This window comes from Rhipicephalus sanguineus, chromosome 10 (assembly GCF_013339695.2).
Source record: "Rhipicephalus sanguineus isolate Rsan-2018 chromosome 10, BIME_Rsan_1.4, whole genome shotgun sequence".
Lineage (NCBI taxonomy): Eukaryota > Metazoa > Arthropoda > Arachnida > Ixodida > Ixodidae > Rhipicephalus > Rhipicephalus sanguineus.
Genome location: NC_051185.1, coordinates 19,007,428 through 19,129,323, shown reverse-complemented (window position 1 = coordinate 19,129,323; position 121,896 = coordinate 19,007,428). Strand labels below are relative to the sequence as shown.

The 121,896-nt window shown below is 46.4% G+C and overlaps 3 protein-coding genes and 1 long non-coding RNA gene across 4 annotated transcripts; 2 read left to right on the top strand and 2 right to left on the bottom strand.

Annotated features, from left to right (window-relative positions):
- The first annotated feature begins 23,688 nt into the window (after window positions 1–23,688).
- On the top strand, window positions 23,689–28,456 carry LOC125760324 (uncharacterized). Its single transcript, XM_049420229.1, has 3 exons — window positions 23,689–23,891; window positions 25,623–25,803; window positions 28,294–28,456. The coding sequence occupies exons 1-3, from the start codon at window positions 23,751–23,753 to the stop codon at window positions 28,350–28,352; spliced, it is 381 nt and encodes a 126-aa protein (XP_049276186.1). The 5' UTR covers window positions 23,689–23,750; the 3' UTR covers window positions 28,353–28,456.
- A 3,494-nt stretch (window positions 28,457–31,950) lies between these two features.
- Window positions 31,951–37,620, top strand: LOC119372548 (U-scoloptoxin(18)-Er1a). The gene is made up of 3 exons (XM_037643030.2): window positions 31,951–32,194; window positions 34,974–35,148; window positions 37,401–37,620. Exons 1-3 carry the CDS (start codon window positions 32,048–32,050, stop codon window positions 37,463–37,465), a joined length of 387 nt encoding a protein of 128 aa, XP_037498958.2. The 5' UTR covers window positions 31,951–32,047; the 3' UTR covers window positions 37,466–37,620.
- A 2,411-nt stretch (window positions 37,621–40,031) lies between these two features.
- Window positions 40,032–49,549, bottom strand: LOC119407183 (uncharacterized). Its single transcript, XR_005186646.2, has 3 exons — window positions 47,911–49,549; window positions 42,901–43,150; window positions 40,032–40,130 (listed from the first exon to the last, which is right to left on the bottom strand). It is a non-coding gene; the product is annotated as an uncharacterized LOC119407183 (long non-coding RNA).
- Window positions 49,550–62,277: 12,728 nt separating this feature from the next.
- Window positions 62,278–65,363, bottom strand: LOC125760156 (proteoglycan 4-like). Its single transcript, XM_049419893.1, has 2 exons — window positions 65,328–65,363; window positions 62,278–64,344 (listed from the first exon to the last, which is right to left on the bottom strand). The coding sequence occupies exons 1-2, from the start codon at window positions 65,361–65,363 to the stop codon at window positions 62,278–62,280; spliced, it is 2,103 nt and encodes a 700-aa protein (XP_049275850.1).
- Between the last annotated feature and the right edge of the window lie 56,533 nt (window positions 65,364–121,896).

Here is a 121,896-nt window from a genome sequence, read left to right as displayed (position 1 = left end):
ATTTCTTTCAGCACACGATTGATTGCGTAACACTATTAAAAAATAAAACGCGAACGAACGTGTTCTCCATCTCCGATGTCGTCGGGTGAAATGCTGTTCTGCAGTAGATCCTTGTGGTTACGAAACCGCATACGCCTTTTATAAATGCTATAATTAGCGTCTACCGCGGCCTCGGTCTCATCGGTACTGACGTCAGCGCGTAGTAAAGGAACATCCGCAGCATCGCTTATGCAAGGGTGAACTATTACGTGTCCGGACTTCACCTTTAGCATAATCTTTTTTTCGTCTTGGCAAGCGAACCGTAGCTAATTCCGCGAGTCGGTGCAGATGCAATATTTCTCGAGAAAGATTTAAGCAGCGCGAAAAGACGGAACCCGCAGAAAGACGCACAGGACCCAGCGCTGTATCCGTGTGCCTTTCGGTGTGTTCAGTCTTTTTTACACTGTTTTATCTTTTCTAAGTATATGAACCGGCTCGTCCAAGCATACATTTTAGCGTATATTCTGTACTCTAACGGAGACCAAGGAGGTTGACGGAGACAATACACAGAGCACTAAGAAAGGAAGGCACAACGGGAGCGCTGAGTCAGGACTAAAGAGTTATTAACAATAAGCCTTTAGTATTCAGTTTAGTCTGTTTAGAACAATTTTTATGGGTTTTTTATCTTAGAGTTTATTTTAATCTTTGCTGTGATGGTCGATATGCGCGTTTCCTTCGGTGTAGTCGCTTTCCGCTGCCTATAATTTTCTTATTTTGTTGTTTCCGGTTGAAGGGGCCACAGTCAAGCTGCGAAATGGAACTTTTTTCTCTTCACACTTAACTACGTCTATGTGTACTCTTATGTCATGTCTGCCATTTGGTTGAAAAACTCACAGGGTCCTTTCCTTTGTGCATTCACCTGAGCCTACATGAACGGCTGGTCATGTAGGCTCCCTAGATGTATTGATCCTGCCCCGCGACCCTCCGAAAGCTTTGTGCACCTAGCGTCGTTTCGCACTGCATGCCTCCAGGATCGGAGGCACCTCACCTGCTTTTGCACTGCCTCCGTGATCAGCCCACCTTTGAGCAAGCTACGATGTCATGTGATGAAGGTGTAGGCTTATGCCACAGGAGCGATGGAACGAGACGGCTGAACCATAATCGAGGACAGCAGGGAACACGAGCCGTGGCTTCACTTGCCACTGCGAAGCGCCGTCTTTATTTTCTTCTCTAGGTCGCACGCTCTGCGGGTTTGTTCGCCGCTACAACGCTACAACGGCATCATGTGGCATTACGTCACATTACGTCACGCCAGAATTTGGGGGCGTCATGATGACGTCACAAAATTTTTTGCGATCTGTGACGTCGTGGTGACGTCACACGGTGACTTCATCATGTGATGATGACTTTTTGCACCATTCGTCCCCGACGCCGCAGGACGCGAGACGCCGCCGACGCGGGACGCCGACGGTCAAATTTCGCGTTTGACGAGGCCTCTAAAGCTTTCGCCTTAAAAAATCAACTCAACTCTTAAAGGGTTACTGACGCTACAGTACTAATTCTGGTGACTTCACGCAGCAGTCTGGCTAGTTGTGATGACGTTAGCTACCAAAACATCCAAAATGGCTCCTTGTGCGTCACGAAAAACAATCAAAATTGACGCTTGTGCGTCACCAACGGAGCCACGGTGCGGAACGGCCGTGAAAACGTCACGATACCTTGCGCGAGCACGTGAGAAGATGCTACCGCGTTGTGACGTCAAGGTAGTGTAGGAACCGAAAATAGCTTTTAAAAACATACTGTAATTACTTTTTCAGGGTGCATTGACGCCTAGTACATTTTCTAAGCGCTTCGGGGCTTGGCCTTTCATTTGTTACAAGAAAGGCCGAACGAAAAATTTCGTGTCAGTATCCCTTTAAATCCAAAAGCTTTTAGCCGTCAGCACGGCGCTTACCTTATAAGCCAGGTAATACACGTTATCAAGCACGCCGTAGTGGTGGACGCCTGATTAATCTCGACCATTTGGTTTTTCTTTAACATGCACCTAAATCTATGGGCACACGGGTGTTCCTTACATTTCACCCGAATTCGTTAAAAAAAAGGGCAGACAATACAATGCAAGAAAGCGAATGTCTTGGTCGGGTATTTTTACTATTGCGTAATCTGAATGTTTTGTGGCTTTTAAGAGCAAATAAACATCGAAGCCATGTGTTAAACAACAATTAATGACGCTCCTCCATTACACAGCGGGAAGGATGACTTGCTCAATTGTGCACATTGGGGCATTCTCGTTGATGCGATAGGCTTGCGAGATTTCTCGCATGGTTTGGTCAGGGCGTCGAGACGGAAAACCGTTGCGTTTCGAACAGAGTTTTGCAACGGCACGATTGACAGTGATAACCATATCTGGGGTTTTACGTCCCAAAGCACGATATACTTATGTGGCACGCCGGTAGTGGAGGGCTCCGGAAATTTTCACCATCTGGTGTTCTTTATCGTGCACTGACATCGCACATCACATGGGCCTCTAGCATTACGCCTCCCTCGCAATGCGAACTTCCCGGCCGGGATCGAACCCTTAACTTTCGGGTCAGCAGCCGAGCACCGTAATCACTACACCATCGAGGCGGACCGACTGACGATACCTGCCGCAAGGTTGAAGGACGACGCGATATTTAATTAATTTAGTGAATCCGGTGAGTGTAATTTATTTGTTTGTTTATTAGTATCAGGTAGCCTTTGCCGGGCCACTGCTGTGTGTGCGTGTGTGTATACAAGGCAGTAATTAATCAGATAAAGCACGTTATTAAGCAAAACGCCGCAGCAAGACATACAAAATAACACTTAACAACTGGAGTCGAAGTCATTTTTTATGCGTTTATTTCAGAAAACATTAACTTTTCCTAGGTGTTCAATCTTTACACGCAGGCACAGATTCTGTCAACGCCGTAGACGTATATCAAACAATAATAATAAATATGTGGTTGTACGGGCCAAAACAGCGATATGATTCCGATGCACGAGGCAGTGGGGGACACCGGATTGCTGTGAACCACCTGGGATTCTTTATCGAGCGCCTAAATAAAAGTACATGGGTGTTCTTGCATTTCGCACCCATCGAAATGCAGCCACCGTAGCCGGGAAACGAACCCACGTCCTCGAGCTCTGCAGCACGACCTTCCGAGTTGTACCACGGCGTTGTCCCGAGAGCGCGCAGCATTGAGGTAGCGAAGGGGAAGAGGGACGGAGGGGGTTCATCACCCACCACCCAAAATTTTCAATTTTGCGTGTGCATATAAACATGCACGCACAAACATACATACGTAAGGGTTAGTTCAACCCCTCCCCCCCCCCCCCCCACACACACACGCACGCATGAACGCACACGCACACAGACACGCACGCGCACGCACACATACCACGAAAGAACATTTCTGGCTACGCCATTGGTGCGCAGTATGGGCAGTACTGAATGAATGATAGATACAAGACGTTGCGCGCGTTGGCTGAACCTAACGCGCTTTCCGCAGCAACTACTGCAAAAAAAAGGGGAAAATATACAAGAAAAGGAAAGCTTTCGTTGTTTCCGCGTGTCCGTGCTTGCAGTGCGTGCTTGGTGCCGTTCGTGCCATCTTTCGTCTATATCTCGCACGGCTTGGAAACGCATCGTCACGAAGAACCTCTAGATGTCGCTGCTTGTCCACCAAAATTTAGACGAGTTTCCTAATTTCTCACCGAGCGAATTCTATGCCAAGTTCGTTTATTCCTCAACATTACTCTCGAACACCACATGTTGTAGTGCAATTTACCAGCAACCTTGATTAAGATAAGAAGGTGTTTGACCAATAATTATAAATAATCAACGCTTATCTGTCTCTCACCATTGGTGTACCAGGGGGGTGGGAGGTAGAGTTGGAGGGTGGTTATGTGGAGCCTGTCAAAAAGAGGAACCTGTAAAGGCTCCTTGTTTCTTGTACAGATTCCTTTACAGGTTCCGAAACGTCAGAAACTGTTCCTTTTTTAACTTGGTCAGAGACCGCATTTTTTTTTTTTTTTTTGAGTGCGACATGCTACCTGACCAGTGGTGCGATCTTGTACGCGTTACAAAATAAACACGGAGGCGTGGCAGTACATCCAGCCGCACGCGAATGGCCCATTTGAACCGCGACAGACGTCACGGCTCTGCATTGACCAATCGCGTGCGGTCACGTGCGGTCACGTGCGGCTGGATGTACTGCCACGCCTCTGTGTTTATCTTGTAACGCGTACAAGATCGCACCACTGAAGAGCCTTCGTCGAACTCTTGACTACACTACTGACTGTTTCAACAAAACTATCAATACTACGGCGTATTACAAATTACAGACAGTATTGCATCGCTAGCCATTAGAGACAAACTGAGTTTATTTCGCAACCCCTTTCCCCTTCCCAATCACAGGGTAGCGAACCAAAGATTCCCCCTGGTTAACCTACATGTTTTCCACCTTTCTTTCTTTCTTCCTCTCGTTCCTTCCTTCCTTCTCTATCTCTTTCTTTCCTATCTCTTCCTTTATCTCTTTCTCTCTCTATATCTTTCTCTCTCTCTCTTTCTTTCTTTCTTTCTTTTTTTTTGCATGCGTGTTATCAACAATTTGAAAGATGCAAAACCCGATATTGGAGTTATTGCCTCGACAATTAAACCTGTCTTCGTCACGGAGACACCTGCTTTGAAAGTTGAACTTTCAGAAGACAACTGCTGTGTTCGGTAGCGACCGTAACATATGGCTCGCTGTCCCCACAGCTGTTAGCCAAGAGTGCGGTCGTAAAATACTAGAATAAACTGACGGAACTCGAAATGTTCAAGTTAGGAGATTAGTTAGCGCAGATGGCTGGCGCGTCTCATGCAAGTTCCTCTATGAAGTCGGCGCAGCAAATTAAGATGATAGCAAAATAAGATAAAAAACAAAACAGTAGAAGAAAGCGAGTTCTGGGCCACCTGCTTGAGGAAGTGTTGACCAAGCCAACGTATTTAGCTTTTCTCAGAATGAAAAAGTTAGCAGCCAATAGCTTTACTGTGTAAGGCGCAAAAATTAATACTACGCAAAAGAAAACAAAATGGTCAAACGAAAATCTCACTTGAACAAAAAGAATCCAGTTGAGATAAAATAAGCCAATACAAAAAAAAACAATTATTACAACCGCATGCGTTGTCAAAAGATGAGAAAATTAAAAAGAAGAAAGACAACACACAAGTAAAATAATTAACTGGATCAGGTACCCGTGAGTTACGTGACATGCCGGAAGCGTCGCAAGGGTAGTCAGCCCACGACCGGTAAGCCACGTGACGGCAATGAAAGGTGACGTCAGGCGGCGTTATTCTGGTCACTGTCTAATTCCGCCATGTTGTCGGTGTCAAACAGGGGCGTAGCCAAGGGGGGGGGGGTGGGGGGGTTCAAACCCCCCCGAAATTTTTCAGTTTTGCTTGCGTATATAGGCACGCATACATACAAACGCACGCACGAACATACATAAAGTATGGTTGAACCCCCCCCGAAAAAAATTTCTGGCTACGCCCCTGGTGTCAAATCCCGCCATTGGCCAACTCTAGTTGGCCCAGAGTGTTGCTACGGCCTCTCTGATTGGCTTAAATTGCCGCCATTGCGAAATTCAACAACATGGTGGTCATAGGCGTGCGCACAGGTGGGGCAGCCCCCCCCCCCCTAATAACCTAAGAGGGGGGCGCAAAATCTGTCTCGTCCATTAATTTACAAGGGGGGGGGGGGGCGCTGTGATGAGCCTTCGCCCCCCCCCCCCTGATGGAGAACCCTGCGCACGCCTATGATGGCGGTATATGACTGTTTCCAGAATAGCACTCAGAGAGGAGAGGGAAGTTTGAAGCGACGCAACTGCTGTCCGGAGGAGTAGGACGAAAACGATGCTAAATAAGTGCGACGAAATTATAAAGAAGTTATCTGTCATTTACAGGAACATCACCATGGTTTCTCTTAGACACCATTAAAATTTGAGGACACTGAAGAAAGAGTTTGCGAAGCTTTAATGCGGTCAGTCACCAAGCGACCAGTTCTTCGGAACGCACAGCTTGAGAGCATGGTTCCCACGACACCTCACTGCAAATATTGAGAAGGGTAAAACAAAACGTTTCAACCACACGGCCATGATTTCGTCAATTTTCCGAGACACATTAAATCTAGAGCATTAGTTGGCTGATCAGAAGACCCCGCTGTCATCAGAAAGCCGTGGCAGGGAAGCGGCGCACAAAATACGTCATCTTTACGGAATAGAAAATGGCCACGTTGGGGAATCCAAACCTTTGCACCGCTACCACTGCTACCACTCCATTGCCGAGCACGCTAACCGTTACTCTCTATTTTTGTTTTGATGCAAGGATATTTTTCCAGAAGAGCCTGTGAACTATTTGAAGTAGCACTCAACACATTAGAATTATAAAAACACGCCACGCTGCTGCAGCTATTCTACTACTACTACTACTACTACTACTACTAGCAATGCTGCTACTACTACTACTACTACTACTACTACTACTACTACTACTACTACTAGTAATGCTACTACTACCACTAATATTACTAGTACTACTACTACTACTACTACTACTACTACTACTACTACTACTACTACTACTGCTACTACTACTACTAATACTACTAGTAATGCTGTTACTACCACTAATATAACTAGTACTACTACTACTACTACTACTACTACTACTACCACTACTACTACTACGAATACTACTACGAATACTACCACCACCACCACCACACCCACCACCTCCACTAATACTACTGGTCCCCCTTCGGATGCATTATTGTGAATGTAATCGCGGCCAGCCCACTGTACAACTACTTGCCTGTTTAATTCATTGATTAATTAAGTACAAGGGAAGTCTGAGCGTCACTTACGATGCTCGACGCAGGGGCAGCGATGGTAATACCTTCCAGCCATAATCTCCGTCTCCCCCGTGCACCTGTGACCGAGTCCGTGCATCTTCTGACAGGTGTAGCCACCGTTGCGTTTGCGATGTCTCACACAACACCACCCGCGTCGACACTGTCGCGTGCTTTGGCAATGACCCCCGGGACCCACAGAATGCTGCGTTGCGAAGAGAGAATCGAAATAATTAAACTGATTTATGAACACAGTTCGCAGTAATAATAATAATTGTTGGAGTTTTACGTCCCAAAACCACGATATGATTATGAGGGACACCGTAGTGGAGGGCTCCGGAAATTTGGACCACCTGGGGTTCTTAACGTGCACCTAAATCTAAGTGCATGTGTATTCTTTGCATTTCGTCCCCATCGAAAGGACACCGTTAAGGCCGGGAATCGAACCCGCGCCCTCGAGGTTAGCAGCGCGACACCTTACGTGCTAAGTTACCAAGGCGGGTCTACAGCACTTGTGTGGCTGCACAATAACGACGGAACCGTGGTCAAGCAGGGGGTGCAACTTCCTGCGTGATTAGTTGAATATTAATGGGGAACGGGTAGAGCCGCATCAACTGTATTTCAACACATACTTCACGCGGATGTCGTGGGCGCGGTATGGTACCAGCAACCCTGAAAAGGTTGTCTATGCTCTAAGAACAGTAAGAAAAAATATTATTGCAAATGGCTCCTTTTTCACAGTCGACAGGCTTTTTTTTTACTCAGAGTCTGGTGAAATAAATAGAATCTTAAGTGGGAAAAAAATACACTTTGTTCATCTCTAATTTTAAAAAGAAAAAGGAATGGCAACCCTCCGGGGTGGTGCTCCACTGCTGACCGGAGTTCGCGAGATCGAATCCCGGCCGCGGCGGCCGCATTTTGGTGGAGGCGAAATGCTGAAGGTCGAAATTTCCGGAGCCCTCTACTACGGCGCACAACATAACCACATCGTGGTTTTGGGACGTAAAACGCCGAAATGAATTTGATTCAATAATTAATTTGAGAAAAGTGTGTGAAACAATGCGATGATCTCACAGGTGGGTAAGGCTTTCCTTCGATGGGATCTATGGGTTGCTGCCCCTCAAATCCCTCGTCGTCTTCGTCGCAAGCTCTTGACACGGAGACCGACAACACGACAACGTGAACAGCAACGAGCAATGTTCTAACGTTCATGGCCGAACCTATCCGCAACTGATCTTCCTATCTAGTCCCTAATGGCGGACCCTCTTAAATCAAGTTGGCGTTTCTTTGCACCGTGATTTGCTTAGGCCGCTGCCACTTTTCAGGAGGCATCTTTGAAAACCAACGAGCAGTATGAGAGAGAGAGAGAGAGGGAGCGCGAGTGAGAAAGAGAGAGGAGATAGAGGGAGACGGAGAGAGAGAGAAGAGAAATAAACTAACAATTAAATTGCGAACCGTTTGGAAGTCCACCGTCTGAAGAAGAGACGCATCTCGTTATCAAGACGATGGCATCCGTCCGTTCAGCTCAATTGAAGCGTTATGCTTATTTTTAAACGCGCACACTTTGGATTTGAGTCGCGGCGTATCACCTGAGCGTCTGCGAATAAAATACGGCGCGCTACGGTTTTACAGCTGCAATGGCGAGAGTGCCATTGACAGGACATAAGAATTGATGTCCCCGGCTCACGGGACTGAAAGGAGTCACGTGGTTTTATGTAGACGGGAGAGGGGGGAGGGCACGCACACACGCCTGGCGGCGAGGTGCGACTTGATTTAGACGACTCCGCCGCTTCTTCTTCGAAAGCTCTTTCATGGCATATAAAATAAAATAATATAACATAAACAACGCTTCTTTCTGAGCAGTCAGTTTTTTCTCATTTAACGGTTCCATCAAAGTGTGGCTGTCGCATCGTGTACTGAAACCCAGTGACTAAATGGCTGGACAGGCAACGATACAAGGAACCCCGGTCGCCTTGGTAACCTTACAAAGCCAGTATGCTTGCTCGTGCGGCCCGCGCGCCTCTTGAGTAAACGATGGTATCTCGTCATGACACAAGTGAGTACTTATATATTATTATACTTTTAAATTTGGTTAAGCCGACTCGGAGTTCAAAGCATTCTTGTCAATGTGGTTCACAACAGTCGAAGTCTGCGTCAGCTTTGCGAGATACGTTGTGGATGATTCTCAAACCATGATAATAAAGTTGCTTCTCTCTCTCTCTCAAATCATGAAAACAAGCGTTACGTCATTTAAGCGACATTCTTCTTCTTATTAGTTGTTAATTTTTTTTTTTGGCATAGGTCCGGACGACAGCAGCCGAAATAGCGGAGCAAGCTGCAATTGCGTTGGCCTTGCTGGACAACAAGAGGTCCACGATTTACAGCGACTCGAGATCAGCGATTAGAGCATTTGCCAAGGGCACCATCTCGGAACCGGCCTTGCGGATCCTCCGGGACAAGAACATCCAGCCACACACACTCGTCTGGTTCCCAGCTCACATGGGACAGATCAAGGGAGCCCCGCCCAATCTCAATGAGTCGGCCCACATAGCTGCGCGAGGACTAGTAGACCGCGTAGCTACCGGAGGGCGCGCTGAGGTTTTGGAGAATCGGGACCCCCCACCTCGCATAACGAAATTACGGAACATTTTTACCTGGGGCGGAGACAGTACCCTCCACCACACAGAAAATTAAGCAGACCACAGGCTCTGGCACTCGGGTTACTTCAGGTCGGTGCGTTCCCTAAATCCGCGCTATTGCACAATATTTATCCAGAAGCACAGCCAACTAATGCATGTTCATTATGCGCGGATATAGCGAATCTAGAACATATGCTCTGGCGGTGCCCCGCGTTACACGGCGGCGAAGTCATCACGCCGTCAAAATGGGAAGAAGCTATTACAAGCTCCGGACTCGAAGCACAACTATGGGCAGTCCAACGGGCCCGCGACGCAGCAGAGAGACTTGGTCTTTCTGTTCCGACGTGGGAGCGGCCCGCAACCTGCTAGGGCGCGTTCCGAGGGACCGAAATAAAGTTTATTCATCCATCCATCCATAGGCAATGCTGGTGCTGTAAGAATGTCGACGATACATTGTGCTTTAAGACCTTTATGGTAGAAAGTTTGAGAGCACAGGCACTATCTATCGATAGAAAAACCCAGCACACAGTTCACGCTTGCTTTGGCAGAGTGATGGCCATATCATGGGCAAACAAAACCTTCAGTGTTAACTTCAATATTCACTGATTTGCCCGTTCCTCGTTCTGCAACCATATTAACCAGGAGTGAGACGCCTTCATTGTATTGACACAGCATTTACTGCAATTTCTTCACCAATAAACTTGTTTATACTCGTGACTGTTTAATTATTCTAGCTTTTGAGCATCGGTACTTTAAAAAAGACTTAATTTACATTTTAAATGAAGTCGGGCTACGCGGAAGTTCTGGCTTGCTGACGTAGGCAAGCAAGCTAGCGAGAGCTTCTGTGCTTCTCCAATTTATTGCCATTACACAACACTGCAGGCATAACGTGGTGTCAGCTGGCGCAAGGCAAGAGTAATCGGATATCAGTGAAACAGCCTTTGCTCCGCAGTTACATGGAACAAACTACTACTACTACTACTACTACTACTACTACTACTACTACTACTACTACTACTACTACTACTACTACTACTACTACTACCACCACTACTACCACTACTACTACTACTACTACTACTACTACTACTACTACTACTACTACTACAGGAACCATGGTTGCTTTGGCATGAGACGAATGTTTTAGCGGATGACTTAGGACCATACATGTCAAATGAAGCACGATTTGCTCCAGAAGAGCTTCAGAACGCAGACCTCTGCTTAATTTGCGGGTGTATTCGAGTCGAAAAATGGCTGCCTTAAGATATTAGTGAGAGTTTAACAAAAATAAGAAGTCTCTCCACAAAAGGAATACCACTTGTATAATTATGGATGGAAATGTGCTGACTTCGCTATGTTGTCGCGTTGTGTTGGCACCCAATATACTTAGGCAATTCTGGAACCGTTGAATTGCTGGCTTAGTTAAAATGCCTGAGAGATAGCCACGCGAAGCTTCCTACTTGAGAACATGTCCGGCGGATCAAGGGTAGTTTTAATGCCAGATATGGTTACCGTGGAAGTGCCCTGGTTATATTTTAGGTGTGAGGTTAACTCCTAAAACACAAAAGAACTTCCTGTTCAGTACCCATGCGACGTTTTTTTTTCCTTCTAATCATTTCCATAGAGTACGAAAACTGCATCGTTAAGCCCACATGAGAGGTAGCAGCCACAGAACTCACGGCTTACAGAACAAGTGTTGTTGTTCATACCCTTGCGACAGAGCGTGACACCGATGCAATCGCTGCGTATGTAACGAATGACTTTGTCGTGAGGATAAAGACAAAAGAACACCTGTTCGAAATGAAGCCCGTTTAAATTAGACACGACGAGCGACAAATGAAGGTGTCTTACATTACCGCGACATCTGCTGCTGGCGTTCAGCAGCCTACGATAGATATTTCGCCTTTATTATTATCATTTTTTTTGAGCTGCGGACGTAAACATAACGTGAATCAATGATGTCATCTAAAGCTGAGCAGGTGTGGCCATAGGCTTGTATTTCTGCTGTTGAATCTTGTATATTTAGTAAGGCGAGAACCTTAGATGCCTTATGAAACGAAATATTGATAGCGTCGACGCCGTTGGCGTCAACGCAAGTGATGCAAAAAGCCATCATCACATGATGGCGTCACCATGCGATGGCATCTCGACGTCACAGATTGCCATTATTTGTGACATCACCATGACGTCACATAACGTGATGCCGCATAATGACGTCATCACATGACGTCGTCGCTTCAATGGTGGGCCGATCACGGAGGCAATGCAAAACCAGGTGGCGTACAGAAAGCTTGCAACGCCTCCGATCCTGGAGGCAGTGCAAAAATTGGGGGACCCTTAAAGGGACCCTCTAACACTTTTCCTGACCTCATTGTTTTACAGTTTTTACTTTCGGGTTGCGTAAACTGGAGGCTGAAGAGATTAGTGCAGCAAGAACGGAAGCGGTAGGGGAACGCAGTCCGAAGTTATTCAGCCTAGAACACTCAAAATACAATAAAATGGAGGCCTACCCTCAACTCGATTCTCGCGGGGTCACCTGACCACGTTTCACTCGCCCTGTGACGTCTGATGGCGCCCCAGTGAAATGAACTGAAAGATCCTACGTACGGGAAGCTTGCATACAATGTTGGCCGTTCTTTCCAACGTATTGATGACGCCGTTGCGATAGTAACAAACAATGTGGTGCATTAAGAGTGAACTGCGCGTCCGAAACGAGGCAGATCGTGAACGCCTCTATCATGTTTTCTAGTTTTAGTCGTGTTTCTTGTCGTCTATATCATATAGACGGCGTCTATATCAACGCTCTTACATTTTTTTCCCTTCAGTTTCTACAAACAACGGCGCCTGGAGCGTCCCGAGCGCGTTTTCCTCCAGCGCCGTGGTGTTCGGCGCATTCTTTGCCGGGCGCTGCAGTTTTAAAGCTGAAATGTCTAAGATCGTCTGTGTAGTTGGCGTTCAATGAAAAAAGCATGCTTAAGAAAAAAAAACGCCAGGCCTGCGCTGAAACCGCAGCACAGTCACAGCGAAAGCTGGAAGAGCGGCGTTGTAAGCTCTCTTGGGGCTACAATACAAGTAAACTAGAAAAGTACCCACTACGCCATAAATCACAATTTTTGTGAAGTTGGGAAGCACCTACTAAGCCATCATTCGTCATTCTGCGGAGAAGCGAAGCACCAGCTACACGTCTGTAAGGCATTATGTGCACTTTGTTGACGCGACGACTGATGACGATGAAGAATTATGGCTCAGCCCTTTGTAATGGGTTGGAAGCTTTGAACGGCCCACCAGTTATGTAATTTGCATTGGGTGACGACCGCTCGCTATTTCCCTCTCCCGTCATGCTGTATAACATACGTTGACGTGGGAGAGAGACGGGGGGGGGGGGGGGGGGCGAAGAACTTTACTGAGACCCCGAGGAAATGGATCATGCGCTTATGGGCTTTCTTGGCAACCAATACAAGTACACTTGCGAGGAACCCACTACGCTATAAATCATTGTAATTTTACTGAGACCCCGAGGACATGGATCATGCGCTTATGGGCTTCCTTGGCAACCAATACCAGTGCACTTGCGAGGAACCCACTACGCTCTGAATAATTGTAATTTTTGAGAAGTAGGGCAGCAGGCACTGTGCCATTTTTCGTCATTTTACGGAGAGCCGTGGTACCTGCTAAACGCATGTAAGGCATTATGCGCACTTTGTTGATGCTGTGCCTGATGACGACGAAGAATTATGGCAGAGCCCTTTGTAATGGGTTGGAAGCATTTCACAACCTACTCGTTGCGCAATTCGCATTGTGTGACGCCTGGTTACAGAATTCGCGTTGTGCGACGCTTGGTGCTTATTTTAGTCTTCTACCACGCTATATTGCACATGCTAGTGTGGTTCCTTCGCGACAAGAAGCCTGTATAGGACCTTTTTGCAAAGCATTTTCAAGCACCGGCATGGCTCAGAGGTTGAATGCTGGGCTCCCACGCAGAGGGCCCAGTTTCGAACCTCGTTCCATCCTGGAATTTTTTTTCTTATTTAGTTTTTTTTTCTTATTTCGAGCGATACTGGTTACGGACACCGGCGGCGGCGGCGGCGGCGGCGGACAAATGCGGCGCCAAAAACGGCCGGTGAAATGATCTCATAACAGCTTTCGCTGTAAAACTAAACCCAACAATTACCCCATTTGTGATGCAACGCCGCTATTACTTCTAACGTTACATTTATCCAATCATAGGCCAGCGCTCATCTTCGTCATTTCCGCCCGCAATAGTTCTGGCGAGCGCCACTACGCGTTGATGCGGTCAGCAGCGATGAAAAAAAGTATTGGAGGGCCCCTTTAAGCTTCGCCTTTAAGAGTTGAACGCGATAGCGAAATCCGGCCCCTAGTGCGCACTTCAACCACTAAGTGCATACTTGTTAATGTGTATTGTTACACACACACGCACACAGACACACACACACGCGCGCGCGCGCGCGCGAATGGTACAGGTTTTGGATCTAAAGCAAGAATCGCATGGCCTCCAAGATATACGCCGCGCGCTTGCCATCTCGGAGGCCATGAAGAGTCTCACAATGCGTCACAGATGGCAGTACATTATCTAGAGTTTGCTGTTTGCTTGATCAACGCCTCCGCAAGCCAGCGTTGGCTTGATATGTTTTCCGGTAGATGAACATAGTTGTCCATTTTTGTTTAAAAGTTCGTGTGTGTTTTTAGCGGCGATGGCTGCACTATCCCGGCCTTTTTCGACGTAGTTTGATGGCCTCCCAAATGCGCCTACAAATCGCCGAATGGGCTGGTTTTCGTCGTGACACCTGCCGAACAAAATGCGTTAGGAGACTTCTTCCACTACATGGCATTTATGCAGTGTTTTTTTTCCGAAGCAACTGCAAGTAACATCGTGGCTTTGTGGTAGGACACCTGCTTGCCACGCGAATGGCCCGGGTTCGGTACTCAATGGGACCGAAGATTTTATTCTTTAATTTATTCGCTTCTTTCTCGATTTTTCGGTCACGGACGATTTTTCGCTCACAACCAACGGTGCCGACGCCGACGGCGGAATTTCTGCGACACGAGCTCTCTAACGCTATCGCGTTAAAACCACGTTAGGTGCACAAAGCTCCCGTAGGCCGACGGGGAATGATCAATACATTGACTGAGACGAAAAAGAAGATTGCTTTCCCGTTCGTATCGTCTTAGTCGAATGCATAAGGGACCCTGTTAGGTTTTGTTAGATCATTGCCACTCCAATTTCGGATTAATTATCTTACTATCATGCGGTCATGTTTTTCATATCATTGAGGCCAATTGCCGTATTCTTCTGCTGCATGATTGTTACATATCCTTTCTCTTATGAATAAACGTACGTACTACATCCAATTATGTCAACGGACCATTAGGATATCTTTGTAAATACTCGCATGTTCCCTTACGCCATGTTGTATATCCAAGCAAAAATAAGACATCTTCTGTTATATTAGATGAACCGTATCCCAGATTTCAGCGTGTGGGATCTCGCATAAAAACCCTAATATTCTTTTTATTTAAAATCATATGCTGTTTGGGAAATGCTAGCGCCCTTATATAGTGCCGGCTTCTTCTTTTCACAGAGAACAGAAATACATGAGAAATCAGAGCATAGAAAAACTTCATAAAAGGAGAGTTCATGTCAGTTAGTCAAGAAAAAAAAAAATAACAGCATATCCACGGAGTGAATGATGATGAGTGGGCGAAGCTGCGGAGGTTCATCGGTAAACCGTGAATCTTCCGTGAATTCTGCCCAGTACATCATCACCGACGTGAGATCGGGCGCGTTTATACTAAAGGTTCGATGAGGGTTATGACGACTTGCAGCTCACTTTAATTTTACATGTACGCTGTGAATTTTCATTGTATAGAAAACCATTGCTTTAGAAAACATCTGGCGTCTTTCGTTAAGCAGCTGGCGTCTTTTCGTTTTGCTTTAGAAACATCTGGCGTTCTTTCGTTTTGCTTTTACAAAACATCTGGCGTCTTTCGTTGGTTTATTTCATCAATCAACGGCGTTTTGAACAAAATTTTTATTGTTTAATCACGCACAGGAGAAATCTCACCAGGCACTACCTTGGAGGTAAACAATGGCTGCTAATGGGGAATGAGAGACAGAAGAAGTCGGCTTTTACCTAACACTTACACTTCTACTTCTACTAACGTTTCCTACTGGAACATGCCAATGGTTGTTAATGGGGAATGAGAGACAGAGGAATTAGGCTTTTAGTTAACGCGCACGCTGCGAATTTTTTATTGTTCAACAACGCACAGGAAAAATCTCCCACCGGCACCACCTTGGAGGTCAAAGCGTAAGACTGGTTACGCACTACTACTACTACGACTACGACTACGAGGGACGAACGGGTGCCGCCTTAAGGAGCTTCGCCCCTAAAAATTATTCTCATAGGTTTTACGGGGTACGTGCCATATTTTATATAATATCACGTATGTTACCTGATATCATACATATATGCATGTTCCATGTTGGTCGTATGATGCCTAAAAACATAAGAATTTTTATACAGGATCCTTACATGTCGATACGCGTTTGTTGGATATATAGGGTTCATAATCGATAATTCACACGCCTGCTCCACTAACTCATAATGTTCGACAGCTGGTCTTAATAAATAGGTAGCTCAAAGTATCGTGCGAAATTTAGGCAGCCACGAGATGCCAGAAAAATTGCTGGCATCATATAAGATTTCTCACATGCGAGTGCATTGTGCAACGCTTTCACAAACAGCTTACACGGTGTAACAGTGAGATGACTTTTATAAGCTCTTATTTGCTGTTTCGGCTTGCTTGCTTGCTTGCTTCGTTTGTAACTTCATAGACAACTCGCACTTTCGAGGTGGGCTCCTGTCCTGCCTAATACATATCCGGATAAAGTAGGGTAGCCAACCGGACTGCTGTCTGGTTGACCTCCCTGCCTTCTCCCTTGTGTATTCCTTCCTTCTTTCTTTCCTTCCTTCCTTCCTTCCTTCCTTCCTTCCTTCCTTCCTTCCTTCCTTCCTTCCTTCCTTCCCTCCTTCCTTCCGGATAAAGTATTTTCGCTCACTTAACGTAAAAAAAGACGCAGCGAATTAAATGTCCTTGCGGAATTTTCCTACCCTGCGGCATCACGGCTGCATTAAGCAACCATCTATTTGTAGCTATATTTCTCGTAGTAGTGATCGTTAAAGTACTGAGCACTTTCTGTTCTGTTTTTCACCAACACTTCTCTTTCCCACCCCTTGGTATACTACACCATACAAGGCTATGCTATGCTCTGCTAGCGTGCCTGGATAGCCGAGTGGTACGATGCTTGCCTTCGGATCGCGGGAACGTGGGTTCGAATCTCGCCTGACCAAGAAATTTTTGGGCCAAGAATTTTTAGAGCGAAAGCCTTAAATGCCTCATCAAACGCGAAAATTTACCCTCGGCGGCGGCGTCCCACGTCAACGGCGTCGGGCACAGCACGAGCGATGCAAAAAATTATCACGTGATGAGGTCATCATATAACGTCATTATGACGTCATCACGTGATGATGACTTTTTGAATCACTCGTGTTGACACCGACGCCGACGGTCAATGTTCGCGTTTGATAAGGACTCAAAGGCTTTCGCCTTAGTAAAGAAAAAAAAAACATGGCAATAACATTTCGTTTTCAGGAGTTCGCTTCCTAATAGAACATTCACACGCCCACATTTCCGTTCAAGTTCTACCCACTGTACGCGGACTAACATTGTTATTTGCTCACGCATCAACTTTCGGCTAGTGCTCACTTTGTTTCACCAAAGTAACCTGTAACGCAATCGAGATCTCTGATGTTCTTTGTGGTGCTGCGTAAAACCCTCTGTGCTGCGTAATCTGTATATGCTGCCAATCAAAATAGGTGTAAATTCATTCATTCATTCATTCATTCAATCAATCAATCAATCAATCAATCAATCAATCAATCAATCAATCAATCAATCAATCAATCAATCAATCAATCAATCATCTTTATTCAGCATACAATAGCACGATGGGTGGGTACAGACGAAAGGCCACATGTAAGGCCTAGTAGTATCCGCGTTCTTGAACATTGACAGGCGGGGCACGTGGTCATACAGGACATGTTGTTTTTCGTGTACTCGAAATGTCATTCTCGCGCCAAGCTAAATAACGAAAGCGCGCGCGCGTCGGCGATCAGTTGACAAGTAGAACGACTGTTCTACTTGTCGACAAGTGAGCGTCTGTTCTTCTGTGTGGTCCTGTCCTTCCTTCCAAGCCTTCGCTCTTCCCAACCCAGATAAGCAGAACAACACCTCGATACTGTCACAGACTGTCATACGAATTCTAGCACGGAGACCGGCATATAAATCAAGAGTGTACCCTGCGTCGCAGTGCTTAAAGTAGCACATCGGCGCGAAAATGAAAAAAAGGAAAGTCACAGTTTCGCCGCGAGGGCGAAGCAATGAATGCGATAGCAACAAAATTGGAATGTCATATGAAGAAAGGCTAGCAGCTCAATCCTTAAGCGAACACGGCCGCTGCAGCTAGTGAAGTGACCTTCGTGCGGTTTATGGCTTCAACGCAACCATTGCGATGAAAGAGAGAAGCGCGCGAGCACAGGCGACCACAGCCTGTAGGTCAAAGTACGGAGTTCAAGGCGGGCAACCCCGCGCCGGCAAAAGGCAGGGGGCCGACACCCTAAGCGCGTCCTTTAACCCTTTGCGCCATCTCGCGGGTGATAGTCAACACGCCTCTGCCAAGCTAAGGCACCTCAGAGATGTGCGTAACGGCAAATTATGCATAAAAATCGCTCGTTGTTAGTATGCCAGATGATGTATGGATGGGGGCCGCATGGTTAACGATGTGTCGCAGGTTCGAATCCCCGGAAGAGCTTTAGAAATTTTCTTCTGAACTCCTTTATATATATATATATATATATATATATATATATATATATATATATATATATATATATATATATATGTATGTATATATATACGGAAAGGCGACATCGACTACTACGGCAAAAAGCAAAAACCCGCCGAGAGTGTCCATATAATTGCTATCGCAATGGAAGAAAACTTGTTTCAGGAGAGCAATGCAGTCTTGTTTTTTGTGTTACGAGAGTACGCGAGTGAAAGAAGAAAGCCTCCTCCATGACATTGTTGCCTCTTTGATCATCTTCTATAAGAAGAAAACAAAGCCTGCATGTATGCGGAAGAAGGACAGTTGTCTCGACGACATTTATTCTGCTACGCGAAAAAGTAACGAAGTAATGAGAGATGTAACGAAGATGTCACAGCTTAGGACGAAAATATCGTCGACGTAGTTTTCTTGCTGGCGTCTATTTCACGTTGAATGACATGTTTTCGTTCACGCTACAGCAGCGCACGAGAAACACGACGTACGAGAAAAGTGTCAAACGCTTGTTTTCGTCGTACATTGTTGCCGGCAGCTTCCTGTTCACTGCTTTAGTATTAACGAGTGATAATAGAATCGCATTTTCGCTATGTTAAGGATACGATTTCTTTGGTATTATGTAGGGGTTCGTAAATGTTAAATACAATTAATACTAATTCAATAGCATTGAAATGCCATCCGATTCGTATTCATTTCGAAAATTTGCTGCTTTAAGCAATCGACTCTTTCTCTATGTATAATATCTGAGTCAATGTATGATGATTAACAACTTTCATTGAAGTCCGTCAATGAGAGAACGCGATAGTGAGGACTGTTTCAAATGGTCTTGGTCCAGGAAAACTGAAGCTGCCGCTGAAAGATGCCGGCTTCTGAACGAGCACGTAGGACACTCAACATACCTTGAAAATTTTCTGTCATTCAGTAAGAAAACTGCTCTGCGGCAACTGGAAAATTCTCCTAGAGTACATTGCTCTTCGAAGACAGTCCATGTGGATATGTTGAAATTAGAAATATATTTGGTTTGATATTTGTAGTTACATTCCCGTGAAAAGCATATTGGTTTGAAATTACAATATCATTATTCGAACATATCACTATCCATAGTCATATCCCCAGGGTTCGTACAGGCTTCAAGGAAGAAAATTCAAGGATATTCAAGGAATTTCAAGGGCCAGCCATACGTTTTTCAAGGACCCAAAAATGGCATCCAAAGGCAGATTTTTTTTTTACTATAAGAATGTTTCAAGTTTTGACTAAATTTAACCGACTTATACATATACAGTTGAAACTGGATTTAACGAAGTCAACATCACACTCAAATGACTTTGTTAAATCCATAACAATGAGAACTAACAGACAATAACGCAATGGAAAATATAGGGGATGTTATTTGTAGTAATTAGGATATAAATGAAAGTAAAGTAGATGAAAAGATAACTTATAGATAACTTAAAATAAGTTATCTTTTCGTCCACTTTACTTTCTTCACATTTATATCCTAATTACTATAAATAACATCCCCTATACTTTCCATTGCCTTACTGTCTGTTAGTTCTCATTAATATTGTGTCTAACAAAGGAAAACGAGCCCTTAAACGACACCTTCTTTCCTTTGTTAAATCAGGAAGTTTGTAAAACCCAGAAAGGGGTTTTTCAGTCCTTCGAAACCTAAAACTTGTAACATAGAAACACCCAAAGTCTACCACGGCATTGTTTTTGCTGCTAACCCACGCGTGCTTGAGTGAAAAGTCTGTTCAGGTGCACCGAACATTGAGGCTCCCATATGTGGTCCGGGCGATGCAGGCCAGGTAGACAGTCACGTGAAAATATATGACATGCAGCCGAAATGCAAAGAAAGGTAGAACAAACGCAGTGGTTATGAGAGTAGGGCGAGCAAGAAAGTTGCGAGGAGACGATCAGTGTGATCTGTCGCATAAATCATGAAATTACGAAAGCACACAGTAGGGTTCTTGTGGGAGCATTGTCAGAAAGAATAGACCACCAGCAGCCGCAATAAACCGTAATAGCAATAAACCGCCACGCACGCCACGCAACTGTTGAATCCACTATGGTTGGCGTTTAACCTTGTAAAAATAAAACCAGCCTCGTGACTATGGGTGACCGATGTTTTAACGCAATAGCGTTACTCCCCGCGCTTGAAGGAAAAAGCCATCTGTGTAAGAAATAGAAAGAAATTAGCGCTTCGTTTTACTAATTTATTTCAGAAAAGCTTCATTAAATTGGTTTTCATTGCAAGTCAGTTTCGTTAATTCGGGTTGACAACAACGTTGAATCTTATGAGTGCATGCCGGGCAGAGTTGCTACTTCCGCTTATAATAAGCGGACTTGAGCTTATTTTTTTGCCAAGTCGCTTAAAGGACTTCCAAGGGCCTTAAAAATGTACTTTTTCAAATTCAAGGGTTTTCAAAGTTTTCAAGGACCTGTACGAAACCTGTATCCCATTGCAGCTCCGGCTCACAGTACAACGTAAGAGCCTTAGAATAGTGAAACCTGCGTCTGCAAGCGTAAAAGTGGCTTGTAATGCGCGTAAAGAAGTTCAGTTGGCTTCGTTGTTACAGTAGTGTACTGGAGCTATATTAGACTATAGCAAACTCTAGCAGCGATAAGTAGGCGTTGTCCGTGAGCAAAAAATCGCGGTGGCTGCCAGTAATAAAAATTCAACGACGATTACGATACTTCCTATATAATGCGAATTCTGAGCGCAGCTTCGTGTTGGGGCAACGCCAACTGTGTTTGAAGTTTTGGCTTTCCGCAGTCGTAGCAATGTAACATTCGTTACATATTGCCACAGAAACTGCCAGCGCTCGAGTGCTACGCACACCATTCTGTGCATTGCAGGCGTCGCGAACCAAGCGAAACGCCGACAGCCCCGTTACGACAAGCGAAGCCAGCCGCAGCGCACATGCCAGCCCTGCATGCGCACTAGCTCCGACCGAGGGGCCAGCGCGCTTGACCGAGAAAGAAAGCGATAGAGACCAGTGGCTCGTGATATCGAGACTCCGCGTTCACTCTCTTTCGTCCTCGTTCGCTCTATCGGTTACGCCGACGCCAACGGCGACGCCGCACAACGCAGGAACGGGCACCTAAGAGCTGCGCTCTAAAAATGAGGGGTTCGAGTCGGAATCGAACCGAGGCATTCTGAGTGGAAGGTAGGTGCTCTACCGCAAAGACGTGCAAGTACTTGAAACTGCTTCGTAAAAATAACAAAGAAACCTAAACAGGCGTCATGTAGAGCATGCATCTTCGCCTTCCACTCTTGAAGGCGAAGCGCAAGCTTCCTCCATGTTTTAGGAGTGGAGCTGTTCTATGGGCATGACGACAGATGAGCGTCCGCATGTCACGCTCCGGTTCCCAGATACACCCATAGATGGCGTGATTGCCTCGGTCACGGACAAAGCGGTATCCGCACTGTTGAAAAATGAGCCGGAGCGGAGCAACAAGAACGTGCGGTACCCGAGGGGAGAGGAGAAAGCCGAAGTTATGCAGAGCTCGTGAAAGGGCTGAGTAGTAAACCGTTCGCCATGAATGTGGATTAAAGAAGCGTTCGGGAGTCATTCATTTCGCAATGTGCACAGTGAAACGGAGAAGGCCGGCTGAGGCGTGAATAGAGCCTAAAGTCACTGTACCAGGGGCGGGTGTGGCAGGGGCTGCCATACGTCCTTTCCGGTGCATCTCTATTCTACCAGTAACGTAATCACGGATACCTATACAAAATCACTAAACGTCACAAAAAATCACTGAAAATCACAAGGGAAACACAGGAGCTAGACAACGCCATTATCCTATCAGCCAAAACTTACGCCTTTCACAAGGATTACGAAGAAATTATGGAAAACATCACCAAACAACTTATATGTTAAACAAAATAGAACAGAAGCTTAATTTTGGCTGTAATGAAAAAAACTTTCAATATACACGTAAAAAATACTAATTAGAAAAATATACGATTTGATGGAACACAAGGAATACTACTGTAAGTAACGATAGTAGTCGGACGATAGAAATTTGTATTGTATGCATTATCTTAATCATACCAATGTTATGTCTCACATGTTTCATATTGCCCTACTGTAGTATTTTTTCGCCAGAGTGATGGTTATTTCAGTAAGTTAGGTAGAATCTGTTTTGTATAGTCAAAGCTCTAATTAATGTAATGTCAAATCTTTATTCGAGCTATTTTCTCTATCGCTTCTTTTTGTCCATGTTGGTCTGGATGCCGCAAAAACTGTTTTTTTTTCTTTAATCAATATTGATCGATATATTATTGTAGAAATATGAGTGCTGCCCGAACTGTGTACAAGGGTGTTGGGTCCTCTGTCAGGCACTATGCCTTTTGCCTAAACATCCATTTGTTTCTTTCCTTACTCCTCCTCCATTTGTTTCTTCTACAAAGAAATATAAATATGAAATGAATATGAAATAGGATAACCACAGCTCTACTGTTTTTGCAGATTTCACACTTGGTAGAACTGGGGTAAGTTTTTTTACGTCTATTAGCAGGAGAAAGAAATACCACGCTTCGATTAGTAAATTGCATGTGAGTGCAAGATGAATTATCTAAAATTTTATTTAACAAAGTTTTGTTAGTTTTTAGTTATGCCTTTTGCTGTAACCTCCTCCAGTAATCTAATTTGTTGAACATGTTCGTCGTACATGTCATGCGCGATTAAAGAAAGTTCTGCTTAACTTTAAGAAAAGGACCTGCTAGAATGCTCACAGCGCATAAGTTTTTTGTTATTAAAGCGAGCGTCTCGAGTGATTTAGAGGTGTCGTACGACCGCTGCCGCTCAGCATGTGCGATTGAATGACAGGTGTCACATCCAATAAGTTTTTTCTTGTTATGGCGGCCTCCGTGCTAAGCAGTACGCCTTCTCACATTGAAGTCAGCTCGTGATTTTAAAGTTTTGTGGCCAAAATTTTCTGAAAAAGCTCATTCAATTTTTTTCTTTTCTTAAAGGAGTCAGAGAAGAGCTCTTTCAAAGCAAAAATTGACAATTTCTTCAAATTTGAGGACAACCTAGAGAGATATATCAAAATCATCTAAAACTAAAGGTTAACAGTTACGCTTGTTATTCTCTGCAGACACTCTGGGTATTGCTGTTTTTTTTTACCCGACAATGTCACAGCGTCACTTAAAAGAACAATGACAAGCTAACGCGTTTTTGTCGTTGTAAACACGATGGCATACAGGAGGACGAAGTACTATAAGAGACACTTAGCAATAAGCGGTCCAGTTATAGGGCTCTGGTCCGATTTTCCAAAGTAGCAAGTTTGCTAGTAAAGATGGCGCAGCTTCTGGTAAGCTGTGTCGTTCTGTATTTGGCTATCCTTACTCTCCAGGTAGCGGCCGACAACGACTGGCGCCAAAAGCGTGTAAAGACTCCCTTTTTCGACCAGATCTACCAATCACGGAGGAGATATCGGGTTAGTATCGTTGCGCTACTACGAAGTACCAAACGAACTCATCAACTCACTAAGGTCTGGGCTAGTTAGTTGTTCATACTGATGACATAACATCAGTATGAACGCGTCAGCATCATTTATCATCAGTACGAATTCATCAACATTCTCCGAACATAACAAGCACCAGCCGGTCATCGACCACTTCATTTATATAGAAGCATTGCTCTCGTCAACATCGACGAAGGCAAATATGCTATCGAAAGCCTTCGTTTTAAACGAGACGCCGATGATCAGGGCAACTACAACGAAAGGCATGAACACTTCCTTTTTCCTAACGTCCACGGTAGTTTCGCATCATTTTATGATGAATCTGTTTCAAATTTCCCAACTTGCGGTCATTCTTACCTAGTGTTCACCCTCAGATTAGGGCAATAACCTTTGTTTACCGTTATTAATCACTTCAATATGTGTAGCTTCTTGTAAACAGGCTGACCTGTTTGTTCAATGAAGACGGAGCTTGAATACGTTTTAGAGTTCACAAAGCTTTTGTAAAGTACAAATGAAGGCCAATATGAGGTAGCTATCGGGACATTATAATCAACCAAGCCTCCATCTTCCTGCGAATTTATGACTTGTTTGGACTTTACAATTCGCAAGATGAGTCGAAAGACGCCAGGAGTTTTTTTAATGAAGTTACCAAGCGGAAGAAGCCTTTTCCAGCCATGACAAAATTAAGCAGTACGAGCGCCCAAGCACTTCTTTCGCAGAGGAATTGCACGCTATATGCATCCGTTAGCAATATATGCACATGCACGAACGAAGGAAAGGATAAGCAAAACAAAACCAACAAAGTATAGATCACGACCTACTGTACTCCTGACCTGCCCAGATATCGGGGGTCCTATGGGAGCGCGCGTCCCCGCTCTCGTTCAACCGCTTGCCGTAGGTGGCGCTTCCTATAACCTGTTCGTCTGCTACTCTGCGACCGTTTGGACGGTGCTGGAATAAGAACGCCTGTATTATGTGACGAACTGCCGGCATTATGTGACTGTTTCTGCAAACTTAGACCGAGGGTAAAGTAAGCTATTCTGTGCGGTTAAGTATTTACTGCGCACTGGTTGACTAACGTGAGAAGCCGTAGACTTGCATAGTGTAGGACGGCTGTGTCCTTTTAAATGCAAAAAAAGTTCTAATTCACTTTCCGTATTTTTATTTCCAAAGTATTTTGCATTTATGAATAATAATTACATGATATGAGCGCTCTGCGCTGGCGAAACATCATCACGAGCGTTAAAGCTGACGTCAGCGAACAGGTGCTGACTAGCGCCACAACGCTCGTAGGTTACATCCCTAGCGGCAGGAGGTATGAACTAGAACGTGGGCGCTGGAGAGGGGACATCTGGGCAGGTCAGGAGTATAGTAGGTCGTGGTATAGATTACCTGCTGAAAAAGTTCAAAGTGCAGGGATAAGCTTTTACCGGGAGCTTTCAGAATAGTACACTCCCGTGGCGCGTTTCTGTTTGGCCAAGCCACTTACACAGTCGATACAAAGTCGAGATAAGAGTCACTTAAACGATCAATGAAAGTTACGGTACGGACGTGAACGCGGGCAGAAGGAGGAACAATATCACACAGAAAGCGCGATGCGCTGCGTTGTACACATTAATGGCATGTCAACATGCCCAAGTCGAAGCCTTAACGGAGCAGTACTATCACGCTACAGCTGGTTATCTTCTTACTCGTACGTTTCAGAAAGGAGGCGTTGGAGACTATTGCAGAAGCACCAGCTATTGCCGTGGCCACCTCTGTTGCATGAGATCAAGAAGTGGAATGACTACCTGTCAGCCGCGGTCTAGATTCGGCCAGACCTGCTCGGATGAACAGACTAAATCTGGGTATTACTTGGGTGCCTGCCCTTGCAGGAGCCTTGCTGGTAAGAAGATTGCTACAGTCGCCACACCACTTTACGACCATACACTGTAACCACAAGCTAGACCAACATCCGTCGATGTTGATTTTGCGAATTAGTCTCAAGATCACTGAGATAACGGCCGAAATTAGTTGCAGCAGTAAGGTTAAAGATATCGGATTCTACGACCCAATTCATTTACATACAAAAACCGCAATTTCCACCTTTTTTCACTCCACAGCTTAAAACTAGGCGGCAGCCACTGCGGCGCTACTTTTCAAAGATAAGCGAACGAGTTCTTTGTACTTCTTTCGAGTTTAACAATGAAACGGATAAGCAATACACACAAATGCAAATAGTAAGCGGTCCAATTGGGTATTTGAGACGACTTGCCGTTTTTCCAGACGATATTCTGAGGCGACGCACCTCTTTTCAATGTTTGTCACGTGAGCTTCAGCTCTGACGTAACACGGATTCCCTGCGCGCTCAGTTTCAGTATCGCCTAATCGGGGCCTCGAATTTCGATGATCATTATCTCAAATTACGTGCGTTTTTTTTCGATTTTTTAAAAAATGGGCATGCCATAAATTGTCACCTCCTACAACTTCTCCATGTATTAACGGCCCTCAAGTTAATAATTAAAAGGTTCATTAACCAGTCTTAGTTCATTACTTATTTCAATGTAGCTTTAGATGCGACCAAGTTTTTCCGCCTCGGCGTAGAGTTCGTTCGCGAAGACGACAGGGGCCCGACTGTCATAACATTTTTATAAAAAAAGCTGTATTGTCTAAAAAAAGAACACCCTGTATGACACTCCAGGCGCATTCCTACCGTTACCGTGAGGTTCCGTATAAAGTCCAAAGGCGGTAATGTCTCCCCGCGCGTCGTTCTACGTGCGAGTGAAAGCGCGAGAGGGCAGCCGACGATCGCGGCTCAAGCGGAGAGCGAAGGCCCCAGCCGTCTTTCGTCGTGCTACAGGCCTACTAATGGGAGATGGGAGGGACAGCGGAGGTGGGACGGGGTGGCTGCGTCGATCCGACAGAAACGTCGATCGGCCGGGTGCGGTCGCCTTATCTTCGCAGGGATCCGCGGGCGGCTCATGCCTTTGTGCATGCTGCGTAGTTAACGTTGAAGCGATAGACAGCATGAAGGTCGTTTCACTCGCTGCAGCGGCCGCGTTTTGTTTAGTTAAGCCAGATCGGATGTTAAAGGAGTTCGCTGCTAGCCTTACTTTGTAAAACATTGTAATATGTTGCAATCGCATTCATTGCGCCGCCTTTATGGTAAAACAGAGATTTTTTAACAGCCAAGCTGTTGCTGCTAGCCGTAGTTTGTGCCGGTGTCACCAGAAAACATCCTCAAGTGGGTATGCGTCACAGGAATTGGGCAAGACCCACTACCGTGTACAACAGGTGCGCGGGTCAAACGAAAACGAGCGCGTGAAAGAGAGACAGAGAGAGAAATAGTCAAAGAGAAAGAGATAAAAATAGAGAGAAAGAGAGAGAGAGAGAAAGAAAGTGATAGAATGAAAGAGGAAGAGAAAAATAGGGAGAAATAAAGGGAATAGAGACATAAAAAGATAGAGAGACAGAGACAAACATAGCAGAGAGAAAGAGATGGAAAGAAACAGTCACGAAAAATAGATTGAAAAAAGAGAGAGCACGACAGAAAGAGAAACAAAATAAGAGACAAAGAAGCAGAGAGAGAGAGAGAGAGAAAGAAAGGGAAGAAAGATAGAAATAAACAAAGAGAAGCAAGGAAGGACAACCAGTTGCGCTCTTCCTTCAGGCTTGGCACCACTAGTGAGAAGCTACCATAACATTTTTTGCACGCCTGCTTTTTCTCTCCGTTTTTCTTTCCATCTTGCTTTCTCCTTCCTTGTTTACCTATTGTAGGGTAGCAAACCAGACTTTCCTCTTCCAGCTAACCTCCCTGCCTTTCACACGTTTGTATCTCTTTGTTTCTCTGGCCCCTGGCCAGGCTGCGTGCTTAAGCTTCGTTTAAAGCTCATTCACATATGCTAGGTAGGTTTGCACAATTTGTTGCTCTTAGCTGGGGGCATGAACGAGCGAACTGAGTGAAGAAGCAACGCACTTGAAGAGGAGGTGCATTCAGTCACGCAACAGAGAGACATAGATAAAATTTAAGTTTTTTTAAAATAAATGAATGAGCGAACATTAGGTGCGCGTTAGTCTCAAGTTATATCCATGCAGAGGTCATTCAAAAGAAGAACATTTACAAGGTACAGCCAAATAAGTTGTAATGGGAAGATATGTACAATGTGACAAGGAATTGCAAAATAAGGCCGCAACCACTTGTTAAGCAGTGGAATCCTCATGAAATTAAAAAAAAAAAAACTAGCAATGGAATTTTTTTTGCACAGATACATAAAAAAATGAATTGCAAATGTAATAACTTCATTATCGGAATGATAAAAGTGTTATGGTGCTTTTTGTTCATGAAAAAAATTATTAATGTCAACTGAGACATGTTTACTTGCTTTTTGTTTTTCAGCTGAATGTTACGTTCGTAGGAGGCGCCAGAATATTGGAACATGTACGCCTATCAGATGAAGTAGACGTGACTAGGCGATATTTTTAAGATGTATATACTTTTTAATTGACGCGCGAAGTATAATTTTTTTCACGTGAGCAATAAAGAGGCCTTGAACGTTGTCTGGACTGTCTTTTTCTGCAACATTTCCCGCTCTGTTCACTTGCTAATTAGAGCATGCTACCCGCTGTGGTACCCCAGAATGTAAGGTGTCACACTCATAAGCTCGAGGGCGCAGGTTCGACTCCCGGTTACACTAGCCGCATCTCAATGGAGCCAAAGTGCAAGCACACCCGTGTACTTAGATTTAGGTTAACGTTATGCAACCTTCCTAAGGTGATCGTAATCTAGAGTCTCTCGTTACGGCACGCCTCGAGGCATTATGACCATACATTATGAATACATTATGACCATGATGTATTCTTGTTCTGGCATGTAAAATCTCAGAACCTAATGGAACTAGTGTGTGCTAGACAGATGGGTCTGTCACAGGTGGATCATCTGCTGTAGGTGTGTGGATGCCGTCGGCGAATGTCACCATCGCAGCCACTCTGCAGTGACTGTACTTCCGCCGCTGCCACTGGGCTGGCTGCACTGCGGAGGGCGCTTGCATACACCGTAGCAGACAACGCGCCGTTTTGCTATCCACCTATTAACCCAGAATCCCTCCTACTACGTCTCTCAGAATCATAGCATAGTTTTGGCACGTAGCCCTACTTAAACGTTCCGTATGCCGCTCGAATAATTCCATATCTTCCCGTAAGATTCTTTGGAACTATGTGGCAAATATATGGACCCTATATGTATTCCGTAAGGAAACAAATGGAGTTATGTAAGTGACACACGGAACGTTTCATTAGGTACGATACGGTAAATAATAATTAGTTGGTTAAATTTCCCCCTATGTTATGTTACTTACGCAGAGATGGGTTACTTTTGTAGCCTAACCACCCCTGCTTTTCTTCGTAGCTTATGTAGTTACTCTGTCAATTTTGGAAGGAAGAAAGAGCCTTACCTTTCCTTTTATCCCCCCTTACCCCTTCCCCAGTGCAGGGTGTCAAACCGAAAAACTTTCTTCTGGTTAACCTCCCTCCCTTTCACTTAACCTTTCTCTCTCTCTGTCAACGTTCCATCCTGATGTAGACTTTTGACAGTGCTTCGGGTCTTCATTATCTCTTTAAATGCGAAGCCTTTCTTAGCAAACCAGACACTTCGACCGTTTCTATCTATCTATCTATCTATCTATCTATCTATCTATCTATCTATCTATCTATCTATCTATCTATCTATCTATCTATCTATCTATCTATCTATCTATCTATCTATCTATCCAGCCAGCCAGCCAGCCAGCCGCCTACGTCTGGGCGTTCTCGTGATCGCCTCCTTAACTTAGACCAAAATTGGCATGGGTGGGTAAGAGGGTTTGAAAAATATGATTCTCTGGTCACGACATGAATAACCTGGAAATCCTCTCGCGTACGTCGTCAAATGCTTTCCTCCAGACGCGTGTGGCACATACCCGTGTACCACGGGCCGCGGTATGCGGGTATGTGCCACAGGTGAATGACAATTTATGGTAAATTATTTAAATGTGCGAGCGCTAAGAAGAAAATTCTACATCGGCGGCGTTGACTCGACGAATGCAAAGAATAAAAATCAGGATCCTAGCAGGAATCGAACCCAAGCATTCTGCGTGGCAGTCAGGTATTCTACCACAAAGCCAGCCTGGTCTAGAAACTGCTTTGGAAAAAGACCTTATGCAGGAGTAATGTCGATGAAACGTCATATGTGGTTACAGTTGTTGGCTCCGCTTTTATAGCAGTCCAATAAACATTACGTTTGTATTCATATCACTCAGCAAGCTATATTCAAGCTTTGCTCGACGCCAGAGGTCTACGCTAACGAAAGTTACGTGGGATATTCACATCATCGAACCATAAAGAGCACTTTGTTTTGATAATACTGGCGTATATATGTGCTCTAACGTGAGTGCTGAGTTACGTCACACCATAAGTTACCCTTTAAACGCCAGTGTAGTCGGCGTGCTTGGTAAGCCCGCGATGTGCACACAACAACTACACTTACAACAAGACGTCTATCCACTTCGTAACGCTTTGATCAAAGCGAGAAATGCAGCATAGACAACAACTCGCTGACTGCTCTGCATGAAACGATTCCCACAAGGTCTGGGATCCGCCGAATTTCTTGTTTTTAATTTTGCATAATATTTTCCCCCCTCCTTTGTTGTTCATTGTAACGGGGTGCTTACCTCGCCATTGAAGACCCTTTAGCATGTTTCAGTTAATTTCGCGGTGCTTTATTTCTTGCCATTTTTATCGCTTTTATTAAAGTGTTGCCTGTTGAAACTAAATGTAATTTCCGAATGCCAGCTGACTCTTGTCCAATCAAGTGAATATGAACGATTTTTGCTGTAACAAAACTAAACAACCTTTAATGAATTCACTAAACATTCCTACCTAGAGAGAGGAATTTTTCCTCCCCCCCATAAAGAATACACGAGACCTCAGGTTACAGCCCATAGGATGCTTAAGACGGAGCTCGGCAAGAGCTCGGAAGACCATCATCAGCCTCGGGTTGTCAAGAGAGCCTCCGATGCGGCGGTTAGGTTGAGCCTAACCGACCCCACGTGGGAGCGGCCCGAGGTGTCGCTCTAAGAGGTGGAGTTTCTGCAGGATGCTTTTAATATAAAGTTCGTGTCCGTATCCGTATCATTTGCAATTACTCCTTCGTTTAAGCATTCCCTAGAGCCATTTAAAAAGATTTTGCCGAAAAATAAAAAAAGTTTCAGTGGCGTTGCCCACAATCTATACCAGACGTCTAATAGCTATTCCTTCACTGCCCATCGCTATCAAACATCTAGGCCAGTTTTTGTTTTCTTAGAGCATGAAAGCGTAAAAGTCAGAATGAACCCGTTAAAAGTACAAGGCAGGGAAGCAACCACGGCTGGCACTGCTTCCCGATGAAGCAGAGAGAGAGAGAGAAACAACTTTATTGACGGCACAGCGAGGTCGTTCAATTTAGCTTGCCGGTGGTTCGAATGGTGGTGGCAAGTAGCTTGCCACGACCTTTTCGGCCCAGTTGATAACTTCTGTCTGAATACGTTGGTCATTTGATGACAGGAGTGACTCCCACGCCTCGAGGGATGAAGCAAACACGTGCAGTGAAAGTTGGCGAGTGCTTTTCTCCAATAAGTCAGGGAAGAAACGTGCAAAACAATCCTTCCATCAAGGCGTGCAGCGATGGGGTCCAAATGTCACACGAACAATTGTCAACCTTTTCATGTTTGCGACTTGTAGTTGAAGTGGCCCCGCAAAAGCTGCCGGGAAATATTGTTTGGCTCGAATTCCACGAAGTACCAAAACGCGCAGTCGTAACGGCTCCTAGTCGAAAAATGTTTGTGTATCTGGTTGCAAATATGGATGGCATCGTAGGATCCCGTTGCAAGCACGAAAACAACTGACAGACATGTAACTGTGTAAGTGTCAGCTGACACGCGTTGTTCAGAATCTTTTCTGCTTGACATGAATGTCATTCTTGCTACAAATATAAAATATTTGAAAGCGTGGGCACTTGGATGTCGAGGGAAGGCATGACATACCGCCTTCCAACTAGAAAGCAGAGAGCGGCGTTCACAAGAAAAAAAAGATCGTCGCAGGGTTGAAGTTTCATAAGCAAATTTATAGTGACAGGGGATATGTGGTGCTTGGTGACGTGTTTTGTGATCGTGCTGCTGCTACACATTCAGGTTCAACGTGCAGCGACATACGAAAACTCGCACCAGTACCCCGTGGATTATCCTGTCTTCGGAGACGACTACGAAGACCCAACGTCGATGCACACGGTAAGAACTTCTCCGTAAACTCAGAAGCGCCTTGGACCCGATATACAGAAAACGCGTCAATACTAAGACGTTTCGGTTCTCTTGCGCCGTTGCCATGTTTCCGATGTATGAGTGGTGGCTACCAGCAAGCCAAACAACCGGTTGCTTGTGCGTCAAAATAAGCGCCAAAAGGGATCACGGTGTTAACCGCTTAACCTGAGTACAACAGCGTTTTTTCAAGAATCTAGGAATCATATCATAATAGCGTAAACGAGAAGGCTGACCACATAACAGGAAAAAAAAAAAACAAGAAACGTGGCTTATCAGTTACTGTAGATATATAAAACTCCCCTCTGCTTCGTCTACAGTTGACACTCACATGTGCTTATCTCTTAGCTAGTGAAAAATGGTTACCGGGAAAATATAGACGACTATTTCTAAGGTTTCTGGTGCCAAGGCAGCATATAATTATGAGGTAGATGGGGACTTCGGAATAATTTTGACCACCTAGGGTTTCGTAACACGCACCGAAATATAAATACACGTCGGGTGTTTTTGCATTTCGCCCTCATCGAAGTGAGGCCGCGTTGTCCGGGAATCGAACCCGTGCCCTCGAGTTTAGCAGCGAAACACCTTAGACGCTAAACTACCACGGCTGGTCGGGAGAAGGTAGGTGACGATAATTATACGATGACGCCACTAACTCTTCGTACCCCGGCGAAGAAATAGAGCGCCACATTTTAAACAGGCATGCATGTATATTCATCGCGTTTCCTTTGCCCAACGGGAATTCGATCCCCGCCGCGGCGGTTGCATTACAACAGAGGCGAAATGCTAGATGCCCGTCTATATTTTATATTTAGGTGTACGTTAAAGAACCCCAGACGGTCAAAATTTCTGAAGCCCTCCACTTCGGCTTATATCTCATAATCTTACCGTGGTTTTGGCACGTGAAACCTTACAATTTATTATTATATGCCAACCTTCCAGCGTTCGGCTTGCCTACTGGCTTCAGCTTGGTCGATCGGCATATCGGTAGATATAGTTGTGCATAAACCATACCGGAAGGCTGTGCATGTGTTGAATGCGAGTACCAGCAGACAAAATTATATAATCCCCAACTTCCGAACGAAAACTTCGGCTAGTAAGCGCTTCGAAACAAACATAAATTCTGACATAAAACCTTAACATATATCTGGCATAAAACCTTAACATTTCTAAAGCACACTGACGTTTTATTGAAATACCGATTCATAATCAACAGTATGATGATGATGATGATGGTGGCGATGATTTCTTTCAGGTATTCAGGTATGAGTCGTACCCATACCTGAATTCTTCATAGGAAATGTTAAAAATATCCTAAACGTTAAATAATTACTAAAAACGAAACATAAGAAAGTGTCTGCGATATAGGCCCACTCTCTTTTGTCTTATTCAGCCATACCCTATGTGCCACTGAGTGCATTCTGGGGCAACCCTCAAGAATGGCATCACGCTACTTTGTAGCAAAAGGTGCAGAATCCCTAAACGTAGCTCGGAATTTCTCTTTGCGTACACCTAACGTTCTTCACCTGGCGAGCACAATACATCGCCTTCGCTTTCATGCTGCGCTTTACATTGCGGATCCGACTCACAATAGCTTGTAAGCAATGTAGGGTAGCGTACAAAGGGAGAATTGCACAATATGAAACTTGTAACCTCTGGCGGGTAAACGCAAACGTGGCACCAAGATGCTCACTTGAATTGACGTTAACGATGGACTTGAAACTGGCGCCTGTTCGGTGGCATTAATAGTCATTTTCTATGTATACAGCAGAACAATACCAGACAATCAATACAAACACGACAGCGCCTGCTGGCGAAGTCGGTTGAAGCGCAAACGACACACACGCCGCGCTAGTGATGGTACACAGTATCCGTCCCGTGACGTCATAAACCCGAGTCAATTCCGATATAGGCAAACGCAGGTTAGGAATGATGATTGCAAATGCTAGTCAGAAGTGAAAGTACAAATCTTGGTAGTGAAGCTTCTGGCGAAATTGGAACACTTCGTGTCCATTTCCCGTAGCTCATTTATTAAGTGGTACATAAAACGCTCCATATACGGTGCCTTATCAATCACGGTGGATATCTGTCGCCGGCAAGTTTGATAAAGGACATAAATATAGGTATTGGAGAGCTTCATCATGGCAAACAGCACGACATTGACAGGGACACAGGAAAACCAATGCACGAAACACAAGCTTTTTTTGTGTGTTTCGGTGTTCCTCTATCTGTGTTCGATTTGTGCGGCTCGCCGCCATGAATTAGTACCAATGAATTTGCTTACTAAGGCTTATAATCCCAGGTGTATGACCAAAATTTCTTGTGGGACTTTGGAAGGGGCTCATTGAGTGTTTTCGTTTTCGTTTTAGTCGCGATTTGACATTATCCTTTATATTGTGTTTGTCCTGATATTAAATGTCCGAGTACACAAGTAAGGGGACTCCTGCGATGCGCCATATTCTTACGAGTATCATACTATAAATAAGTAAATAAATAAATAAATAAATAAATAAATAAATAAATGAATAAATAAATAAATAAATAAATAAATAAATAAATAAATATATATATATATATATATATATATATATATATATATATATATAGAGAGAGAGAGAGAGTGAGAGAGAGAGAGAGAGAGAGAGAGAAAATGTTTCTGCGGATCCAGTGCTTTGTAAACGTTGAAAAATTACGCATGAACGTGCGAAAATGTTTATTTCTTCCAACGTTTTTATTTTTGCATTGGTTCCAGAAAAGGGTCGGCGAAGCTTGCTTGAACAGTGACGAATGCCAGAGAGAACTTTGCTGCCTGCGTCGCAATAGCGAGCGATCGTGTCAGCCACGGGCAAAATACTGCAGCCGATGCAGTGAATATCAAATGATGGGGGGCTACTACCACGACTATTGCCCTTGTTCTACAGGCGCAGGTAAGAAGCTCGCGTTCGGGCAACATTGCAACGCGACATTTCAATTTCCCGTACGTTTAGAATAACAGAGAGCTGAGCTAGTTGGTAAGTATTCATTCTAAAAAGACGTACGTGGCTCATTTATTAGTGAACCTCTTTGGGACATTCCTGTGCCATACAAAACGTTCCATAAATGTCGCCTTATAAATCGCGGTGGCTATCTCAGGCGTATACCCTTGCCTCTCCATAAAGGACGTCTCTGAACACGATCCACACTTTATTTATTTATTTACAAATACCTCACAGGCTCCAAGTAGGAGCATTATGTGAGGGGGACTATACAACAGTTATTTGTCAAATAAGAACACAAAACAAACGAAAAGAATTCAAAAGCCAGGTATTATACAATTTCTAAAATGAGAGATAACATACACTGTAATAATATGACACTAATATGTGTTATACATATTTGAACGGATCGAGATGTCAGTGTACAATGAATAAACACGAATATAAAAGATATGCCATTCGTGTTCCCTGCTGCCGCTTGGAACCCACGAAAATGCAAGGGTTGGCTGTATGCCTCTTCATAGGTGAAATAATGCATCATTCGCGCGGTTTTACAGAATGCACTAACGATGCACATTCTGAATCCGCGGCTGGCCTGATGCTGAGTGAAGGGTTATAGAACTAAGGTACACCGATGAAAGATACTGACACTGCTCAAGAACACAAGTCCTGCAAGTGCCACTGCGTCAGCAATAATGCTCTAGCCCTTCATTTGTGTTTTATACTACGCGCATTTATATTGCAGTGAACGAACAATACAATTGTTCCGTGTTATTGGAGGTCATGTGGGGTTGTAGCTTCTTAAGTTATGCTGCTATGAGGTATACTCGACAGGCGTATTGTGAGTGTAAAAATTGACGTACTAGTCCTCTCTTTTTTTTCTGGTGATAATGTGGTCGATGATGCAGTTGATGTTGAGAAGCGATGCCATCCGAGCAGTGCGTTCCATCAGCTGATTACTAGCGGCGGCGTTCTTAAAAATTTTTTTTTTATTGTCGGCTATTGAAAGACCATTTCGTTACGTATCCATTCGCATTTAAGACGCAACGTTTACGATTTGCTCGAAGGTCGCGCTATGTCGGCGTTGTGTGAAGCTGGGGTTCTGACGCGATTTTGAAATCCCAGTATTTCACCTTTGTTAGCTGTAGGGGCCAGTGATGGTTTCGCTTCATTGTGTTCAGGGGTCGTTAGGTGTCTGCACCGCACTTGAGAGAGAGAGAGAGAGAGAGAAAGACAGGGAGGTTAAGCCGAGCAAGTCTCCGGTTTGCTACCCTCTGCTTGGGAAGGGGGGTACAGGAATGAAAGAGAAGAAGAGTCTCTGACGACACTACAAAGTCATGACTATAGGACCGTCCATGTAGGGCACATCAACATTGTCTGTGAACAGGCACAATTTATCATTCGTCGCACTTGAATTTCTCACGCGTAGAAGGCATGAAAGAGGCTGAGAAAGAGAATGAAAATGTCGAGTCTAGCGGAGTCTTGCTCAACAACTAGAACATATCACGCCGTGTTGCCATGTACCGTTCTTTACATGTCATTGAATACTTAAGATGGTTCATACTTTAACAGCGTAATATATAGCAGAGTATCTACTGGTTCTGCCTATGAGATTTTGCAGGAGTAGCGTGAAGAGAGGGGCTAGCGTCTTTAACTTTTTCAGAATGATACGCACGAATGATTCCTCATGATTGTACTTTTAGAGGCATTAATGATGTGGTCCTGTTAGTAAATTTTTTATATACGGGAAATATAATGAAGCGGCATGAAATGCCCTAAACAGGCATCTCTCTTCTGCACACCAGATACTTTTCGCCCAATCTGCTGAAACGTAGTTTTAGTGCGCGTTAAACTTCAGGAACACTTCCTGGTAGCAAGTAATTCCCCGTCTAACATACCAGTGTGAATTGCCCTACGGTCATGCCCTATGACTACACTGCAGCGAGTAATAATTTAAAGCTAACTGCCCAAACGCGCAGATGACACCTTTCTGAGGAGTGATGAACGTTTTCCTCTCTGAAAAAAAGAATTTTAAAAATCGGAGACTTCACTACAACGAATCTTACCTGTACTCACATGATTTCGTTATTATTAATGTTTAAAGAACTCAAAAACTGGGCATAAAAACATTTCTGCGTAATTCTGTATCGTTTTCTTTATATTACTGTGTTACCTTACTTATAGTATCGGCTTCTGCTTTTCAGGTGAATGCCACACGTTCCGCAACAAGAACTACGGGATTTGTTATTTCAGAAAGCGCCGCTCTTGAAGTAATTCTCTCTAAACATACGGGTTTAAGATTCACTAGCGTCGACTCATCTAGACAACTTCCAAGAATACTACGTGATATTAAAAAAAACGAAACGGCGTGAACGCGGTCTGTCCGAGTTTTAGTGGTCACGTCCATAACAATAGCAATCCTGCAATGCTTAGAACTGGATGAACTACTATGAGTGTAAAAATAAACAGTGTTTTCCGTCTAGGAGGATGTTTTTTTTCTTCATTCTTCCTCGACACGAATCCACGTAAATCGCAGAAATGCTTTGTTTCAGCAATAGTGAAGCATTTCTCATATAAAGTATAACATTTTTAATAAACATAAAAAAGAAAAGCTTGAATACGTAAATAAAGGCGTTACTAAAGAAGTAAAGCTGGAAGATGTGCAATTGTACAATAAAAGAGATATAAGAAATTTCCGAGTGGTGATTGTTATGCTGCATCCTTAGAAAGCGTGTTGAACGCGTACCTTATCTATTTCTATGAAACTACTCTTGTTTTTTCTTCTCTATCATATCTATCATTCCCCCTCCCCCCACGTGTAGGATAGCCAACCGAGCCAGTGCTTGGTTAACCTCCCTGTCTTTCCTCTTTGTTTCTCTCTCTGTCTCTCTTAAGAAACGGACGTGTGCAAGCTAAATGTTTTTCGTCTTAAGAAACAGAACTAAAGTCACAGGGTAAAGGGGGAACACGGGTTGTGTCGTTCTTTTTTTAGCTGGTGATCACTCGTGACATCTATGACTCAGCGAAATTCCCCCCACTTTTTACCCGTTTAATGACAAAAAGGAAAACAAAAAGAACAAAAAAGCCGCCACAAGGGCTGCCCACCCCTTCGCTCACATCCCTTGTTTTCCTTCTTTTATTGATGTGTTTCCGCGCTAATTCGGCACGTCAGCGTATCTCAATATCCGGGCCTTCAAAGGAATGAAGCTAATGGTGCGGCAGCCCGAGCACTCACCTGCTTTTCGTCCCATTTGACCCCTGAGAATCTGGAACCACAGGGCGCAATTCTCTTAACTTTCAAAGACATTACAACCTATTATAAAAATAGCCATCGCCGGTACCCAGCTCCAGCTAAGGGAAACGAGAAAGCGAACGAACGCGTGCTGCTTTGCTTGTACACTAACACAACGTTGTGCAGCAGTAATAAAACACTTTAATCCTACAATCACTGGCAACCGCCAGCACTTTGGAGAGGTGGCTGACACCTACCCCATGGTGTGGGCCTGCCAGAAAAATTCAGCTCTCACCCCCACCCGAAGCCTACCAGAGAGGGCTGCGAGGCAGCCCTGCTGGATTGCAGACCTTCAGGCCCAGAAGGCCTTGGTCAAAAGGCCAAAATCGAGGCTTCGACGGCCTGCGTGAGTCCACACCTCTCTCGTATAATAAATGTTCCCCCGTTTTCAATCTCACCCTCTCCTCCTCAAATTCGGTGGTTGGGGGAGAGGGTACGAGGCATACACATGCGCGCGCTAAGATAGGCAGCTGCTGCATTGACGAAGACGAGGCCACTTGTCGAAACGTCGGTTCCATGCTTCAAGCGACAACCACTGTTCGGGGATTTTTCATCGCAACATATATAGGCATACAAAAAATAAAAATTCTAAAGGACCATAGAAAATACCTAAAGGTAACTTAGCGGTTCCCACCACTACCCGATCACAATCTTCGGGCTATCCCACCTGGTTCATGAGCCCGGAAGGACCAATACGAAAAAAATACGCAGGCATTCTCAGACATAACAAAATGGGTAGAAGCACTTGCCCACCGGCGTACCACAAGCTCGCAAGAAAAAAGACTGTGTTGTTCCGAAAACTTCAGACCGACGCATTCTCTCACGGTACTCTTTTGCACGCTATGCATCCCGCAAGCTGCTGAAACGACTGTACCTCCTGCACTGCAACAAATACACTCAACCATATATGGTATGGGAGTGTGGAAGAACCAAGCAGTACCACCTACCACTATACCAAACGTCGAGCGGTGGGATGCCCAACTGACAAGGACAAGTCTTGAAGACCATCGACGTCAAGTTAACAGGGCCAAGCTGTCAGCTCAGGCCCACGGCACCCTGGACTAGGGACGCCGCCCGCCTTGGAAGACTCTGCCACCGGCTCTCTCTTTCGAGTAGTTTGTTCCTACTCCCCTTATAGGCACACAATATAGACAACTAAAGAAATATGTTGATAGAGTTGTCTGCTTTTCTTCCTTCTGTCTGCTTTAGATTTTCGCGATGTTCAATTTTCCATCACGTGTTATTAGTGACTGAAACGAAACTTCAGTCCGATAGTGACGGGCCTACAGCTCGGGCTAGTAATCGGTTAGGAGGTAACTTTGTGTATGTATATTTCCCTTTCTTTGCTATCTCTCTCTCCCTCTTGTAATGAGGTGATGGCATCTGGTGCGCTCTCAGCCAAAAAAAAAAAAAAAGATACTGAGTAGAAAAGGATTTATTGTATTTTTTTTTCTGTAGATGACTCGCAATTCCATTTAGGTAATTTTCGTCATCCGTTAACTATCCGCGCTTTCTTCTTTGTTCTCCTGAAGAGTTGTTGAAGATTTACATTTTCCGAGTTGTACTTTATCTTCATTTCCACTCGAACCTCCATCCTCACTAAGGCTCCTTTGTTTCACTTCACTGTAGTCACAAGTAAGACCTGTAATTTTGTTTAGAAATGGATACATAAAAATTGACATCATAAATTTGTTTAATCTAGTCCTTGAGAATCACGCACGCCGAAAAAAAGAAACATGATACTTTTAATTACTTCTTCCACTCAAACGTACAATGTGAACATTTTCTTGCATGCTTAATGGTGAAATAATTATGAGCAGTGCCCGAATGCACGAAGCATTCATCCGTAGGAGCAATTTTCCATTATAACTCTATTTTCCAATGTTAGGTAATATCTAACGCGTAACATGCCCAGCCATAGGCGTGCGCACAGGGGGGGCAGGGGGGGGCGGCCGCCCCCCCTAATAACCTAAGAGGGGGGGTGCAAAATCTGCCCCATACATTGACCCCCTATAGTCCCCTAAGAGGGGGAGGGGGCGCAAAATCTGTCTCGTCCATTAACTTCCAAGGGGGGGGGGGCGGCTGCGGTGAACCTTCGCCCCCCCTGATGGAGAACCCTGCGCACGCCTACATGCCCAGCGTGAAGATTGCATAAATTGCTGGACATACACCGTAAGTTAGTCAGGGAAACCGGCCAGTAGAAAAAATAAACAACGAAAAGCTAAGCGAAGCGGCTTCAGTTTGATGCGCTGCCTTAATTACTACTTTTTAACTAACCGATGTTCATGACGCACATTTTTGCTTTGGCATGTTTGCTGTACGCAAAACGCCTGCACTTTTAATACTCCAAGTCCTGAATAACGTACAACTGTTCCGTTCTGCCTGACGTCAAATTTGCGTAAACGCCAGCGAAAGCATAGGTGGCAACTAGCAGCATTTTCTGATGAGCCAAAAGCCGTGTATTTAAGGCGTTTAACGGCATGCACACCGATATATTGTGAGAGGCTGCATATGTGCGTGGGTTGAAACGCGAAGAATACCAAAACTATACTCCGATGCGTAGTTTCGTCTCCATTTTTACTAGCACTCGTAACAGTGGCTTAATTTTCACTTCGAAACGCGCACATTAGACTTTTGTATGCCTAGAAACTGGCTATCAAGTGATTTCAATCCGTACTTCCTGGTAATTGTTTGTAAAACAGTGCGTTGCAGTTCTCGATCAATTTAAGATTACTCTAGATTGACTTACACTGAAAACGTGAAAACTACGGAACATATATGTTTCAAGAAAAACTTATCTTAGAGTAGATTTCAATTGGCTTGATTCTTTATGTGAGTATCTATATATTTTTGTCATTGGTAAAGCCCGGTGGCCTCACCACAGCGGTTGCTTGAGCGCAAGAGAGGGAGCACTGCAATCACGGCGCTCATATGCACCCAAGCGGTCATGTTAGCGCGTGGTGTCACTTTTTAAAGGGCGAAGCACCTTAGGGTCCCGGCGTGTCGGCGTGCATCGTCGTCTGCTGTCGTGACGGTCCATTTGCTTGACCGCAAGAGAGGGAGCCACCGCCTCAGTGCAGGCGAGAGAGAGCGAACGGCGCGCGTTGACTATGGAAACGCTCTTTCTATGATGAACTCTGAACTACCAGCTTGCAAGGAACGATAACGCACTCTCGCCCGCGAGAGACAACGCCGACGCAGGCAGCGTCTGCTAGCGAGCTTCTTGATTGAAACAACCGACTGCTCGCGCTGCACCACCGTTCACCGGTCACCCCGCACTGGAAATTTCTTTTGTTCGTAGTTGAACAATGAAGATTCACAGCGTGCACGTTAACTAAAAGCGGACTGAGGATCTCTGTGTCTAATCTTTCTTCTGTCTCTCATTGCCCCCTTTCTTTTGTATTTGGCGGGTATCTCCAGTAGGCAGAAAAATAGGAAGTTAGAAACTGTACGGACTGGTCTGGAAAAAGCTTTCCAGCTTTGCTGTCCATCTTTGTTGCTTCAGAAGTTGATTAATAAACATGCATTTAAGGCAGTTAAGCAGAACACAAAAAATAACGTAACTTACTCCGTGCAACACTCAGCAACATGTAGATTTGGTCGCGTTGCCACAGAGTGCGTCAGAACAGATTTGAACTCTGGCTAGAGTTAGCTGGGGCACCCTGTATATCTTACTTCGTCATTTTATCAATATTTAGTATTTTAGCTCATACCTTGAGCACAATATTAAAATCTATATGCTTCCCCGGATAAAGTGGCACTCTTCGGGTTATCTTCTGTCTTTTTATCCCGCACCAAATATTTCCTTATTCAAGATATAAAAAAAAACAGGAAAACTGACGTGCGTCTGCTTGACTGGTGAATTACAGGCCTCTCCTTTTTCCCGCCTCTCTGTCTCGCTCGCATAATCTCTCTCTCTCTCTCTCTCTCTCTCTGCGTAGGTTAGAGGCTGTATTAATATTCACAAGAGCACTTCAAATAAACAAGCTGTTTTATGCGGGTTACCTGCCTCATGAAGTTTATGTTATTTCCCAAGGATTCCGAAATGTTCAGAACTAAACCAAATGCTTTTTTAGCATCAGAGCTGTTTAAGGTCGAGGTTAATCCCTGCGGAGCGTAACGCAGCTCCTAGCGGGTACCGTGCCACAAAAATTGGGCAAGCCCCACCATTTAAATGCGGCCCACTAAACTTTATGAATTTGAAATGTGACGCAGCTGCATTGACTTAACGTCGCGAAGATGCTGGCAAAACTACTATAGAGCACAGTCGAGCAATGAAATAGCAGTATGATGCCACCAGATCCGCTGTTTAAGCAGTCTTCGCGGCGTTAAGTCAGTGAAGCTGCTTCAAACATTTTTCTCAATTGACGACGCATAGATGCGACTAAGCGTGACACTGAATGAACACGTACCACTTTTGCAAGGACATTTTCCATCATAAGGAGGTGAGTGAGGCTTTTTGGTTGTGGCCGTTGATCCCGCGGCGTCCTCATCTTCCCGACAGGAAGGTAGGGCGGGTGTCGTGGTATGTTCTTTAAGAGTGACATTGGAACATTCGTCACCATCGTTACCTAGATTTCCGCACACTGTGCCATTGTCGGGACCGGGGCGATAGCAGCATCCCTCCCCACAATCCTCGTTTCCATCACAAGGCTCACCCACCTAAAGTATACGAGAAACGAAATCAATTAGAAATGTTAGCGTATGTCGTCGCGTGAAGCATTGAGCATGTCAACTCGCAGTTCATTGGGAACGTGATCAGACAATTTCGCAAGACTAACCTCTATGCGTCTTTTCAAGTTGCATTTTCCGGAGGCCATTCAAAAAATAATGGATCAACTCAGTAACAAGCTGCAACCCCCCCCCCCCTCGCAGTATTTTCTCTCACTCGCTTCCTCCGTCCCTCCTCTCTCTCTCTCTCATATATATATATATATATATATATATATATATATATATATATATATATATATATATATATATATATATATATATATATATATATATATATGAGAGAGAGAGAGGAGGGACGGAGGAAGCGAGTGAGAGAAAATACTGCGAGGGGGGGGGGGGTTGCAGCTTGTTACTGAGTTGATCCATTATTTTTTGAATGGCCTCCGGAAAATGCAACTTGAAAAGACGCATAGAGGTTAGTTTTGCGAAATATATATATATATATATATATATATATGAGGCACGTGTACAAGGCGCACATTAAAGAACCCCAGGTGGTCGAAATTTCTGGAGCCCTCCACTATGACTTCCCTATCACATCATGGTTTTGGGAGGTGAAACCCCTATAGTTGTTATCATACTTAAAAAAATGGTGAATCAGCCCAAATACTACAGAGAGTGAAAGAATATGTCGTAAGAAAGGTTAACTTTGTAGCAACAAGCTTTCCATGATGTGGAGCTCTGGTTCTAGATCAGATGTCCAGACTGTTCACGGCTAGCGTATTCCCTTTAGTGATACCATATCCGCTGCACCTTACTTAGTGACATTATTTCTTGCTTAGCAATGCCACTTTGTTAACGGTTATAAGAGAGCGATAAAAACTTGGAGGACGCTTGAGCTTCGGCTTCAAGAGTAGAGCTCGATGGCGTGATCGGGTGCTGTTCGCATCGCTTTCTCAATCGCTAGCCTCGCTTCGCTTGTCGGTGGACACCTCAACCGTGGCGCAAGAAAAGGAACGTCTGTACACGCAACATTAGACTTTTCAAACTATCCTAGAATGCCTACTGCAAGAACGATTGCGAAGTGCCCACTACGCCATAATTCTTCCTTTCTGCGAATTGCCGAAGTACCCACTATGCATCTGTAAGCCAACCCACGCACCTGTACACTTTGTTAATGCTGTAGCTGATGGTGATGCTTAATTAGGCTTGAGCGCTGTGTAATGTATGGACCTCTAAACCACCCCCTCATTGCGCAATTCACATGTTTTCACGCCTGGTGCGCTTATACGCTTCTGCCACGCCATATTGCGTGCATTAAGGAGATTCCTTGCACTACATGATATTCATATTGATTTTTTTTTCAGCAGCAGTTTCAAGCAACGGCGTGGCTCTGTCGTAGAACACCTGCTTGCCACGTACAAGGCCTTGTTTCAATTACCACTGAACCGAAGATTTTTTTACTATTTTTTACTTGCTTCTATCTCGAATTTTCGCTCACGGACGACGCCGACACCGACACCGCAATTTCTGTGAAACGTGCTTTTTAACACTAACGCGTTAATATTGCGGCAATAAAACAAAATGCACGTGGAAACACACAAGAACTTACTTGAGCCTTCTGAGTCTTACTTGTCTCTTTTTCTTTCGTCACTTCCGCAGAAGTCAAGCATAAATGTAGAACGATTACATACACCACGTACAAAAATGCCATCCTCTCGGTTCTAATGCCGCTACTTTTAAGATTAAGAGCAGGCCGGCTCAGTAATGGTCAAGCAGGTGAGAAAACTACACTACGTGGCGCGATGCGGCCTTCTACCATCCTTTAAGTTCCTAGTGGGCTCCGTCGTAGCCAATGAAAGATGTGCAGGACAGTGGGCAGCGAATTAATTTTGTTATTGCACATTGACGAATGCAAAGAAGGCAACGAGCAGCAGATTGACATTAAGTAAACAGGACATAGAAGGTCTCGTGGCACCCTTTAGCAAGAAAATAGAGACAATGACCTCTGCTATAATGCAGTCCTCGAAGGCACACGAAGTTCACGCGAAACTAATGAGTCATGTTAAGGGCGCCTAGCCTACATCGCTACAACAGTTCAGTTAACTGAAAGTAAAACAGCTTGGATCAAGTGAACTACGCCTTAAAATGGTTTTCTCACATGCTAGTCAGAAAAATGAGACGAATTTATTATTCTGCAAGCATTACAGGGGGGGGGGGGGGGACTCTACACGGAAATAGAATTAACCTATCCGTCGAAGCATAACACGTAAGCACTGCACGGACGTTTTTACGCATTTCATCATTCCGAATTAATAAAATGAATCGTTCAATTTGCCGCCTTCTTCAGAAAGTCAAGTAGCCTTGCTGTTAAAGCTACCATTGACTGACAGACAAACCTTTCGAGCATCCCTTGTGTTACGATGAGTCGACACTGAAGGAGCTTCATTTATTGACGGCCCTTCATCGAAAAAAATTGGCCGCGTATCTGCGTGCTTCGCTGCAAATGTCGTCTAAAGACCATAGAAGAGGCGCTGCGTGAGATATGGACGCCATCTGGCAATACGTCGGAAAACATGAGTGCTGTGTTGCGGGCTGGTAGTCCCGGCGCAGCGGCAAGCGAAGACCGGCGGTGACCAACGGGACCGGTGGGGACGCCGGCCAGCCCGAACACGCTGTTTGGCGCGATGCGCCGAAGGAGAATAAATGTCCGCACTCAACGAGTACTCTCCACAAACTCTCTTATTTACACGTCGCCTGGGAAAAACAGGAATGCCAGAGCGCGCCCCCTGTCATTCGTACAATGCAATACTGAACCGAAACCGAAACACAACATGAGCTTGTGCAGGGGGCACGGAGGAAGACAAGTTTCAGCGCAGTCGCATTTTCAGCGCACCTTAAGAAACTAGGGTTGTAACATGGTAGGGCGAGTAGGGCCAGAAGGACCGTCACGACGAAAACCTGCCTCCTCAGTCGTATTCGCCTGGAACGTTGGTGTGGCTTCGCGTTCCCTCCTCCGCTCCTGGCCTTTTCACAAAGCTACTGCCTAAGTACGAAGGCCCCTACCGCGTCCTACGTCAAGCATCCCCAGTTAACTATATTATTGAGCCTGTTGAATCATCTACGAACCGCCGTCGTCGCGGCCGCGAGACTGTTCACGTCGATCGACTGAAGCCGCATTATGACCCACCAGTTGTACCTGTTCCTTAGGTCGCCAGGATGGTTCCTTTTCCGCGGGGGAGTGATTTGTAACATGATAGGGCGCAGACAAGAACGCCTGCGAAAGAAGAAGACGAAGACGGTTGTTGGCGCTCGCGCTTGGTCGGCTTGGACCGCTGATCGCTTCAGCTGTGGCAATCTTTTAATAAACGCGTTACTGTCTCAACGTTAAACGCATACCATCAAGGTCTTTAAAATTGCGTATCTGTGTATTTTCTATTAAAGGAACACACCACCAAATACTTACCTAATGATGTTACGCCTCAGATATGCGTAATATTTACTTTTGGGTGGGCGGTAAGCAAGTGCTTCAACTTTGGCCGGTTGGCTGAATCGGGTGACGTGCCGACAAACAGAAAGACAGACAGACAGAAAGACAGACCAAAATTTCTGCGTTTAAGTTCCCCAAGAAAGACTATCTTCTTTAAAATTCGGAGCCCTTCCATTACCGCGGAGATGGAAGCGAACGAAACCAGCGGCTGCAGCTGCACGTTCTGCGGCAGCGGCCTCCAGGCGCGCTCTCGCGTCCATTCGCGCGTCTGTGCGCGTTGGCGCTCCTTCAATTCCCGCTGTTCTTCCTCCGAGCGAAGGACACACGTCCGCCCCATAGCGGGTACAAAGGGATACTGCTGATAACAGCGCTAGAGAGATCTCTACGTCACGAGGCAAAGGGGCACGACGTCTGGTGGGAAGTGCCCCCGCCGAGTACCGCGACACTTGTGAAAGAGGCATCGAGGGGGCGAGGGGCGCCGCAGATTGTTGTTCTGCGCGTCGTTACGTCCGCGGACACTGCGGGCACTGTGGTGGAATACTCGACTGCCACGCAGAGGGCGCGGGTTAAAATCCCATCCGAACTTAGAAATTTGTTTCTCATTTTATTTTTTCTTATTTCACGCGATAGCGGTTGCGAACACCGGCGGCGGCGGCGAACTATGGCGCCAAAATGGGATGTTGTGATCACAATAGTTGTGATCTCATAACAAGGTTTCGCTGTAACAAACTTCAGCGCCGACAATGCCCTCTCCACGTTGGACTGCGTGACAGGCACGCAAAAGTCCACTTGCGTTAATATAAACAACTCTGGTTGCCACTGTTTTCGTTTTTCGGACAATTTCAGCATATCTTTTCTTTGGAATTCCTGCCTGAAGTACGCGCTCATACTGTACCCTGAGATATGCATAATTGCTCACGTTGCGTGACGTCAGCTGTTCCGGATTGCCAAGATTTCTCGTGAACCAAAAAACAATTTAAAAAATTTTGGGTTCACTCCGGAACGAAATAATAGATAATGTTTCGGTTACGTTTTCGTTCTGGTCAAAAATATCGGTTTTTTTTTTCGTTTTTCGTTTTTGGTTTTCGTGCCGTTCCGACACACTGGTTCAGACTGTTTAGTACTAGCGTCTTTCCGTTCAACGATACCGTATCCTTTGCATTCTACTTAGTAACATTATTTCTAAGTGATGCCACTTTGTTCACAGCTATAAAATGAGGATGAAACAAAATGCCAATGGAAACGTACAAGAACTTACTTGAGCCTTCTTTGTCACTTTTCCATCCGTCTCTGCCGCACAAGTCAAGCATAAATGTAGAACGATTGCATACACCACGTACAAAAATGCCATCCTCTCGGTTCTAATGCAGCTACTTTTTAAGATTAAGAGCAGGCCAGCTCGGTAATGGTCAAACAGGTGAGAAAACTACACTACGTGGCGCGATGCGGCCTTCTACCACCCTTTAAATTCCTAGTGGGCTCCGTCGTGGCCAATGAGAGATGTGCCGGACCGTGGGCAGCGAATTAATTTCGTTATTGCACATCGACGAAGTTCGCAGAACAATGGCGAAAAGGCGTAGAATTCAAAGATGAGGAGATTGACATTTAGTAAACAGCACAAAGGTCTCATGGCTCCTTTTAGCAAATAAACAGAGGCAATGATCTTTACCTAATGCAAAGACGTAAAACGGAACGAAAAGTTCACGCGAAAGTGATGAGTCACCTTAAGGACACCTAGCCTACGTGCCACCAACAATTCAGTTAGCTTAGGTTAACGGCGCGAAGTCCACAGCGCTTCTAATATCGCTAAAAGGAAACGGCTTGGATAAAGTTGAGCATGTCTTAAACAAAATGACTTTCTCACATATCATGCGAAAAAAGGAAACACGAATTTATTATTCTACAGGCATTACAGGCGGGGGAATGCCACGCGTGAACCAAGTTAAAATCAACGTCGAATCAAAGCGCGTATGCATCTCAAGGACATTGTTGCGCGTTTAATCATTCTGAATCAATGAAACGTTACGATGAGCAAACACCGAACGGAGCTCCATTTATTGAGAGCCCATTATTGAAACATTCACAGCCCTTGCACTACTGTGAATATGGAAGCCAGCAAAGCCAGCGGCTGCGGCTGCACGCTCAACGGCTTCGCGTGTTTTCGCGCCCACTGGCGCTTATGTGCGCGTTGGGGCTCTTTCTATTTCCGCTCTTCTTCCTCCGAGCGAACTACACGCGTCCGCCCCATAGCGAGCCCAAAGGCCTACTGCTAGTAACAGCGCTAGCGCGATCTTTACGTCACGAGACAAAGGGGCCCCCGATTGGTGGGAAGTGCCACCGCCGAGTATCGCGACACTTGTGAACGGGCATCGGTGGTGTCCAGGGGCACCTGTGGTGCGGAGGCGAGGGGCGCCGATGATTGTTGTTCTACACGTCGTTACGACCGCGGACGCGATCCGCCAGAACCTAGCCATACGCAGCTTTGGTGTAATAGTGGAGAGCTATGCCTGCCGACACGACTGTCACGCTACTCCCGATACGTATGGTCAGACATAAACTCAGATACACGCATCAGAGCTCACAACAGATATAAAATCTACACCAAGCACAACAAAGCAATGAACAAACTAATGTATTTCAGTGAGACGAACATATCGATAGAGAAGCTCAAACGTGGCTTCGGTACGTGAAATGCTTGGGCGGCGTTAGTCCACGTGGCAAGAACGACTCCTAGCTCAACAGATGACTCCCTTTTGTGAATGTCTCAGACAGACCCTTCTGTCTAGAGTAGCCTGCAAGCAGCGATTGTGGGATATCTAAGCTTACCCCCATTTTGTATTATTATTAGTTTGATTTTGAATATAAAGTGCTTAGTGTTTTGCGACGTCGTCAGATAGAGCATATTATATGTATTCTAACCGTCTGTGTCTGCGGGTTCGATTCCCGGCCACGGCGGCCGCTTTTCGATGGGGCAAAATGCGAAGAACACCCGTGTGCTTAGATTTAACTGCACGTTAAAGAACCCCAGGTGGTCGAAATCGATCCGGAGCCCCCTACTACCGCGTGGTTCATATTCATATCTTGGTTTTGTCACGTAAAACACCAGCAATTATTATTATCAGTATCGCCCTCTGTGGCACTTCGTCGGCAGGTGTGTTTGGCGGTGGTGGTGGGGACGATGTTGCCACAAGCGGTGTCAGCCTCGCAGACCTCGGAGGCAATTGCTCCGCCTGAGCGACTTTTTAAATGCGAAGCATTTCTTAGCGAACTTCTGCGAGTTTGAGCGTATCTATCTATCTATCTATCTATCTATCTATCTATCTATCTATCTATCTATCTATCTATCTATCTATCTATCTATCTATCTATCTATCTATCTATCTATCTATCTATCTATCTATCTATCTATCTATCTATCTATCTATCTATCTATCTATCTATCTATCTATCTATCTATCTATCTATCTATCTATCTATCTATCTATCTATCTATCTATCTATCTATCTATCTATCTATCTATCTATCTATCTATCTATCTATCTATCTATCTATCTATCTATCTATCTATCTATCTATCTATCTATCTATCTATCTATCTATCTATCTATCTATCTAGCCGCCTACGACTTTGTGCTCTCCTGGCCGTTTCGTTAACAGGATGTACACCAAAATTGGTATGGCGTAACACGACTTTATGACGAACATAAATGACCAGTCATAACATGAAAATCATGATATCCATGTCATGAACGACATGATTCACATGCGACTGTCTTGGTGCCCTTGCGGCCGTTTCGTTAATTTGATATATACCAAAATTAGTACGGCGTGACAAGAGTGTATGACGAACATAACTGACAGGTCTTAACGTGCAAAGCATGAAATGCATGTCATGTACAGCATGACTTACGTGACACGCTCACGGTGCGCCGGCGGCCGTTTCGCTAGCTTCATATACACCAAAATTTTCATTGCGCTATGTGACTGTGTGACGAACATAAATAACAGGTGGTAACACGAAAATCATGAAATGCATGTCATGTAGGGTATGATTTAGACGCCACGCTCACGGTGAACTCGCGGCCGTTTTGTTAACTGGATATGTACCTAAATTGGTATGGCATGACAGGAGTGCGTGATGAACATAAATGCCGTATACATGTAGCAGAATATATGTTTCATTAGCATGGCATATACCAGATTGTACACGCATGCAGGTATGACAATCCCGCGATATATAGCGAACTAGATGTCACGACATGAATGACTTCATTAGCCTCAATAACAAACAAGACGATGTATGCAGCTGTTTGCTGGCTGCTTCGCATTACATCGATTCACACATTGCATGGGATCTGCCGATTTTTTCCATGCAGTATGTCTCACCATACATCACTTAAACTTGTCTCTCGTAGAAAACGTAAAAGTGTAGTAGCCACTTCCTTGCGAACGATCCGCACACCTGCCGGAAACACAATGTCTTCGCAGTATCCGTGGGGAAACCCTCATTTCTTCATACTGGGGGGGGGAGGGGGGGCCCATTAGACTCTCCCTTTCGGAGCAAAAACGCTGACACGACCAGATGTAGTTGTCCTGCGAAATCTATCGTGTATACAAGACGTTGTTTCTTACTGCCTGCATAAACACGGAAAAGGTAACCTGCGTTATTGTATACGTCTCGAAATCAGCGTTTTAACTTGTTGTTATGCCTGAATAGTTTAGTTAGCGCGGTGCTGCGATAAAACTGACACCTCTGACATTCCACACACGAAGCGACGCAGCTATCGAATCCGCCCTTTAAGCTTCTGTGTATACACTTTGAAGGTTACAAGTATTTTAGAGTACCATAAATTGCCTCCAAAAGGTCTCGCTGGGGCTCTCAGCGCTACGTCACTTGAGAGAACGAAGAAAACAAGGATAGAAGAGGATATTTACAAGACAGTCCAGTTTTTCACGCTTAAACCTGTGCAATGAAGCTAAGGAAGAAAGAGGGAACATTATTTGTAGCTTTTATGTGTGATATAGTAATTACGACATAAATGAAAAGGAATTGAAGTGGACGAAAAATCAACTTGCCACAGGTAGGGACCGAACCTACAGACAATCCCCCTCTTTCGTTCATTCGTAGTGAGGGTCTCGTTCCGGGAGACTCGATGCCTTAGGTAGTATGGGACGGTTTATTCGTCAGCTCCCAGCTCGTAATAAGATCCCGTGCTACGTGACGCCAGCTCGCAACGAAAGAGTTTTCCACACTCACCGCCATGGCTGCGAGCGGCGCTGGCTAACACTCCCAAGATTATACAAACTTAAATACCGAATAATGTGGATGGGAAAGCACGACCGCCTCTGTAGCTCAATTGGTAAAGCAGCGGACGCGTTATCCGAAGGTTGTAGGTTTGATCCCCGCCCGCGGCAAATTGATTTTTCATCCACTTCAATTCCTTTCCAATCATGTGAAAATTTCTATACTACAGTGAAGAGCTACCAATAATGTTTCCTGGGTCTTTTCGTCCACTTTAATTTCTTCACGTTTATATAATTATTACTACAATACAGTTAAAAGGCTACAAATAACGTCCCCTGTACGTTCCTTGGCTCCATTGTCTGTCGGTTTTCATCAAGGTAGTGTAAAACAAAGAAAAAAAAACCAGCCTTTAGATTTCAATTCTTTCGTTGGCTTAGGCAAGGAGGACGAGAAGGCTACACGCTTCGAATACACGCAGCAGCGACGAGGGAGCCAACGTTTTGCGCCATAACACACAGACGATGCCCGGCGCGGAGGCTCGTTGCACTGGGTAATGACACCGTATATGCTACCGCAGGTAGCATATGAGGAGCCATGTTCAGTAACTCTAGAACTGGGTTGTCAAGGAGTCATATGCAGTAACTATAGAGCTGGGATGCTGTCAGCGCCTCTGGAGGTGGCGGCACGAAAGACTGACGCTGAGCCGGCGTTCGTCTTCGCAAACACGCCACTCTAGCGTTTCGCTGAAGTTCTTTCATCGACGATGACCTCAGCTGATCTTGAAGATCAAATTCACGGAAACAGGCGTTTTCTACAATTTTAGCTCGAGCAGTAGGGTTATCGCTCTAAAGGACAGCCTCATTCTTTCACAGCTGTTTGCACCTTCTAAAAATACTTAGATGTGGCATGCATGCCCACCTGTGACATTTGGAGGGCTAGAAGACGGCCAGCATAAATGCAGGCCGAAATGAAATACGCATTGAAACGCACGAAACGTTAAAATGTCACGGATGCCAATAGAAGCAAGCATAGAAAGACTTCGCAACGCATAAATACCGTTCCTTTCTTAAGCCATTTCTCTGTTGAATCCAGTATTACTTGTAAATGGTTAACGCACTTCTTGACCTTTGAGAGCAACTCCCAAACGACAATAACAAAACATTTTTGCAATAGCAAAAAAAATGAAAATTTTAAAAATGTGAATCATGAAAGCCTCACTGTGTGGCGAGTGTTAACCCCGTGCTGTCCGTTGTAGAAAGCAGAGGGAGTAGGAAATGTTTTATCGAGATGAACATTATTTAAGTGAATGATGTCACGTGGTAGTGACGGTGAAGACGGCGGCAGTCACACTTGTAGACGTAGCGTGTATTAGCGCGGTACATCAAAGGAAGAAACACGACACAGACGTAGTAGATGTACCACGCTAATACACGTTTATGGATGACCAACTCACCCGAGAAGCAACCCTTCTGAACACCGGTAGAGATGAAACTCTGCATTGGGCTAACTTGCGCCCAGAAAGCTAAGTAACTCAAAGTACAAGCAATGCACGCTGTACGCTGATAGCGGTAGTCGTAGCCGTCGGCCGTCGGTATAATCCGGTCTTCGAGGGAACGCGTCGTTCCTTTATGCATCAGTAATCAAGCATCAGCGTTATCGCTGGTGCTCGCGTAAGCTCCCGAATAAACTTGACTACCCGCGTCCTGCGCGTAATCTTAACAGAAATATCTAAAACAATCGCGAAGCTTCACAAACATAGCGATGTGGCCTGCGCTGAGCGGTACTAACAGTTTTTTTTGTACGTTATATACGAATACATCAAAATAAAGAAATATGGGCTCGTGGAAATATGATTTAATAATAATATCTGGGGTTTAACATCCCAAAACCACGATATGATTATGAGAGACGCCGTAGTGGAGGGCTCCGAAAATTTCGATCAACTGGGGTTCTTTAACATGCATCTAAATCTAAGTACACGGGCCTCAAACATTATCGCCTCCATCGAAAATGCAGCCGCCGCGGCCGGGATTCGATCCCGTGACCTTCGGGTCAGCAGTCGAGCGCCATAACCACTACAGACCACCGTGGCGGGGCTGGTAATATGATATCAAAAATGATATAATATTATTAGCTTATAAGTAGTAGTGCTCAGAGTAATTAGCAATCAGTATTACTTACTCGTGAAATCATTCCATACTTAAAGGGACACAAAGTATTAAGTCAACGTGGATTGTCGAAATTGTGTTCCAGAAACCTCGCGGTGCTTGTTTCGTGCCAAGGAAATACTTAGTTTGAAAGAAATTCGCGTTATAGTGGTCCTCTCACCCTTAGCGCAATTCATGCCGGCCGCTTCCGAGAACGGACTTCCTGTAGTATTCGCCACGACCACTCTATGCTGTCCGACAGCCGGCGCTGCGGAGCGAGGGGAATAACCTGCGTCGTTCTCAAGGGTAACGTCAAGTTCTTTTTTGCATGAATCAGACTGAAATGCACAGCTTTCCTTTTATTCGGCCTTGTAATGCACTCAAACCTTCTCTAATGTCATGGGTAGCTTGAGAACGTGTGATTAATTGTACAGAGGCCCTACTACGTCATCGGAGGGCTCCATGTCCCACTGGCGGGCAAAATGTGGTTTTAAATTTAGTTTAACATCTCGATTACAAAAACGATGCTGTGTACGATACGGACGCTTTAGGCATCCTCATATTGGCATTTCACACGGATATGTTATTTTAACGCGAGTGTTCATTTAAGGGTGAAAGATGACAAATGACGCACACGCGAGGCGGTTATTATGGTAATAAATAGTTGTGACAGTTATTGTTAATTAGATGTCACGGTTATATAATTAGAAACGCAACTAATGCTGAGGCGCCAAACTAGTCAAATGAAAGGCAACGCAACAGATAGGAAATGTAGCTGACAATACTAGTGATATTCATAATTAATTAGTCGGTGCAGTAACTGATTAATTTGTAGATTAATAGCTATGTTCCGTAATATGTCAAATGAAAGCGGAAAGGGACACGACAGTTACAATGTGAGTCATATGTTGCTTTAATGAGAATTTATTGTGACAAATTAGAATTGAGCCGCGATCATCGGCAGCCCTCGCGCGCTTTGGCTCGCACATAGAACGTACGATACGCGGGGTGATGCTATCGATTTGGACTTTATCGGGAACCTCACGACGACGGCGATGCCGACGGGAAAATGAACCAGGAGTGTCCATATAATTGTTATCCAAAGAAAAGAAAACGCTGGCGGCTGCCTGAGCATCAAGGCTTCCAAGCGAGGGAGAATAGCACGTTCCGGAATGGTCAAACGTTCTCGGGCCAGCTATTCCATGTAATTCTATGGTAGCGTGGCCTGGGAACTTTGGACCACTCCTGTACATTTCGATTTGGCCGCCGCAGTCATCGCAACACGTCACCAGCGGTCGTTGCGTTTGCTCAAGAGTTCTGACGCTCTTAAGACGCCGACATTTCGTTCTGGCGTGGACAAAATAACTCGTTTTCTCTCGCTGCAGGGCTTTAGGCAAAGACTTTGTTTCAAGAACTGATGACATCGTCTTCTTCGGGGCTACAATCTCGCCACTGACAATAACCTCCAAACTTCGCTAATGAGAAAACTTACTAAAATTTTAATCAATCTGCTAAGTAATTTACGTCATTGACACTTCATGACGTCTGCCACGGGACTGCCGCGGGTCCGCCGCGGTCTGAAACGGTTTTCTTTTTTTTTCTTTCGCTCGAAGATCAATTTTTAAGAATTGTCGAAAGTGTTCGCTGAAACGCCCGGTATATCATGCATGCATATCAAGACAGGGATGTTGTTTTCATTTGACGTCGAGCATCGGTGGAAGGCTGCTTTACGCGGAAGACGACGCGCGTACGTGCCTTGAGATATTTCGCCAAAATTAAAAAAAGCAGCGACATACGCAGGAGCCGCGTAAAGGGCACGCTAACGCGAACACTGCTCTTTGGTCACCCTTATTGTAAGAACTACAGCGGTGGTCAAGTGGTCAGAGCCATAGAGTTTCCTACAATACTTACTAGAGGGAACTCTGGCGCTAGTGTCTATGGGAGCTGCAATGCATCGCGCTCCAGCCAGCATGGGAATCATGGGTAGTACACGGATTTGTCTAAACTTCGTTCTTTCGGCTCCGTTTGGCTCCGCGTCGCCTGCATCCGCTTTGTCGCAAAACGAAGTTCAGCAAAAATCAGCAGTTTCACTTCACCACTTTAACTTCTTTAGGCTCACCGATTCAAATCTGGTCACGAAGTTCACAACGATCCATTCTTTTATCCGAAAGAAAACCTGAACATAGCAATAAACAAAGCCACAAGTGCGTTCGAAGCCCACAAGCACGAAGACTAGGCAAATCCGTGTACTACCCATCATTCCCATGGTGGCTGTACGATCGCAGCGCCAGAGTTCCCTCTAGGTCATTTTAGGAAACTCTATGGTCAGAGCGGTCCGTCTCCAATGCGGGAGGCACTGGGTTTGATTCCTTGTGCGGATCTCGCGGAATGTCGAGATCTCGTGAGAGGACTTGACGGAGAGCCTGCGGCTCACCTTAATTATTTTCCTCGGGACTTTTCAATAAAAGTTCTTCTCACTGTCAGCCACTGCCGGCGTAGGAGACGTGAAAAAGAAATAAAAAACGTCCGTATTGTTCACTACACAAGTACCCAGGTCTTCGTGCGGATGCATCGCGCGCGCATGTAACCGCATATTAATACAGCGCGAATAAAACAACGACACGAAAGACGAAATGACGAAACGCGGGCGCTGACTCGTGTTATTCACGCTGAACCATATTATACGAAGTCGAAGATGAGGCGGCCGTGTCCCACAAATGACCATATAATGTAACATGGTGCCGCCATCGGCGGATATTATGCGTGATCCCTCTCTCGAGCAGTGGGAGGCCGTGTTGACCAGCTCAGACCCAGTCGTCCAGACAAGAGTCGTGGAGTGGGCCACACCGATCGCCGTCAACGTTGGGTTGATGGCCATCTAACACGGAATCGTCCGCAGCTGTTTTCTGACGAAATAAAGTTCTTCCATCCATCCCACAATTGAAAAAATTGCACATGCGTAATCGAACACACCAGCACAATTCAATATACAGATGTACCTCGTTACAACCAACACTGCTATAGCGAATTATCGGTTACAGCGAACTAAATACGAATTTTTGTTCATTTTAGTGAGAGCGCAGCAATATCGACTTGAATGGCTTGCCAAGGGGCAAGCCACTCAAGGGTGGCTTGAGGGAGTCTTTCGCCCCCCAGTTGGCAAATACAGCAGCAAAGGCACATGCATTTTGTCTGCATTGGCGTACGCTTTGACGAACCATAATTCTAAACACAACATTGTGACACACTTTGACGAAACAATCAAGTTAATGAAACACGTCATTAGTTGTTTACCTACGCAGAACGTCATGCACTGACGTACAGTGGGCCACATATTATAGGGGACCACGCAACCGCGGCAAACTAAAGCCCCTCTGCCTTCGGAAACGTACAGCTTTCTTTTGATCTACGCCGCCTCCTACTGTCCACGCCTCCGATAGGGCGGCTGCGGTCACGTGGCAGCGCACGCCCTCTTTCTTGGTATTTTGTTTCCACCGCCTCTCGGCGCCATGTTGGAAGCTCCAACGTGCCATGAGCTGTGTGTTCGCCGCATGCGAAGTGCACGCGCGCGTCTCGCTCGTTTTGTCGCGACGCCGGGTTGCTGTGCGCTTGGCTGCCATAACCGTTGGGCGCGTTGGTTCGTTCTGGAATAGACTTGAGCGCAAACGGACGAGACACAAGAAGAGAAGACGACCACACGAGCGCTCGTGTAGTCGTCTTCTCTTCCTGTGTCTCGTCCGTTTGCGCGCAAATATATTCCATCACACTCAAGGGAAAAAGCGTTTTGCCATTCCGCGACGAAAAGAGAACAAATGTCGTCGCAAAGTCTGGCTCAACAGAATAAGCTAACTTCGAGCCGAGATCGGCGCGGCTTTGTGAGGTAAGTGCTCGCGCGTTTTTACTCTTGACCGGTGTTTTGCTTTGCCTTGCGACAGAGCATGCATACGAAGACAGTGACGTTGTTTTCATTTGACGTCGAGCATCGGTGGAAGGCACGTACGCGGAAGACGACGCGTGTACGTGCCTTAAAACATTTCCATGAAGTGAAAAATAGCAGCGACATGCGCAGGAGCCGCGTAAAGGGCACGCTAACGTGAACAATGCCTTTTGGTCACCCTTCTCTATTATAAGAACTGCAGCGGTGGTCAAGTGGTCAGAGCGGTCCGCCTCCACTGCGGGAGGCACTGGGTTTGATTTCCTTTGCGCATCTCGCGGAATGTCGAGATCTCGCGAGAGAACTTGGTGGAGAGCCTCCGGCCACCTTAATTATTTTCCTCGGGACTTTTCAATAAAATTTCTTCTCACTGTCACTGTCAGCCGCTGTCGGCACAGGAGACGCAACAAACTGCCGTATTGTTCACTACATAAGCACCCAGGTCGTCGTGTGGTTGCATCGCACGCACATGCAATCGCATATTAATACAGCGCGAATAAAACGACGACACAAAAGAAGAAATGACGAAACACGGGCGCTGACTCGTGTTATTCACGCAAAACCACATTATATGAAGTGGGAGATGAGGCGGCAATCTCCCACAATTGAAAGAATTGCGCATGTGTAAACCAGCGCATCAGCGCTTTGACGAACCATAATTCTAAACACAACATTGACACACACTTTGACGAAACAATCAAATTAATAAAATAACACGTCATTAGTTCTTTCCCTACGCAGAACATCATGCATTGACGTACAGTGGGCCACATATTATATGGGACCACGCAACCGCAGCAAACTAAAGCAGCTGCGATCATTGCGGCACCTGGATGAGCAGACCTCAACCAATCGCTTCTTTCTATACGAGGCCTCAGAGATCCGCTTCGGCAGCGCGACGAAGCACGAGGTTAACTCAACGAATATACCAGAGCACGCGAACGCCGACGGTCACGTCTCACTCCAGATACCCAAATCAAGGACTACGGTCGCCGCCAGAAGTTTTCGCTTTGAACCAAGCGTTACGAGATGGACCGACGTCTGTGCGTACTTTGTGTATTTGTGTTCATAAACCTTGTGCTTACCGACACGTCGACTACACTGGCGCCTAACGGGTAGCTTACGGTCTGATGTAACGTCAAAACTCAGGTATGAGCACAGACGCCAGTTTTGCCTAAATGAAATAAGAAATATGACAGGACAAGTTTACACTATGTCTATTGGTATTTGGGCGGCGTGGCCCCGTTTGGCGCGAATACCCCGTCGGTGACACGCAGGGTTTTGCAGGGCGCCGTCAGGCACGGTATGACGAATGCGATCATAGGCATGCGCAGGGTTCCCGATTACGGGTGGGGGCGAAGGTTCATTGCAGCGTCCCCCCCCCCCCCCCTGCGTTGGTCCTGGCTTTCCGGCAGCAAAGATGGGAAGTAAACAGTAGGGATGGGCGAATATTCGGGCGTTTCGAATATTCGAACGAATATTATACTATTCGAATTCACTTCGATACGAATTTAGATTATTCGAAATTTCGAAGTATTCGAAATCAACGAATATATGTGTACATTAGTCCGCACATAATTTTCTGTACATTTGGTTTCACTGCAGCGTCTGGCTGCACTGCAGTGAAACAATTTATCTGGGCAAAATCTGCACTGCCGCAAAGCCACACTTCAAGGCTATTTATTTATTTATTTAATGCGAAGCATTTCTTAGCGAACTTCTGCGACTTTGAGCGTATCTATCTATCTGTCTATCTATTTATCTAGCCGCCTACGACTTTGTGCTCTCCTGGCCGTTTCGTTAATCGGATGCGTACCAAAATTGGTGTGGCATAACATGACCTTATTACGAACAGAAATGACAGGTCATAACTTGAAAATCATGACATGCATGTCATGAACAGCATGATTTACATTCCGCGGCCTTGGGGCTCTTGCGGCCGTTCCGTTACTTTCATATATACCAAAATTGGTATGGCGTGACAAGAGTTCATGACAAACATAATGACAGGTCCTAACGTTCAAATCATGAGAGGTATGTCATGTGCAGCATGATTTACATGACATGGTCTCGGGGCACTCGCGGCCGTTTAAATGAATGGATATATATGTTCTGTCCAGCTTGGCTAAAAAGAAGTCACTTAAGATTGGAGCAATACATGACCCGATGCATACACCCTCCTTTTGAAGGTGGGGCTTCCCGTCCCATTGGATAAAGGTAGCTCTCAAGTAAACGGATAAAAGTTCTAGAAAACTACTAGACGGCACACCCGCACTGTTCTGAAACGCTATACTACCAAACTTGTCAATGCATTCTTGTACACAACAAAGAAACGATTCGTGAGGCAACAAATAATACAGGTCTTTTACGTCAATGTAAAATGTGCACATGTGCTGATTAGAACGAGGTCGGATGGAATCCAGATCTTCACCGGAATTTCTGACAAGAAACGGGTCGTCTGCTGCTAAAAGGTCAAGCTTACTTTGCGAGAACAACGCTACACATTTTTGCCACGTGCCATTTTCTGATACGACAACACGAAATGGTTTTTCAGGCTTATGTGTTTTCACACTGAATAATGCCTCAAGAAACTCTTTTTGGCTATTTGCTATGCCGCTAGCTAGTTCAGTGAGGTTAAAGGGGTACTGACACCTTTTTTCGATGGAGAGTTTATTCTGCCATACAAATCTCCTGTATGCAGAGATTGCTCTGAGCAAGTGTGAAGCTCAGCAAATGCTGATAAGATATTTCAATTTGATATGAAAGTCAACATTTCCCTGGCGCACCTACTGGCATTGACACTAGCTTGACGTCAGGCTACAGTACAAATTCTGGTGACTTCACGCAGCACTCTGGCTAGTTGTGATGACGTTAGGTACCAAAACTTCCAAAATTCCACTTGTGCGTCACCAACAAAGCCACGGTGCAGAGCGGCCGTGGAAACGTCACTATATAATGTGCGAGCACGTGACGAGACGCTCATACCGTGTTGTGACGTCAGGGTACAGTACGAACCGAAACTAGCTTTTAAACACATATAATTACTTTTTCAGGGCGCACTCGCGCTTAGCACTACCTTTTCCAGGCTCTTGAGGGCTTGACCCTTCATTTGACGCAAAAAAACGACAACTGAAAATATTCGTGTCAGTACCCCTTTAAGCTTTTCACACAACTTTTTAGCCTCAGATCTGACTTTTGAAATAACAACATTGTCGTTGTATTTGAACACCGATGAAACAGCTTCGCTTGCTTTTAGAATTCAAAAGGTTGAAAGAACACTAAACTAGCTAGCGGCATAGCAAATAGCCAAAAAGATTTTCTTGGGGCATTCTTCAGTGTGAAAGCACATAAGCCTGAAAAACAATTTCGTGTCATCGTATCAGAAAATGGCACGTGGCTAAAATGTGTAGCGTTGTTCTCGCAAAGTAAGCTTGACCGTTTAGCAGTAGACGACCCGTTTCTCGTCAGAAATTCCGGTGAAGTTCTGGATTTCGTCCGACCTTGTTCTAATCAGCACATGTGCGTATTTTACATTGACGTAAAAGACCTGTATTATTCGCTGCCTCACGAATCACTTCTTTGTTGTGTACAAGAATGCAGTAACAAGTTTGGTAGTATAGCGTTTCAGAACAGTGTTGGTGTGCCGTCTAGTAGTTTTTTAGAACTTTTATCCGTTTACTTGAGAGCTACCTTTATGCAATGGAACGGGAAGCCCCACCTTCAAAAGGAGGGTGTATGCATCGGGTCATGTATAGCTCCAATCTTAAAGGAGCACTGACATAAAATTTCAAGATCGAGATGTGCCCATCATTCGATCGCTTGGTATGCATAGGTCTTCTTGGCCAAATTTGAACAGCATCCGTCGCGTGGAAGTTATTTTAATTCGATGTCAAACAGCGTAGGAGAAAAAACAAAAAATCGGCTGCCCTGCAACATCGACACTAGTGCTACGTGTTCGGTGTGATACATTGCACAAAAATCACCCTGAGTGACGATACGCTAGTAACAATGACGTCGACGATGTATAGTGATTCGAAAGGAAAAGGAAAAAGGCACCTAATTTCTGCAGCCCAATAGGGAGCACGGCGCAGTGCCTTAGGGGGGTAGGGGGAAGTGGGAGAAAAAGAAGAGAAGAAAGAGAAAAGAGGAAAGGGGTCAAAGCGCAGCAGGCGCGGGCGCGGCAAAGTTGGCATGGAGCTGAGGCTGCAGCGGTTGAAATCCGCAGCCGAGGTTGTGGTCAGCCGTGGCCGACGATGTCGGGATTCCTTGGGAGGATGTGCCGACGAGTAGGGGCGAGTCTACTCGCTCCCGGGGGCACCGGACCGCGTGCCGAGCGCCTGGAGGCAGGTGGCTCGCAGCGGGTGCTCCTCAGGAAGGAATTGCATCACCGCCTGCAGTGTGGCCAGCAGGTTTGTGATGAGAGTGTCCCGCGGGTCCTCGGCAGGCGCAGCGGGTGGGGTAGCAGGCAGGCTCGACCTGGGGGAGCTCGCCGTTGGCAGGAGAGATCGGCGCGGCGCAGGAGATGGGCGCTGCAGGCCGGGATCCGTGGTGTTGCCCTCGAGAAGTTTGTTCTTAACCGCAGCAGCGTAGGAGCGCACCTCACGGGACTCCTCGCGTACTGCGGCCTTGACCGCCCTTCTCGAGAGCGGCGTTGGAGTGGCGGCGATGAGCGTGGCCACTCTCCTTTCCTCCTGCCAGCGAGGACAGGCGGGGGTGTCAGCTGTATGAGCCCCGCCGCAGTTGACGCAGCGGGGCTTGCAGCTCTCCGTCTCCAGGTGTTGGCGGCCGCAGCGGATGCACGCTCCCTTGCGCTGACATGCCTCGGCAACGTGGCCGAAGCGACCGCACTGCTGGCACTGGCGTGGTCGCGGCCTCACATGTCGCACCCGCAACCGCAGGCCGAACAGCACGACTCGTTCAGGTGGGAGCGGTTCGGCGAATCGTAGCTTCACCGAGGCTCCCTCCCTCGTTGCCGAGAGCACGGGAACCGCCGATGTGATGCCCGCGAGTAGCTCCGCGTTCGTCAGGTCGCCGTCCACGCCGTAGACGAAGCCGGTGCTGGAGCGACGATCCGCGGGCTCCCTGGCAGTGACAGGGACGCCGCCGAGCTCCCTGATGGCGAGGAGTTCCGACAAACACGACGGCGTCGACGCGTCCGCGGCCACGATGTTTAGACGGTGGTTGACACGCACCGCCGTCACACCGGGCCGCTTAGCGAGTGCCGCCGCGAGTGTCAGACGCGGCGATCCGCTGAAAGAACCGCCAGGGGCTGAGGGACGGAACAGGGCTGTCCCTACCACAGTAGGATCGATCGCAACAGCCGCGGCCTCGAGTGCCCTGGCTCTCCGCTGTGCTGCCTTGGAGACGACGGTGACGAAGTCGTCCTCAGCTGGCAGGGGGCCTGGACACGGGCGCGGCACGGCGACCGTGGAGTTGTGAGGCCTCGGAGCAGTCGGGGCCTCTGCTGCGAATGTCTCGTACACGCGCGCCGGGAGCCGGCGCTTGGGGCGAGCATTCCGCTTGTTTTTCTTTCTCCTTTGCACTGGAGCCACAGGGGGCGCAGCAACGGTGCCGGCGGAGGCCGCCTGTGCGAGGAGGGCTGTAGGAGTTGCTGTCAGGCTCGCCGCGTCGTCCCGCATGGAGGGGGAAGCGGCAGGTGCTGCTGCAGCTGTTGTTGTTGTGGTTGCCGCTGTTGCGTGAGTGCTCGCTTGCTTCCGCGGGCCTTCCGCTGCGTCTTCCTCGCGTCCCCGCTTACGCGAGGTCGCCGTGGCGTCCATGGCTTCGTCTTCCGACGTCGCGGCATGTGCACTAGCCGGCGCGTCTGCGTCGGCTGGCGTGGTAACTGCTGCTGGTTCGGGAAGGTCGGCGGCAACTGGTGCTGCGTCCTTGGCCTTGTTGAGCAGCCAATCTCCGATTGTTGTCACCGCCTGCTGCTCCAAATGGTTGGGGCTCGCAGTCGGTGTTTGTGCCGAGCTCGTGCTTGCATGTGCCGCGTGGATTGCAGCACGCTGTGTGGCACGCTTACGAGCTAGCCAGGCTTCGAAGTTCTGGTACTCCTCGTCTTCCTGTTTTTTCAGTAGGGCTACAGTTTCTCGTGCCCATGGATCACTGTCGAGCTCGAATGTCGCGAGACCCACTCGAGTGCCCGAGCTCGAGCGCAGGTGAGGCCTCGCGGCATTGCGAGGAGCGGCGGGTGTGGTTGCAGCAGGGGCAGCAGGTGCCGAGGTGTTGCTGGCAGGCTTAGGGGGTGCCGCAGTGGTGGCGGGAGGCTTCGAAGTGGCCTGGGAGCGTGGTAGCGCCTCCTTGGCCTTCTCCAGTGGCCGGTCACCGATGGCAGGAACGGTCTGGCGCTCGGGAGTCTCCTCCTATAGTTGGGGGGATCTCTGAGCCTTGCCAGTCTTCTTCGTGGTATTTCCGGAGGTCTTCCGAGGCATGGCCTCACTCGTCCAGCTCAGGAATCGTGGGGCCAAGCGGCCGAGCGGCCGCTGAGGGAAGCGTAGAGATCGCGTAGAGATCGCCGAGCACGAAGCAGACAACCTCTCACTTCGGCGGTCCAAACGGAACTCCGACGATCTCTGAGTGTGTTTGGAGCCGACTGCCAGCCATGCTTTCACTCTCTTTGCTGTGTCGAAGCGTGCGGCGTGCGTTTGCGGGGCGCACATGCACAATACGACGACTGGCACCCGGCGAGGCCTATTGTTCCTCACCCCTCTCGCTTTGTTGTCGGGCTGCTCTCGAGGTAGTTTTCGTGAGGGGTCACGCGCTTAACAGGTTTAACCCATACCGAGGCACCCACATACTTTCAATCTCTACCGCGCGCGGGGCCCCGATTTGAAAACCGCGCTTTCTACGTCACCACAGCTTGAGTGCACGTGGTCTTTGACGCTCCCCGCATGGGTCGCTAGTTTCTTGTGGTTTTTAGGCGGGCGTTTTGAAGTGACGCTAAAATGGTCACAATTAACTACGCTAGAATTAGTTATACGATACGCTAGAGCATTTACGATTTAACTTAGGGATTACCAGACCCAAAGCTACAAATTACAGTAAAAAAGTCACCAACAAAAATTTTGCTGTCAGGGGTCCTTTAAGTGACTTGTTTTTAGCCAAGCTTTACATAACCATTTCCGGCGACCTATGTGACAAGCATATAAAGCGCATTTTTAGATTTGTTGAGGACTTCCTCATTCTTCTTGACTGTGACCCCATGTCCTGTGATCTAGACATCCTCAATTTCATCAAGGAGCGGTTTAAACCCCTCTTGTTAACTTGCGAGTTGTCAACTAACAACACTCTAAGATTTTCAGACATAGCCTTTACTGTTCACCAAAACCACACCTGTTAGGCGTACCAGCCCAGGAGCAACAAACCTCTGCTTCCGTACCATTCCACCCACACAAAACTCGTTAAAAGAGGTACTGTAAACGTGTGCTTTCGCAATGCATTACAAAAGTCTTGCCCCCATCTAATGGCAGCCAGTGTTAAAGAGCAAGCAGAGCGACTTTCGAATGCCGGGTACCCCTCTCACATACAGATTCAGTCGCGGAAAGTTTGGTCAACAAGCTTCAACTCTCTGAACAAGCGCCCCTACGTGTTGAGCCAGTAAGGCCTCAGAGGCTTGCTGTAGTCCCGTATCTACATGGAGTCTCCCACAACTTGAAAAAGGTTGGGGAGCGGGCCAATGTGAAGGTGGTTCTTTCTGCCCCGAAAGAGCTGTCGTACTTGTGCACTAAGGATGTTTCAAAAGCAACACGAGGTTTCTCCAAAAAGCACAAAATCCCGTTCGTCACGTGTACAGCGAGTGCAATTTATGACATACCTCTTTCATGCGGCAAGAAGTACATAGGACAAACTGGCCGCTGTATTAATGACCGGCTCCGGGAAGCGAGTTTGTAATATGCAGAGCGCTCAACGCATGGCAACGGCAGCGGCGCGCTATTGGCTGCGCGCACACAGGGACGCCGCTGCGGAGTTCCGCCTAGCAACGGCCGCGCCGCGCTCTCCTTCTCGGGGTGCCTTCCGCGGGAATTTTAAACGGTGAACGCGGCCGCTGGGCCCCGTAGAATTTTCGTCGCCGCTTGTGAAGTGCTACTGCTCTCGCGTTGACCGAATACGCCGTCGTCGCCGTATGGTTCGACTGTGCTTTGTGCATTTTGTTTTGTTATAACGGTGAACACGTTCGCCCATGAACATTTGTGTTGTCGCCACTGTCTTTTGTGCCTTGTCGCTGGAGCAAGACGCGATCGGCCGTTGTGTTCCACTGTGCGTTTCTTTTTTTCTTTTTTTAACAGTGAACACGCTCGCCCTTGAATATCTGTGCTGTCTGCTGTGTCTTTTGAGCCATCGCGTTGTCGCAAGACATAATCGTTTTTGTGTTGGACTGATTGCTTTTGTTTATTTTTTTAACGCTGAACACGCTTTCACGTGAATATATGTGTTGTCGCCAGTGTTTTTTGTGATCTCGCGTTGTCGCAAGACGTGATCACCGTGGGTTCGAGTGTGCCTTGTGTTTTCTTATTATTTTTTTTTTTCGCGGCTGATCTTGCCAACGCATTTCGCAGCCCTGCAACGCCGGTGTTGTACGGCTATGACCACGGAAAGCAGCGCATGTGAGACGTCGGCGCGCCGCGCGATCGAATGCGTTAAAGACAATGACAGTTCATCGCCTGACGTTGACGTGCCGCTGCCGTTGCCATGCGTTGAGCGCTCTGCATATTACAAACTCGCGACGTGGTTCGGGCGAACAACACTGATGAACAAGACGCCTGCAGCTGTGTAAAAGATTACGGCTTGAAGACAAACACATCGTGGGTTGTAGACTTCGTGAAGTCAACAGCAAGGTGTGAAAGGTAATACAAAAATGGTGTTTCATAACTTCAAAATTAACTTGCGGCATCTTCTGAGGTGATTTAAATTCATGCTTTGGGGATAATGTCCAATGATGAGCCGTCTCAATGAGGTCGTATTATTTGTGCACTTGAGCCGTCTCAATTAGGTCGTATTAGCTGTGCTCGTTCTGCTGCCGTAATTGAATTTTGTTTGTATTTCTTTTTTAGTAAATTTGCAATGTCAATCTGGCTCCCAATCTCTGGCCGATGCAACCTTGGGTCCTTGCTGGTTATTGTTTGTAATTGATCTATATTCTGTCAGTCGCGGTGCTGGCAATTCTTTCCAACTGAGCTTCAGTCAATCCTTCTAAGGTGTTATGCATGCCCAGGTGCGTTAATCTCTCTATGCTGGTGCTTTCGGGCAAGCCCAGGGCCTGCTTAAAAGCTTTCCTTACGAAAATATTGATTTTGTCCTTTTCTGTCTTGTTCCATTTAAGCCTAAGAATGCTAGCCTCCTTCATTCCGTGAGATACTTGTTTGTGATTCTCCTGATCAGCCAGTTGCCTTAGTGACCTTAGTCACTATTTTTATAAGAGTATTGCTGTTAGTTCGCTCCGACTCAATGTTGAGTACAAGGACCCTAACTTGTTCAATGATGGGGACCTTTTCGTGCAAGTCTGTATCTCCTCGCACTCTCTCTCCTTCATGTATCTCTTGGGCCACCTCCTGTTAAGTATGGGCCTGTAAAGTTCTGATTTAAGAGAGGGCAGCACAGAAAACATTACAGACATTGACCAATGGACAACCAATCTAAGAAAGGATATTTCAAAGGCAACACAAATGGTCCCACCGGAAGCTCAGCTTGAAGTGATGGACAGCCGGCTCTTACATATGTGGGAAGCGAAACAAGGGCTGCAAAAACGGTGGAAAACGCAGAAACATAACAGAACACTAAGAAAAAAGATAGCCACACTAAACAAGGAAATCGAACAATATGCACAACAGCTTTGCCGCCAACATTGGGAAGAAACCTGTACCACTATGGACAACCAATTGAGCCTAGCCGAAACATGGAACTTACTCAGGCACCTCCTAAATCCAGAGGACACAAAAACAGTGCATAGACAAAATATGAACAAAATTCTGCATGCATATGAAGGCACGGAACAAGAGTTCCTCAAAGAGGTCGAACTTAAATACATATCCCAGGCGCCGCCAAGCGCTCACCCCGAATACTTGGGAGTGCCGAATACTGACCTCGATGAAGAATTCAGCGAAGCAGAGATAAGAGCAGTTTTACACAAACTAAATACTAAATCGGCACCGGGCCCTGACGCCATTACACATAAAACACTGCGGAACTTAGACGATACGTCTATTGGCAAATTAACAGACTTTATTAATGAATGTTGGAGACAAGGCTACGTACCGCCACAATGGAAAACGGCGAAAGTCGTTCTTATACCCAAGCCTGGTAAGCGTCTGCAGCTTGAAAACCTAAGACCTATATCACTAACATCCTGTGTAGGTAAGCTGATGGAACACGCCTTACTCGCCCGACTCACTAACTACCTAGAAGACAACGACCTCCTCCCATTTACAATGATAGGATTTCGGAGGAATCTCTGTGCACAGGACGCCATGTTACAACTAAAACAACAGATCATAGATGACCCTGGGAGATCAACTCGAGCCATCCTCGGGCTTGATCTCAAAAAAGCATTTGATAATGTCACCCACCAAGCCATACTGAATCATGTCAGTACCTTAGGCTTAGGTGAGAGGACATACAATTACATCCGGAATTTCCTCACGAATAGGAAAGCGAAAATCATAGTAGGGGACCTCACATCCGAAGAAATATCCATAGGCAGTGCAGGGACGCCACAAGGATCGGTGATATCACCTATGCTGTTTAACTGAGTCTTAATTGGCCTCCCTAGCAGATTACTAAAGATCGAAGGATTACACCATACAATCTATGCAGATGACATTACTCTCTGGGTAAGCACCGGCAGCGATGGGTTAATTGAACAACGGTTACAAGAAGCGATCGACACCGTAGAACAATACTTAGAAGGTACTGGTCTTACGTGCTCAGCCGAAAAATCTGAGCTCCTACTATATAGACCAACATTAAAGGGCCGACCTCCCAAGCACCACAACACACATACATACTCAGACATACAACTTACAACACAAGATGGACACTCCATACCCATTGTCGACAAGATAAGGGTACTGGGGTTAATAATAGAGGCTAAAGGCACCAACGGGGAAACGGTTCGCAATCTCGAAGCGAAGGTGTCTCAAACGATGCGCTTAATCAAAAGAATCACCAACAGGCATAGTGGCATGACAGAAGCCAATGTCATAAGGCTTATCCACGCGTTTGTCATTAGCCAAATTACGTATGTGGCCGCGTACCATGGATGGTTCGCAGCAGAAAAAATGAAGCTAAACAGCCTGATCAGAAAAATCTATAAACAAGCGCTAGGACTCATGCAAAGCACAAGTACAGAGAGGCTCCTAGAGCTAGGTCTACATAACACGCTTGAGGAACTGATAGAGGCGCAACGTATTGCACAGTACGAGCGCCTCTCTAAAACCAAGACTGGTCGATACATTCTAGAGAAACTAGGCATCACTTATCACACACAATATGGCACCAAATGCGATATTCCTCGAAACATACGGGCTAAGCTCACAGTCCCACCGTTACCCAGAAACATGCACCCCGTATACACCACGCAGGCAGAAGGCAAAGCAGAGCGAAAACCACGATAAAGAGCTTCGGAAAGAACAAAGAAGCGGTCTTCGTAGATGCCGCTCGTTACAAACAAAAACGCTGTTTTGTCGCAGCAGTGGTTAATCACAATAAACAATGCAGCACAAGTCTGACAATAAACACGACACTCATTGAAACGGCGGAGGAGACAGCTATAGCTGTGGCCATAGCCCAAATTGACGCCCACTATATAATTAGCGATTCACAAACGGCAGTTCGCAACTTTGCAAATGGCAGAATCTCCCCTGAGGCACTGCGTATTCTTAGAACAGGCAAAACAACCCAAGACGACAGATGTGTCTGCATTCTATGGTTCCCAGCCCACACACCCGACCCAACGGGAGAGGTCAACCCTAACGAGGCTGCACACAACGTAGCTCGAGGACTCACTTTCCGGGCTATGGACAGACGTTGGTCCCTCGTCAGAGTCTTCTGATGTGTGGGAGCGGGAGGACCGAATGACTACATTCAATGACATTACTAAACACTATAAACTGCAGAGGCGCGTTTACCCACCACCTCACCTTAAACTCAATAGGTCGCAGTCTGTCCAATGGCGACAGTTACAAACCAGGTCATATAAGAGTCCCGCGCTACTACATGTTATATATCCAGATATATACACGACCGATCAGTGCAAAGATTGCGAAGCACGAGCTACCTTAGAACATATCCTGTGGGAATGCCAGGGATTAATACACAGTGATGAGAATGCGGCCTCCACCGACAGCCTCCGCGCGCGTTGGCGGGCCGCGCTGCTCAGCTCAACTCTGGACGATCAGCTCTGGGCAATCCAGCGGGCCGAGGAAGCCGCTAGGAGGCAAGACCTTCTAGCCGACACCTAGGCGGGAGCCCAGCCCACAAACACGTCGGATACGAAATAAAGTTTTTTCCATTCCCCATTCCATTCTTGTGAAAATTCAAGCCTAGTGCCTGTGAGGTAGACTTCCACTTTATTTACCACTTCCTGTAACTTCTGTTCTATTTACCCATCACTGCCTTGCGAGATCCATATGGCAACATCATCCGTGTATACGGAGCGATTGATTCCTTCGATGTCTTCGTTTTTTTCTGACAATCCTGTCATAATGAGATTAAGAGCATGAGCAATATCATGGAGCCCTGAGGTGTAACTAAACTGTCCATGCCCCTCACCTCAGACTCGAGTTCCCCATGTTGAAGGTAACCTTCCTATTCGTTAGGAAGTATCGGATGTAATTGTATGATATTTCTCCTAGGTTTAAGTTGGTGACATAAGTGAGGTTTAAGTTGGTGACCTAAGTGAAATGTGCAGGTTTGTGGAATACTTTCGTGAGATCCAACCATAATGGATCTACATTGCGCTCTGATTGCTCTCATTATTTTCCCATCCTATGGTACCTACGCCATAACATATGAAAATAACTAGAACACAATTACTTATGTGGCTGCGGCACTTTTTCGATTTTGTTTCGCCAACCGCACGCCACGTATAAGGGGAGCCAAGTGCACACATAATACGACCTAATTGAGAACGGCTGATCATTGGACATTATCCCCAAAGCATGAAGTTAAATTACCACAGAAGATTCCGCAAGTTATTTTTGAAGTTATGAAACACCATTTTTGTATTACCTTTCACACCTTGATGTTGACTTCACGAAGTCTACAACCCACGATGTGTTTGTCTTCAAGCCGTAATCTTCTACACAGCCGCGAAAAAAAAAAATAATAAAAAAAACACAAGGCACACTCGAACCCACGGCGATCATGTTTTGCGACAACGCGAGATCGCAAAAAACACTGGCGACAACACATATATTCACGTGAAAGCGTGTTCAGCGTTAAAAAAATAAACAAAAGCAATCAGCCCAACACAACAACGATTATGTCTTGCGACAACGCAAGGGCTCAAAAGACACAGCGGACAGCACAGATATTCAAGGGCGAGCGTGTTCACTGTTAAAAAAAAAAGAAAAAAAGCGTAAACGCACAGTGGAACACAACAGCCGATCGCGTCTTGCTGCAGCGCCAAGGCACAAAAGACAGTGGCGACAACACAAATGTTCATGGGCGAACGTGTTCACCGTTATAACAAAACAAAATGCACAAAACACAGTCGAACCTTCCGGCGACGACGGCGTCTTCGGTCAACGCGAGAGCAGTAGCAGTTCACAAGCGGCGACGAAAATTCCACGGGGCCCGGCGGCCGCGTTCACCGTTTAAAATTCCCGCGAAAGGCACCCCGAGAAGGAGAGCGCGTCGTCTCGTCGTGGCGGCCGTTGCTAGGTGGAACTCCGCAGCGGCGTCCCTGTGTGCGCGCAGCCAATAGCGCACCGCTGCCGTTACCATGCGTTGAGCGCTCTGCATATTACAAACTCGCCTCCGGGAACATGCTCGTAATTGTCAAGAATGGTCGCGATGGTTTCTTGGCATTGCACTGCAGCACGTGTGGCTGCAAACCGCTTTTCCATGACACCGTTATCCTGGGAAAAAAGAGAAATAAAACGACTAGAGAAATTATCGAGGCAGAGAGGATTTGTAGATTAGGGCTGAACTGCGTCAGCACTCCCTCTCTCGGGCTTTGTCAAAAAGAATTGTCTTTCCTGAGAATGTAAGACTTTCGCGCATGACAGTTGTGGGCTTCTTGAATGATTTGTTTGTTTTTCGCATTTCGAGCGTATATATGTGTACGCTCCTCGAAATAAATCTTGTTGGAAGTAAGCGCTCGTCTTCGTTCCTCTCTTGTCCTGTGTCAAATCTTGAGCTACGTGATCAGTCAACTAAGTATCCGCTTTTTGTCAGATTTTCTAACAAGTACCTGATTTCAGTGATACGTAGAAAGCTGTACAAAGATGTGTGTGATGCAATTTTACCTGTACCCTGTACATGGCCATGCACAGTGGAGGCCAAGGGCAGGACGTGCTAAAAAGTGTTTAAAAAAATGCAAGTGGCTCCTGCCACGAAGTCCTTCTTTTTCAGATGTGAAGCATCTTATAGCGGAGATCAATCCGGTGGTGGTGGTGGTGGTGTGCGGCGTGACCACTCTTACTGCGCACGCGCAAGCCATCTCCACACACCTCCTCTCCCTCTCCATACCCCCTTCCCTCTCCCCTCTACACTTCCCCTCTCCCCTTTCCCTCTCGCCCCCTCCCCCTCTCCACTCCCCCTCTGAAACGCGGGCTCTACATGCCGAAACGCTGCTTCGCATCGCCTCATGATCCCCTTTAGGGTGTATCCACACGACGGACCGAATCCGTCTTTTCCGCCGCGGACGGCGCATCACGTGACCCCGCGTCACGGATTTGTGCCATCCGTGCCTCGTCCGCGGACGTCGCGGACGGAAAATGCCAAGCTCTTTTTCGCATTCGGATTCGCGCGGAATACCACAACAGATTTAGCCGAGGGTTCCATTATAGGTCTAGCAACAAGCGCTGCTTTTTCTTTTTCTCGTATGGTTTCGTAAATTTAGCCGATGAAGATTTATTTTATTATTGCCAGATATCTATTTTAGATCTTGTAGGCGTTTTCCAACACACAACGTAATGGCTGCTCTAAAAGCGAGGCTCTCCAAGTTTGCGCGTAGGTTAAAGTGAACAGTCTCGGATGCAACAAATAGGAGCTATGTTTCGAGTAGAAATGCACAGACGTGCAACACTTGCCCGAAGCAAGGTACCGTAGCGCGACCTGCAGCCTTGTTTCCGCTGGTATGGCTCGCCGCATCACGGGGTCCTGTCGTTCTATGCGAGGTCCCACGAGCGACAGCAACTGAACACACTGCTCTCTTGACACTCGCAGCAGCCTCCTGTATTCTTCGGTGTCGCTGCTCACCGTACAGTTGGTGTTGTATACCCAGATGCTTGTAGTCCTTTTGCCAACAAGATCTTTTTGCAGGAAAGAAGAGCGCTTCACCGTCTAATTCTGGTAATGCAACAGCCATTGCAGCTAATCGTCGCTTTCCTTCGAACTCCATCTTCTACTTAAAAGAAACTCTGCGCCATAGACGGAAACATAAAAACCTTCAATACTTTTGCTAGCGATGAATGTGTTTTCGACTTTCAGACTGCTCGCGCCATCTAGAGAAAAAAAGAACAAGCAAGCATTCGCACATTATTATGACCTCTGAGATTTGGTAGCTATCGCAGATCACCGAGCTCATGTTCTGCCAGTAGAGGTACTCGCTAAGCCTACAGCTCTCAGAAAACGAGTACGGCGCTTAGAAACAGTACCGAATTGTCTTGAATACGTTGCCGGCGAAGCTTGAGGACACAAACCTAAAGCCGACACAATCGTCAGTTTGGGACTAACAGCCCACGCAATGCGCGACGAAGCGCTTAAAGATTCGAAGCGGGCAGCTCTCGCTTCAGACAGTGCCGCCATGTTTTCCTGCTGCGGCGCGTCCGTCTACTCGCTTCGTCCGTCGTCTGGATGTGCTTTCCAGCCGGACGGGCGGCGGAACGATCGTCCGCGGACGAGATTTCCGCGGATAAGTCCGTCGTGTCAACGCTCCTAGGAGGCGTTGGTCGTGTGGATACACTTACGGACACCGGCGGCGGCGCCGGCGGCGGCGGACAACTACGGCGCCAAAAACGGCCGGTGAAATGATCTCATAACAGCTTTCGCTGTAAAATGAAAATGCAAGCACGCTCTCCGGCACACTGACCTGCGAAGTTATTTTGTTTGAAATTTTGCGTAATACGGTATGCAGCCAAAATATACAACCAACTGCGATGGCTACTTGCTTTTCTGTGCAGAAATGTCTACAGTTCCTGCATCGGGTGCACTTGCTATCTGACTAAGACAAGTGTTGGCAAACTAACACGTGTGATATCAATTGTAGGCACGACCCAAGGAAAGATATGTGTAGCTGCCGTCGCCGTGATGTTCCGCACAAAATATTAATTCGAGTATATCATCTCACTTGCCGCGCGCAGTACTTTGCGGCACCACGGGGAAGCGCGCGAGGGAGAGCGGCGTACTCGCGTGCCTGCGCGACACCGGAGCGGTGGTCGAGTCGTTAGAGCATCGGCCTCCAATGCTGGAGGTACTGGGATCGATTCCCAGTGCTGCTAGACTCCCCCCCCCCCCCCCCCCCCGATTTCTCTAATGGGGACACAGGTACCCCAGCCTGGCGTTAGCTGTTGTAGGTACTCCAGAAAAATGCCTCTCCTCTTCGTTCTCCTTTCCGTGACAATACACATCTGTCTAAACAAAACTATTTTATACATCCCTGTAATATGCTCCGACATAAAACACCATTATTAATATCAACATAAAAGCTTGGCCACTCAAGCAACAGTCTCTCACAAAACAGCTGTGGCTTATCGCCAGACGTTACTGACTCAGAAGCTGGGAGGTACTCGACACCACTTGCTTCACTTTCTTAAAGTCGTATTTGGTGAAGTCCTGTACACTTGCAGCACTTGCACCTAACACATCCTCAAACAGGGTGGTCATGTGCAGCTGAACTCAAGCTGCTGCCAAACAGAAATAATAAAGTGTGAAATGAGAGACATTTTTGAAGATTTTTCCTATCTTTTGCGGGACGCGGAACAATAGCCCTCAATGCGGCAGAATCCCTCGAGTCGCGGGACGGGTGGTCACCCTAATGCAACAGCAGTAATGGTGTACGTGAAGCGTCCGTCCACTCCTCTAGTTAGCGCAACGGGAGCGGCGAGGCCTTTCCTCCGCGCAGTTACGGCTGTAAGAGTCGGTCGGTGTCAGGCGCAAAGGCCGAGTGAACCGAAATGGCTCACTGGCCAACGTGTGCGCTGGTTACGTGTGCCTGCGATGCTTTACAATTTGAGCTACCGCAGCAGCGCATTACGAAATTGTCTTGGCGTGAGGGTTTGTGGGACATTTCGTGTGATAAAATATACGGTGATTTTCGAAGTTGCACACAGCCCTATCTGAAGTCAAAGTGTTCTCTGTATAAGAATAAGACCTTCGATAATGCTCGTTGCCTTTTCGCTCCTGAACCGTGCCGCTCGTCTGCGTCAGTTGATTTGTCGAGAGGGTGGGACTCCCGTGACCTGGCCTGCTGGACACTGTCCACAAGGACGTGGCCGCTTGGTGAGGCTTGAGGTGTCGCTAGCATAGGCCAGCAAACGACCCGAAAATCACACAAGTAACAGTTGTGCTTCTTCTACCAAGACATGTCCTGGGTCAGCATTCAATAAGAATACGACTCCAAGGACCAAAACTAGTAGCCCTATGTCGAACGCTTCGAGCATTACGACAGGTCATATGACTCAGCTGAAGAGAAGAAAGTGGCCCTTTTCTCGACAGTAATCCCTCTTTTTCACAATGTCACGGCGCATGCGTCCTTCCCCTAGCAGAAAAGTCGCGAAACGTCTCTGGATCTCGGAGGCTTTGCTTCAGGCAATACCGGTTGTCCCGTCCCCTATCAAAAATGCAGAGGGCAGCACAGGAAAATGAAATAGGCGGATTGGCGCGGAAGCGTACGAAATTCTTACGAATTAGTTTCATTACCGCCAGGAGACAAGACATTCACGGAGGCAAGATAGTTCTTGCAAAGCTATTACAGCCAAAAATGAGAGCGAGAGAGAGAGAAATGTTAAGTGAAAGGCAGGGAGGTTAATCAGAAGAAAATTATCCGGTTTGCTACCCTGCACTGGGGAAGCGGTAAGGGGGACAGAAAAGTAAGAAATTAGAGAATGAGAGAAAGGACAAAAAAAGATATAACGGAAACATACACGCGCACACACTACAGCACGGGAGTGTCATAGTCGTTCAGCGAGGCCGGTTGACCGCAGAAACTTCAGCAGCGCCTTAAAAAGTCTGCAATTGCGGAAAGGTGCGTGCTAATTCTACCATCGAGCGCAACTTCACTACGACACTGTTCAAGACTTCGTGTTAGAGTTGAATCACCTAGCCCTTAATGAAGGAAAGAAGATGACTTTTAAGGGCTCATTTTTCTTCGTTAGACACAATATTAATGAGAACCAACAGACAATAATATTATTGTGTCTAACGAAGAAAAATGAGCCCTTAAAAGTCGTCTTCTTTCCTTAATTCATAGCGAGGGTCTCGTTCTGGCAGACTTGATGCCTTCTGGTAGTGTGCGAGGGATTATTGGTCAGCTGCCGGTTCGTAAAAAGATCACGTGCTACGTGACGCCAACAGGCAGAAAAAGAGTGTTCCAAACTCACCACCATGGCTGTGATCGGCGCTGACTAACACTCCTAGGTTTAAATGCACATATATATATATATATATATATATATATATATATATATATATATATATATATATATATATATATATATATATATATATATATATATCCCATAAAGTGGACGGGAGGATGATCGCCGCCGTAGCTCAGTGGTAGAGCATCGGATGCGTTATTCGAAGGTCGCAGGTTCGGTCCCTGCCGGCGGCAAGTTATCTTTTCGTCCAGCTTACTTTCTTCACATTTATGTCCTATTACTACAAATAACATCCCCTGCACTTTCCTTGGCATTATTGTCTGTTGGCTCTCATTAATACTAGCCCGGAAATGTAACTTCAGAGAATTGCTCCTGGATGCTCTACACGAGACAAATTGGTCGCTGGAACTCGAAGTGGAAAAAAGGCAGAAACCATTGTTCCTGGCCGACGTACTCACGCTTGAAAGTGCTTTCAAAATAGACATTGGGATAGAATTGGCCGAAATGCGGACAGCGGCCGTACGAAGCGGGAATAGGGGCAGAGCAAGAACAAAGTGAAAATGAAATGGGTGTCACAAGAGAATCATCAAAATGTCGAACGATTTAGTTTCTCTTTGTAAGAACTGAAGCTTGGGTGACTTGGCAAGGATTTATTCAGAAGGTATTAACGGCACATAGACGATAAGGAAAAGGGGCAGGATAAGTAAAGGCAAGGAGCGCTCTTTGCTTCTGCTTATCCTGTCCCTTGGCCTTATGGTCTATGCGCTGTAGATACCTTATTAATCGTTGCTGTTGTTCTTAGTTCTTATTTTCTTCTTTTAGGAGTAAGGGGTGCGGTCACTGAACAAGGGTGTGACGCCTACTTTCTATGCTATCGACTTTTTCTAAAGAAAAATGAACACATGGAACTTCAGTGTTGTCGCCCGTCTAGCCTTTTTGCATTGCTGCTTTTCATATTTTGCCTCTTATTTCGCCCAATTTTTCTGCGAAAATGAGTCACTCGCTTCGGAAAAGTCTACGCGAGGCAGATGGTGGAAAATGCCAAGTCCGACGCAGAACTGCAGGTAAAGAAACGCATGCCATTTACAGGTGAGGACCGAACCGCGGTCACTATGGCCTATATGTTGGTGTGGTCTTTATTTTAAGTACTGATATTTGTGAATGCAGAGCCTCAATGTAAATACACAAGGGACCTCATCCTCTGGCTAGTAGAGCTGTGAAAACGTGTAAAGGACCAGCGGCGCCTGAGGTTGTTCCAAAAAAAAAAAAAAGAAAAAGGCCTCTTTCACTTGCACCAGTGCCATCGTTCCAAGGTTAGCCACCGAAAAGCTTAGTTTTCGCGTAACTATGAGCGCGTGGCTTAGGTGCGCTATTATTGTTAGTGCTTTCCTATATGCTTATGCAGGGTCATCACGACCTAGGAAACACGTAAGTGCATTATTCGGTCTTTGATTTCTTCTTGTAGTCCGATTGGGCATCTATTAACAAAAGTGCGAAAATGTCTCATGCCATGATGCACTTCAGCGTATCCATGAGTTTTTTTTTTTTTTAATTCACTCGTGGAATGTATATCTACGAGGGGTGTTCAAATGAAAAGGTACGAAACGTCGTAACAATATGACCGCTTACATAGATGCCTATGCCGCTATGGGAGAGTCTAGCGAGACATCTAGGGATGCGATTGGAGCTTCTGCTGTGGATCGGAGCGTGCGGGTGCGCCCGCATGCGCAGTAGAGAGCAGAGGCTCTTATAAGAGAGCGCCGTCCAATTGACGCGGCAATGCGTGTGAGATGGCATTCACATTGAAAGGTTCGACGATTGAGGAGTACGGAAGGTGTTAAACCGGCCCCCATTGGTCGCCTGAGATTTACATGTGTTTGGTCCCCTGAAAAAACACCTGAAAGGACGACGCTTCAACTAGGACGACGAACTCAAGTATGCTGTGAAGGACTGGATCTCGTCACGGCCACAGGAATTCTAGGAACTAGGAATCCTTCTGCTCGTTCATCAATGGGATCGTTGTGATCAGGCACGTAGTGTATACTTTGAATAAATTCTTCACTTATACCCACAGTGTCGTTTCGTACCTATTCATTTGAACATCCCTTGCATAATTCATTCGCTTTTTGTGTATGAGGTGTTTTATATTCTAGCTGCACGAACATTTTGAATACCGATGTGAATCAATGACAACGTTTTGGCTATTCAAGTTTCCTTAGTTGCATCATCCATATGGAGAAATTCGCATATTTTTGTGGATGCGTACAAAATTTTCGTCCACTCAATTTTGAACTATTTCCCTTATGCAGCTAATGCAAACGAGTAATTGATAGCTGGTCCTCTCTAAATGATGTAGCTCAGTGAAGCACTCCTCATAAAAGAAGTTTTGTAAAAGATACGCGAACTTTTGCGACAAGTACGGGGCCTTACGTTCGAAAGCCGTGTGATAGCAAAACCGACTCTTTGTCGCTTTAATATCACATTTAGAGAGCCTAAAAATGGGAACAGCTTCTTGAACGAAGATTTCTTCGGTCAGGTGGAAAACTTTGAGGACGGGCTTCAAGCTAACCATTTGTTTCAGCCACGAAAGAGGGATAACTGAAAAGCAAATAATGAAACTTCGTTAGGTATGCACTAAACTTCGCCAAGTACTCTGTGAGCCGTCCCATTCGGACACGCGAATGATAACAGTATCGCCACCGTGATATATAAAGGCTTAAGTGAAATGTTCCAGTAGGTAAGAAACGCCCGGTACATATGATGGCAGATTTCCCTGCATCATGACATGGGTGCTGGAAAGATATGGCAGAGATAGCTGTCACAAGTGAATGAAAATTATGCTTTACTCGCGTCTATAGCATCTGTTTAGAAAAATGGAATGCTTGGAAGAATTATGATTTTAATTTCGCGAGTCTCGGGAGATTATAAAGTGCTGTGCAGTGGCGAGCAAAAAAGCTTTTGAACCATGGGACAAGCCAAAAATAATTTCTTCTAGCACAGCTCCATAGCGTAGAACTGATTCAATGCAGTATAATGGTCGAGTACGCGAATTTAAGACGTAACAGTTGTTTTTAACCACTGGCGTAGACAGGCGCGGGGGGGGGGGACTTCTCCGCCCCCCTCAAATTTTCCAATTTTCCATGTGTATATATACACGCTACTGCTCATGATCACATAGTGGTTTTGGCACGTAAAACCCTAGGTGTTATCATTATTCGAGAATCGACCTCCAGAATTTAGTCATTCTGGTAGTCGGTATCGACACGCGTTTCTCGTAAATTTAATTCCCTTATAGAATTTCAGCATTGGGAAATGCCCTCTTTCAAATGGCTAAATGGCAATGTTAGCCGACATACTGTATATATATATATATATATATATATATATATATATATATATATATATATATATATATATATATATATATATATATATATATTATAAAGGCGTTTATTGACGGCACTAGTCGACGAAGCACAACGGCGACAGTCAAGACAGAGCGCGGACTCTGAGCGCGAGGAGCGTGCTGTCAGAGAAGGGGACGACCCACTAGAGAGCGCCCGAGAGGGCGACCCATTACATAGACTTCCAACGCTTCGCTACAATTACCCCGGGTACGAAAAAGGGAGCCGCCTGGCGACCTAACTGCTTGTCACTATGAGCGGGTCATGATAGGGCTTCAGGCGCTCCACGTTGACAATGTCGCGCCCTCGACGGCGCATGTCCGAAGATGGTTCAATGGGCTCGATCAGGTAGTTGACCGGGGATGTGCGTTCGACGACACGGTAGGGGCCGTCGTACTTGGGCAGCAGTTTGGAAGAGAGGCCAGGTGCAGTGGTAGGGACTGAGAGCCATACGAGTGCTCCAGGGCGGAACGTGGGCGCAGAAGTGGTGGTGTCACCGCGAATGCCCTTTTGCCGCTCTTGGTCATGCGTAGTAAACGTCTTGGCAAGCTCCCGACACTCCTCAGCAAGTCTGGCTGTGGCAGAAATAGGCGCACACTCAGACGGATCCGGCTTGTATGGAAGGATTGTGTCGATTGTGTGCGACGGGTGTCTGCCGTACAATAAGAAAAAGGGGGAGAAACCAGTAGTGCTCTGAGGGGCGGTATTATAGGCGTAGGTGACGAAAGGCAGAATGGTATCCCAATTGGTGTGATCGGCGGCGACGTACATCGAGAGCATGTCGCCGAGCGTGCGGTTAAAGCGTTCGGTGAGGCCATTCGTCTGCGGGTGGTAAGCAGTAGTTTTCCGGTGAACAACGTTGCACTCTTTCAGGATGGCTTCGACGACTTCCGACAAGAAGACACGACCTCGATCGCTGAGCAGCTCCTGGGGTGGACCGTGGCGCAGCATGAATCGGTGCAGCAGGAAGGAAGCAACATCGCGCGCTGTAGCCGCTGGGAGGGCGGCAGTTTCGGCGTATCGCGTAAGGTGGTCAACAGCGACGATGGCCCAGCGATTACCAGCCGACGTTAGAGGAAGTGGTCCATACAAGTCTATGCCAACGCGCCCGAACGGACGGTCAGGGCAAGGCAGAGGTTGCAGAACTGCCGGCGACAGGTGCGTTGATGTTTTGCGGCGCTGACAATCGATGCAGGAGCGAACGAACTTCTGCACGTAGCGGTACATCCCTCGCCAAAAGTACCGTTGGCGAATGCGGTGGTAGGTTTTCGATACCCCAGAGTGTGCGCACTGCGGATCAGAGTGGAACGATTCGCATATGTCAGAACGCAGACTGCGGGGTATTACGAGTAGCCACTGGCGGCCGTCGCCGTAATTGCGTCGGTGGAGGAGGTCGTCGCGAACGGCGAAATGGTGGGCTTGACGACGCAACGCGCGAGTGGATGGTGTTGCCGATGGATCAGTCAGCAAGTCTATCAATGAGGCGATCCAGTGATCCTTGCGCTGTTCAGTAGCGACGGTGTGAATGTCGATAGAAGAAACGGCATTGTGAGACACTGAGCTATGGGTATTGTCGTCAGGCAAGGGGGAGCGCGAGAGTGCGTCAGCGTCAGCATGCTGGCGTCCATTGCGGTACAGCACGCGGATATCGTAGTCCTGTAGGCGAAGTGCCCAGCGGGCGAGGCGACCTGAGGGATCCTTCAGTGACGACAACCAGCATAGTGCATGATGGTCGGTGATCACATCAAATGGGCGACCATACAAATAAGGTCGGAATTTCGTAAGGGCCCAGATGATCGCCAGGCATTCCTTTTCGGTGACGGTGTAATTCGCCTCGGCTTTAGTAAGCGTACGACTTGCATACGCCACGACATATTCAGGGAACCCTGGTTTGCGCTGCGCAAGGACAGCGCCAAGGCCAACACCACTAGCGTCTGTGTGTACCTCTGTAGGAGCCGTAGGGTCGTAGTGGCGTAGTATGGGAGGCGACGTCAACAAACGGCGGAGCTTTTCGAAAGCGTCGTCGCACTCGGACGACCATGAATGGAGGGGCCCGTTACTTCCGAGGAGCTTCGTCAGAGGCGATATGATAGTCGCGAAATTTCGAATGAAGCGCCGAAAGTAGGAACACAGTCCTACGAAACTGCGCAGTTCTTTGACGGACGTAGGTTTCGGGAACTCGGTCACGGCGCGAAGTTTGCCTGGATCGGGGAGAATTCCGTCCTTGGACACGACGTAGCCGAGGATTGTCAGCTGCCGGGCTGCAAATCGGCACTTCTTTAGGTTCAGTTGCAGACCGGCGTCGCTCAAACGCGTCAAAACATGCCGTAGGCGTTGAAGATGGGTGGAAAAGTCCGGAGCAAAAACGACGACGTCGTCGAGGTAGCACAAGCACGTGTGCCATTTCAGGTTGCGCAGAACGGTATCCATCATGCGCTCAAAGGTGGCGGGCGCATTACACAGCCCAAACGGCATGACGTTGAATTCGTACAGGCCGTCGGGCGTGACAAAGGCGGTCTTCGGTCGAGCGTCGTCAGCCATAGGTACTTGCCAGTACCCTGAGCGCAAATCGAGAGATGAAAAGAATTCAGCGCCTTGCAGGCTGTCAATCGCATCGTCTATTCGCGGCAGTGGATACACGTCCTTACGAGTGATCTTGTTGAGTCGTCTGTAGTCGACACAGAACCGCACAGAACCGTCCTTCTTCGCAACAAGAACGACAGGAGACGCCCAGGGGCTGTTGGAGGGTCGAATAACATCGCGTCGAAGCATGTCGTCGACTTGCTCGGTGATTACACGGCGTTCTGTGGGAGATACGCGATATGGACGTTGCCGCAGTGGCAGGTGGGCGCCAGTATCGATGCCGTGCGTAACGGCCGAGGTGCGGCCGAGAGGCGTTTGAGCGACATCGAAAGAAGAGCGAAATTCTTCCAACAGGTCCAGAAGCTGGGAACGCTCGACCTGCGTAAGGTTGTCAGCTATGGTGGAACCAAACACGTCAGCGGGTGATGAACCAGACATCGAAACAGCACTGAGCGTACTGGAACTGCGGCCGTGCGTGTCATCGGTTTCGTCCATAACTTGTGCGTCTTCGAGGGGTTCCACGCTGCCGAGACATTCCCCTCGCACCAACGTAACACTGTACGGGGAGGGGTTGATTACAAAAATAGAGGTGCTTCCCTGAGTGATTTGAACGGTCGCGAAAGGCACCAGCAAGCCTTTCCTCGTGCAAATACGGTCATATGGCGAGAGGAGTGCAACGGTGTCGGATAGACTGGCGCAGTAGACGGACACCGCCGTTGACGAGTTTGCAGGCAATTTGATGTCGTCTTTGACGAGTACCTTGCTCGGAGCCGATAAACTGTCTTCCGGCGTCAAATTAGAGAATGGTGACAGCTCTATTTCGGCTGGTGCGCAATGAATGACGGCGTCGTGGCGGGAGAGAAAATCCCATCCGAGGATGACGTCGTGAGAGCAGGCAGGAATTATGATCAGTTCGACGGCGTACATAGCGTCCTTAATCATGACGCGGGCTGTGCACACCGCTGTAGGGTGAATACGTTGGGCGCTGGCTGTACGGAGGGAGAGCCCGGAAAGTGGCGTCGTCACTTTGCGCAGTATTCGGCTAAGCTTTGCGTCCATAACGGATACAGCGGCTCCAGTGTCGATAAGGGCAGATGCACGAACACCGTCTACAAACACGTCTATCACGTTCGATGGGCTTCGCTGAGGGCTTTCACAGTTCGATCGCGTCGCAGCCCTTGCCTCGTGGACTGCGACGACTAGTTTTCCTGGTCGCGTGGGACCAGACGTGGCCGCATCGGGGACAGTGAGCGGCGTCGTGGTGACGGTGAACGGCGGGTAGAGGGCGCTGGGCGAGACGGCGGTGACATAGGCTGCGGTGAATCGTAATACGGGCGGCTCGACTGGCTTGGCATGGTTGAGGCGACTGGAGGCGACTGCACGCGATTGCAATAGCGGGCGACGTGACCGGCGCAACCGCACGCAAAGCAGATGGGGCGGTTGTCGGAAGTGCGCCATCGGTTCGCCGGGGTGGGTCCCATCCATGGCCCAAGACGCGGTGGACGGGGCGGCGGCTGATAGGACTGCATGGTGGGCTGCAGTCGTGGCCTAGGAATGACGTCGGCGTACGCAGCCGGCACACTCGCCTGGAAGGCCTGGGGTCTGGCGACGACTTCGGCGTAAAGATGTGGGGCAGACACAGGGATCGCTGGGGGTGGCCTGGCTAGAACTTGCGCGTAACTGAGTGGCGCAAGCGCCGGAGGTGGCTGGTGGTATTCCGGCATGACCTCCGCGATTTCCTGTTGAATAGCGCGGCGTAAGGGAGGCAGCAGTGTGGTCGACGGCTGTTCAACATGCTGCGACTGAGGCAAGGTCAGTAGAGAAAGCTGGCGGGCAATTTCCTCGCGTACAAACGACTTGACCTCGGCGAGCAAGCCCGAGTGATCAGAAATGGCCGACAAGCCAGCGAGGTCGGCGTCGCGTGATGGAGGTCGACGGGTCAGCAACCGCTGCCGGCGCAGCTCCTCGTAGCTTTGACAGAGCGTGATCACCTCTGTCACGGTACGAGGGTTCTTGGCGAGCAGCATGGTGAAGGCATCGTCGTCGATGCCTTTCATAACGTGTCGGATCTTGTCAGACTCGGACATGGTTACGTCGGCCTTCTTGCACAAGTCGAGGACGTCTTCGATGTAGCTGGTAAACGACTCACCGGTCTGCTGAGCTCGTTCACGTAAACGCTGTTCGGCTTGCAGTTTACGTACGGCAGGTCGGCCAAACACGTTGATGATGGCGGTCTTGAAATCAGACCACGTGAGGAAATCGGTTGCGTGGTTGTTGTACCACAGGCTGGCCACACCCGCGAGGTAGAAAACCAGGTTGCTCAGCTTTCCTGCCTCGTCCCATTTGTTGGGTACGCTCACGCGCTCGTATATCGCGAGCCAGTCCTCCACGTCAGTGCCATCCGCGCCGGTGAATATAGGAGGGTCGCGGATGCGGGGGGAACCGGAGCATGGTGTCGGTACAGGGGGAAGCGTTTGCTGGGCGGCGTCTTGAGGCATGGTAGAGGGCACGGTACGGGATCGAAGCGCCAGGGGCATCGAACGGACCGAAGCTGGTTGGACGGCGCAGCACTCTCCACCAAATTATAAAGGCGTTTATTGACGGCACTAGTCGACGAAGCACAACGGCGACAGTCAAGACAGAGCGCGGACTCTGAGCGCGAGGAGCGTGCTGTCAGAGAAGGGGACGACCCACTAGAGAGCGCCCGAGAGGGCGACCCATTACATAGACTTCCAACGCTTCGCTACAATATATATATATATATATATAATATATATATATATATAAAGACGTTTATTGGTGGGCACTCCGCGACGTTTCACGGCAGCGACAGTGAAGGCGGGGACAGGATCTCAGCACGAGCTGCCTTCTCTTCGGAAGGAGCCGAAGAGGGCGACCCACTGCAGAGTTCCAAGGCTTCGCTACAAATATATATATAATGAAGGGAATCACCCCATTTTCCTTATTTTTTATTTTCAGACACAAGGCTTTCCAGGAGAAGTGTGCCAAACCAACGATGAATGTGGAGAAGTGGCCGAGTACTGCTGCGTGATAACCGCGTACGCACCAGGACAGCAGGGCGTATGCCACAGACGAGCTTACCTTGGCGAGTCGTGCTCCATTACAATGTAAAGATCCGGCTTAGCGAACAATTACTAGGCCCCTTACGTTGGAGCCTGTCCCTGCCTCCAACCAGGTATGTGTGTGCAAACGTTTGATGTAACGTTGGGCAAGTACATGCACCATTTATATGGGTTTTAGCATTTATATGCTGGTTGTACCGACATGATTCAGAAAAGGAAATTATCCGGCGCGCTCCATTGCCGCATATCACATATCCTGAATCACTTTGGGACGTTAATCTCTATAAAGCAATCAGACAACTAAAACTGAGGACAACGGCGCTTTCGCATTGCATTGCCTTTCATATGCGGCCATCGTGCCCAGGAACAACGTTCACGTCCGTGGGCTCAGTTGCGCATCATCATAACTGCTAACCGACCCCGACGAGTGTTTATCAGGTGACATTATTCAAGCGAAGCTTCTTATGAGTTACAAATTTCGCTGGCGGCGGCGGCGAATGTGGTGGCGTTGCACGCGAAAGGAGGCGTGCGTACACAACTGCGGCCCCCGCAGATGCGCCGGTCGCATGCGTACTTGTATATTTGTATGCGCCATTTTCCAATAATTGTTACTCTCTAAATCCTGGGCTTGTCGGCTGTCATCTGTTTCTCATATGTCAATCTAATTTCTTATGATTTCTTATGAATGTGACTTTTCATTTCACGTTGGCACATTTAATTGCTGCCTGGCGTAGGCGCGCGCATGGGGACGGGGTGTGGCGCATGGGGGGGGGGGGGGGGGGCGGTGAGGGGGGAGGCGGCAATTTTGCGCCATACCTTTACTCAGTTGGACGTTTCACGTCATTTTTTAATGCGGAGCGTTGCGACTCTGCATGTTTGTTTGTTTGGTTTTGGCGATAATGACCACCAAGAACCCCTGATGTTGCGTTCAAAGTTCTTTGAACGCGACATCAGGGGTTCTTACACTGGAAAGCCGAGCACCAATGGCTGGCCTTCGTGAGAAGCACGTCACCGCTTCATTGTTATGTCCCTATTCATTGCGGCGCTCGTTCTCTTTCGGACTCGACCAATGTGGGGGGAGAGAGGGGGGTTGCGGTGAAGCTTGTCCCCCTAACCTCCCCCTCATTGAGAACTCTGCGCACGCCTATGCTGCCTGGATATGAACGCATTACTGTCATTGCTGCCCGCAGTAACAGATGTGTTACGCTTCTAAGCATGTGGGTCAAGGTCCTGTTCCGCATGGAGGAAGGAAACTGTTAGGAGGGGGCATTGCGCAAAGCGAAAGAAAGAAGGAAAGAAAGAAGGAGAGAAAGAATGAAAGGAAGAAGGAGGGAAGGAAAGAAAGAAGGAGCGAAAGAAAGAAAAAAAAAGAAATAAAGAAAGGAAGAAAGAAAAGTGCTACGTTTTCCCGATAGGGCAAGGTGTCCTGAATTTTTTGTACGTGTCTATGAATTCGGTTCCCAAGTGTCCGTGTGGCGATGACGGACAAGACAGTTTTTTTCCCTCTTTTTCTGAGACCTGTAGTGACGATGAGCAAGTCATCTGACAACCACTTCATTTTGACGGTGTCAATTTCCTAGAAAGGTCGGACAGAGAGTTTTGTTAACAATCATTTAAACAATATCGTAGTAGGAAAAAAAGGCAACCGTTTTATTTCGGGCGCTGTTGGTTGTTGCAGTTGACTGCTGGGCTATTGTATTAAAGCACGCCGTTAATTTATTTCGTTACTTTAATTTACACATGTCTAAAATTATTTTTTTTTTTCAGCTCCTCAATGGCTAAACCAATATAGATACCTCGAATACTCATTGACTATGACTCGTGTCGTTTCACTGGCAAACGACACAGACATGACAAAAAAAAAGATGGAAAGCCAATTTTCCTAATCAGACGTTTCAAGCAGCTTGTGTTTTTCACGGGCACCCTGACTGGGTTCCCAAAACCACAATATGAAGGACGCCGTAGTGGAGGGCTCCGGGAATTTCGACCACCGGGGGTTCTTTAACGTGCACCCAAATGCAAGTGCACGAGCCTCTAGCACAGGGGCGTAGCCAGGGGCGGGGGGTTCGACCCCCCCCCCCCCCGAAATGTTTCAGTTTTGCTTGCATATATATACACGCGCACATACAAACGCACGCACGCACATACATACAGAGGGTTCCTGGAATAAGGGACCCTCCCACATTCACTTATTGGCCACCTAATAAACGTTTTTTCTCTCTCGCTTGCGAAGCTTGTTTTCGTCGCTACCCTGCCAGAATCTTAATGATTCTGGCAGGGTAAACTTAAATGAAGATAATTTTTTATTTATTTTGGGCGTCACTTTTTTTTGTTGTTGTTGCAGAATATACGTGTTACGTTGCGAACCCCAGGAGTAAGGACTTGGGCGTGTGTCAGCCCAAACCATAGCTTCCGACCATAAGCGTGCGCAGGGTTCCCCTTCAGGGGGGGCGAAGGTTCGTCGCAGCGCCCCCCTCCCTATTATGTCAATGTATGCGGCTGCCTTTGCGCCCCTCTTCTCGCCCCCCCTACAATGTATAGGGCTGACTTTGCGCCCCCCCTTCTCGCCCCCTTGACCCCCCCCCCCCCCTGCGCACGCCTATGCTTCCGACAGCAAGTAGCTCGCATGCAGTGAGTTGCTCACAACTTTATGCGTAATGATTAAAATAAAACGTTGTTTCTGTTGCTTGTCTCTCCTTATTTACAAGTGCGTAATTTAATTCAGAGTAAGTGTGCTTTATTCTCAATGCAGTTCAGCCGCAGATGCGCAGTTTCATTTATTTATTTATTTATTTATTTATTTATTTATTTATTTATTTATTTATTTATTTATTTATTTATTCATCTATTTCAATACTTTAATGGCCCAATTGGGCATTACATAGGGGGGATTTCATGTGAGTACATACATCTCATAAGCAACATAAATAGAAAACAAGATACCAACACGAAAATAAGGAAAAGAAAACAGCGAGTAAATTGAATGACGGACTCTAGTCAAATACATTTACCAACATAAATCAAAGTGTTGAGTACAGAACTTTTTGTTAAGTAGTCACTGGTGATAACTACGTCATATATATATATATATATATATATATATATATATATATATATATATATATATATATATATATATATATATATATATATATATATATATATATATATCGCGAACAAAGTCCGTCCGTAAATGAAACGAGGACAGTCAGACACAGGTTAGCAATGTCATTCAGTTTGAAAATAGCCATTTTTACTGAATATTCTTCGATTGCATCAGAAGGAGTGCCTCTTTTATTTTTTTTCGTTTTGTGAATGGCCTGACATCTTTATTACTCCTTTTTTTTTTTCTTGGCATACCGCGAAATCATCTGCTAACACTAGAGCGCATTCTAAGTCGTTCTCGCCCGATCAGTCGCACTTGTGCAAATATCGCTCCATGCAGGTTACATAAAAATATTTAGTGCTCAAGGTACACACAACTAAATTTGTTTACAAAGAGAGTAATAATAATATTTTTCTGGATTTTCACGAGCCATAACCACGATATGATTATGAGGCATGCCACAGTGATGGGCTCCGGATTGATTTTGATTACTTGGGGTTTCTTAGCGTGCACACAAATCTATGTACACGGGTGTTTTTGTCCTTCGCCCCCACGAAAATGCGGCCGCCGTGGACGAGAATATAATCCGCGCCTTCGAGCTTAGCAGTCCAACAGGTTTAGAAAAAGGGACGCGTTTTCGAGTACAAAGTACTCCGCTATCGGAGTGTGGTATAAGCTGTCTCTTAATATGTTACAGCCGACTCGACCTAGCAGAATTTCCTTTCTTCCCGTAAGTGAATTGCTGAAAGAAACTTGAGCGGCCACACGCTGCTTCGCGAAAGCGGCAGCTGAGACGCTTTGTACACATTTGTGTACACAACTTCTTTTTGCTAGTTGTGTCGACGACTTGCTAAGAAATGGCAAGACACATTGAGCTTTGGATGAGTTGAACAACCTGCGCAATAAATTTGTCGTCATTTATATTCATCTTGCCGTGTACTGTTGCATATGATCACTTTGCTGAAGGCGCTGCCATATTCGACGAGTCACTGGACGTGCCGCTTTCGGCGAAGCACGTGAACAGTATCATTTTTCTTTGCTCGAAATAAACATAACCGAAAACAAAATTGCGCGATATTTCTAGCCCGAGATCTGATTCCATTTTTGCTAGAACAGGTCATGAGTCACTTCAGAATAAATATATTTTGCTGTAATTCAATTAAGATTAACTACTGTCCCATCCTGTGCCGTTGGTATCTTAATGGAGTACTGACACGATTTGGAGTCATCGTGAAAGAGACATTTTTCGTTTCCTTGGTAAGAAAAGTCAGACAGCACGTATAAATTGTTTTACTTTGATTTTAAAGTTTTCGTCGCTGAGCATCTGCAAGCCAGCCCCACAGCAATGGACATTATCCCGACGAGTCAACGCAGTTCCACTCAGTTTGCGAATTCTGCGTCCTGTATGCATGCAGCCTAAATCTGCAGGAATCACAGCTGGAGTCGCTGGACAACAATTCACTCACCGTTGTTTACGCGCCCCACGGGAAGATGAGAGATCTGCCGCTAATACGTCGCGAGTTGTTGTCTCCCTGTGACGTCACACTGCGATGACACGTCACTCAGGAGCCGCCCCCTCGAAATCGAAAGCGAAAGATTTTTTTTTTTTAAGTAGCGGTATAAATAGTATATTCGATGCACTCCTAGGCACGGCAGCACTCTTTTTAGTGTTCTCGAGACCAGTGTTTTTATTTAGAGCAAGAATCCGAAAATATTTAAAATTCGTGTCAGTACTCCTTTAACGCGAACATGATTTTCTTTAATGGCTTGTTGCAAAGAGCAGAACTCTTTGCACTGGATAACTCTAAGAGGCGAGCATTACGTGCACAAAAATCGAAATTTATATTTGCATAAAATTTATTGTAGTGAAAAAATTAGCAGATCCCGCGTACCGTGGGAATCGATGTTATGCGAAGCGTGCTGTGGGAAGGTGACTGTGGCGTAATTTTTTACATTAAGCGAAACGTTATGAAATGACGGTAAATATATATACATATGGTATACGCACACACATATGTTGAGGAGTCGCATATGCGTTATATAACCACTTGTTTACACATGCGCAACGATGGTAACAGCAACATGGATATTACCAACACCACAAGCGGTAAGTTGATATGTAGCGCTTATACTTGTCCGTTATGACGGAGAACGCAGCAAAGCTTCACGAACCCGTGTGCTTGTGTGAAAGGGGTTCTGACAGTTCTTGAACAAGGTCATCATCACCGTGATCAGTGAGAGACAGAAGCTGGACAGGACTTGTTATCGAATCCGTTCGTGATCGCGGCGACGAGGGGTCTATATGTAGTGAAGTATGAGTAGAACCGTTTGAAATAGTGGATGGGGCCTCTTACGAAGAAATGATCTATGATGCATCCTGTCCTGGCCGTGAGAATGAAGTCTTGTGATGCCCTGTCCACATCGAAAACGTCTCTCATGTAGTGTAAGAACCGGTCGTTGTTGAGTTTCGATAAATCATTGCTTACCGGCAATGATGAGTGTCATGGTCCTCTCGGCAGGGTTATTGTAGGAAGCATTGACCCCGATTTTTGAGTAATCGACGGAGTACTTTGATAAAAACTGCTGGACGGACTTCCTTTGCGCTCCGGGGCTCAGGCAAATGGCGGTGAGCGCAATGTCTTTGTTATTGTGATTGACGCGCGCAACGTAGACGTCGCCAATTCGGCTGCTTGCCAGTGTGTGTTCGGTGTCTGGCGACCGGCGGAGGGTGATGCGGCCTACGTTAAAACTGCGCTTCGCCGTATTCTTATGTATGGCCACCCTGCCGCACCTAAAATGAAGCCGCTTGATGTGGACGACACACTAGAATTCAGTGTTTACAGTAAGCTCATCGTTTGAGGTTTCAGAAAGTGCTAACACGCCAGTTTCTGTGAGCACAGCGTCTTTTTCGAGGTCGTGTACGTGCGCACAAAGACTGTACGTTGACAGCGGCGAGCGTGAGGTGATTGTTGTGGTTGTGGATCCGAATGAAGGCGGTAGCCCTGACCAACAGTGTCTAGAGGCCTGTTTGCTAGCCGGGCCATTACGTCGACAAATTGTCTGTCGATAGAGCTGGCGTCATGTCGGAACCTGAAGTCACCTTTCGCGTTGGTGAGGTATAGGCCGTCGAGGCTGGTGGCCCTGGAAAGTCCAACGTAGACCAACTTCAGGGGATGGTGCTTATCGTATTCGTAGATTACTTGGGCGTGTGTGGTCCCTTGTGACTTATGTATAGCTATGGCGCTTGCTTTCGCGAGGGAAAATTGTGTCCTCTTAGACGAGATATTTTGTCTCGCATATATCGTGGTTGTGGGGGTTCGCAGTCCCACGGGCACGCATTTCAGTTGTATTTAGGGGTGTGCGGTAGCGATGTGCTTAGTCCTGGCTGTGACGACAATGCCTACCGTGGACGTCACACATTCAAGCCACAGTCACACGAGGTTTCCGTGTTCGTCAGGCTCGATGTACCACAATGTGCCCATGTTTCCATTGACGAGGCCGCCTCTTACGTCAATGTTAGCCGTGATAATGTAGGGCATGCCGACACTCAGGCAATTGAGGCCGACAGGCCCCCCATGTTGCTTGCGTTCCTCTTGGGCATCCCGGTGTACCGCCTAGTTTCTGTAGCAAGTTATGTTAGCGCATGTGGGATGACATAACACGTCGTCCGCATCGTCGAGGCAATGTGCGCTATAGCGATCGACGTCCGCACTGCTGCAGTATTGCCTTATACCACCTGAGCACATAGCGGCGGCTTCTTCGTGCGCCACAAAGCGGCTCTAAATCAATTTGACGGCACCCTAGGTAAGCATGAGGCCATCGCCCAGCCTCATAAGACATCAACACTGCGTCATTCTGGTGGACAACGTGGACGAGTGGATGGTAGTCCAGTGTCTTCCAGGGGTGTTCTGTCTTCAGCTCCCTCACTTGCCGTGCGTATCAATATGATGTTTGCTGTCATTGTGTTGACTTTGAGACTGTGAATCACCTGCGGCGCATACCCGCATAACATGAACTGTGACATGCGGGTATATGCCACACGTGAATGATGGAAAGGGTTTCGTAACGTACGCGACAGGCATTTGCGTTATTCATGTCATGACCAGTGAACCGTGTTCGTCATACACTTATCCCCTGCTATGCCAACTTTGGTATATTACAACCTATGGCCTATGGAGACGACCAGGAGAACGCCCAGACGTAGATATAGATAGATAGATAGATAGATAGATAGATAGATAGATAGATAGATAGATAGATAGATAGATAGATAGATAGATAGATAGATAGATAGATAGATAGATAGATAGATAGATAGATAGATAGATAGATAGATAGATAGATAGATAGATAGATAGATAGATAGATAGATAGATAGACAGACAGACAGACAGACAGACAGACAGACAGACAGACAGACAGACAGACAGAAACGGCCGAAGTGCCTTAGGTTCACTAAGAAATGCTTCGCATTTAAAAGAGGACGTAAAGAAACACAGACAACTTATCTCGTCAAGAGCTCTTTATTCGCGTTTCTCGATCTGCCAAGCCCTCAATTCAGCCACCAGGTCTGGCGTTAGTGTAGAATTGGCAGACGCCAATAGGGTCTCGGCCATGCTTGTGGTGGCATGCATATCCTGGAAAAAGAGCAATAATTTGGAGTGACGACCAGAGAAAAAACGATCACAAACTGCGTTCATGCGCATAGCCCCAATAAATAATTATTGCGGGGGCCAACCTCGTTTTCCTTGCATGGATGTCCACTGCGCTCCACCAGCCTAACTTGCCCGTCATGGATGTGGTGGAGACGTGGCAGCGAGCGCACCGCTACTAGCGTCGCACGCTCAGGCATCTTTTCAACCCAGAAGGACGTTATCGTACATCAATAACTAAACTTAGGGCAGAGGCAGTTCTCCTCCGCCTGGCTCAAACTGGTACGCTGCTCTCACCAGCCAGGCTTCACCTTATGGACCGGGAGATCTATACGAGTCCTCGATGTCCAGCTTCTCCATCTAAAGGTACAGCCGAACATCTATGGGCCCGTATTCTCAAACGATCGCAAAAGGCGATAGTATCGCGTTTGGTGACGTAGAATTTGATGCGTTCAATAAGTGAAAAAAACACTTGCCTGTGACGTCATTGTTGCAACTGGCCGTTGGTCGTACGAATGTCTTACAACACAGGAGTGAGCGCACCGTACGAGTGCAGAGCAAACCGAGTGCGGCGTTTTCGAGCGTGTGCTGCTGCTTCTACGCAGTGGCCAGGCTTGGCCGGCTTGGCTGTGGCTACTTGAAGTATAAGACGTGTTGAAGGTGCTTTCAACGTTTTTTTGTTCGATTATTTAATGCACAGTATAATATTTAAAGAATGCAACTTTGCGTGAAACGTATTTTCTTTGAGAGTTTAACACGGCGTACTCGGAGAGTTCAGTTGTAGCGTGCCGCCGCAGCGACATCGTCTCAAGATCTCAACATGTTGCCGGCTCGCAATAAGCCACGCGAGCAACGCACGGTTCATGTTCCTGGGACGTTCAAACCACGAAAAAACACGCGCTGGCAAAGGGCGAGTGCTGATAACACCCTAAGGTAATGCTCGATGAAAGCGTCAGCGTAAAAGAATACTAGAAGCTACCGCCTACGTCACTGAAATGCTAGACTTCACCACAAACCGACGGTTAACGGTGCCTTCGTTTATTGCAAATATGTCGAGAGCACCGTCGAGCACCATGACGCAAAATTGACGTCGGCGGAATTACCAGATGGCGCCCGAACTTTTCCGGTTTGCTCAATAGCCAATCAGCGCGCACCAAAGGCGATACTTTTGCGATTGTCGCCTTTTGAGAATACGGGCCATGGTCGTGCCCGGCGTTTGAGGCCGTCCGGGAGAGGGCGCTTCGTTCCCTCGATGCACAAAGACCTCCGACAATACGTGACTGGACCGATGCTCATCTGGACCTTGGACCAACCGATGCTCAGAGATATTGGCAGTCTTTCATGGAGTTCTTCCTTGAGCCAAAGGGGCCTGGCAAGTACTTCGCCGAAAGGACGACAGGGCCAACAATCAATGAAGACTGTGGTCCCTTTCTCCTTTCGCAACCACCTTAATCCCTATTCCCTAAATTTCTGCGGCAAGGTTTAAGGCTACTTAAGGCAGATATGTAGACGTATTTAAAAAATTATTATTGCGTCTTTGTTAAAGTGCCGAATGAGGACTAAGGCTAAGAAGAAGAAGCATGCCAATCATGCGAGTGCGCATTTTTTCCCAGTAAAAGAAAAAGTCGCATATATAAGTTGCGACTTTGGCGCGCGTGACGGTGCAAGTTGTAGCGAGCGCGGTCCAAGAAACCACCGTTAACTTATAGGCCTACCGCTGCAACGGAGCCGGCGAGTCACGGCCGCAACTAATTTCGTTCGCTCAAACCACGGCTGAGAGCAGCACCTTCGCTGCGCGCGAATGCGCTAGTCACGTGTTTTTTTTTTTTTGTATTTCGTGGGCATCCGTTGCAACTGGGAAAGAATGGTACACGTGAGACTTTTTTTATTGCAAATAATGCAATGGGGTTCCGAAGACGCTCTCAAACTTTGCAAGTCGCATTTCTTGCCTAAAGTCAATATTTAGCAATCTAGTTAAATAAACCTAATTAACAAATTAATTAATTACTAAACAAAAAATTCGGCAAGCATTATCAAATCATGAATGGTAATCTACCACTATCCCTCAAGAAGAAGGTATATAACAGCTGCGCATCTTACCGGTTTACCTACGGAGCAGAAACCTGGAGACTTACAAAGAGGGTTCAGCTTAAATTGAGGACGACGCAGCAAGCGATGGAAAGGAAAATGATAGGTGTAACCTTAAGAGACAGGAAGAGAGCAGCGTGGGTCAGGGAACAAACGGGGGTTAAGGACATCATAGTTGAAATCAAGAGGAAGAAATGGATATGGGCCGGGCACGTAGCACGTCGGCAGGATAGCCGGTGGTCATTAAGGGTAACTGACTGGATTCCAAGAGATGGCAAACGCGTGAGGGGGAGACAGAAAATTAGGTGGGTTAGATGAGATTAAGAAGTTGTAGGTATAACGTGGCAGCAGAAAGCACAGGACCGGGTTGATTGGCGGAACATGGGAGAGGCCTTTGCCCTGCAGTGGGCGTAGACAGGCTGATGATGAAACAAAAAATTGTCTGTAGTGCGCAAGGTGGCTGTCAGCAATTTGCAACTGGTTGCATTCTCCTGCCTCTAACATTGTATTTTTTAACCCTTCGCTAAAGATAGCTGGGACACCCTGTATATATATATATATATATATATATATATATATATATATATATATATATATGTGTGTGTGTGTGTGTGTGTGTGTGTGTGTGTGTGTGTGTGTGTGTGTGTGTGTGTGTGTGCTTTGGCCACATATAGGATCCTGATTGAGGGCGCTGCTTCCTGATGCGCGCTGCAGTCTCGTCACGTGCCCTTTTTCAGATTTCGCGGGCTTTATTTATTAGCCAAAAAAAGCGAGCACGCAATTAGTCTGTTGTTGAAAATAGTGCAGTTAGATGTCATTTGAACATGCCTACATATGCCTCATTGACATTTTAATGATAAGGAGCATTTGTCGAGTTATAAACATAACTACGACTAATTAACTAAACCTCATTGACGATTAATTGCTTCGCCCTCGAGGCGAAACTGTGACTTTTTTTTTAACCGTTTCTAATCTTTGCAGGAACACATGGTTTTCCTTCTCTTTTTTTTTTTTTTGGCTATCAGTGATGCAAGAGCACGTGGTACTTGGTGAAGGTTTAAATAGGGAGTGTTCTTTCTAATAAAGTTAGTTGTGATAAGGCGCTGTGTGGTGCGTTGTACTTTTACAGCGATAGCAATCACATGGACACTCTCGGCGGATTTTCGCCGTCACCGTCATGTCCCAGATATGTATATGTATGTATATAAAAAAGGCACAAAGAAAAATAAAGCTGAAGAAAAAAATTGCGAAGCACCCGACTGGGGATTCGAACCAGAGACGCCTCGCTCCCCAGCGCGCTGCGTTAGACAACCCAACCACGCGCCGTTTTTCTTTCTTTATTACCGGTTTACTAAAGTCGCATGTACATCAATAATAGACACCATTTACAGTAATACGCAATACTACACGAATGTCAAGATAACAAAGAAAAAAAGTGAAGAAAATGCAAATTCATTCAGGAGTGAAAACTTCCTTTTTTTAAAAATTACATTCGGGTACTTTATCAGTGCGGACCTTCTTGAAAGAACGGGGTTTTTACATGCCGTGGGGTTCTCATTGTTTTATCTGTAGAAAACCGGAGACAATAGATCACGTATTTTTGCACTATTGGGAAGAGGTCTACTTCTAGGATGTTTTACAGAGAACGCCGAAGAAAGAGTTTCCTCTGCATCCACTTGGAATCAGGTTTTTGCAGATAGAAAACGAGGATGGGATGCCTTTTGACCTAATTATGCTTCTTGGCCTCCACTACTTGTGGCGGGCGAGAATGGCCGGTCTTCACCGCGACGCTGACAGGCGACCTGCACGTGTGCTTTTTCGCGAGAGCATTGTTCAATACAAAGACGTGCTCCAACAACAAGACTTTGTTCCTGACTGGCTAGCCAGGGTTGAACCTTTGGCATAGCTTGAGGAATTTTAAAGAAAGCCAGTCCCGTTTTTTTTTTTTTTTCTCAACCACGTGCCATGCATGCGCCGGCGAAATAACGGCGAGCTTTTTATATACACCATTTACCGCTGGTGGTTTTCTATCACGCAACGCTCCAACATTTCCTTTCTATTTGGAAACTGCCCTTGAGGCGCACACGAAAAGTGGTCCCTTTCTGTATGTGGAAAGAAAAAAAAAGAACACCGGGCACACCTTGCGTCAGACGCCCCCGTGTGGCAGGAGACGCAGAGGGGTCAGTCCATGCGCCGCAGTTTAAAAGAAAAAGACATATATCTAAGAGCGTCTGATTGTCGACACTTGCAGCGCGTTGCTCAAGCACAAAGACGTAACAACTGTGACATTCGTTATTTCACGCTTGCCCTGTGCATGACTGTGCGTTCTTTTCGGGTGGCCTTCTTTGAGCTTCAGCGGCGCGCTGCGAGTATCGAGCGGCTCGTCGTTCTACGTGCGGCATTCCAATTTCCTGCTATCGCATTCATCGCTTCGTCCTAGCATGCAGCGAAACTGACTTTTTTTGCTAGAGTTTGCAGTTTTTCTTTGGGACCAGGCAAGCCAACTGTTGCCTCAGAATTAGAGACGTGAGTTGGGCTAGTTGGTGCGTATTAACTGCAGACATGACTGATTAGCGCAAAAAAAAACACAAAAAAATACGGACAAGGTAGAGACGACAGACAGGACGGAGCGCATCAGAATTAATCTTCAGGAGACAATGAGTAAATGTTAGGTTTGTCTACCTTAAAGAGACACTAAAGAGCAAAACGATTTTTCTCGCATTAGTAAAGTAGTCTTCTACGATACCAAAAACACCACGCTTGCTGCGAGAAGACGCTCAATAAGCGAGAAAACGCGCAAAAAGAAAATACAGGTGGCGACGCCACCTTGGAATTGCCGCACCATTTGCCGTGACGTCACATAATTTTGACGGCGCCTGCTTGGGCCTACGTAGTTTCTAATCGGTTAAATCGAAGTACATTGTCCTCTGAGGGGGCCAGAGACTTGACATAACGAGTTTGTGGAAATTTCGTCGAGCCAGTGGCGCCAAAATACGTTAAATGCTCTTTGAAATCTTTTACGTCACGAATTACAAAGTTCGGCGCGAAATTTAAAAATGAAACTTTGAACTTGGTTTTCTCCTCTAATAATAAACCTATGGTTGTGAAATAAACTGCACAATAGTTCTCCGAGAACACTTTATCAATCTAAACCAATTCATTGTTTCTCTTTAGTGTCCCTTTAAGTCGTAATTGTTATGTGGGGCGAACGCAGTTGCAGTCGGCTGGGCATCACCTCTGGTTCTTGGGCCGATGTGTCGATTTTTACAATGAACCAGTGAAAAAATTCAGGCAGCTTCATACTAGTGGTGCCAAGTCTCAAGGAAGTGCGGAGCTGACCAGCCTTCTTCGTTTCTCTTTATTTTTCTCATTCTTTCTTCATCTCTTTCATCCCTTTCCTGTGCTCTCTCTATTTTTTTCTATGCTTTTTACTCTGTTTATTTGTATTTCTCTTTTCTCTACATATATATATTTCTTCCTATTTCTCGCACCTTCTATCCTTCTTTCTCTTTCTTCCCTTTCCTCCTCCGTCTCTCTATTTCTCGCTGCCTCTTTCTTTCTACCTCTTTGCCTTTCTGTCTATATATTTATCTCTGTTTCTTTGATCTTCTCTCTTTCTTTCTCTTTCTGTTTTTCTTCCCTTTCTTTCTATCTATTTCTGTCTTTCTCTTGCTTTCTATGCTACGTTTTACCCTCTCCCCTCCTCATTTGCCTCCTCCTCACCCTCACACCTCTCCTCCTCACCCTCAATTTGCTATCCCACTCACTGCTATACTACACTATGCAAGTCTATGTTATGCTCTGCTAGTGGGCCTGGATAGCCGAGTGGTTACGATGGTCGCCTTCGGATCGCGGGTACGGATCCCCCCTCGTCAACAAAGTTTTTTCGCCAAGAATTTCTCCCTTTCTCTTTCTTTGCAAATCTTTCTTTCTCTCTCCCTGTACTCGTTCTCTCGCTCGTCAGAGTTATTGCAGGCGACGCCGGACAAATCGGCGCAGGTCTTCTGCGAGCGAAGCAGATGGCATATAGACGAGGGGTGAAGAGAGCGCGTCCTTTTCACGATGATGAGCATTTCCTCTTCACGCTCACGGACCAATGCTCACTCAAACAGCTCTGCGGTTAAAACGCCCGCGTCTGGGCCGTAACGTCCGTAATAGAATCGTTGTTTTAGTGGGCGAAGCTCCTTATAGCATCACCGGTCGTTCGTCGCTCCATCCGGCGTTCCCCCGCCGTCGCGTCTCCCATATCATTCAATAGATGGCGCTGTCCCACAGAGATGCAGCAAACTGCAGTTGGGTGCGATATACTAGATGGCTCTGTCCCAGAGATGTGGCAATATGGCGTTGGCTGAATGCACGCTGAGATGCGTTATAGGTGCCGCGCTCTCAGATTGGCTGCTGCGCCCCTCTCTCTCATTCTCCTTGATCGTCGCCGCACGTGGGGGAGTGCGCTTGTGCCGATCGTGCTGCTTGGCGGACCATGGACGACGAGGAGCGCCGGGTGCAGAAGGCCGCTGCGTCTCGTGCTCGTCGGCAGGATCCCGAGGTGAGAGCTCGAGAGCTGCCGCCAAGCGAGCGCAGCAGTAATCAAAGCGGCGTATCGCTTTGATTACTGCTGGGCGAAACCACTGAACATTTCACGGTGTAACCATGATTGCTTCAGGAGCTTCTCCCAAGCTCTTCATCATTCACCCGTGGATATGCTGTAATTTTTTTTGTTCGAACGCGTGCCTTCTCGTTTGCGAAATGTGCGACACCTTAGCGAAGAATGTGCCCCAATCGCTGTCCGTACCACTCGCTGCTAGAGTCGCAAATTATGTTACCACGACATTAAATACGTCAGACTTCTCAGGTTCATAACAAACAAGAAAAAAAAAAAAGGTGGTTACGTACTTGGTTGCTGACAGGCGCACACGTAAAGGTATGGGGCTTACAGGTTGTTATTCACCCTGCTTCTTACAAGGTTATTGCTGCATCTCTGTCCTTCTACCCCTCGCGGCTGACACGTGCCTCTTAGCGCTCTTGGATTTGTTATCACACAGCAGTATCTCGTAAAGGTCCCACAGTCGACGCTTGATTCACAGCCTCTTCCAACAACGTTATCGTTGCCACCCTGTTGGCAAAAGCAAAACAAATCACAGTTTGTGCGCACGTGATATGACAAAAAAGGCAAAACAAAAAGACTAAGAAAACATTCTTGTTGGTGCCAATGGTTGTCTCACTACCCGGTAGCCATCTCCAATGTTGTGTTAACTATCACGATTGGCCAGTGTCTCTTATTACAAATTGTTCTAACACAGGAAAAAATATACCTAAAGGGTCTGACGCTTCAGCAGCGGTAAAAAAAAAAAGACACTAGAAGACGACAGGACGCGCGCTAGACATCAATTTGCTGAGGACTCTTGTAGTGCTACTTAAATATCAAATCAAAGAAGCCAATTAGCCAATTTTTCTCATTTAACGAGTGCCTAAAGGGAAACTCCAGCGATAAATCGAAGTCAATGGATGCCAGAGAAACATGCTGGGTACATTCCTCTGCACACTTTCATAATAGTTTTCTAACAGCTGGCTTGAATGCAGCGCATATTTTTTTAGAAATTAGTATCATTCATTGGCTCGAACCACACCTCCCTCGAGTATTCCTTTTTTTTCTTACGATGTAAAAGAGCAGGAGGAGAATAAGGATAAAACAAAGGCAGGGAGGTTAACCAGGGCTGAGCCCGGTAGGCTACCGTGCACTGGGGAAGGAAAGTTAGAGAGGAGGAGAGAATAGTCACTGTTGCCGTCGACGTAACAGTTCCGCGTTTGGTATCACAGGCGGTGAATCAGTCCGGTATTCTTAAGAAATCGCAGCAGCGCTTGCGTTGCCTTTTAGGAGCTGTGACGAGCAGTCTCGTGCTCCCAGTATCTTCTCGACAGTGAAAGCGTTTCCTTCCAGGTGATGGGGGAGAGGGGTGGGGGGGGGAGTAAACGCCGAGCATGCCGGTAATGAAAGACAGACGGCAGCGAAGCCAACGCCGAGGAGTCAACTACCTTCAGCGAACTTTAGTCAGCGACATCATGTATCTGCAGTTACATCTGTAGTATGTTCCAACACCAATAAAATTTTTCACCACTGCGTTAGCGAATGATTTTTACTGATTTACTCACACGGATCACTCACACGCTTATTCACTCATATTATTAACTCACTCATTCACTCACACACATTCACCCACACGGATCTGCTATATTCAGGAAGTGGATTTCGCCATACAGCTGCAGGCTTCTTCCCCTGGTTACAGGCAAAAAGAAAGAAAAAACGTCGCGGTAACTTTTAACACACTACGTAAGCACAAACAGGTTATCGTCCAACCATTTGCCTACTTGAAATCCATTCTGGAGTTCCAAATAAATACCAGCATGCATATGCTGATGCTTGCATATTTAATTTGATTGTTTGAATCGCCAACCTGTACAGTCTCAATGCAATGGTCAGCGGTCTATAAGAGTGTATGCTATCCTTCTCTCCCTTTGTCCTATAAATTAGGTTATTGTAGCCAATTGTAGACATCATTGTAGACATTGTAGCCAATGGTTTGGTATTCGCCTCTCCGATAAGCTTTTTTTTCGACCGCTTTCAACAAGGCTTTCTTAATGATTCGTCCTAGTTAATTAATCAGACTGTACACTTATGAATGATTGTGAATGACTCGAAAAGTCGTGGAAGGACAGCCACAAAAGACAGGCGGAAGAAAACACAGGATGACGTGTTACTAACAATTGAAAATCTTCGTCCACTTAAAAATCTCCAAACCTAGCTCTGATTTTGCTAGGTGCTCCGTCATCTTGCCCTTGACGTTCATTCAAACATGGTTAAGCTGTTAATTTCCGGATGAAACGTTACGCCTCGCACACTTGCGATCTGATCCCTCATCCTACGGCCGTAGGCGTGCGCACAGGGAGAGTTGGGCGGAGGGGCAGGAGGGGGGGGGTTACCATTCTCTAATCGTCTAACCTTTACTCAGTTGGAGCTTTCAAGTCATTTTTTAATGTCTAGGGTTATGGCAACGCGTATTTTTTTACGATGATGGCGACCAAGAACCACTGATGTTGCATTCCAAGAACTATTAAGTTCCCACCTTTACCCGAGAAAGACGGGAACCAATGGCAGGCCTTTTTGAGAAGCACATTACCGTTTCATTTTCATTGGCGCATCCGTTGCGGAGTTCTTTTTCGTTCGGACTCAAGCAACGGGTTGGGGGGGAGTGGCCACTGCAGTCAAACTTGACCACCCCCTCCCCCCAAATGTAGAACCCTGCGCCCGCCTATGCCTACAGCGTCAGATCAAACAGAACATTATGTAATCATATAAACTGCAGATGCAAACTTCGTCCCTAGCTGGCAATTACATTCTAATTCCACTTTAAAAACATGCTACCTCGGATTACACCGAAAACACTAAGCGACGGGATCAGCAAGTTTACGCACTGAGTACATGCGCTTGTAAAAAAAAAAAACAATAAATTAGAACGTGTACTTACGGCTCCCCGAATCAGCCCTGTTAAGGTAGATAAGATGAAATTAAGAATAACAAGGCTTGCGATGGATGTGCTCATGTTTCTAGATGTGGAGAACTTAAGTACGTCAATTTTCTGATTCCAGAACGAAGTCGCGGCTTTCAAGTCATGAACACTTGTAAGCTATTTATGGCGTCAATGTTCACTTGTATGATTTTTAAGAAGACGGCAATAGGTTGGGCAACGGATCATGCCTACTCTACTTTGTATGTGTATGCGTCTTTGGCGTGCATTTCATAAAAGTCAAAAGTTATATGTCTCAGCGGCGCAATGTATTGTCAGCTTCATCCCGACGTGTCGAAAGCATGAGCTTAATCATATGTGGCGGTTGTCATATACGTCGCATTTGCCATTTGCGATCGTTTGAAAATTCGAATCTTCTTCTGAAATTAAAAGTGCAGTTGCCATTTGCCGTGATTTGCAAACCTTAACCTTCTTTAGAAAAAATTTGCAGTGGCTTAGCTCGGCTATGGCAGGATATACGTAGCGTTAGCAAAGGTTCAGCTGATTATTCTTAGCTTTCCAGATTGTCTAGGATTATAAGCCTTCTTCTGTTCATTCTTCGTACACTGAACCGCTAATATCCAGGCAACTACTTCGGGATCCGATGAGATAAGCTTCTCGGCTCTTCTGCGCCGTTGAGCAGCATTTGCGCTCTCCTTCTCCATGGCGTTACCCACCTGCAAACGCCAGTCAGAGGCTCTATCAAGCGGCTCCAGCGCAGTGTCAGACGGCGACTGCACAGCGAAGGCGAAGAGCTGCGCGCGCGCCGGCGCCAGTGCGTCTGCCGCGGCTACGACGCCACTCCTCCCGAACGCGCAGACCAGCAGCGGCGAGTCGCGCGCGGCGGCGGCGGAGTCTGCGCGCGCGGCGGCGCCAGTGTGTCTGCCGCGGCTACGACGCCACTCCTCCCCGAACGCGCAGGCCAGCAGCGGCTAGCAGCGGCGAGTCGCGCGCGGCGGTGGAGGAGCCGGGCGGCGGCTCCGGTGAGCCAGCTGTGTGACATCACTGATCCTCGCGCATGTGCAGCACGGCTCATGAGGATCCACGCGAAATCGGCTCCGGCGAGGCAAGTGTAGCTAACGCTACAAAACAAAGAGCCAATCTATCAAATACACTGATAGGAAGGAATAAGGAAAACGCCGTGTGCACGACCGCTCACAACGGCTTGAAGATAGTGTACTCAGAAAGCCGGGCCGCCGCGGTGGACCAGTGGCTACTGTGCTCGGCTGCTGACCCGAAGGACAAGGTTTCTATCTCGGTCGCGACGGTTGCTTTTCTGATATGACAATCTCATCTTTTATCGAGGTAACCTGTCATTTCACGTTGCCACCGTTCATTGTTGCCTGGATTTGAACGCATGATCATCGTTGCTGCCTGTAGCAACGGAAGTGTTGCGCTGATAACTACATGGATGAAGGTCTCATTCCCGGCATGGAGGAAGGAAACGTCTACAGGAGGGAGCTTTGTGATATGCGACAGAAAGAAAGAAAGAAAGAAAGAAAGAAAGAAAGGAAGAAAGAAAGAAAGAAAGAAAGAAAGAAAGAAAGAAAGAAAGAAAGAAAGAAAGAAAGAAAGAAAGAAAGAAAGAAAGAAAGAAAGAAAGGAAGAAAGAAAGAAAGTGCCACACGCGACTGAGGAAAAGGGTTTCATGAGGAACGCGACAAGCATGTCCCGATATTGATTGCATAATCTGTTAATCGTGCCTGTCATACACTCATGTCATCTTGCGCTACTTTTGGTTCATACTAAGTTAGGGAGACGACCAGGAGAGCGCCCAGACGTAGGCGGACAGATAGATAGATAGATAGATAGATAGATAGATAGATAGATAGATAGATAGATAGATAGATAGATAGATAGATAGATAGATAGATAGATAGATAGATAGATAGATAGATAGATGGATGGATGGATGGATGGATGGATGGATGGATGGATGGATGGATGGATGGATGGATGGATGGATGGATGGATAGGGTCGAGGTACCTATGGTCGGCAAAGAAGTGCTTCACATTTAAAAAAGTATTTATGTGGCGATGCAATGCACTAGGCCGATTAAAAAAACTGAGCTTGCTGGCTTTGTTCCGTTACAAAAATAATGGTCGCAACATCCGTCCATCCATCCAGACAAGGATGCTAACATTTGGGCACAATCAACTTTATTGCGCGCGGTAAACCAAAGCAATGAGCGACATCGAGGTGTTAACCTAGGAAGAGCGCGAGGCGTTGCTGTAGTACAGCTTTGCGTGCGCTAATTTAAAACCATCTAATGACCCAGGCTCTTCGAAGTTTTCTCTAGTTTTGAATATATAGAGGAACCTAATGTTTACATTCTGGCTAATAAATCACTTATGTTTTACAGCTGCCGGCTCTTCAACAGGGTCGAAGGACTCTTCAGTGTCACTTTTGATTGACCCCAGTTCAAATGAGTCAACGGCCTCCTCAGATGCCCATTCCGAGTCTCACAGGGGCAATGTACGCTTAGGTGACGTTGAGGACAAAGGCGAAATAGGGGCACATGAGCCGCTATCTTGTGTAAATCGGGGTGCCGAATGGACGCGTAGCCGTTCCATTATTGCAGTGCGACCTTGGGTGGAATGTCACCTTGGATTATTGCAGTGTGACCTTGGAGTCACCTAAAGTTTCATTCATTGTGACCAAACCCCCATCTATACCTGAGGTACAATCACGACAACAGAGCATCTTGCGTCGTTTGCGGCTCGGCGTCGCAGTTAGTACCTCATAAGCGTCCGTTATTGGAATGGCTGGTAGCTCCACGTGCGACCCATATACAGTTGAGATGTGATGCTCAAAGACATGCCCAAGCTTTAGTGCCGAGAGTCGTTGGATTTGCGCACAGCTGCACCAACGGGACAACCGTCTGCTCTCGGAATGAAACGTTCTGAAGCTAGCGCTCCCAAAGAAATTCCACGCAGAAAGGTTTACTAGCACCACTCAGATTTTAATTGCGCAACACTTCAGGGGCCGGGGCTGTCGTCTCATGACACCGCTTCAAGTCACGCTCAAAATGCCAAAATAGGAACGACCTGGCGCGCATCAAAGATATAATTGTTGAAAGTAAACAAATTTTGTTTCCAGGCTGTGATTTGAAACCGTGTTCCACCGGTTCGAAAGCGAGTGCCTTGAACGTTACGTCACACGCCCATGCTTGTCCAATGTGAACTGGACCGAAGCATACGTATGCTTTCTACCGATGATGCAAACTAGGTCAAGACAGGGCACTACTGCATTGTATATAAATATTTCCTTTCCCGCCATCGACGCCGACCAGTCTGCACGTTTGGAAGGCCGGCGCGCACTTGCCCATGTACGCCAGCGTCGCCGAAGGCCTAATAATTCTGTCCGAGACAGCGCCGGGAGTTAGACGTAGATCTACGGAAGAGAGAACCCCACTGGCCATCCCTTTCCATGTCTCCTCCCTCCTAACCGTTAATCCCCTTCCTAAGAATATGCATCCTGAACACTACCCCCCCCCCCCCCCCCCCCGTATAACAGCGCGAGCCTTCGCGTTCTGGCGCAAGTTCGGACGGCAACCCGCCGTGGCTTATGTGGATGACGCTCCGTACCACCACTACGCACCCCACGACCTTGCAGTCACCGACAACTCTCCGACCCACTCCGACTGCCTGAGTCTACACGTCTACCGCTGCCTCGGCCTCGACTATCGCCCTTGCCACCACGCGGACCTCCGCAGAATACATTTTCAGGGGATCTAAGCCTGCTGACCAAAACTACGCGGTTGGACGGGTGGCACACCCGGCCACCGGAATCTTGCGTTTTGGCACCGTTCCGTCTCGCCACACACATATAATCTGGGTATCCGCTCACGCAGGCCATTCTGGCAACGAGGCGGCCAATTCCATCGCTCGCGATTCGACGGACCGAGCAAGCCCGGCCCCGCCGGGAATGGATACACGCGATGCGTTCCTCATGCACCACGACATCACCTTGCGCTACCGCCTCCCTCACCTCGCCTTCCCCCCACCGCACAAATTTCTTACCCAGCACCACCAACACTAGTGGCGCTAACTTCAGGCCCACACCTTTCCTACTCCTGCACGTCTTGCCCTCTTCCACCACTGGACGTACTCGCTGGCCAGCCGCTTACGTGGCAGCTCCCGCGCGACCGTATGTATTACTCTGATGCCCGGCACACTTGCCCCTTGCTTCTTGGCACCTGAGAAGTTCTAAGAAGTCTTCTTGACACCTAGCTAAGAAGGGGCGCCGGTCACATACGTATTAGTATGCGCCGTTTTCCAATAACTGATGCTCTCTTGATCATGGACTTGTCGGCTATCAACCGTTTGTGATATGGCAATCTGATTTTTTAACGAGACCACTTGTCATTTCGCATTGCCACGTTTCATTGTTGCCTTTCGTTGTTTCATTTCATTTCAGGGACGAAGCTCCTTAGGGCCTAGCCTTGTCGACGTCCGTCACGCTAAACGAAACTGACAGCGCTTGCGCCAAGGAAAAGTCTTTTTCCTCTTGCTCTTCGAGCGCCTTGATGATAAGTGAGCGCTAGCTCGCGCCAAGGAGAAGTCTTCTTCCTCTTGTTGGCCGAGGCATGTCAATCCATCCGCGTCCAGCCGTCACGGTACACGAAACCGAAACCGACACCACCGTGTACAATCGAAACCGAAAACATCTGTGAAAGAAAAGGTTAACAGCACCGTGCCCAATCGGAACCGAGAACATCTGTGAAAAAAGGTTAACGAAAGGTGTACAAGCGCAAAAATTTATTTAATGACAACACACTGTAAAAACAAAACAGTAACAAAAGGTGAACACGCACAAAAATAAAATGACGAAACACCGTAAAAACGCCAACAATAAGCGCCCATCAATCGAGCATGTGACAGCACAATGCACGCTGCCGTGAAAAACACACGAGAGTCACGGGTGATTTACGGTAACACCGAACGATGCCTATGTGCTTCGCCCACACATCGTCATTCACTTCGTGGAGATGCGATGACTTTTTTTTTTTACACATGACCGTCGTTGTTGCCTGCAGCAACAGAAGTTTTGCAGTGCTAAGCACGTGGGTGAAGGTCCAATTACCGGCACGGAGGAAGGAAACAGTCGGTAGGGGCACTGCGCAATGCGGTAGAAAGGAAGAGAAGTAATAGGTCAAGCAGGCACCCACCAAACTTCGCTTGCCCCCATTTGCCCGATAGGGGAGGGGCTTCTATTTTTTTCTCTCTCTCTCACTCTGCTCTTCCAATGTCCTTATCGCGTCCCCTTACAGCCCCACCCTCTGTGCAGAGTAGCCAAGCGGTACTGCTCCTTATAACGTTCGGGCTTTTCTATGCGTACTCTTTCTCACTCTCTTGCTCTGATGGCAATGTGTACTCTGTTCCTTGGACAAGACAAAAGCTCTTACATCAACATGGCGTAAATACAGTCATCAACGCAGCTTATTGGCTCGTCTGTCTGGTGGGCTCAACAGCCGACATTGCACGAACACTTCCTCGACACTTCGAGACACTGTACCATCGTGTTCGACTGAACGTGTCACACACGAATTTTGTACCGCATAGGGTGTACCACTAATCACTAATGCGATAAATGTGGCCGCGCGCGTTCGAAGGGAAAAAAAAGAAAAAAATGCTCAGGGCCATAACGCACGCGTGACGTAACTTCTTTCCCCCGTGCCATCCCTCCCTGCTTAGCTTCCAGTGCGCTGGTCGGGACGAGAGAAGAAGGAAAGCAATTACAGTGCGCGTCAAATTTCTCTAACTCCGCTCGTACTTGACGGATTCTAAAAATTTTTGCGGCGGTCGTTACTACTCCAAGCTCTGAGCTACTCCGAGTGCATCCGGATATTTCTTGAGGGTTAAACCTTTCTGGCCTGGTATCCACACCAAGCAAATAAGACGTAAATGTCTTGGGACAAGAGAATAAAATACTTGTATGGTATTTGACAAATTAGGTGCAGTTAATGGAGAACAGATAGACAGGCAGTCTGTCAGAACGACTGCTTCTGTTATAGATAGGGGTAAATTGCGTAACGCTAGGAGAACTGCAAGCCATTCTGCTTGATAAATAGGCGTATAGTCAAGTAAACAAATGAAAAAAAAAAGACTAATTCAAAGATAATGATACAATTCCTACTCCGGCCTTTTCTTCACATATTGATCGCTATTACGATGTTTGTTTCTAAATTTGACAAATGGTCTCCCAAAATGCCGTTTAAGTACCTATTGGGTAAATGTTTGCCTTTATTGGGAAGTATGTCGTCAAATTCTATTCTAATTATTTGAACAGATGTGTTCAGTAGAAGTACTTCACGGAGGTTCACTTGTAATGTTTCCAAGAGTTTTTGTGCGAAAATGACTTGTGGACACCTTAAGCAAGATCACTGAAGGTTAAAAAATGACGTCGGCTGGTTAATAAAAACATAGTATCACCTCCTGTGTTGTGGTGCATATATCTTTAGGAATGTACGTACTTTTGGGATGCGGAAACGTGTAAAAAGAGAAGGCAGGCGCTTCTTTATATAAAATATCATTTATGACAATTTTAGAAAGCCGACATAACCGTAATTATTCGCGTTCTAGAAGAACAAATGGCCGAAGTTTGTAAGCAGATGCACCAGAAAACAAGACGCAGCTGAACTCCAATATCGGGCGAATACACATACAATAAATCACAATGAACACATCACGACGTAAACCTGACCGTTTACTGCTGAGTCTACGAAGCATCCCTACCACGCGTGCTCCTTTAGCTGCCATATTTTCCATATGCGGACCCCAATTAAGTTTTTCGGTATAAGTGACCCCTAAATACTTAAACGATTCCGTCTGCGGGACAACACCCTGTCGGTGATGTAACAAAATTTGAACAGGAACACTTAATGGGAAAATTACGATTGCGCTTCTTCTGATATTCAAGGATAAATTAATGCCCTCCAACCACGTTTCCAGAGTCTTCATATACGTCTGTAGATTTCGACACATTGTATCCATCCTTGGGGGAGACCTCTAGTTTGGTTATATCTGCTTGTAGTTTGCTTGTATCAGTTGAACGTAGCGCACAATCAATGTACTTATTTCCAACTGACCCAGATGAGATAATCAAAGCCATAAATCATTTAAAGACTACGGGTGCAGGTCTGGACAAACTCAGTTCAGCAAATATAAAACTAGTCGCTCATTTCACCGCCAAACCTTTATCTTATATCACCAACTTAATCTTCACGAGTGGAATATTTCCAAGCCAGCTAAAAAATGCAAAAATCGTTCCAGTGTTTAAAAAAGGAGACCGCACTTGCATTTCAAAAAAAAATTATCGTCCTATCGCTACTCTCCTTTTTTTTGGCAAGGTGATCGAAAAGTGCATTGAAAAGCGTCTTACTAAATACCTCTCAAAGCTTAATATTCTTTCACCTAACCGATTCGGCTTCAGGGCAGGTTCTTCGACTGACTATGCTATACTTTCTTTCACAGATAAAATAAAAAGTGCCATAGATGCCGGTTTCTACGCAGGGTCAGTTTTCATAGATCTATCGAAAGCGTTTGATTCAATGAATCATGTCATCCTCATTTCTAAACTACGGGCAGTGGGTGTCGATGGGCCCGTACTGAAACTTATACAAAGTTACTTAACAGAGAGACGACAAGCTGTAAGCATTAGTTCCTCGCTTTCTAACTTCAGAATAACTAACAAGGGGGTTCCGCAGGGATCGATACTCGGCCCGCTACTATTTTTACTTTACATAAATGATTTGCCTAACTGCCTATCACAAACTGAAGCTTTCCTTTACGCGAACGAAACCACATTACTTGCTAGCCATCGATCACTACCTGTTCTTACAGCGAAGTTAAACAGTGATTTGCACAATATTTTAGCATGGTGGCACCTTAATTCGCTTAAAATTAACCCCACCAAGACTTCGTTTATGCTTTTTCATTCCAGTCATAAAACACCAGAATTCCTTCCCACTGTCATCCTTGACTCTCACGTCATTAGTGCGGTAGATGAATTCTCATTTCTTGGTGTTACTTTAGACACAAACTTAAAATTTACGAAACATATCGCCCATCTGAAGCGCAAAACTGCTCCTGGTATTAGAATTTTATTTAAAGCTAGGTACTGTTTCAGCAAACCTACACTAATAACCCTGTATTATTCTTTCATTCACAGTCACCTGAATTACTGCATCACGTCGTGGGGTACCACTTATCCAACACATATAGCACCGCTACAACATTTACAAAATCAGGCCATACGTATAATAACGTTCAGCTCATTCAGCTGCTGTGTTTCTGACATGCTCCATAATCACAGAATACTTTCACTGCATAGCCTTGTTAAATACAATTTATCTATACTGTTATTTAAACTGATGAACAACCCTCCTCCTGTGAGCATATTTCCCGAAGCTATTATAGTTAACACCAATCGAACAAGGTTCGCAGCTAACAATAATTTATTACTGCCATTAGTCCATACTAATTATGGAAAACACTCTGGTTATTTTGCGTCATTATCGACTTGGAATAGCCTTCTGCCTAACATTAAGCAGTCTTCATCGCTAGCTCTTTTAGGGGCGAAGCTCCTTAAGGCGGCACCCGTTCGTCCCTCGTAGTCGTAGTAGTAGTCGTAGTGCGTAACCAGTCTTACGCTTTGACCTCCAAGGTGGTGCCGGTGGGAGATTTTTCCTGTGCGTTGTTGAACAATAAAAAGTTCGCAGCGTGCGCGTTAACTAAAAGCCGAATTCTTCTGTCTCTCATTCCCCATTAGCAGCCATTGGCATGTTCCAATAGGAAACGTTAGTAGAAGTAGAAGTGTAAGTGTTAGCTAAAAGCCGACTTCTTCTGTCTCTCATTCCCATTAGCAGCCATTGTGTACCTCCAAGGTAGTGCCTGGTGAGATTTCTCCTGTGCGTGAATAAACAATAAAGATTTTGTTCAAAACGCCGTTGATCGATGAAATAAACCAACGAAAGACGCCAGATGTTTTGTAAAAGCAAAACGAAAGAACGCGAGATGTTTCTAATACAAAACGAAAAGACGCCAGCTGCTTAACGAAAGACGCCAGATGTTTTCTAAAGCAATGGTTTTCTAAACAATGAAAATTCACAGCGTACATGTAAGATTAAAGTGAGCTGCAAGTCGTCATAACTCATCGAACCTTTAGTATAAACGCGCCCGATCTCACGTCGGTGATGATGTACTGGGCAGAATTCAGATTCACGGTTTACCGATGAACCTCCGCAGCTTCGCCCACTCATCATCATTCACTCCGTGGATATGCTGTGATTTTTTTAAAAACACATTATTCCCATTTCTTCTTATACATTAGAATTATGAAATGTATGCTATATTCACTTCTCATTTTGTGTACTTTTCGTACTGCTACAGCTATTCATCTTTTTTTTCTTCCTTTGATCGTCCCATTATTCATTTGGTCAATGCTTTTCGGATTTGTTTTTTTTTTTTGTAAAATGTTTCAAGCAGTATTCTTGTTGTACTTTTAATTGTTTCATTTTGAATACTTGAAGTTTGTAATACATTTTCTTGTATAACTTTTTCCACGTTGTTGACATAGCTGCATTTTACTTGTACATCTCTATCACATGTTTCTGACAGGAGGTCTCCCTTCAGTAATATGCTCTGGGACCTCCTTCTGTATACTTATGTAAGCATGTATGTTTTTTATGAAAGTAAATAAATTGAAACTGAATCTTAAAGAAGACAAACCAGATTGCGAGCAATAAAATTCTCCGTTGTTTAAACAGGAATATATTCATGCAACGAAGTAGAGTGGTAAACCTACGTGCGTATAGCGAATTTATTAGTTCGACATGTTCCACGCTTTCATCAGCTTTTGCAATACACAGATTTACTAAAGCGGCAAAGTGTTTCTTATAACGAGGTAGTTGTTACTTTCCAAGTCGACATGGGCACACCAAATGGAACTTGGCTTGGGCTCAAGATCATGTTTTCGTTCAACCAATTATTGAAAGATTGAGAGGACACGGAGTAACTGCACACTTTCTTGATGTTGTGGCTGATGATGATGAACTTTAGCTCCAGCCCTTTTTAATGGATTTGCAGCTCTCAACCATCCAATCGTTACGCAATTCACGTTGGCGTGACTCCTTGCCCGAGATGAAGATCCCACATAGGGCCTTTTTCCATAGAGTCATGCGCGGGCGTGGCTCTGTGGTACAATAACTGATTTCCATGCGGAACACTTGGGTTCGATTCCGGCTCGAACCCTGACTTTTATCTGATCTTTATTAAAGTCAGGGCGGCTTTTCGTTTTATGCGCCGCGTTTTTCGTTTGATGAAGCACTTAACGCATTCACTTTAATATACATGTGGCGGTGAGTAAATATCTTTAATGTCACTCGTCAATCACCCCGCCTACCTGAGTGCTTAAATGGCCTATACGCTCATATTTACAGTTCATCTAGGGAAATTTTGCTCGGAGCGTGCTGTTTTGTTTTGATTTATTTGTAACCTTCCTCCACAGTCCAGCTAATGACGTGGAGTAATTTTTTTAAAGGTTAGAATTTTGAATACATACGAAAAAACAATGGCGATAGGTTTAGTCTCATCGCACTGTGACTTTTGATGCACTGCTTCTTCTTACGCTCACGCATAAATTTGCCGGACCAAATGACTACTAACTGAGGTAAACAAACTCGCGGTCAACTCCGTAAAGTGCTAATTCAGCTGCTGGGACATAAAAAGGGCAGAATAAACCTGCGACATTTATAGGTGGTGACGAAACCGAGTTCCTGTGTCTTTTTCATTTCTTCACATCAATATTTAAACCCGGCAATGCGCACGAAAGAGGGGTTCCTCAGTTCTCCCGTAATGTTCTGCTCTTAAAATTACAGAAATTAAGCGCGACGTCCGGAAGGTGCGTTTGAATAAAAAAAGAAACCTCGTCACTTGAAAAGCAGAGCCTTCCTGTCACCACTGACGTATTCGTAATCTAAAAAATCATTGTCACAACCATTGTGTTTCTTATTATCCTTAACTTTATATGCTCTCTGCTCTCGCGGTGCCAGTTGAAGAAAGGGAAAGCGCTATTCGTCCTCTGTTTATTCGGGTAATCTCCGACACCGTTTCGCTAAAAGACAAATTCAAACCTTTTGTTCACCTCTCTGGTCGTTATGTGCAAGTCAGGCCTAATGGTGATGCGTTTGCTTCGTGAAAGAATACAAAGACAAGTCCGAAATGCGCGACTAAAAGCACGAGGAACATTACCTCGAAAACCAAATGGGATAAGGATAAGGCAAAGTACAGCTATAGTACAGGCCAGTCAAAATAACGTTGCCGATAAATAGAACAGTAAAGCAAACCGTAAGCTTTGAGCTGTATAGAAGTGGGTAGAGAAAAATTATACCTTCGGGGAACTAGAAAATGGAGTGTAAAACAAAACAGGAGCTTGGGAAATAAATAACAGGGATACTTTAAAGGGACCGACAACGTATTTTTCTCGACCACTTTCTTATACGGCGCGACAGAAAGCTCAACCTTCGCAGTGTTTGTAGCTGCAGTAGTTAATCGCAAAAGCGCGTAGTTATTTTACAAGCAGGAATCCATAAATCAACAATACATTCTCTTTTGGAAAGTGGAGCGCTTGCTTAAAAATCGCATGAACTGGCCGAGTGCGATGTTGAATTGGTTCATGCTTGAAACGAAGTACTGGTGCCAAGCCTGAAAGAAGAGCGGAGCTGGGCGGCCTTGCTAAGTTTCTGTTTTCTCCTCTTTCTTCCTCTCTTTTTTTCTCTTTCTCTCTGTTACTTGTATCCCTTTTTCTATCTTTTTCTTTCTATTTCTTCCCTTTCTTTCTCTCCCTCTGTCTCCATTTATCGCTTCCTCTTTATATCTCTTTTCTATCTCTGTGTTTCTATCTCTTTGTTCGTTTGTCTCAATTTCTCTCTTTCTTTCGTGCTCTCTGCTTTTTCTATCTTTTTCGTGTCTGTTTCTTTATGTCTCTTTTTCTCTATGTCTATACGAAAGTAGGGGAATTGTCCGCGAGGGGCTCATTTTTTCTGTAATGCACAGAACTATTGTATTCTCTGTCAGTTTCATTAGTTCTGTATGTCGATGTCTTTCTCTGTCTTTCTATGTTTTTATGTTTCTATTCCCTTTATTTCTCTCTATTTTTCTCTTTCTCTTTCTTTGTATCGCTTTCTTTCTCTTTTTCTTTCACTCTCTCTCTGTTTCACGTGTTCGTTTTCGTTTAACGCTCGCACACGCTGTACTGGGTAGTGAGGCTTGCCAAATTCCTATGGCGCACACCCGCTCGAGGTTTTGTGTTCGCGTTGGACGGATTACGGTCGGCTTAAACAGATCCGCTGTTAAATATAAAGAAGGACTCTCATTCTTCATTTCTTCCGTGCAGATTCTTTGCGCCAATACTTCGTTTAGGTTCGTGAGCTAGCCGAAATGAACAAACTGGAAGTCGTTAAGGGACACTAAAGAGAAAAACGAGTTTTCTCGTGTTAGTAAATTACTCTTTCACAATACCAAAATCACCACGCTTGCCGCCAGGTGAGCGAGAAAGTGCGCAAAAACAAAATGAAGGTCGCCACGCCATCTTGAAGTCCCCGCACCAATCTCCGCGACGTCGTAGATTTTGAAGGCCTTATAAGGCCAACGTAGTTCCTATCGGCAAAAATGAAGTTCATTGCCCTCTGAGAGGGCCATAGACCTAACGCACCAAGTCTCAGGAAATTTCGTTGGTCCAGTGTCTTCACACGAGTATTTGCATGTGCCGCTTTCCAATAACTCATGCCCTCTCGGTTGTGGGCTTGTCGGTGATCGTTCGTTTCTGATACGGCAATGTGATACTTTACCGAGTTCAGTTGTTATTTCTCGGTGCCACATTTCATTGTTGCCTGGATATGATAGCATGACCGTCGTTGTTGCCTGAAGCAACTGAAGTGTTGCGCTGCTAAGCACGTGGATGGAGGCCCAATTCCCGGCATGGAGGAAGGCAAAGGTAAGGAGGGAGCATTGCGCAACGCGATAAAACTAAAAAAAGAAAGAACAGTACAGTATACATCGGGCACGCACACCCCAAGCTTCGCTTGCCTACATTTTGCCCATAGGACAAGAGATCCCGAATATTTTTTTTTAGGAGCTGGCTCGCCAGGTTCTTAAGCTGCAGCGAAGTCCCGCGCCGTAACCTGCATCCATCCATTCAAAGCATCGTGGAACGCGAAGAGGAACGCTACGCGCGTCGTGTCTTCCCCTTAGCCTGGCTGTTAATTCTCACAGGGCGAGCGGGGAACGCGGTCGACAGTCAGGCGAGCGTCGGACAGCTATTTTTAGGGCCGCTTTGTCGTGCGCGTCTCGAGGGCGGTTTTCAAATTGAAAGAACATTAGGAGCGTTGCGTCTGCAAGTGTCGACAATGGAGAATCAGACGCTCTTAGATATTTCTTGTATATATACTTCATCAATGTGTATATAATTTACTTGTGTTTATAGTTCATCAAAATTGTAAATTAATAAAACATTGTGTATATATGTATATATAACAACGTGTGTCACGTCTTCATATGTAGAGTACTTGTACGGAAGATGCACGGGTTTTCCCGATCTTCTCCGAGCGAGCTCCTCAATCATCATTCACTACGTGGATATGGCGTGATTCTGTTTTATTTTTTTTTCGCGAGCGACAAAAGTTGTCGTGCTTTAAAACGTCACGTCAAACAACCTTCAACGCGGCGCTAGTCGTTTCGCTTTTAACAGCTGGAATTCGTTTACAACTGCCGCGGAAGGCGTACAGAACATAGCGTCTATGACGTTCATCATGTGCATAGAATTGTTTTTTATGAACACATCCTCGAGCACAAGTGCACGACTGACGTATACGAATATGCTCATTAAATCTTTAAATATGAATTTGAGGTCTTCATTGCAATGGCAGGATCTTATGCATCATGCGTACTAACAACGCCAACTCTATTTCTGATATGCCGTTAGCGGCTAAACGCGTTTCTGTTGTACCGCATCAGGCGCTGTTCAGTATCGGCGCGTCGTTTAATGCAATATGCTCCTGCGTAGCTGATAAAACGTGAACATATCCGCGTGTAAATAGAATTGTAGTCGCGTATCGCGATAAAGAGATCACAGTAAAATGGATATCCACGCTGTAGGGCCTCTGCTTCTCATTGTACTGTTGAGTGCGTGGACTGGTGCCTTCTTGATTGAGGAAAGGGTGAGAGCCTCAGTATTCTTCTTTTTCTGCTTTCGCTACATTACTCGCGAAACTGACTCCAGAGCAACACTTCCTGGTAGCTCGGTGGTTTTAAAAGGAAATATGCTAATGAAGGTGTGACATTGTCTGTTTCTGTAGCCGTCACCGTAAGCTTTTAACAGTGGCACGATCACCCTTTGCTATCTTATACACTGACTCGTTTGGAGCATTAAAGGACACGGAGAATCCAAATACAGCAAATTTCACAGCTTTGACTGTCCGCAAGATTCTCCTGAGCAAACAGAACAATGACAACGGCACTAGAGGGTGAGGGGAGGGAAAGAAGGAGAAATGGCATAGCATAGTTTAGCGGATGCGAGTTGCTAGGGAAGGCCACAAGATCCGCTGCTGCTTCTGTGCTCTCCCCGCTAGCGCATAGCAGCGCCAACTTTTCTTTTTCTAAGAAAAAAAAAAAGAGCAACTGCATAGACGAATAGAAGTCCATACCTGTCAACCTTGGAACTTCAAAAATTTCTAAAATTGGGAAGGTCGCAGCGGAAGGGGAAGGCTGGAGGTTCAAAAATTTTTTTCAAGCCTCCCCTCTGCCCCCCTCGCTCCCTCGCGCATCGCAGCGGCAGGCGAAGAAATAGACGAAGATGTCTTACGCCTTCAGGGGTATTCACACGAGGGAGAAATCGGCGGGGGACACGGGGTGATTGCGGATCACGTGACCGCGACGTCACGGATTAGTGAGTGGGCGCGACTCCCCCGCGACTCCTCGGAGGATACGGGGACCTTTTCCCCGACAGCACAAACGATCCCCGGCGGTGGGGGATATGGCGGAATTTCGGGCTCTTGTTTGGCCACATTGTTGCACTTGCTCCTGCAGTCCTACAGAGAGCGCCAGTGGGTGTCCAGTCTGCAGCTGCATGGTCGTCTGCAGCTCGTTAAACGGGTCGTACAAGCCACCAGAAGAGTCTAGCAACACTGGTCTCCCCCTCCGCTCGTCTCGTCCGTGTGAGACATTTGTGGAGACTTCTCGCGAGCTGACGTCACTAGTCTCCGCCTTTATCCCCCGAGAAATTGTCCCCCGTCTGAATACCCCTTTCGAGTCGTCTTAGGAGAAAGCATAAGTTGAATGCATGTGACTTTTTGCTTCTTTCGTGATGTGAAACACACGTTAGTCCTACACATTCCCTGTACCCGCCTTGTTGAATGATTATGACACTTATCTCTGTGTGTGCGCGTGTCTGTGTGTGCGTGTCTATGTGTGCGTGTCTGTGCGTGCATGTGTGTGTGTGTGTCTGTGTGTGTGTGTGTGTGTGTGTGTGTGTGCCTTCTCTTCCGCACTTTTCTGACCCCCCTTACCCTTTCTCCAGTGCAGGGTAGCAAACCGGATATTTATCTTCCGGTAAACCTCCCTGCCTCTCCGCATCACATCTACCTCTCTCTCTCTTTCTCCTCCGCAGGCACTGCGCCATTAAAATGCCATTGCTCTAATATCTGCGCATGCCCTATCTTTCGACAGAGCGGAGCGCGGAGACATTGTAGAGGCAGCAATCAGTGTGGTCGCAGTCACTGCTGCGTGGTACAACCGAGAGCCCGCGCTCTCAGCACATGCCAGCCGAGGCCCGAAATCAACGAAAACTGCTCGCCAGCGTCGTTGTCAAACACCCAGCACCCTAGTGCAGGCAGGCTATACTTGTACGGATGCCCCTGCCGAGGTTTCGGTGAGCCGAATTTAGAAGTACTTGTTGCTGCGCTAGTTGGTTCATCGTAATGAGGGAAAAAAACTAGACGCTCTTTCCCTGTACTTCTTCGTCCTTCTTACGGTGTTTTAGGCGTCTAGTTTTTTTCCCTCATTGAGCCGAATTTACTTGGTTCCAGTTGCCGTGTGCCGTCAATACAAAAGCAACGTGTTCTTGTGGCAACGTACAAGCAATTGTTAACTAAAAATGTGTTATTTATTTATTTATTTATTTATTTATTTATTTATTTATTTATTTATTGCATTTGTTTGTTTATTTATTACATATAATATACTCAAAGTGTTCAGTAGAGAGAGAGAGAGAGATAAAAAATTAGAGAAATGCAAGGAGGTCAACCAGAATCACGACATCTGGCTTGCTACCCTGCACTAGGGGAAGGGGTAAAGGGAAAGAAATACGGAAAGATACGCGGGGAGAAGAGCAGGTGCGCTAAAGGAAACAAAAAAGGTGCTAAGCGGGAGTACTATAGCCTATCCAATAGGCCACTGACACGCAAAAAGTTCACGGAGGCCCTTCATTGATTTCCGGTGCGACGACAGTTCGGGTCGGCATTCTAGTACTGACTATTCCGACATGGACCTGTCGTCAAGGCGGGCCAACACAGCAGCTAGCGCCAGTCTGTGCGCGCTGTAGAGAGAGCAGCGACAATGAACGTGTTCTATACTGTTTCTTCGCTGCCACAGTGGTTGCAAGCAGCACTGTCTTCCATGCCGATTCGGAAGGTAAAGGATTTGGTAAAAGATTAGAAGGTAAAAGATTAGAAACGAATCTCCCATTCCGCGTAGTGGAATATACGAAGACATTAACTGTGGTAATGTCAGTGTTCCAATACAAGCCATAGACGGCAACGTAGACACCTAAGCGGACAGCTGCCATCTTAATCTCATTCCAATGCTCATAATCATCATCAGCCTGATTACGCCCACTGCAGGGCAAATGCCTCTCCCATGTTCCGCAAATCAACCCGGTCCTGTTCTTGCTGCTGCCACGTTACACCCGCAAACTTCTCAATCGCATCTGCCCACCTAACCTTCTGTCTGCCCCTCGCGCGCTTGCCTTCTCTTGGAATCCACTCAGTTACTCTTAATGACCAGCGGTTATCTTGCCTACGTGCTACGTGTCCTGCCCATGTCCATTTCCTGTTCTTCATTTCGACTAAGATGTCCTTAACACCCCAATGCTCCCTGAGCCACTCTGCTCTCTTCTTGCTCCCGTAGCCGGTAATCTATACAGCTTCGCGAAGGCAACATCGGAGACAAATACGATGCAGGCTACTTTGTCTTCTGGACAAGATCGTAGCTTGGCGGAATGCTTGGATCTCGCCGGTATGGTCGCCTGCCCAGAAGTAGACGCTGTCTTACGTGCACAACGTAAGCTACGTTCAGTTTTTAGTAGACACGAACGCGGAACGGAAGCTGAAGAAAATAACATTTTTGTTTGCTTTCTTCGGCTTCCTTTTGTCTACGTGGTGTGGCGTCACGTCGTACAGTCAGGCCCGTAGCCAAGGTTGGGGGAGGGGGGGGGAGAGGCATACCCCCCGAAATTAGGTCGAGGGGGTTGTTTTACCCAAAAATAAATAATGAAAATAGGTGCTTTTCTCAAACGGTCAGGGCCTTCAGCTAGTTCCTAGAGTTCGGCTTGCTTTTGTAGCTAGTTACGTAGTTAAAGCTGGGTACTCTGTAAAAAGAGTATTTTATTTATTTATTTATTCACACACACGTTATTTCATTGCAGGTCTGTGGTGCCGCCGCTCAAGCAATCAAGACTCCACAGGGGTGTGCCGCCCCTTGCATGAAAGACTGAATATGTTTAATCGGTTATCATAATGCATTTATTAACAATTCAGGCTCTTGTGACTGTGTCCTGCCTGTCTGATGCGTTTCCTGAGGCATTACCTACCCCGTTATACGATATATTCGCCACCGTTATAGGAACGCATTGCTGGCTGCAAGAGTTTGTTATAGTTTTTATTAGGGGTGTGCGAATATTCGAGTTTCGAATACGAATCGAATAATACCTAATCGAATAATTCGATTCGACTCTCGAATAGCTAGTATTCAAAGTTTCAAATAATTCGACATCTAAATAATTCGAATAATTCGAATTCGAATAATTGGAATATCAAATAATTCGAATATCTAACGCGACAAAGGTCAATGGTGCAAATTGGTGTGGTGTGGCGTGGCTAAAGCTAAGGCTAACGTCGTTACAGTCGGCTTCTCGTCAAAAATTTCAGCGATATCCTGGTTCAAAGGCGAGCGCATGTTTACTTAAAGGAGATTATGTCATTCCCGCACGTAAAAAAAAACACACACGAGCAAACTGTCAAGGCCTTCACAACTTCGCTTCCGAAACGAAAGCACGGACTTCTTGCGTGCAGTTCGGTCGCGTATGCCGCAATCACCGTAATACGCCCCGACTTTGACCCGCGAAACCCTGGCTAATTGGCTACACATGGAAAAATTTGTTCACGCTGTCACTGCCGTACCACACCACACGTTTAGAAACGTCCATCATTGCGGCGCGCAGTTAAAACGCTGTTGTGAACGGGCGCCCGAAGGTTTTGGGGCCCTGAGCACTCATGACGATGAATCACAACATTACCGTTGTTGTTCCTTTCAATTTTCCATAAAAATTTTAGTATTCGAAATTCGATTCGATATTCGATATTTTTGGCGACGATTCGGCACTATTCGATTCGAATTCGA

What these genes read in the sequence shown, in the direction of transcription:
- LOC125760324 (XM_049420229.1), top strand. Translation starts at nt 23,751, where the DNA reads ATGGCGCAGCTTCTGGTAAGCTGTGTCGTTCTGTATTTGGCTATCCTT. An exon ending in AATCACGGAGGAGATATCGG is followed by an intron (nt 23,892 to 25,622) that starts GTTAGTATCGTT and finishes CGTACGTTTCAG; the next exon opens with AAAGGAGGCGTTGGAGACTA. An exon ending in CCCTTGCAGGAGCCTTGCTG is followed by an intron (nt 25,804 to 28,293) that starts GTAAGAAGATTG and finishes TTTGTTTTTCAG; the next exon opens with CTGAATGTTACGTTCGTAGG.
- LOC119372548 (XM_037643030.2), top strand. Translation starts at nt 32,048, where the DNA reads ATGTGGTGCTTGGTGACGTGTTTTGTGATCGTGCTGCTGCTACACATT. An exon ending in ACCCAACGTCGATGCACACG is followed by an intron (nt 32,195 to 34,973) that starts GTAAGAACTTCT and finishes CATTGGTTCCAG; the next exon opens with AAAAGGGTCGGCGAAGCTTG. An exon ending in CCCTTGTTCTACAGGCGCAG is followed by an intron (nt 35,149 to 37,400) that starts GTAAGAAGCTCG and finishes TCTGCTTTTCAG; the next exon opens with GTGAATGCCACACGTTCCGC.
- LOC125760156 (XM_049419893.1), bottom strand. Translation starts at nt 65,363, where the DNA reads ATGGTACGGAAGCAGAGGTTTGTTGCTCCTGGGCTG. An exon ending in GGTTTGTTGCTCCTGGGCTG is followed by an intron (nt 64,345 to 65,327) that starts GTACGCCTAACA and finishes CCCCAACTATAG; the next exon opens with GAGGAGACTCCCGAGCGCCA.